Source organism: Protomyctophum parallelum (assembly GCF_964188405.1).
Source record: "Protomyctophum parallelum genome assembly, chromosome: 7".
Lineage (NCBI taxonomy): Eukaryota > Metazoa > Chordata > Actinopteri > Myctophiformes > Myctophidae > Protomyctophum > Protomyctophum parallelum.
Window position 1 is genome coordinate 32,452,335 of NC_139705.1, and position 144,179 is coordinate 32,596,513.

General features: G+C 40.3%; 9 protein-coding genes across 18 annotated transcripts in view; 5 read left to right on the forward strand and 4 right to left on the reverse strand.

The window, feature by feature from the left end:
- slc38a5b (solute carrier family 38 member 5b) overlaps positions 1-10,805 on the forward strand; it is a 32,413-nt gene extending 21,608 nt beyond the window's left edge. For all 5 annotated transcript variants that reach the window (XM_083769559.1, XM_083769562.1, XM_083769558.1 and 2 more), the window contains 3 exons: positions 1,445-1,589; positions 6,261-6,364; positions 8,270-10,805. In XM_083769559.1, coding sequence (XP_083625685.1) covers positions 1,445-1,589; positions 6,261-6,364; positions 8,270-8,371 — 351 coding nt within the window. In that variant the 3' untranslated portion in view covers positions 8,372-10,805. The remainder of the gene's footprint in view (positions 1-1,444; positions 1,590-6,260; positions 6,365-8,269) is intronic.
- Positions 10,806-12,715: 1,910 nt separating this feature from the next.
- LOC310862034 (inositol monophosphatase 1-like) lies at positions 12,716-13,552 on the reverse strand (the record flags this gene model as incomplete). Its single annotated transcript, XM_083769771.1, has 1 exon — positions 12,716-13,552. One exon carries the CDS (start codon positions 13,550-13,552, stop codon positions 12,716-12,718), a length of 837 nt encoding a protein of 278 aa, XP_083625897.1.
- A 3,032-nt stretch (positions 13,553-16,584) lies between these two features.
- On the forward strand, positions 16,585-29,155 carry wasb (WASP actin nucleation promoting factor b). 2 transcript variants are annotated; one of them, XM_083769061.1, is made up of 12 exons: positions 16,585-16,811; positions 18,217-18,357; positions 18,793-18,879; positions 20,984-21,080; positions 21,347-21,367; positions 21,505-21,540; positions 22,383-22,581; positions 23,161-23,203; positions 23,971-24,124; positions 24,577-24,965; positions 26,310-26,415; positions 28,412-29,155. In XM_083769061.1, exons 1-12 carry the CDS (start codon positions 16,719-16,721, stop codon positions 28,462-28,464), a joined length of 1,419 nt encoding a protein of 472 aa, XP_083625187.1. In that variant the 5' UTR covers positions 16,585-16,718; the 3' UTR covers positions 28,465-29,155. The 2 variants fall into 2 exon arrangements, with proteins under 2 accessions (XP_083625187.1, XP_083625188.1); XM_083769062.1 differs by lacking the exon at positions 21,347-21,367.
- Positions 29,156-29,645: 490 nt separating this feature from the next.
- Positions 29,646-37,861, forward strand: LOC310861087 (targeting protein for Xklp2-B-like). 2 transcript variants are annotated; one of them, XM_083768386.1, is made up of 17 exons: positions 29,646-29,759; positions 30,038-30,157; positions 31,486-31,611; positions 31,845-31,995; positions 32,481-32,537; positions 32,971-33,099; positions 33,182-33,291; positions 33,387-33,535; positions 33,911-34,082; positions 34,295-34,433; positions 34,572-34,788; positions 34,979-35,071; positions 35,258-35,431; positions 36,014-36,160; positions 36,262-36,373; positions 36,784-36,968; positions 37,633-37,861. In XM_083768386.1, exons 2-17 carry the CDS (start codon positions 30,067-30,069, stop codon positions 37,744-37,746), a joined length of 2,166 nt encoding a protein of 721 aa, XP_083624512.1. In that variant the 5' UTR covers positions 29,646-29,759; positions 30,038-30,066; the 3' UTR covers positions 37,747-37,861. The 2 variants fall into 2 exon arrangements, with proteins under 2 accessions (XP_083624512.1, XP_083624511.1); XM_083768385.1 differs by having other exon boundaries at positions 32,968-33,099; positions 37,633-37,860.
- Positions 37,862-44,026: 6,165 nt separating this feature from the next.
- Positions 44,027-54,515, forward strand: mylk2 (myosin light chain kinase 2; the record flags this gene model as incomplete). The annotated part of the gene is made up of 12 exons (XM_083769772.1): positions 44,027-44,218; positions 44,711-45,357; positions 46,490-46,695; positions 47,077-47,182; positions 47,997-48,090; positions 48,269-48,378; positions 48,712-48,853; positions 50,894-50,964; positions 51,317-51,445; positions 52,372-52,524; positions 53,894-54,026; positions 54,384-54,515. 12 exons carry the CDS (start codon positions 44,027-44,029, stop codon positions 54,462-54,464), a joined length of 2,064 nt encoding a protein of 687 aa, XP_083625898.1. The 3' UTR covers positions 54,465-54,515.
- Positions 54,516-54,732: 217 nt separating this feature from the next.
- LOC310862036 (targeting protein for Xklp2-B-like) lies at positions 54,733-55,628 on the reverse strand (the record flags this gene model as incomplete). Its single annotated transcript, XM_083769773.1, has 3 exons — positions 55,390-55,628; positions 55,035-55,251; positions 54,733-54,861 (listed from the first exon to the last, which is right to left on the reverse strand). The coding sequence occupies exons 1-3, from the start codon at positions 55,494-55,496 to the stop codon at positions 54,733-54,735; spliced, it is 453 nt and encodes a 150-aa protein (XP_083625899.1). The 5' UTR covers positions 55,497-55,628.
- A 1,684-nt stretch (positions 55,629-57,312) lies between these two features.
- plagx (pleiomorphic adenoma gene X) lies at positions 57,313-65,197 on the reverse strand. Its single transcript, XM_083770353.1, has 2 exons — positions 65,059-65,197; positions 57,313-62,297 (listed from the first exon to the last, which is right to left on the reverse strand). Exon 2 carries the CDS (start codon positions 61,787-61,789, stop codon positions 60,461-60,463), a length of 1,329 nt encoding a protein of 442 aa, XP_083626479.1. The 5' UTR covers positions 61,790-62,297; positions 65,059-65,197; the 3' UTR covers positions 57,313-60,460.
- A 2,518-nt stretch (positions 65,198-67,715) lies between these two features.
- On the forward strand, positions 67,716-97,294 carry asxl1 (ASXL transcriptional regulator 1). 4 transcript variants are annotated; one of them, XM_083768891.1, is made up of 13 exons: positions 67,716-68,106; positions 74,778-74,861; positions 75,676-75,795; positions 76,653-76,875; positions 78,670-78,824; positions 82,776-82,860; positions 85,109-85,228; positions 88,596-88,762; positions 90,090-90,186; positions 91,184-91,289; positions 91,685-92,780; positions 94,104-96,730; positions 97,126-97,294. In XM_083768891.1, the coding sequence occupies exons 1-13, from the start codon at positions 68,050-68,052 to the stop codon at positions 97,148-97,150; spliced, it is 4,962 nt and encodes a 1,653-aa protein (XP_083625017.1). In that variant the 5' UTR covers positions 67,716-68,049; the 3' UTR covers positions 97,151-97,294. The 4 variants fall into 4 exon arrangements, with proteins under 4 accessions (XP_083625017.1, XP_083625018.1, XP_083625016.1 ...); XM_083768892.1 differs by having other exon boundaries at positions 91,685-92,217; positions 92,260-92,780; positions 94,104-97,294; XM_083768890.1 differs by having other exon boundaries at positions 94,104-97,294.
- Positions 97,295-139,241: 41,947 nt separating this feature from the next.
- Positions 139,242-144,179, reverse strand: part of ddost (dolichyl-diphosphooligosaccharide--protein glycosyltransferase subunit (non-catalytic)) — a 17,205-nt gene continuing 12,267 nt past the window's right edge. The window contains exons 10-11 of the mRNA XM_083768472.1: positions 142,530-142,636; positions 139,242-139,952 (exon numbers count right to left, since the gene is read on the reverse strand). Coding sequence (XP_083624598.1) covers positions 139,803-139,952; positions 142,530-142,636 — 257 coding nt within the window. The 3' untranslated portion in view covers positions 139,242-139,802. The remainder of the gene's footprint in view (positions 139,953-142,529; positions 142,637-144,179) is intronic.

Consider the following 144,179-nt stretch of genomic DNA (forward strand, 5'->3'; position numbering starts at 1 on the left):
CACACCACAAATGCTAGTGTTAATTAAATGTTATTTTCGACCAATCTTCATGGTAGAGTATTTTAATTCTGGGACACAGAAGACAAAATCCACACACCAAATAGGTCCCAAAGGATTTACGTAAGATTTAAAATCCCTTTATTTCTTCCTTGACCCCCTTTTTTTTCTCTCAAATTATTCATTAATACCAATTCCCTGATTTCCACATATCTTGTCTTGTCACTGCTGACCCCTACTGGTTGGTCTTCATACCGGTTGGGTGTAGGGAATAGGGATGGTATTGAAACCAATTCTACTCCAGACCAGTACAGTACACATGGAGTGGGCTACAGTCAAGGGGCCAGTGAGGCGCTCCAACGTTGAAGCACTGGGCCCTAGTGGTAAGAGGAAGGACTGCAGGCGGACCCGTGGATTCATGACGAGGAAACCCCGTGCAGCTGGGCTTTAACATTGAGCGCTCGCCGCTCGGTTGCACTTGCACTTCCGCATCTGGGCACCAAAATTTGGTGCCCAAATGCTGAATCTGCGAAGCTTCGCGCCAGATGAGTCTCTTTTAAGTCCCTTTTAATACTCTATGGCTACAGTATATGCACACAGAATAACTATTCCTACTTCTGGACCGCTTCCCTACTTCCTTCACAGGTGTTACCGATTTAGTGTGCAGTGGTTCTCAAACTTTTTAATTTCAAGGACCCCATGTCTCTCAGAGTTACACACCCTTACAGGGCCATTTGGAAATCACTCAAGGACACTTTGAGACCCACTGGTGTAGCAGAGTGTTTCCATTGAGCCAACACGCACAATAGCAGCACCCTGACTCTGTTTGTAGTATCAGCGGTAACACCTATAAGTACGGAACTTGTTGAAGTAGGGAAGGGGCCCAAATTCTTTCCAAAATGGCGTGTGACAGTGTGCATAGAGCCCATTCCCTGCCACTTTCTGTCACCTGCCACTGCTGCCAGTTAAGAGCTTCGCCGGGAGGACGTTGCGCATGCGGCCCTATTTCTCATACTGTAGTTCAGGGCCCCTGTTGACCGGGGCCCTAATAGTGATGTCGCTAGACAGTGCAGCAACAAAGAATGCCCTCCCCACCCACCACTTCCCTCCTACAAACATGGCTAGTTGTGTTTGTTTGGAACACCTGACCATGCATAAAGCACTGCAGAGTATACCCTAGTCTCCACAGTTGTGGGCAGGAACTTTAGCCCTGCACCGCACCCGAGCTCCCCTAAAAATATTTTTCAAATTTCTTCAATTTTTTTAATTTTTATCTAGCTATCTATCTTTCTAATTATTTGTTCGGCCCGAAAAATTATGTTTGTTGTCACGATTTGTCACAACTCCAGTTGGCTTTGTACGAGGCTTAAAAAGTCTTTACATAAATACTTTTTGAAATGTCTATGAGGATACACGGCAACGTGTAATGTATGTCCGTTTATCACAGATTCGACGAGCAATTCTCCAACTCCTGTTCCCAGAGAAGCCCTTCCACTGGGCCCGTCACGTTGCCATCGCCCTGTGTCTGCTGTTCACTGTCAATCTGCTCGTCATCCTCTGTCCAACAATTCGTGACATCTTTGGCATCATTGGTGAGAATCCCCCCATGCTATAAGGTTGAGAAACCCCATGCTATAAGGTTGATAAACCCCATGCTATAAGGTTGAGAAACCCCATGCTATAAGGTTGAGAAACCCCATGCTATAAGGTTGAAACCCCATGCTATAAGGTTGAGAAACCCCATGCTATAAGGTTGAGAAACCCCATGCTATAAGGTTGTAACCCCATGCTATAAGGGAGAAACCCCATGCTATAAGGTTGTAACCCCATGCTATAAGGGAGAAACCCCATTCTATAAGGTTTAGAAACCCCATTCTATAAGGTTTAGAAACCCCATTCTATAAGGTTGAGAAACCCCATGCTATAAGGTTGTAACCCCATGCTATAAGGTTGTAACCCCATGCTATAAGGTTGAGAAACCCCATGCTATAAGGTTGTAACCCCATGCTATAAGGTTGTAACCCCATGCTATAAGGTTGAGAAACCCCATGCTATAAGGTTGAAACCCCATTCTATAAGGTTTAGAAACCCCATTCTATAAGGTTGAGAAACCCCATGCTATAAGGTTGAGAAACCCCATGCTATAAGGTTGAGAAACCCCATGCTATAAGGTTGAGAAACCCCATGCTATAAGGTTGAGAAACGCCATGCTATAAGGTTGAGAAACCCCATGCTATAAGGTTGAGAAACGCCATGCTATAAGGTTGAGAAACCCCATGCTATAAGGTTGAAACCCCATGCTATAAGGTTGATAAACCCCATGCTATAAGGTTGATAAACCCCATGCTATAAGGTTGTAACCCCATGCTATAAGGTTGAGAAACGCCATGCTATAAGGTTGAGAAACCCCATGCTATAAGGTTGAAACCCCATGCTATAAGGTTGATAAACCCCATGCTATAAGGTTGATAAACCCCATGCTATAAGGTTGAGAAACCCCATGCTATAAGGTTGAAACCCCATGCTATAAGGTTGATAAACCCCATGCTATAAGGTTGAGAAACCCCATGCTATAAGGTTGAGAAACCCCATGCTATAAGGTTGAGAAACGCCATGCTATAAGGTTGAGAAACCCCATGCTATAAGGTTGAGAAACCCCATGCTATAAGGTTGAAACCCCATGCTATAAGGTTGATAAACCCCATGCTATAAGGTTGAGAAACGCCATGCTATAAGGTTGAGAAACCCCATGCTATAAGGTTGAGAAACGCCATGCTATAAGGTTGAGAAACCCCATGCTATAAGGTTGAAACCCCATGCTATAAGGTTGAGAAACGCCATGCTATAAGGTTGAGAAACCCCATACTATAAGGTTGAGAAACCCCATGCTATAAGGTTGAGAAACCCCATGCTATAAGGTTGTAACCCCATGCTATAAGGGAGAAACCCCATGCTATAAGGTTGTAACCCCATGCTATAAGGTTGTAACCCCATGCTATAAGGTTGTAACCCCATGCTATAAGGTTGTAACCCCATGCTATAAGGGAGAAACCCCATGCTATAAGGTTGTAACCCCATGCTATAAGGGAGAAACCCCATGCTATAAGGTTTAGAAACCCCATTCTATAAGGTTTAGAAACCCCATTCTATAAGGTTGAGAAACCCCATGCTATAAGGTTGTAACCCCATGCTATAAGGTTGTAACCCCATGCTATAAGGTTGAGAAACCCCATGCTATAAGGTTGTAACCCCATGCTATAAGGTTGTAACCCCATGCTATAAGGTTGAGAAACCCCATGCTATAAGGTTGAGAAACCCCATGCTATAAGGTTGAGAAACGCCATGCTATAAGGTTGAGAAACCCCATGCTATAAGGTTGAGAAACGCCATGCTATAAGGTTGAGAAACCCCATGCTATAAGGTTGAAACCCCATGCTATAAGGTTGATAAACCCCATGCTATAAGGTTGAGAAACGCCATGCTATAAGGTTGAGAAACCCCATGCTATAAGGTTGAGAAACCCCATGCTATAAGGTTGAAACCCCATGCTATAAGGTTGATAAACCCCATGCTATAAGGTTGAGAAACCCCATGCTATAAGGTTGAGAAACCCCATGCTATAAGGTTGAAACCCCATGCTAAGGTTGATAAACCCCATGCTATAAGGTTGAGAAACCCCATGCTATAAGGTTGAGAAACCCCATGCTATAAGGTTGAAACCCCATGCTATAAGGTTGAGAAACCCCATGCTATAAGGTTGAGAAACCCCATACTATAAGGTTGAGAAACCCCATGCTATAAGGTTGAGAAACCCCATGCTATAAGGTTGTAACCCCATGCTATAAGGGAGAAACCCCATGCTATAAGGTTGTAACCCCATGCTATAAGGGAGAAACCCCATGCTATAAGGTTGTAACCCCATGCTATAAGGGAGAAACCCCATGCTATAAGGTTTAGAAACCCCATTCTATAAGGTTTAGAAACCCCATTCTATAAGGTTGAGAAACCCCATGCTATAAGGTTGTAACCCCATGCTATAAGGTTGTAACCCCATGCTATAAGGTTGAGAAACCCCATGCTATAAGGTTGTAACCCCATGCTATAAGGTTGTAACCCCATGCTATAAGGTTGAGAAACCCCATGCTATAAGGTTGTAACCCCATGCTATAAGGTTGAAACCCCATTCTATAAGGTTTAGAAACCCCATTCTATAAGGTTGAGAAACCCCATGCTATAAGGTTGAGAAACCCCATGCTATAAGGTTGAGAAACCCCATGCTATAAGGTTGAGAAACCCCATGCTATAAGGTTGAGAAACCCCATGCTATAAGGTTGAGAAACCCCATGCTATAAGGTTGAGAAACCCCATGCTATAAGGTTGAGAAACGCCATGCTATAAGGTTGAGAAACCCCATGCTATAAGGTTGAGAAACCCCATGCTATAAGGTTGAGAAACGCCATGCTATAAGGTTGAGAAACCCCATGCTATAAGGTTGAGAAACGCCATGCTATAAGGTTGAGAAACCCCATGCTATAAGGTTGAAACCCCATGCTATAAGGTTGAAACCCCATGCTATAAGGTTGTAACCCCATGCTATAAGGTTGAAACCCCATGCTATAAGGTTGAAACCCCATGCTATAAGGTTGTAACCCCATGCTATAAGGTTGTAACCCCATGCTATAAGGTTGTAACCCCATGCTATAAGGTTGAAACCCCATGCTATAAGGTTGAAACCCCATGCTATAAGGTTGTAACCCCATGCTATAAGGTTGTAACCCCATGCTATAAGGTTGAAACCCCATGCTATAAGGTTGAAATGAAATCCCATGCTATAAGGTTGAGAAACGCCATACTATAAGGTTGAGAAACCCCATGCTGTAAGGTTGCACAGCGAAAGGGAATGATAAGATTTACAACATGCTTTACCTACCGGTATATGTTTACTATACATTATACAACCTCACAACGAACGCATCGGCAAGTCGCTTTATCAACAGCAATTTGGCGTGCGGCTTTGGTGTCACCCTGAAAACAGTAGTGTTTTGCCTTCTGCTAAAAACAGATTGATCATAATGTGTGGTGGTTGAGGAAGGGCTGATTTGGGGGTGTTAAAGCCCCCCCCCAGATATTAATGCCAGTAAATTGCCTGCTGGAACTGGTCTCTGCTCTATATCTGTATAGGGCTTAAAGTGGTTAAGAAAATGTTAACCCCTCTGTTTGTTTTACAAATTGAACCCTGTACTTTACATTGTTGACGACCATTTCCCAAAGCGCAGCTCCAAATTGGACCCTGGCCTGTACTTGACATTGTTGACGACTATTTTCCAAAGCCACTTGTGGGTTTGTTTGATGTTTGAGGAGGAGGGAGAAGCCACTGGATTCCATTTCAGTTTATCTTTGTTTTTCTTTCTCCAAAGTTAGTTACATTATCATTAGCCTCGATACCTTTAGTGTGAATTTAATCTGTGGCAGCATCCAATCAAACACAGGTAAATGTTTTAGCGACTTGCAGAGCTGATCAATGATTATTGATTAGACTTTCTAGACTAGTCACGCGGTCTAGTGGCGAGATTTTCATGATTGGCTGGCCTCTAAGCCAATGGGACTAGCCCTTTATGGCCAATGGGTCACTGTAAGGGCTCCATTTCTGTCTCATCTTTCTAAAGCCACTATTTGGGGATTTAGGAGTGGGGAAAGGGTGTTCCCCCACTAAAGTTGGTATTTTGGTTACCTGTCTAAATCCCTTAAACACCTACGTTACCCGTTATAATATGCATAGGTGTGGTTTGGGCGTTACAATAATTAAACCAAATTTAACCAATCACCAGTCCACGTGCCATTGCCTTATGCGTTGCCTGTTAGTGCTAGATTGCTTCATAGCCTAAGCCCGTTGCTGCCTTGAAGTCTCACTTGTGCTGCACCCTGTGATGGTTGAATATCATATCAAGGCATTTAAATAGCAATAATAAGCAATAAGTTGCTAACCCCGTCCCGTCCACACAAGCGATACTTCTGTCCCTCAAATTAGCAGTTTGGATTTGGTCACCCTAAGTGTGGACAAATCATGTTATATCTTACCTCTATATTAGTCATAAATCACCCTACTACCGGGAGGGTGAGAATTAAAAGGCAATAGCTCTGGTTAATTACATTTGGAGTTAATGTAAACAAACATAAATGGTCTTTGTTTGTACGTCGACGAGGCATAGATGACCATGATAGCAGTACACGGCCCTTAACATCTTACTGCTCTGTGTGTACAGGCGCCACCACTGCTCCTAGTCTGATCTTCATCCTCCCAAGTCTCTTCTACATCCGCATCGTTCCTATTGAACAAGAGCCCATGACCTCAAGACCAAAGATCCAGGTAAGATTACTCTACTGTATGGGTTTCGCTCAAGATCAATATTTTGCCCTCTCTGTGAAGTCATCATCATTGGAAAATGACACAAGACAGAGTTTAATAACGGCATGGCTCCATTGTGAATCTTGATCGGTGGTACTAGATTTTTTTTTGCCTAGGTCTGGGGACCTAGGCTGCCAAACCAGCCAGTCGGCGTGCCGCAGGGTCGACTCCCGAGCCCGACGGGGCATTTTGCCGCATGTTACTCCCCATCTCTCTCCCCCTTTCCTGTCTGACTACTGTTCCCTATCAATAAAGGCATAAAAAGCAAAAAATAATATATATATATATTAGGGATGCACCGAAAATTCGTCCACCGAAAATATTCGGCCGAAAATGGCTAAAAATGTATTTTCGGCCTATTCGGTTTCGGCTCAAATAAGCCGAAAAATATCACCGAATAGTAGTAGTGGTCCTAAAGTTGTGAATCGAACTAAGCTGCGGGAAAAACAAAGATGTACAAGCCCAACGCGCTGTGCATTGCGACGGGTATATAGCTTGTAGATCTGCTACTTTCAGCACAGGAAGGGCGCATGCTTATGACGCTCATTAACTATGCATCAGCTCAGCAGGAAGCAGCCAGCAGTCACAACACTTACACAACACACGAGCAGCAGTCAGTCACGGAATGCTTCAATGCACAGGCAGATCCGACACAACTTTATTGCATACATCTGTGCTTTAATCCACGCTTCCATAGCCTTTTAAATCTTATTTCCCATCCACGGGCACAAGCAACGTGATATCAGCAGCTATAGCTAGCATGGGAGCTAACGTTAGTTTTAACACTATGTACTTTCCATCCGTTCCCCAACACCTCACACTCGCTGCTGCGTTTACAGTACACGGGCAGACACAAAGACGAATGGGAATATCATTTGGAGCTTTAACAATGAATGATACTGTATCGTTGTATCTGCCCATGTTTAATGGTCAGGGTTTCACTCACTGTCCACACCCACAGCAGGCAGACCTGTCAAAACGATGCACTTCCCAAAACTCAGAGACATGCCACCACCTATAAATTCAAACCCACCTCTGGAATATTGCTATCTCATTCCACTTTAATTTATTTTATTCCATAGTCTTTAGTTTTTCTCTAATAAAGTTGTTTTTATTTGTTTTCTCATGTTCTCCTTGAAAAGTGTCTTAAGTACTAGAAGCTTTATATAAATAATATTATTATCACTATTATTATTACTACTTGTTTTATTGCCTATGCTTATGTAGAAAAAAAAGCTCACTGCTCAGGTCAAATAGGCCTATTGATATGTGATTAATTGAGATTAATTAATCACAAAGCCTCCAATTAATTAGATGTTTTTTAATGGACCCATAAGTGTTTATTATTTAAGTTAGGTTTTGCCATAATCATGTCTTTTGCCATAATCGGGTAGCTTTACAACAAATATGTATTCGGCTATTCGGTATTCGGTTTTCGGCCAACTGTTTCCTATATTCGGTATTCGGTTTCGGCCAATAATTTCCCTTTCGGTGCATCCCTAATATATATATATAAATGCACATAGTGTGTGTGTGTGTGTGTGTGTGTGTGTGTGTGTGTGTGTGTGTGTGTGTGTGTGTGTGTGTGTGTGTGTGTGTGTGTGCGTGTGTCAGTCTGTCTTGTGTATAACAGGTACCGTCCAACCAATCGACTTCAAATTGTGTGTGTGTAATGTATTGCAGAGGACCCGAGGGTGTGTTGTGTGTGTAATGTCACTAATGTGTTGCAGAGGACCCGAGGGTGTGTTGTGCAAAGTGTGAATTCGGTTGGACCAGCAATTGTCCAGAACAGAAAATCTCAAATAAATCTCTGTCTGTCTGTGTGGCTAATAATAGTTTGACAGCTCTTCTTCTCTGGATTTATAGGCTGCCATTTTCTGTGCTCTGGGCTTCGTCTTCATGGCCATGAGCCTGACCTTCATCGGGCTTGACTGGACGAGTGGGGAGAAACGAAGTTTGGGCCATTAAACCGTGTCAATCAACAGTTGGGGTCCCAAAGCTGAATAGAAAGACCACACAGCTGTGGCCCTCCTTGGCCCCACGCCCCGCCGCCACATATGTCGTCGTCGTCCCCCCCCGTCCCCCCCCCCCCCTGGAATCGGGAGCAAGATCCAACTTACGTTGAAAGGCTCGATCCACAATGTCCAGGGGCTTTGCTAAGAACATCTCCCCTCCGAATCAGGTGAAAAGGACATGCTACCCTTCCATGGAGGCAAGCCAGAAGTCTAGGAGGACTCCAGTGGTGTCCGTCCGACCAGGATGACGTACTTCACACAGATTGCTCACAGCGTGTACCGTAATTATACCTGAGGAGTCAAGGGACATGCTGTCCATGGATGGCCCAGAACCACTAAAATGACTGCCAATCAATTAATGGAGTGAATGAATGAGGGTTATATGGTATACAGTCAAATCTAATGAAAAAGAAGGATCGGAGTGGGCAATTGTTCTGATGGTAAGAAATTGGATTGTTCACATTTCAAATCTAAAACATTTTTTTCTCGCGACGAGTCGACGGTGAAGATCTTAATTAGCTTTTGGTGAGTTTCTATAAATGCTTTCTAAACAACAGTATTCACAAATTCACTATATATTTTTATATTCCTGCTGCCCAGAGAGTTGTATTTGGTTTACGTAATTAAGATTTGTGAAAATGAAGCAGTCTTTTATCATTGGCACTTGAACACCAAAACAGAATGAGATGGATTTTCTTTTATTTATATTCTATCATATTGCTTGACGCAAGCCAATAATCCTGTTTTACTGGCTGTAATGGAGTAGTACGTCTGTTTCAGAAAGCAGCTAAATTAAACATGCTTTGCTTCGTTTAGCATTTTATCTGTTTCTTTTATTTTTTTCCATGCCAAACTGACAAATAGCAATAGCAGTGATTGCTAGAGTGGTTTCTACAGCATTTGACAAACTGGAAAAATGAAGCTGCCTAAAGCCAAAGCATTGCAATAAGTGTATACAACTGTGAACCAACATTACATTTTGTGTAATGTAATTCATTCATGTGTTCCTTTTTGACATCACCTGTTGATGTTTTGTAATATAGATCAAAATAAATGGTTTCATAGCTTTTTTTAAAAAATACATGCGATTGCCATGTACAAACCTACATCATGTCTATTATAACCTGTTATACGGGTGGAGGTCATGTGGGAACTAGCATACGGTATACAGTACTGAAAGCATAAGGCAGTCAGGGGCCATGTATGGTTTTTAATGAAAGGGATATTTAACTTTCAAACATGTTTGGGGTCATTTTAACTTCTACTCAAGCTTTTGTGAGCACCCTAGACCCTAGACGTTTCCGATATCCAGCGTTTGGTGTGTGTAACCCAAAGTTTGTCCCTAAAACATTTTCATTTTCCAATAGAAATTCATGAAAAGCGTAATTCACGCATTAGAAGACAATATCAACCAGCAGAACCAAGGATGGGTGTTAAGTTACAGTGGGTTTCTATAGGAAGGGGGCGTGTGCGTGTCTGATCAAATCAATAACAAAAATGCCACCCGTGTGAAGTGAGGGGCGCTTTACCAACCCTTCATCTTACATCATCGCGATATCATAACATCATATGCCGATGCTCAGTGACAGACAAAACAAACATTAAAACTTTGTTCATTGTTAATGGCATTTAATGTTTGTCTAGACAAGACAAACCTGTATAGAGCGTCGCAGTCCCTCCCCCTTTCAGAACGGCGAGTGGCCCAGGAAATGAAAAGCAATGCATTTTCCCATAGCCACTTTCTGAAAGTATTTATTTAAAGACGGTTACGCCGCGGACAAAGCCAACTCGGATCGTGACAAATCATGACAATGAACACAATATTTTGGGCCGATCAAATCATTAGAAAGAAGAAAATAAAGGCAGGAGACAAGACTATTTGTTTTGTTTTTCTAATTATAAATTATTTGATCGGCCCAAAATATTGTGTTGTCATGATTTGTCACGATCCGAGTTGGCTTTGTCCGCGGCGTAACCGTCTTTAAATAAATACTTTCAGAAAGTGGCTATGGGAAAATGCATTGCTTTTCATTTCCTGGACCACTCGCCGTTCTGAAAGGGGGAGGGACTGCGACGCTCTATATAGGAGGGGCTAGCGCCCCTCAAAAAGATACTGAATCGAGCAACTTAAAAACGGTCTGGGTGTGCTCTCAAAAGCCAGAGTAGACCTTCAAATTACCCCAAACATGTTTGAAAGTGAAATATACCTTTAATAGTCCACATTAGTTGGGCTGAAGTCTCTTGAACAGAACTATACATCAGGGGAACATAATAATGATTAAGGGGTGATACCCACTCCAATTGTATGTGTATTTGGCAAGATGCCATTTTTATGTCATTGTCATTGCCAAGATGTTCCATTTTCAATAAAGAAATGGTTGCCAGTATTTCAAAGATGATTATTAATTCTCCTTTGTGTTCATGTCCAATATTAGTCCAGTAATAATGTAATTTGACCTCAAACTAATTGCAAAAAAACCAAACTCCGGCCATAGCCACTTGCCCAAATGTGCTGACCTCATCACATTTGTGATGACGGCTATGGCCGTTATTAGCCCAAGGAGTGTTTTTATGCAAAAACTAATGCTTGGAATGGACTCAGCATCGTGAAAACACCCTAGTTTGACTTAAAGCAAAAGGAAAATTTGAAATTATTTGCCTTATATTGGATGTCTATGGTGGCCATACTGTACAGGTCATTTTCAACACTTTCCCCTCAGACAATTCCAGGCAACTTTTTGTATGTTATTCAGGACATATGTAAGATACAAAATCAGCTGAGTTTGGTTTTTTTACAATTAGTTGGAGGTTGACCCCTTTTTTCCCATATAATGCCTAAACATGTTCATGATGGAATTCAGTCACAACTGTCACATACAGTACACTGGTCCCAAACAACGATGTGGAAACTGAAATGTTGATTGATTCATTTTAAATAAATAGATTGCCCCCAAAACACCAGGATGATTAAAAATCACACCCGTGTGAAGTGAGGGGCGCTCTTATCATCGTACATCATCATGTATCATCTCATACTGGCCAATCAGAATGCCTGTTGCCAGAACTTTGACCTAATTTCTCCTTTTATTGTCGATGGCATTTAATGTTTGTGTTGCAAACATCTTGTGGGGACAAAAGCTATAACAAAGCACCCTGGTTCACCTGGTAAGAGTGCATATCACCGCTGCTAGTCTCGCTGTCTCTCCTGCCTTTTCTGTCTATGTTCAAAGTGTCCAATCAAAATAAAGCAGAAAAATTATCGTTACAAAAAACTCATTGAGCTCAACCTCAGGGATGTATTTTTTTTATCCCACTATTTTGTAATCCATTTTTCACCCGTGTCAATTATCTGATGTGAACCTAAGCTCTACACACCCTCTGCCAACCTGGGGAGGGCAACGGACTTGAACTCATGCTTCCTTCATGCATGAGTGTCTAAGTCGCTCCTTTACACCTGACAGGGGGGAGTTTTCCCTGGTTGGACGTAGCGCATGGAAGGAACACATTATTCCAACCAGTTCCTTTACCCTCCATCAGGCACCCCGGCTGGCCAGGGGGGAGGCAGTTTAGAGACCAGGATTACTGCATGTTTTTTGTGAGGGTACCTATACCCTAGGGGACACGGGGAGAACATGCAAACATCAAAACTGGGGACGGGGATCAGGAATGTTTCTGGCAAATATTTGGTAGGCGTCGGAGCTGTGCTTCCCATTCTTGCCTTGCTGTTGACTGTCATATTGTCACACTCTGTCTCCTCCATCATCATCATCATCATCATCATCATCATCATCATCATCGACATCATAACATTATGTTTATGTATGGTGATATCATTTATTTATTTATTGTTTGTCCAGTGTTTTGAGTGTGTAAGTGGACCACAATGGAAACCAGCTGTAGTCTTTTTTGAGTACATCCATGCTGGCGTTTGTTCTTTTTAGGAATTAGCCCTTCACTAAATCCCACCCCAAAAAGCGATTGTCCACTGCCAATCCAAATAGTTTAGCAACGGTTGCTATGCAGGTCAAGCTTTCTTCGCTGCTAACGTGCCTATTGGACAAGGATGGGTTGGGGAGGGAGGGTCTTAGTGAAGGGCTAATTGTCAATCAAATATATCCCATCATCCAATCAATCAATAATCATTGATCAGGGATATGCACTCGGTTTTATACTCTCGACAGCTCTCCCTTAATTTGGCCAGGCCATCGTCCTAATAGGCACCCGGCCTCACCATATCCAAACATATACCCCGATACCAGCATCCCCTCCGGCCACGATCTTTTCCTCTCACCCACAGTCAAACCTCAGTGTCATCTCGTTCACAAGGGAACACGGTTATCTCGTTGGCGAGGCGTTCTGCCACTGCTTGGCTGCTGGCGATAATCAGCCGGCCAGACATGAGATCGAAAGGTCCTCCTGAAATGTCAATGATTACACCTCCTGCTTCAGTGACGATGGCCGCCCCTCCCGCCATGTCCCAGCAGTGGATACCTATGTGGTAATAGGCGTCGGCTGCCCCAGACGCCACAAAGCACATCATCACTGCTGCGCTCCCTGTCGTTCGGATCCCATGCACAGGGATATTGAGAACGGCCTTCATATTGTCCATCATTATTTTGAAGTGCTCAGGATCCTCCCTGAAGGACATTTCTGTCAGCACCAGGGACTGGGTGATATCTTCTTGACCAGACACCTTGATAGGAACTCCATTACAGAATGCTCCCTTCCCTTTCCTGGCTGAGTACAGCTTGTCCTCAATAGCGCTATAGACGATCCCAAACTCAATCACTTTCTTCACGGTGAAGCCGATTGAGACGGACACAAAAGGGAACCTGTGGACAAAGTTAGTGGTACCGTCAACAGGGTCTATAATCCAGGTAGGGTTGTCTGTTAAGATACTGGGGGCGCCTGCTGCAACCGACTCCTCCCCTATGAAGCTGTGAGTGGGGTACTTCTCCTTGATAGAGGAAATAATGAGTTCCTCCACCCTCTGGTCTGTCTCAGTCACCAGGTCAACAGGAGAGCTCTTCTGCATGATGGCAATATCCTTCTGCACTGCCTCACGGATCATGCTCCCGGCCTGTTTGGTAACCTCCACACAGTAGTCCATGCACTCTTGCCAAAGATCAGCCATGCTGATATACGGCAACTAAGAAGTAACTGTTCTGAATCACTGCCGGAACCTTATATTTCTCTATTCTGTCAGATTGCTTTACACAAGGGCTTGCACACTGACGTCCTTATGGTCCTGTAATGTGATATAACAGTAACTTAGCTCAAAGTAGTAGTAGCTCAAAGCTCTATTGCTGGTTGCCTGTGGGTTAGTACCCGCTGCAGTGGTGTCCGATTAGAACTTAAACCAGGATGCTTAACCTTCTGGATTACCCTGGATATCCCCATGTATGGAGACTAAAATATCCATTGAGCAATTCTCCCAGCTCCGATAATATGAATGGAAGTGAGTCTTCGTTACAGTGATGTAACAGTAACTATAGCATTCTACGTCACAAACGGTTAGGGCACATATAACCCAAAGCCAGAGTTAAGACATCTCCATTCACTTCATGGGGCCATAGACTTCTATTGGTTTGTCCCTTTAAAAGGGACAACCGGAAGTCTACGCATTGGAGTCTATGGGCTTGTGCGAGTACATGAACCAAGTGACCAGGCTGTTTCCTGCCCCCTCAATGTCTTACTCTATGGCTCTGGTATAACCTATACATCTAAGGTGCTGATGAACAAACAGAGACAGTTACTGTGTTAAAGCTGCTGTGAATTTCAAGCATTACCTATCCGTGTAAAACAATAAGTTCTCTATAATGTAATAATTATTATTTCTGGCCCCTTTTCCACTATGGGGTGGAACCAGAACTATCCAGAACCTGAACCTATTTTTTTTAGTTCTGGGTTTGTTTCCACAGCGCACAGCGCGGTACGGCACGGTTTCAGACCAGGTTCTCAGAACCTTTTTTCGGCCCTGCTTTTGAGGTAGTACTAACACTGAGTTCTGGGAACCTATGGGCGGGGCCAGCAGCGCTGCTGCTCTCGATTGGTCGAGCTGAGGTGACAGCACTCTGAGCATCTGAGGAGACCGGAGCGAGGAGAAGCGCACACAACACAACAGCGCACATTTTAAACTCCTAAGTGCGACACAGCGACAGCGGACACACAGAAAAATAACCTGGAAAAGCACACAGAAACACTATGGCCACGAGAGAGGGAGAGACAGAGCTTGTGTGTGCGTGAGGGAGAGAGAGAGAGAGCCATAAAGCTGTCGCGACGAGTTGTTTGCTTGCAGTTGTTGTTCTACACTACAGCTAACAGCTAGGCTAACTGCAGATGTGTGTGTGTGTATGTGTTTGCGTTTGCGTGCGTGTATGTGTTTGCGTGCGTGTGCTCGCGCGCGAGAGCGCCATATAATCTATTCTAAATTGCCAGAACAGAATTTTCTTTCTTTTTCAGGGCAAGGCATTAGGCATATCATTACTAGAAATGTGCTACAATACAGTACAATACAGTACACAATACTACACATTGGAAGAATTAAATTCAACTAGCACAACGGTTAAATGATTTGTATTTGCACATTTCTTGATATTGACATTACAACTGGACTGGATGTTATGGCACAATTTGCTCAATCTGCTCAAGAGGCACTATATTTGCAACCCACACAATGTTAAATGCTATATTCAAAAGGTGGGTTATCATTTATCATCATATGAGCTATAGCCCATATGAGATATATTTTTCTCTTGCAGTTTAAGCAAAATATTGTAGACAGGTAAAGAACAACTGGTCGAATGCATTTAAAACGGGTGTTTTACTGTTGTCCCACTCCCCACATGGAAAGGAAATCCATATCGGCAAATATAGCCTATATATAATGTATTCTGCATATATCCATGTTCATATAAACTACAGTATGTGCATATACAGTATATCTATTATGTATAAGAAATATATGTGACAGCTGTGGCATGTGGCTGCCACAGCTGTGGCACATGTGGCATATAAAAATATGTTCATATTATTGGTTTAAAAAAGTACAATAAAGCAAATAAATTTGAAAATAGACAATCTACAAGCTCACGTGTCTCATCGAGCTTGTAGTTTGTCTATTTTCAAATGGCCGAAATGTATTTAAGTAGAATACTATATACATAGCTACTTTCCACCACTGTTGAATAATAACCAGTCATTATTTAAACATGAATATCTCTGTATTCCGGGACCCCCCCGGCCGTGCCAAGGGGGAGGGGGCCCTGCCGGCCAAGCTACTCAGCAGTGGGGGAATAGGGGGGGGGGGGGGGGGGGGGCAGACTTAACAGGTTCTGGGTTCTGGTTATATGGAAACGGAAGCAGAACTTGGTTCTGGAACTACACATGGTTCTTGGTAGTTCTGGGTCCTGGAAAGTTCTGGTTCTGGTTCTGGTTCCACCCCATAGTGGAAAAGGGGCCTTAGTTTGTTTTGGGTCTGATCTGATGTCATGTTGTCACAGTGAGCATAACACACGACATTATTTGGGTGTAGCTGCAGTGGGAACCTTATTATAACTTTATTATGCTGATATGTCCATATATGGAGATGTACAGTATATCTAAACAAACATTAAAAAGTCCATAGACTTGGCTGCCACATGACGTAATTCCGAAAGCCGGAGGGAATATGCTTCCCCTCAAAAAACAGGACCCCCCTCGTGGCAGCCACAATGGGTGCCTCTCACTTCACACAAGTGTGATTTGTTTTTGAGGGGCCCTATAGCCCCTCCTATGCCCAGCGTTGTGTGTTTGTGTGTACCACATCTGAGATGATTTGATTGGCTGTGTACGGATTGTGATGTTTGATGATAAGAGCGCCCCTCACTTCACAGTTCACACGTGTGAGTGTGACTTTTATCTTTTTTGGAAGCAATATGATTTTACTTTATGTGTTTGTTTTTTAATAGTGGTTGCCGGTTTCAAGGAAATTCATTTATTTGTATCCCTTTTTTCTTGCACCGCTAGGGACTGGGGGGGGGGGGGACAGAATTTAATTTATTTAAATGAATGCAAGGACATAAGAAAACTGCAAAATAAAATCTTGAATCTTGGCAGCACTTCACATCCGTTATATGGCTAGAGCACAAGAGTCAGCCTTTGTGGTTGTTCACTTCCTGCTCCCTTGTACCTAGTTTACACTTACATCACACTCTAGTAGAATAAGGAAGTCCCCAGCCAACAGTCTTGCAGTGATCTATAGGTCCTCTCTGAGCGTTAAACATTTGCCAGACCCATGAAGTAAACCGGGATAGAAGAAAATGAGCCGATCATCTCAAGACAACAACCTGAGCATCCTGCTGAGCCCTCAGGAGAACCAGGCTCTGCTGGAGCTTCTGGGCCGGAGATGCTTGGTAAGTAGGCTAGTAGTAGTCAGAGTAGAGTTGGCTGACATGACTGGAAGAATAAGAAAGAGGCCTGATTCTCACTGCTTTCTAGCCAGCCAAGGTTTGCACTAATGGGAAATGCATCAAGCGATGCATTTCTTTCAAGTATAAGAATATAATGATGGATAACTGGAAGGGCGTAAGCAGGTATGTTCACAAAGCTTTCAAAGACAGACTAATTTTGTGATCAGCTGCAGTTCTATTCATAAATTATGTAAAAACAAGATATATGATTCAAGTTAACACAATGTAATATTTATTGGTCATCATGTGATGTTTTATTGGGTCAGGCTCTGCGTATAATTCATTGTCGATAATAACACATTGAACTTGATGCAATATCACAAGGGGAAATAGCTCGCTTTAAATTGGTTAAGCAAAAGCTCAATGTATGTCTCATGAGCACACGTAATCTATTAATGGCACATTACTAAGGAAGGTATATTGTATATAACTTTACCCATGCTACTTACTACTACTCAAAGTGCTCCACAGTAAAACAAGATCTTATAATGGTAAAAATATATTTGAAAGAAAAATAATGAGTCAACTAAACAGATTAAATGAACACAAAAAGACTAAAACATGATCTACTGTGACAGCAGATTTCAAATCAGATAAAAGTCACAATACCCCAGTTAGGGGAGAGCTTAGGGGACCACAATGAAAAGCCTTAGAAACTATTGTTAGTTCTGAACCAATGACTCATTTAGGAAAATTCTGTTTAACAGTATTTCCTATTTTCCTACTTGTGATGACTAAAACAGCAAGCATAATACTACTATAGAACCTACAACCTTGCTGAGCCTGAACATATTGTAGCAGACAATGTTATTTTTAACTTGCAGTATAAATGCCTTTAATTGTCTATAAGGAGATTCAAACATTTTGAAATGTTCATATTTTGTAATGCATATTGAGCTATTAAACTGATTTATATGAAATTGTGTGCCTGTGTTGGGCACCGACAATAGCAGATCTACAAGCTCACAATGTGTTGCACGCGGGAGGCATACTTTGGTTAGACATAGCATTGGTTAGACAGCATTGGTCCGACTTAAGGTTGGTGAGGGGTGCGTTAAGACGACCGGATTAAGGTTGGTGAGGGGTGCGTTAAGGGTTGGGAGAGGGTTAAGGTTAGGTTTAGGTGTGTTGCCCCGTGGGAGGTTAGAGTTAGGGTGAGGGTTTGAGATATTGGACATAGTGAGCTTGTACTGTAAACAGTCTATTTTCGGTGACTGTGAGCGACACAATGCACAACCTAGTATAACAACTATCGATTATGTTGTTAGAGCTATTTCGAATAATTGGATAATACATTTTGAATCAATGATTTTAATTTTATTATCGATTAATACTTTGCTTTGTGCAGACCCTGGCCACAGCAGTGGTGCAGCTATGGATGGCCCTCCCTCACAGTCCTGCCCAGTGGAGTCTCCAACACGTGGGAGTTGCGTGCTTCATCAAGGACAACCCACAACGCTCCTACTTCATACGTATCTTCAACATTAAGGTTCTGCTCTCTCTTTTGTATGACAGTGATTTTTCTCAAATTATTTTAACATATAAGTGGTCTCACACTCGGGCAGAAATCTTCTATCTCCATCTTTTTACAGTACGTATTTTTTGTAAATGAATACCCTATTCTGTCACAGAACAGTGTCGCGCAAAAGCATAGTGAAGAGTTTGTAGATCTGCTATCTTCATATCTCTGCTATTTCTCGGTTTGGGACGTACAAGGTTTCCATCCGACGATGTACAAAATATACTGTATATACTACACTATACATGGACTTATTCCATCATGTATTCTGCTTCTAAAACGGAATATTGTGAATTATTGTAGACATCTAATGATCTAGACTAGGCTATATAGGCTACTAATAAGACTTTTGACAGGTCTGTGCTGTTATCTGTGTGAGTTCATTACTCTCTTGTTTAACTATAGGAAGGAAAACAAATATGGGAACAGGAGTTGTACAGCCAAATGATATATCACAGTCCTCAAGACCACTTCCACACCTTCTCAGCTGATGTGAGTATAAAGTCCACTTAAAATAAGTCTGTTATGCACACGTCCCGTTTTGGAAACTCCCGCCAATCCCATACCTGCAGTGCTTAAAACACAACTGTTACCCCACAGAAACACCAATTTAATTCCAAACTCAGCCCGACCTGCTTAAAGTTGAAACAAAGTTCATCCTTTCAGACACGTTCTGCTGTCTATAAATATATCCTGAACATCTGAACAAATGTGCTTGTCCTTTATCACAGCCCCGCTGATTTTAATTTTACTGTTTTACTAGAGTGCATATCTGCCATCAAGGCCTGGATGTCTAATAATTTCCTCCAGTTTAACGAGGCTAAAACAGAGGTGCTCATTGTTGCCCCAGACAGCATTCTTCAGTAGACAGTGAGTCTAGACAGTATTGGGTCCCTTAAGGATAATGTGCGCCCCAATCTTCATGGTGTTAACTTTGACCAGACGATGCTTTTAGATACTCACATCAAACAAGTTACCCGCACTTGTTTCTTCCACCTCACGAACATTGCGAAACTCAGGTAATTTCCCAAACTAAAGATGATTATCCATGCCTTTGTATCCTCTCGCTTGGACTACTGCAATTCACTTTTCACCTGCCTTAACAAAACCACCATGGACCGCCTCCAGCTAATACAAAATGTCGCAGATAGACTGCTCACCAGGTCTAACAGAAGGTGCCACATCACACCAGTCCTGGCCTCCTTGCACTGGCTCCCTGTTAGTTTCAGAGTTGATTTCAAAGTCGTAAAAGGTGATCGAGCCTTTCAATTTATAGCGCCCGCTCTTCCACAGGTCTTGAGATCCGCAGCCTCTGTGGACATCTTTAAGAACAAACTTAAAACACTACTTTTTACTCAGGCATTTCCAGATGTCTGATTGTGTTTTTGTTTGTTTGTTTTGTTTTTGTTTCTTGTTGTATTATTTGCTGTCTTGATTGTATAGACCTCTTTCTGTTTTGTACGAACTTCCTTGTTTTATTTCTGCTTTTATTCTCTGTATGTAAAGCACTTGTATGTAAAGCAACGATGGCTTCCATTTTCGCATTGCAACTTTTCAGGACTAGAAAGCCTGCAGTTTTTATTAGCTTTTATTCCCCATCGATGATGTCACTGGAAGACGGTTTCTGAACTGCCTACAGCCCTCCTATGAGACACAGACAGAGTAGAAAAGAATTGCGCCATTTTTTCAAGATTATTATTGAGGACCTATTATATGAAGATAGGTTGAAAAGTGGTGAAGTGGTCCTTTAACCAGTCCACTTTTCACAGCACTCTTCAGACAGACAGATACACTACAAAGATCTCCATATATGGGCACAAAAGGGACACAGACGGTTAAAATGGGTGATAACGGGTATTGCATTCTAGGTTGAAGGTTTCCAACTTGCATTGCAAAGTAGTTTGTAATTTAGACTCACAGCCCACATATAAATGTCACCACCATAAATAAATGCCTATAAATGTCTGACCGCCCTCATACCTGCAATTATATTATATTCAATCAAAACCTGGCTGTGGGTCACCTGTTGTTTACCCAAGGGATTCCGTGCAATGCTTAATAATTGTCCAGACCAGCATTCATTCTTTCTTCTGACAGTCAGCAACAAAGAGCACTAGCAGGGGGATGGACTTATTGGTTCAGTTGCATAATACAGTATTTTCAAGCAGGCTGTGCTAGATGGACAGATTGGTGAGTACTAGTGGGGAATGACAGATGATGGCTGCATCATAGACTATTGGACAATGACTTTCGCAAAGAAGCCATGGAGATCCACAGTGGGTCTGGTCTTGATCGACTAACAAGATGCACCAGCCAGCGCAGGTGATCAGTGGCCATTTCAGTGACTATCACACGTTCTGATACAAAATGGGACAAAAACAATCAGTTCGGATGTATGGGCTGTCAAGGCCAGAAAGTAGTTTTTTGCCACTGAGTAGGCGATCCTGCATAACATCCGGGTTTGATGATGATGATCACACGCATACCCTCTATTACCCCTAGATCTACTGTTAGAAACATGGCACCACCCAGCACATAGATGTAACATCCTTGACCGGAACACTGAATGAGATGATAATTTATACCCTCCCTATAGGAATGCCAGGTGGGCCTGAACTTTGCCAGTGAAACAGAAGCTGAAACGTTCAGAGTCACAGTGATGGAAAAGATCAGCTCCAGAGCCGACCATCAAGGTTAGTCGTGACTCGTGTAGCAAGCAATACAGTACAGTAGTACACACATACATAATAACAGTCACAGTAGGTTAACCGCATTATAACCATGTCATCATAAGCAAAGCAATTATTTTTACACATTTACAAAATATCAAAAAGCTAACAATGTGTTGTAAGCTTGTAGATCTGCTTTTTTGCAAAAGAAAATGTATGACAAATTATATGTCATAAGTGGTTAAATGAAAATAGTTTTGCTCATTCCAGTTCTGATTTCTCCTCTCCAGAAAAGAAACCTCTGAGCAATGGTGAGCAAAATTGCCAAAATGAGAGTAACTTGTAAAATGGTGTACAGACATTGGTAGGTGGGACTTTGAATAAAATCACATTTAAACATTGAATGAATAGGAATGGTAGCTAGATGAGTTTGTTTTCTGTTTTCCAGGCAATAGAGGCCCACCTCCTCCATTACCACCACACAGTGAGTGCTATACCTTATCATGAAAAGGACTAAAGACAATTGCACATTTTAACACATTTTCCTCTTTCTTATATTATGTTATTATTTCATATTGGATAATTATGTTTAATTTCAAGATGATGTGCTTTTTCTTTCAAACTCTCTATGATTGCTGTGTCATTCCACCGTATTTACACAGCAATAATCTCAACCTTAACTGAACTTCAGTATCAGTATATAGATAAGTCCTCACAACGTGATATGCGCTCGAAAACTCACAGCCACGTCAGCTAGTGAGTGAACATGAACAAACATTGCTCAATAAATACAATGAATATTGTATTGTTATTTTATGATATTAGTAGTATGGTTGATTGATTGATTTACATTTTTAGAATACAATCCAAGGAAGGTACAGGTCAATACAAAACTGCTAAGAAACCAGAAACATTTCCATTTTCAATTCATCAAGACATTTAAAGACAAATACACATCTATGCAAAATAAAAATAATCAAAGTAGTAGTAATTATACCAGTAAGTCGCCCTGAGGGAGAGAAGCAACCTTGCCCTAAAGGGCACCCATCTGCCTGGGTGACGGCAAACTGCTGGGCAAGCCCTGGCGCTTTGGCATGATCAACATGGAATGAATTCTGTACTGGCCATACGGTATATGGAGCGTGTCTTGAGTGTACAGGGTAAGGTCAGATGAATTTGCCATATATCACAAGGCGTGATGGACTGACTGACAGGTTTTGCAGGTTTTCATTACCTCACAATTAACTCCAGACTTTAACGAACTAATTAAGTAGCAGCACCTTGGAAACACATTTTAGAAATGACACCAGAAAATGTGCTCTCCAGACCCAGGAAATGGAATTCATTCTGGAAGTATGGTGGACATTCCAAACCCTGACATCCTAGCCTCACGATACCGCTCCCCAGGTGTGCCAACCCCTGCCCCCGCCGCCTCTTTAAACTTCTCTAAGAGTAAGAATAAGAAGGGTAAGACAAAGGGGCCAAGGCTGACCAAGGCTGACATCGGAGCACCCAGCGATTTCAAGTTAGTATCAAAACGACTGTTGACTTAAGCACAGTCAAATTATCAGTGTACATTTTATCCGATTGTACGAATGGAACCAGATGGTCCTGCAAGGGTTAATTTGGTTCCATTTACAAATCTCTGATTTACAAATGGATAACCTTTAAACTGAGAAATATACTGTACATATTATGCTCAATGTCCATTTTGGTTGTTTTGACAAATTCTCAGATAAGATGTGTCTAATATAGGCCTATTTTCTCCTAACTTCACAAACAATTTGACTTGCTAAAAAGGAATAAAGTGTGTATAATAATTCGTACAATAGACTGCAAAACCATGATATTAGATTACATTTTAGGCAACATGATTGATTCAGAAATGATGGTGTCTTTTTTCTGAAACCTTCTTGTCACCAAAGTTAGATAGTTATATAGTTCTATACAAAATACCAAACCATACCCCCCCCCCCCCCCCTCTCTGTGTTAAATGAATACTCTTCGTTTTATTGTGCAACCTATGTCTACATCAAATGAACAAGAAGACATTGCATCAGAGAAACCTTTCATAACTATTAATTCCATTTACCTCCTCTTGCAGACATGTTACTCATGTTGGATGGGATCCTAACACTGGATTTGATGTACGTAAGTTGATATTGTTAGAAAACGTGGTTAAGAAAGTTTACCTCTCTTATTTTTTTTGTGATTTTCTTTTGTTTAAAGAAAGAAAAAGGGGGTTTCCCCCAACCCACCCCACAGGTTGAACAGCGAAACAGATACAAGATTACAATACATCAAAAATAATCATAATGGTAATAATAATAATAATAATAATAATAATAATAATAATAATAATAATAATAATAATAATAATAATAATAATAATAATAATAATAATAGTAAATAAGGCGAGACAGATATTTTACCATTGGAAAAATCAAATTAAAAAAAGGAGAGAAAATAACAGTCATCAGAGACATTGGCATGATTTAAGTTTTTCTAGTGCTGTGGATAAGACGTCAAGTGTGTTTTCTTGTGCCCCATTGGATGGAGCTATAGAGAGTTCCAGAGAGATCATGTACATTCATGAGAGGATCCATTGTGAGATCTCAAGTTTATGGGGAGGTTTCCATCTTAGGACGAGCAGTTTTTTTGCAGCTGTCAGCCCTAAGAGCAGGAGTCTTCTACGTGGCATTGTCAATGTCAACCCAATCGCTGAATCATCATTCAACAGGAAAATGTGTATCTGTAATTGTTGTGTAGTTTTGATTTCTCATTTCTCGTTCCTCCACACTTCATAGAAAAACACAGCACCAGTGTGTTAACACTGGACTTTTAATTTAACTTTGAGAGTGTCAGAACTGACCTGTAAATGGGTTATCAGGATGTGTGTGTTTCGCCATTGTAGACTGCTAATCTGGACCCAGCTCTGAAGGACCTCTTCTACTGTGCTGGAATCAGTGAGGACCAACTGACAGATGCAGAGACCTCTAAGCTCATCTACGACTTCATCGAACAGTCAGGAGGACTGGAGGCTGTAAAGGAAGAGATGCAAAAACAAGGTTCACTGAAAATACAGACATTTACAATGATAATGCAATAATGTAGCTACTGCAACTTTTGGTCAGCACACCTACAGCCCAGTTGAATACTAAGTTTGACATACTATTTTCCAATGAAAACACCTTCATTTCCCGAGTATGGATTTAGGCCCAGCTGGGCTTTCTTACTCACTTACTCATTCTCCTATTGATCTGTTAGGTTAGGGGGAAAGCCTGAGTATGCAGTCTCTGCATGGTTCAAGTAAAGAATACCATACGTACCCATGTCTAGTTGGCTGGCTAGATGGAGACATAAAATGAGATGCAGATGCTATGAGTAGAAAGAAAGTAATACAATTATTAGATAAACATTTTAATGGTAATAATAACAACATAACAAAATGGGTAATCAACATAATGAAGAGCATTAAAGACATAATCCTGAGTTAACATTGCACCTATTTCTCCTGCAGATAGTGCACCCCGTACGACTCGAGGGAATCCCGGTCCTCCGAGACCTCCTCTTCCATCTGTACCGGGAATTCCCCCCAGTGCACCACCGTCCCGTGGCCGCAGCCACCCTCCACCCCCGCCGTCAGGGAGCCGTGGTGCTCCACCTCCGCCTCCTCCAGGAGCTCCCCACGCCCCAAGGCCACCGGGCCACAGTGGGCCCCCTCGGCCCCCTACGTCCTCCATGTCTGGAAGTGGCGGGCCTCCCCCTCCTCCACCCCCACCACCACCCCCACCACCACCATCCACATCGAAGCCAACACTGGGAGTAGACAGTGGAGCCGCTCCAGCCCCTGTGGTCAGTCGAGGGGGCTTTCTGGACCAGATCCGCCTGGGGACCAAGTTAAAGAATGTAAGATGTTCCTGTTTTATTGACATTGAGTCGATTCCTGCATTTCATATATCCGAAACCATGCCATTCTGTTTAGTGTTCATTACACATCAGATAGGACTGTAATAATATCTACTCTGGGTTCCAGCCTGATTCACTGTTCTGTGGCAAGTAAAGTGACAAAAACAAATCCACAGAATGTAGTGAATCAGGATTGGAACCCAGGCTACTGAAATAAGTGGGTGAGAGTGTACAAATGTGTAGTCTCAGATTTAAATTAAATATGATGGGTCCATTTTTACAATCTCAGAGTTAAATTAACACTTCAGATTGTACTGTGTAGCCTACTGTGTGGGATTTTGCTGTGTATTTTGATAGCACATAAATTGTTACTTCTTCTTATAATCCTCTGATATTTACTGCAAATACAATACTCACTATAGAATATTTGCTAAATCAATAACAGCTTTTGCTATAAGTGATATCTCTCAGTAAAGTGAAACACTGACTTGGGTATATTTTTCAAATTGCATCTACTGCAGTGGTTTATATATATTTTTTTCTAACAACTTTGAGAGTGATCTCTCAACAAGACAAGTCACAGAATGGGCTTGAGATCTCACTAGGTGGATGCAAACCATTTGCAAAAGAATGACAGTGACATCTAGAGGCTGTTTGGGCTCAGAGCAGAAAGAGAGAGTAGTGCCCTGATACAAAATAGGCATAGTGGTCATATAACTCTCATATTGTAATACAAATTCAGGGAAACACTTGTGAACTAAATACATCTGTACTTGGTTGTGTAGTGGAGTCCATACTCCATAGTCTACTGGATTAAATTTGTAAAAGCCTATATGGCCTTATTTCCATGTGACATTTTGAAACATATTTCTGTTTCTCTGTTATAGACTGCATGCTTGTCTGTGTCAGTGGGGAAATTCAGTATGGTGGAAAGAAAAAGAGGTGGAAGTATAGGGATATAGGAATCCCTGTTGGGAAACCATTAGTTAGTTAATTACCGTAGACTTCTTCGTGCATCTTATTTAGTTTACCTGAGATATTTGGATGATTTCTTTTAGCCTAGTATATCTGAAATTAATAAACAAGGCCAATTAGTTCCAAATTATTAGTCTACTACAGAAACCAAGCCAAGATTGTTGTAATCCACCTCTGACCATACCCACTCTGTGGAAAAACATCACTGAACATTATTTAGTAAAAGATAAGTGTGTGTGTGTGTGTGTGTGTGTGTGTGTGTGTGTGTGTGTGTGTGTGTGTGTGTGTGTGTGTGTGTGTGTGTGTGTGTGTGTGTGTGTGTGTGTGTGTGCGTGCGTGTGTGTGTGTGTGTGTGTGTGTGTGTGTCAGGTCACTGAGAATGCAGATGCTACACCACAGATCGAGTCCAGTGAGGGGATTGTGAACGCTCTCATGCTGGTGATGCAGGAGAGGAGTAGAGTCATTCACTCCTCAGGTAATCACCATATAATTCCTTAGACTCCTTACTAATACTTATTATAAGAGATGGCACAATTTCCGTCTACTCACTCTGTGTCTCATTGGTGGGCTGTCGACAGTTGAGAAATCTGCGTCATTATCATCGATGGAGATTCTATACAGCCCCAAGGCCTATTCATACCACTCCACTTTTAGGTGATAAGGTGATCACCGAAAACTACAACGTGACATCCCACCGTTTCGGTGGTCACCTTATCACCTTCTTCTTCTTTCGTGTATCATCCTCAAATGTTCAACTCAGTATTGAGTAGCCACGTCCTTGTCTCTGGTCCCACGTGGAAGATGCCGGCCTCCGAAGGAGGTCTGTACAGGGGCAGGTGTTAATTATGTGCTCGGCAGATTGTTCAGGCTCGCTGCACTTGCATGCTGCACTGTCCGCCAAGACCCACCTCTTCATTGCTGATTTGAAGCAGCCGACTCCAGTGCTCAGGCGGTTCCAGTAGGGTCCACTGCCGGCGTGGTAGGTCCTCTCCTACAACGCCACCACCCGGGTCAAGGATGTAGTGGTGCATACGGGAGGGCCCAGCAGACTCCCACTCCTGCTTCCAAGATGCCGCCAGCCATGCACTGGTGGATGAGTCCTCCGGGATGGAACGTAACATCTCTTGTGCCGCCTTGTTGTAAGGGTGGCGGGACTTGAGTCTGTTTGGAATTGGAGGCTCTATTTCCACTGTAGTGTTGTGTAGGATGTGCCAGTCGTGTATTTTGGCTTTCCTTGCTAGCTTGATGGTAGCAGCCTTTCGTTGGAGGCCGGCCGGGGAAATTCCTGCAAGAACTGGCAGGTAGGAAACAGGAGTGGGCTTCAGGCAGCCAGTTATGGTTCAGAGAGAGTTGTTAATTACTGTGTCCACCTTTTGGACATGTGGGCTCCTACACCAGACTGGGGCACAGTATTCAGCTGCAGAGAAGACCAGGGCTTGCAGGAAATCCGCAATGTGTTGGGGGAAGCTCCCCAGGTCGTACCAGTGAGGTGACGGATAAGTGAGACCCTTGATGTGACCTTTGCTCTCACGTCTTCAAGGTGTTGATTGAATGACAGAGTTCTGTCCAGACTCCATGCGCATCCGAGGTATTTTAGGGCTTGTTGGAACTCAAGGCGCTTGCTGGCAACAAACACTTTGATTTCCCTCTTAGCCTCCCTGTTGTTGAGGTGGTATGCCGCTGACACTGTCTTGCCTGTGCTGAGCTGCAAGCCAAGATGTCCATGTTCTGGACTCCTGGTTGAGACCATCTTTCATTGCCTTCCAGGTCGGTCGTCGTAGCATGATGGCCAGGTCATCTGCGTACCCATACTTCCTTGATGTTGTCTCTGGAAGGTCGTAGATGTATATATTAAACAACATCAGGGAAAGGACAGAGCCCGGGGGAAACCGTTCCTCAATCTTCTCAACCTGCTTTACTGACCATCGCTGGTCCGCAGGATGAAGCTGCGGTTTGACAGCATCTCCATGATGAAGTTCACCATGTGGCGATCTGGAATTGTCCTCAGAAGCTTGAGATGGTGTCTGCGGTGCCAGACGGTGTCATACGCGGCTGTCAGGTCGAGTAGCACAACCCCAACTTTCTCTTTTTCTCAACCTTATCACCTAAAACTGGAGTATGAATAGGCCTTTAATCTTGCTGAAACAGAAGCCATTTGTCTTATTAATAAAAACTAAAGTTTGAAATCTTGTTCGAAATGACAAAACCTGCTTACCGATGATGTTATAGGAAAGTTTCTGAGAACCACAGAAATGGTGCCATTTTATTATGAGAATTTGTGAGGACTTGAAGAAATGTTGAAAATTGGTGAAGAAGTGGTCCTTTAATTCAACTCTGAAATAATGTAATGTAACCAGGTCTATTTGGTTAAATGTGTCTCTTTGAGTTACAAATGGATAAATTAACACTGATATTTAATTGTAGCACAGAGCTTCCTCAAGGGGATTATTTCTCAATCTCCTTTTCTTTAGGTGATGAAGAAGATGATGCAGTTGATGAGGAAGATGACAACGAGTGGGACTGAATTCCCCCAACTATTCAGTGTATTTACCATGACAACAATGATATTGCAGAATGCAGGCTGTTTTGTGAAAAGATGCATACATACAGTAAAGTGTACATGTGTGGGAGGAGTGCAGACAATATGCAGAGAAAGCAGAGAAATGTAATAAAGTGTTTTCCATAACATCGTCTATCCCGGTCACAGTGCTGATAAATTAACAAGTGGAATGGGAAATAGATGAATAGATTGTGGAAGTCGATTAATTAATTATTTTCCTTAAAAAGGTATTTTCTTTAAGGACGCTAATAAAGTTTGTATTGCAGTTGTTCTCGAAGTGGCCGTCCAGAGACCCCCAGGTTATTGAGGGGGTCGCCATAATAAAGGACCACTACAGGACTGCAACTCACAGTAAAGGTCTATTCATAGTTTAGTTTTCGGTGAAGAGACCTCATACCGAAACTCAACTATGAACAGGCCTTAACTCCCGTGGCCTAAATGCAAACCAATCTGGGGGTCCTTGACATTTTTAACTTTGATAACTAGTATAACTAGTAATCATGCACCGCCCTCTGGTGGATATCTGATACAACAACAACAACATTGCTTGATTGCTATCAGGGGTGTGCCTGGAAAGGAATGTCAAGTCAAGTGAAAATGTTCAGAAATACAAAGTGTAATTTAATGTTATGTGCTGAATGGCCGTGAATCCTAATATTAAAATAAAGTTTTAATAATTCAAAGGTTGCACGTCACAATACTTGGTTGATATTATATTATATATATTTCAGACTTCGGTGTGTGTGTGTGTGTGTGTGTGTGTGTGTGTGTGTGTGTGTGTGTGTGTGTGTGTGTGTGTGTGTGTGTGTGAGAGAGAGAGAGAGAGAGAGAGAGAGAGAGAGAGAGAGAGTTAATGTACAGCATCGATTGTTCCTTAATAAAAACAATTAAGGTTAATGTTATTATGAAACTTTTCGGGTCGTGTTATGACAGGAAGTGCATTCTGGAAGAAAATAAATGCTCCGGCCGTCGCACGACGGTGTCGCGCACGGAAGATAGTAGATCTACAAGCCCACAACGCGTCGCGGATGCGACGTCCTGTGAGCTTGTAGATCTGCCATTGTCGGAAGCTCGAACGGCTTCACGTGACTCGCGTGAACCAATGACTGACGAGCAGGCCAGCCATTGGCTGGTTCAAACAATCAGCGCCATAGTTTAAAACGGTAACGTTTATCTCCATTCTCCAGTCCGTTTACACTTTCTGCCGCATAATCTACGTCCTACTGATCGAGAAACTAACTTTTAACGAACATTCAACGGTAAGATAATTTAATAAGCTGATTTACTTTCGATTGCTTCGTCATACTAGTAGTATCGTATGCATGATAAAAGCGGCTGTTTGTTCGTACGTAGCATGATGGTACTTTGTAACTTTGTGGATAACAAACGTTAACTTGCCGCTTGTGGAGCGCCTTAATTTCACCTAGCATGGCCAAACGGCTGTGGTGTTAAGGATTAAGAAGACGCGGCGTAACAAACACGTTTTTGCATGCTCTCTAACCCCCGGCCGTTCTTGTTCTGACCACACACCATTTAGGTGGGTTTGAGGTTTTCTTTCTGCTCATCATGGCCAGTTATGAGTTCGACGCGCCTTCGCATGTGATGGACTTCAACCAACCTTTCCTGGACGCGGCGGACGAGGCGGACAACTGGTTCGGTGAGTTATTGTTAAACGGTGCACTGACTGCATCTTTGGATTGTTTTGAACTCTCTTTAAAAAAAAAAGGATCATGATCCGTAGTACGGACGTGTCGTTTATAAATGATACGAACTGAACTGCTGGTCGACATTGTTCACATTGTTTACTACATAAGGCTGTGGCCACCGCCATTTTGTTGCTGCCTGCTTGTAGCTATCCGGCGGCTGGTCTAGTGGTCTTCCACTCTTGTTAACTGCTGAAACAACCCTGTACTGATTTTTGAAGCAGAACGTGGCAGGCTGCTACAAGTTACAACTGGGTGTACAAATCAATCCATGCGGTCCATTGTTTGATTCCATTTGTACAGATGGTTAACGTCACAAAACTATTTCTGGCATTCCCTTAGCCCTGGTCCAAGGCTTACAGCGAGCCTCTCTGTCAGAGAGGCTCGCTGTAAGCCTTGGACCAGGGCTAGCATTCCCTCAAGGGTCCCTGGCCCCCACTTGAACACCATGATGTAAGAAACACATTTGCAGCTGAAATGATACAGTTGTCAATATCCAAAGATTTTATGGGGGTACATTGTTGCATCTAAAACACACATTCGTTTTCTTAACTGTGCCATAGTTTAACCTGTACTAGCCATGATTCATGACTCGTATTCATACGAGAGTCATGACGCTTCACCCTGGTTTTTGCGAACGCTACATTTACAAATAATTTAAATATATAAACATTCGCATTTCAAATATAAGGTACTCACAAAGTGTCCCACGGGTGTTAGTTAGTAGCAGCGCCAGCGATTAGAATTTCTGCATCCCGCGTTGTTTAATAAAAAGCATTTTTATCCGAGGTGTTATTTTGCCATTGGCTTTCAACTACGCGCCCCTATCGGTCGGGAGGAGGGTGGCACTCGGTGTGTTCGATATAGGTAGGCTGACCGCCCTGCCAATACATACTAATAGGCGAGTGCGCTCCCGGTGTGCAACTGTGGCTTTCCCAAACGAACCCCGTTTGAAAAAAGTAGCCGGGGAGCTCGGACAAAAATGCTTTTTATTAAACAACGCGGGACGCAGCAATTCTAATCGCTGGCGCTGCTACTAACTAACACCCGTGGGACAGTTTGTGAGTACTTTATATTTGAAATCTGAATGTTTATATATACGGAAATCTTGTAAATGCAGCGAGCGCAAAAAACAGGGCAAAGTTACTGCATGACTGTCATGATAATCATCATGGCAGTCATGTTCCAGGGCTAAACCTGTACTAGGAAACTATGCTTATGGTTTCATGACATGTTTCTTTTAAATCGTTTTATTAACTACTGATTGCATCTCTATTAACAGATACACAGGCTAGTAATCTGGCCACAACACCTACACCTACCAGCCGCTTTCCCTTTGGCATGTCTCCAAAGACGGACCTTCCCCGGGCAGTTGTGGCCCCTCAAGTCAATGAACCATGTGACTCTGGTTAGTTTATATTCATGAACAATATACCGGTAGTTGCCATTTAAATAATTTCTTTCACAGATGGTGTAATCCTATATGGTAGAGACTAGGCCTACAAATTCCACTCTGGAAAATATATTTGAATGTAGACACTCTTTCCTCATAAGGTCTCCATTAATTGGTGGCAAATCTGGCAATGCATTTGTGATTAGTAACCTGGGTTTTTTTTTTTTTTTTTTTACAAATTATTCTAGCACCCAGTGTATCCAACTCGCCACCACCCAACATTGTCACATCCTGGGGTAACAGAGCGCCCACTCGTCTGGCTGCAAGTAGCCATGCTCCCAGTCGCATGGCTGTTCAGCAGCAGAATTCCTCTGCGCAACCCCCTGCCCAAGCCCGCAGGTAGGTCTTGTCATAGTTAATATCGTCCCAAGCTTACAGTCGCTTTAGCTGATTCTGGTTTTACCGGCTACTATTGTGGTATCAACAATTATATTGATTCAGGAAACTGCACTAAACTGCCTACATTTATTTTAAATGCTATGCTCAACCATGTTGAGTGGTTCCCAAACTGTTGTGCATGCACCCCTTGTGGTGTGTGAGTGCCTTCTAGGGGGTGTGACATGAGGCTAATGGTGGTGCTGTGTTTTTATATATATATATATATATTAACCTATGCCAAGTATATGCAGAATATAGCCTATATGATATATTCACGTTCATATATGTGGATAAATGGGAAATATGTCTACCACTTATGCAATTTATATTTCCATGTGGGGGGTTCGTCACCTAGGTCGGGGGGTGCATGGCCAAAAAGTTTGGGAACCGCTGATGTATTGTAGGGCATACTTTTGATGATTAATCCATTTCTGGTTTCTCTGAAGGGTTTCAAAGCGCAAGCAAGACGATAATAACATGGTTCCAGACAAGAAATCAAGAAGGTGAGTCCTGGCCTTTAATTTGGTCCAGGCCTTGAGGATATCAAATTTCACACAGTGCAGTCAAAGTTATCATTTTCTTGGCATTCCAGGGTGGCGAATACAGTCACTGTGCGGCCACGTCTAAGGTTAATATTATGGAACATATACCCTTGGGTCAGGTGTCTTTGCTCACATAATGTAAATTTTCTTCATGGCTAAGGAATGGAATACTTGTATGCTTGTAAATGTTCACGTATTCGATAACCCTGTCGTTGGTTTGCATGCTTGTATTCAGATTTTATATACTTTATTATTGGTGCTTAATCAGTGGTGCAAACTTCCTAACTGTTCATGGCACAGAAGCATTACAAAAGATCACGTGTGTGTGGTGCTGCAAAACACAACCCATGGCAACTGGGCTCATAATAGTTTTTATTTATTTATTATCTAGTAGCCAGCCAGCCAGGCGGTCAGGTCCTACTCCTCGCAGAGGCAAACGGCCAGTCAGACGATCAAGTACTAGCAGGAATGGCCAGAAGAAACCTGGGTCTGCCCGGAAGACGCAGGCAGCAGCACCTGTACAGTGAGTAAAAGCATTTTGACAACATGTAGTTGGAAATTCTGTGGGAAACTGTTTGAATGCAATATATATTCCTCCATTTTAGACCAAATAGCTCAGAGCAGCAGGAGCTGGAGACCATCAAACGGCTACAGATGGAAGTGGCTGAACATCGGAAGAAAAATGAGGCTAGCTACAAGGCAGCGTTGAGTGGCAGTGAGTGACTGTTTGAGAATTCAGTTATGTCAAAATCTTCAAGTTTGTGACCATGTAAGACTTTTCATTGCTCCTAAACCATTTCCTGATTTCAGGTCACCTGCCAAAAAGGATGGCCCTGTCCACCACTGTACCCAAAGAGTTTCACTTCAGTACGGACGGCAGGGTTAAAGCAGCCAACCCATCTGACTCCCACAAGGAAGTTGATTTTGTGTCACAGCTCCGCAAACACGCAGACTCTCCGGTGAGTGACGACTTGCACTGCGTCTGTCGGCATCCAGCCTCGGTAGTAGGGTACCCAGGCTTTTTTTCCGTTCGCGTTCGGCTCAAATGTGAACCTGAGTGAACGTGACGCATTTCCTGGTCTCTGAGAGTGGGAGTGAACTAGAGTGCAGAGGGGTGTCTTTCCTTCGCTGATTTCTACCAGGGAGGAGTGGGGGTGGCTCTGATCAGTGAACCAATATACTCCAGCGGTTGCTCAAAGTGTGCCGACCCTTCTATACCAGAAAGCATGCTGGCCAGGCTAGTCAGCATCTAGCAATAACTAGTCGAAGTCTCGATGCCCAAGTATGAATAGAATGTTGTGTAGGCTGCCACTGTAATTAATTTGTTGTTTCAGGCAAAGGCCTCTAAAGGTACCACGGTGCCGAAACCATTCAACCTCTCGCAAGGGAACAAGAGGAAGGGGGAGGAGCCTGCTCCATATGTGTCCATAGCTCAGCAGGTTGAAAGGTTCCACACACGCACTCCTGATCGCTACCATCTGCGTAGCCGTCAGAGAGAAGAAAGGGGTAAGCATGCAGCGGACATTCAATTTCTCTTATCTCTTGACTTATCCTGCATCAGTACTAGTACTCTTCCAATAACAAATTTCACAGCTGTGTGTTTAATCACCTGTACCTTGATATCTTATCCCAGTAAACCAAATTGCCACTAAAGTTTTAAATATGTTGCCACTGCTATTCCAACTAACAAGTCTGTGTTGCACTGTTTATTCATGAAGGGCCATCTCCAAAGAAGGCCGAACAACTAAAAATGACTCAGCCCCACACCCCACGTCTGATGACCCGTCACAGGAACCGCCCCACGACCGTCAAGAGCAGTGCTGAGCTGGAGGTGGAGGAGCTTGACAGACTCAACAAGTAGGTTTACATTTCACTGCTAGCTTTTACTTCGGTCAATGTCTCATGATGACGGAGGCTCTGCTGACCTTGTGTATGTATATTTTCAATTTGGACGATACTACAGATAGTTGCACTAACGCCACCTGTCTCTCCAAGGTTTAAGTTCAAGGCCCTAGAACTGAACCGAAAGATTCTGGACGGTGTTCTGAACCCCAAGAAGCCAGCTGCGAAAGAGCCCACAAAACCAGAGGGCTTCGATTTTCAGATTGAGAAAAGAATCCATGATAGGCAAGTCACCAAGAAGACGGAGGAGGAGGAGGAGCATGTCTTCCATGCCCAGCCTATACCCTCAAAACTCCTTGAGGAGGTGGTGGTACGTTTTGGTGCAACCTTTTGCGTATTTACATTTTTGAGGGGATGTACATATGGACCAAATTGTCTACAGGTGCTTGGCTGAATGTTTGTTTTGTGGAACATTGTTATGGCATGAAGACAAATGACAAACAAATTGTCTTGTCAGTGTGGCAAACACGGCTTTTAATTGCATTTTCTATGTTCAACAGGGAGTGCCCCCGAAAAAAGTTCTGTGCCCCACTGTCCCAGAATCACCAGCTTTTGCCCTCAAGAAAAGGGTGCGTCTGGAGCGCAAGGTGGAGGTAAGCTACCTAAGGTTTATTTTTACATGCCTTTAAGCTTCTTGAAGGGCTTGTCCTGTTTACCCATCTCCTAGATGGATTTATGAAATGTTGATGCATAATGTACATATTTGGGATTTTTCCAAGTAAAATCTAGCACACCCCTTATGGGAAGCTATGATTTCTTTTCTTTCTTTACCCCTTCAGGTGAAGGCCCCATCCCCTGTGAAAGCCAACCCGATGCCGCACTTCGGTTTGCCCTTCTATCCTCGTCCCTCAGACAAGAGCGAGGTGGAGGTGTTGCCGTTCTCATTTGAGGAGAGGGAAAAGGAGAGGAGGACTCTGAAGGAAAAGAGACTAGAAGACCTGAGAAATCAAGAGGTGGGGAGAACAATATGGAAAACGTCATTTCACAGGCTGGCACTGGGACATGTTACACAAACATGTTCCATGTCTCTTCGCTAGTGGTGGACAGTTACAATTTACAAAGTAGTAGTGCACTTAAGTACATTATGTGTGACTTGGTCTACTACATTTCAAAAGACAAATATTGTACTTTTGACTGACTCTGATTTCTAAGAATCGTATTAAGACTCCTTAAGCCCTTTTGTGCAGTGAATATGGCAGTTCTACATGCTCTCAATGAGTTGTGTGTGTATATAGCTCTAGATCTACAAGAAGATGTACCTTAAGTATGTACTTTGCATATAACCTATATGTTTCAATTTGAGAGTTGCCTACATCTCTAAAGGGATAAAAGAGTACTCTAGAACAAATTCAACAGCAACTTTGACTTAAGTAATATTTGACCAGCAATATCTATCTACACAATGAGAGTACAGCTCCTCAGAATATCAGTTCTCCTTATGTCAGGCTGGCGTTTCTTCATGGCTGGAGAAAGTGTTCTGTTGATGAAGCGTAACCTCAACTTGATGTGGTTTCTTTGGCCTTTAAAACTCCCAGGTGCAGCAGTTCAAGGCCCAACCCCTGCCAGATTTCAATGAGGTGCACCTGCCCAAAAAGATAGTGCTTGAGCCTACCAAGCCGGAGCCTTTCAAGCTGCAGATCGACGAACGAGGAGCGGTTAAGAACGATCGTTGGGAGCATATGGTGCGTTGTGACTTAAAACAAAAGTGTAACATAATTCATTTTACGATATTGACATGCCCAGTTTGGAGTTGCTAGTGTGGTTAACATTATGCTTCTTCTAGGTAAAGGAGGAGCAGAAACGGCAGGCAGAAGCGACCGTTTTCAAAGCACAGCCCAGCAAAGTTGTCCACAAAGAGCCCTTCCTGCCCAAGAAGGAAAGCCACTCTGTTCTTGGTGAGTAGAACCTATTAAGACCCTGGGGTCTTAATAGTCCTAACAGGGAGCAAGACAAAGGGGTATAAGTGATTATCTGGTTGAAATCGGTAACGGGGGATTCTCTTGGACCTTTATCAAATGAAGATAACATTTTGAATATTTGTAAAAGAAATTATGACTAGTGTAGTGACTGCTTTAATTTGTCCCCATCGGGTATTTTTCTAAATGCAGATTGTGGAAATGAGTTTCTGTAGTGGCAAATTGACTGGCCTCACATAACATGATGTTTGATAACAATATTGGGTAATTACTAGTACCCTCCCTGTACAATAACTAAAACGGGAATTTGAGCAGAAGAACTGAGCTTTCCTTGGCACTATGTACATTTTTTTTCTTACACTTTTCTTCAATCTGTTGCTACAAACTAGGCATGAACACTTCCACAGTTCCAGAGACCTTTGAGCTCGCCACAGAGCGCCGCGCCCGGGAGCGGCAGGAGTTTGAGAAGGAGCTGAGCGAGAAAGAGACCCTCAGGGCCTGCATGGAAGAGAGGCAGCATCAAGAGCAAGAACAGCGAGAGAAGGACGAAGTTGCAAAAATGCGTCAGGACCAGGTAACGACATGCTTTCATACTGTAGTGTATACCATCCGGGTGACCTGATCAATGATGAATACAGACTTTACCACGTTGACTTTGTGGGTTTTATAAATTGATTAATGCGCTTTGACTTTCAAACATTTTCCAAAATGGCTTATTTATAAGCTCTCAATGCTTCAAGCTTGCTCTATTTTTGCCTGAAAGTACAGTGAAGAGAGTCCAAGCGCCATGCAGCAAATCTGCTGTCGGGACTGAGGTGCACTGTCAGGCATCAAAGCCTAAGGGCCGATTCATACTCCTATTTTACCGCTGTTTCGGCGCTGTAGTGCCGAAATGATTTCGGCTCGTCAGAATTTTTCAGTAGCACCGAAGAGCCGACTTTAGGACTTTACCCGCCCCCCGAACCTCAAATTGTAGGCTCTACAGAGCCGAACCGACTTTAATATTGTATTTCTTTCTGTAAAGCGACTTTGGGTACCTAGAAAAGCACTGTATATATTATTATTATTATTTATTCGGCTCTAAAATAGGAGTATGAATCGGCCCTTAGTGGTACCCCACATACCACCTGGTCATCGGTTTGGTCCCCCCTCCTTTCCAGTACACTACTGAGTCAAAACACGTAGATGCAACAAACTATCCACTGCAAAAGGTTTTGACAATTCTCCTCTCTCCTCAGGTTCATATAGCTCGTCCAGTAAGACATTACAAACCTGTGGTGCTGAAGAAGTCGGATCTGCCTGTGACTGTGCCCCAGTCCCCACGTTTTTCTGTTTCCCGTGTCCGTTTATAAGCCAATTGGTAAATGTGATTTAGATGCATTCCTTTTTTTTTTGTTGACTAGACATGTTTTGGTTCGTTGCAGTCTAATGATTGCTTTTTTTTGGATGCATTGTATTGTCTGGACATGTATAATACTTTTTCATATTGGATACATTTTTGTCTCCACCAGGCCGAAGGCATGGGGTGGGGTGAGAGTATGTTTTGTTTTTATTATGTTATATTATTTTGGGTTGTTGGTTTTAAACGTCTTAACTTGGAGAATGTTTTGGTAATAAACTTTTACTAGAGATTTGTTGTTACAAGTTACAATTTTATTGGTATGTGTATTGTACTGTGAAGGCAAAAATCAAGGTTTTGGTGCCACTAATGGGCATAAGATGGCACCATAACCCTTCTCTCAGAGAAGGGATACGTGATGAGACATTTTGGCTGATATCTGATATAATAAATTGCAATTGTGGCCGATAACCGATGTCTATGATCATTCTGTATTTGAAAAATATATTTTTGAAAAATGCCTCTTTATTCAAAAACTAGGGATTCATTGTTATGTGAATGTTGGCTCATATCCCAACAAACAGCTTGAATGTAAAAAAAAATTATGTCTTTTGAAATTTTGAAAGCTTCCCCAGAAAACACTAACTTGCAGCCTTCATCACAAGGCTTTTTCAGGCTTCATTTTTATATCTGCTAAATGTGATTAATTGGTTTAAGGCCAATATCGATGTGGTTGCCGATTAATCTCTCAAAGTGACATCTTTGTTAACCATGTTGGTGATTGTAGTATGTTCCACTTGACCAAGGGGTTCATTTACAGTTTTAAATTGCTACAACTGCCTGAATTCATCACAACACAATTATAGAGCCTATTTAGATTATTTAAGATTGACAGTCATGCTTTCTTGGAGACTGCTTAAGGTTCATATTAAAATGTCCACATTGTGGATGTTCCTACAAGGGAAAATAATCAAAACCCATAGACGAGCTGTTAACCCATACCTCCATATCTTCCCATAATACAATAGTGGGTGATTGGATTTTGTGACCAGTCACGTGACAACCATATTTGATGGCAACACTTGAGAAATTGGAAAGCCCATGGAGCTATGAAGTCCTGTTAAACATTTCACTATCCGTAAAAACTGGGTAATTTATGTAAACTACATTTGTAATCTTGAAGGATAGGCCTGTTGGTATCGTTCAATAGGTTATCTAAATATGAGCCTTTCTATAACTAATGCTAACATTGTATTTGTATCAGATTATTGTAAGCAATAATTGTACGCCATGAACTATTTGCTTAATGTGTGCTCTCTGACGTCTGTCCACTGCCTGGCATACCTTTGCTTATCTGGTACTATTCTAATCTCTACCCTTCCCAAGTTGCTGCTTTTCCTCTGCACCCCTTGTCTGGCTATTTCTGGATGTGGGGCTGGAAGCCAACAGAGATAACTGGTCCAAACCAGTGCACTGGACTTTCCAAAGAGTAGCCTACTGCCTGCCTTGCAACCCTTGCATATGGGCTTTGCCTCTTTCATTCACCCATCTGCACTAGTAGGCACAGCATTTTAATTCAAACATGGTAATGCTGGACCCGCAAATGTTAAAGAATGGTGGTGAAGATCGTTTGGAAAAGGAGATCATGCATAAAGTGTCAGAGGCTTGGAGCACACTGTCTTCTTCAACCTCCAACGGTCCGAGTTTGGCATAGAATCAGCTCTTCACATCTTGTCAAGATCTTTTGAAGCCCCTCTGCAGGCCTGTATTTATATTTATTTTTTGGAGGTCCCTTGAGGAGCCATCTACCATGGTCTCGCTACAGGGCCACGTATCTGCTGCTCTGACAAGCCTGGGGACATTGGAAAGCAAAGTAGACAGCCTGGCTCATAAACTGGAGCTAGTCCTGGGAAGAGGGGGACATGCAGGTGCCTGTCCCGTGTGCGTTATCTGCAGTATGCATGCTCGCCAGCAGGAGGCGACAGAGAGGCAGCTGGTAGCCCAGTCCAGGCTGCTGGAGAAGATGGACCTGAGGATTGCTGAAATGCAGACAGCCCTGGAGAGGATGGAGAAAGGTTGGTGGAACGATAGAACTCCCTGTGCCTGGTGCGCCAGTGAATAACGTGTCAGTGGTATTAAATGTTGTTCAACATTCTTTGTTGTTCATCATTCATCTGTACTATAGATCCATAGTACTTTAGTATAAGTATCTGAGCTACCAGGGCCCTATGAGTGAGTCTACTGTATTGCAATGCAGACATGTTTATGTGAACCTTTTGAATTGGATGGGTCTTCTCACTCCAAATCACCCTTGTTTCATTATTTAGAAAACTATAAAACAAGTTTGAAAACCTGAATATTTCCCACTTCTTAAAGAGCAGAACTTTGTGTAAAAATTTAAAATGTCCATTGTTTGTCTTTTCCTTCCACTGATGTATTTTAGTAAGGCAGGGGAAATGCATACATCTCAACATAAACTGGTATTAATATGGAATGACAGTTTCACACAGCTTAGATACCAATACCATTTCATTATGCCGTTTCTGGTGAAGGTGGTCTTGAAGGAAAGCATGTTTACACGAATCAACAAACAAGTCAACATATGAATGTGGTCCTTCAATCACAACCACAAGCAGCTGCCACTCCAAAGACTGCATCATTACCGGCAAAGACGCCACTCATCACTGTCAACAAGGTACTCTGCTTTTATTTTGATTGTCATCCTGTTATTTACCTTTCTCCTCTGAGATGAGAAAGGTCTGGGAATGAGGCTAGCTATTGAGCCTAAAATTAAAATGTATGGGCAGGAAACATTTATTTGATGCCTTATGACAAATAACCTTCTTGTTGGAGAGAATCAATGACCAAAAACCATAATGTAATACTAATTATTCCCCTTAACAGAACGTATTGTATTATTACCGTCCTATAGAGTCCAGATGGTTGCTCGCAGCCAGAAAGCAGTAAACAACAATACATCAAATCCCAACCTCCTGCCATTTCTTCTCAGAAAGGTACCAGCTCATTTCTATTTCAGATAAATGTACAGTATCACTGTTATTCCGACCGCCACCTGTTCACTGACTGAACGTTTCCTTTTAGAAAGTGACAAACCAGCTTGAATCTGTTATGTTTACTTTACACTTTTTCCTCGTTATTGTGTGGTGACGATTGTCGTCACACGTTATGCTTACTGTAGACTTTTCACACAGGCTTGTTGTTTGACCAGATGAAGAGCCTTGGCTCGAAACATCGTCAATAAATAACCTTTTGGAGCGTGCAGGTTCCCATCTCTTTTCCTATTTCACTTTTTGAACCCAGCACCTCCACGAAGTGATGTACTATAGTTTCTGTATGATTTTCACACAGGCTGACATCATGGATTCAGCTTTTTGCATTAGGGCTGCTCGATATGGACAACATGTCATATCTCTGTATTTATGCCAAATATTGCGATATCAATACGATATTACCGTAAAAAATCATATTCTATATTTTAAGTGTTGCAACATTGCTATTGGGTTCCAACTTCCCACACTTGTTATTTGATATTCTAAGTTTAGCAACAATGACAACTTAAAAAATGAAATAGGATTACCCAGGCAATCTCACATGCTAGCATATACTAACCAGACCCAACCAAGATTGGACGTGATCGGTCAGGCATGTTCACGGTGTTGTGTGGCCATAACAAGCAGCACTGGCATAAAATGTTAGGCCCTATAGACAACCGTTGCTGGAGGAGATATTGAAAATATTTTGTATTTTCTAAAAAATACGATTTTATAGGACTGGCGATTAATGCAATTGGGGAGGTATAGCAAATGCCTTGACCACTCTGCTGGATATATGCTCTCCACTTCTTGCAGATCAGTTGAGAAAAATGACAGTTTCACAGCTTACAGGTCAAATGTATGTCAATTCATGATGCTGTTTCTTGTGAAGGTGGACATGAGGGAAAGCATGTTTACACAAATACACAAACAAGTCAACACATGAATGTGGTCCTTCAATCACAACCACAAGCAGCGGCCACTCCAAAGACTGCGTCATTACCTGCAAAGTCCCCACTCATCATTGTGAAGGTACTCTTTGCTATTATTTCCAAACTTCACTACTTCAGTATATGCAGGCTTTTTGTCCCTTGTCTTGTCTGTATTTCATGCCATAACACATAGACTTCCTGGTGGCGTGAAAAATAAAGTATTGTGTATTTTCTCCTAGAGTCCAGATGGTTTCTCCCAGTTAGAAAGCAGTAAACAACAATACATCAAATCCCAACCTCCTGCTATTTCTCCCCAGAAAGGTACAGCTCATTTCTATTTCTATTACAAATACATGTAAACGGTGCATTTATATAGCGCAATTATCCAAGATGCTTTACATAGATTGTGCGTTACATTCACCCATTCACACATACATCCATACACCGATGACAGTGTCTTTATCAAGGACACTTTGACACTAACTCTGCGGGGGCTCAGGTTCGAACTGGCAATCTTGCGGTTACCATCTGGCAACAAGCAACATTTGTTTTTTTTAACTTTCTGTCCTGCATACTAAATTGGGGGCTTTTGAACAGGTTGAAAATTTAGGTTAAGCTTGGTTATTTGTTAATTTTCAATTATCAAAGCATTTCAAAGGAAAGGAAAACAACAAAAACCTGAAACGAAGTTTGGGGCAGTTAGATGGATGAAAAGACGTACAGCAACTGGTATTCCCATCCAAGTGCTTGTGAGGCCTGATCCTGTATAGCTTCCGAAATCCGTCAACATTGAAGGAGGTATGGTAAGCAACAGTGACAGCAACCAGTACTAGATTACAATGGCTTGAGGAGAAGCTTTTCAACATTTAAAGTTTCATTAACGCTTAGCACGTCCAGCTGCTACTTTAATTTTTGCATTAAAGTAGCTATAAGCAGCCAGCAATGAGTAAAACTCTCCCCCAAAAAATTTAGTCTCTAGAAGCTTTGTCATTGGTCGAAAAAAATATGGTCATTAAAGTCATTCACATTTTGACATATTATTGCTTATAGCAGCTTTAATTCAAAAATAACTAATGATCCATTTTATTTAGTCTGTTTTAGTTTTTCCTTTTTTCTATTTGCTTTGTTTTTTGTTGTACTGAGTGTACACTATGGTCTAATGGTGATACAGTGCTAAAGATCTGACTTTAGCACTGTACTTTCCTACAATACATCACAGTAAAATGTGATGTCTATGTTAATTTATTCATGTTAACTCAATGGGGGTACAACTGTAACAGGTAAGGTCAATTTGCTCACATCATGTGTACACTATCAGTACAGTACAGTAGTGTTTTTTGACTAATCTAATGCCTAGTTTAGTTAGTAGGCTATAACAGACAGGTGGTCTGCGTGTCTTTTCAGTTGGTTGTGGTGAAGAGCAGAGAGACCCAAAAGGCCAAAAGCCCATTGTTGGACGGACACCAGTGGATCGTCCTCACCCAGCGGCTGATCCATCAGCACAAAAGGCCCATAGCACATTGGTGGCTGCAAAGGTTTGTCTGCAGTGGTGGAAAAAGTACTCTTTGTTTACTTAAGTAAGCACTCTGTTACAAGTAAAAGTCAGGAATTATAAATGTCTTTAATTTTACTTAAAGTACCAAAAGTAAAAGTATGTATTCATGCAGAATGTTCCATTGCAAGTTTTCACATGTATAAAAAATCATTTGAAAATAGCAGACAAGCTTGAAGATCGGCTATTTTCAAATGGCCGAAATGTGTATATAGGGTAGAAGTGGTGAATGTGTTTTGTAATAATAATCAAAACTATAGTAGTAACTAACGTTTTCAAATGAATGTAATTGAATAAAAGTACAATATTTGAATCTGATATGTATAGCAGAGTAGAAGTAAAAGTATTGGAAATTGGAAATACTCAAGTAAACTACAAATATCCCAAAATTGTACTTAAGTACAGTACTTAAGTAAATGTACTTACTGTAGTTACTTTACCACTGGCACTGTTTGTCTGCCTTTTACAATGAAATGAAAACAGGAGGGAAAAAAATTAAGCATACTTTTTGAACATTGCACCTATCGTAGACTAGACTCGTTAGTGATGTAATGTAATAAATACATATATATTTGTTTTGTTATTGTAAGCCTACAAGGTACAGTGGATAAGAGTTTGCTAAATGTCTAGCATGTGAATGCTGAAATGCCGAACGTTATGCATCACTTTAGTGCCATTTCATATTGTGAGCATTAGTATTTGGAGACATTTTATCCATCTCATATTACTGACCCCCCCCCCCCCCAACACTAGGATATGAACAGACAGCAGGCTGTCCACAATGCTCCCATGAAAGGTCAGGTGATGATGCCTGGAGTGCAGGTGATTGGTGGAAATTCCCAAGAGGTGAAAGGTCAGCCAATGGCAAGGCCCAGCCAGCAGTGTGTGGGCGGAACAGATGTGACGCAAGCCACACCAGACACAATGAGCACATCAGTTATTAAAAAGGTATTTTATTGTAATTTATTCAAACAAGGGTTCGATGGTGGACAAAATATCACTTAACTACAAGTGAAAGTTGCTCTGTCAAATTTGCTTACAAAAGTACATGCTTTAATAATACATTACAATAACAACAATACAATAATACATTTAATTTTCCAATTTTTTTAAAGAAACACTAATCCAATAATAATGGAAATAGTAGATTTACAAAGACATTGGCAGTATTCAATCCCAACCCAGCTCTGGGTACTCGTGGGTTCAGAGACAATGAATGGCCACCTGAGTGTTTGTGCAACACACACACACACACACACACACACACACACACACACACACACACACACACACACACACACACACACACACACACACATTGAATGCCATTGACAATGAATGCAAATTGTGATTGACCGTAATGAGATGATGTAGTATGATGATATAAGAGCGCCCGTCACTTCACACAGGTGTGATTTTATTTCAAATGTCTGTTTTCAGAGCGACAGGCACAGTGAGCCACAGGTTCATGAGCAGCGGCCTCCCAATCAGAGCGACAGGCACAGTGAGCCACAGGTTCATGAGCAGCGGCCTCCCAATCAGAGCGACAGGCACAGTGAGCCACAGGTTCATGAGCAGCGGCCTCCCAATCAGAGCCACAGGCACAGTGAGCCACAGGTTCATGAGCAGCGGCCTCCCAATCAGAGCCACAGGCACAGTGAGCCACAGGTTCATGAGCAGCGGCCTCCCAATCAGAGCCACAGGCACAGTGAGCCACAGGTTCATGAGCAGCGGCCTCCCAAGCAAGCCACTGTCGCTGCTCCTTTCGACGGGGAGGAGGAGGGAGGAGCCAGAGGACGGGTCCGCAGCATGCCTGGTGCGAAATCCCAAGAGGTTCAATCAATGCCAGAGCCCTCAGGCCAGAAAGAAAAGTCGGTGACGGGCAAGAGGATGGAGGGTGCAGCAGCTGTCCAATCAGTGGCCGGCGGCCAGCTGAGCCAGAGCACGACTGGCCCGATCAAAACGGCCAAGATGGTGACCTTATTACAGGTGCCACAGAAGCCATATGGATTGGCTGTCCCCATAGTCACGACGGAGAGTCCGTCCCCCCTCAGACATGTCTCCAGCTGTCCAGAGTCTCTTCAGAGGTCCACACACACACACACACACACACACACACACACACACACACACACACACACACACACACACACACACACACACACACACACACACACCCACACACACACATACACACGTACAGTACACACATGGTCGTGGAGTCATTCTCTTCAACAGCCAAACATTCTTTTATATTAGGATAAATGGCACCATTTTGTGGTAGTTAATTCCTGGCCCCAGCAGATGAAAATCTATGGGTTCAAGGTTTACTCATGGTACCATGTCACATATCATGACCCAAATGTGTTTTTAGGGGTGCTGCTAGCTCCTCCAATGCAAGGCTTTTGAAAATGCATCTCAATTCAGTGTGGCGCCCCTCACATCACATTTTGTAATTATTATTATTTTATATATTGTTTGCATAATACAGTATTTCAAGCATTGAAAAACTCCTGCACACATGAGTACATCAATACAATTTAGATTTTCAATACAATATCAATACAATATAGATATAGAGGATTTTGACTACACCAGTGTAACTAAACCTTTCAGAACCTAAATGTGCCTTTATATCGACAATAATAACATTAATAATAACAATAACAGTAATATTATATTAGTTACCTAAAGCCATTTACTGTATGTAGGTAGGTAATAACATGGTGTGGTAGGACCTGATATGTTTCACATGTCCATTAGGACCAGGCTTTTATGTTTTCAGGACTTTTTAGGGTCCATCTTGACATCTTCAGTGTTATGCTTTGTGTAAGCTAGGTGAGCTGGGGCTTGGGATTTATTAAATAGTTGGGGTGTAGTGTTATTTAATGTACTGTCAGCTTAAAGATGTGCTTATATTAGTGCAGTTGGAAGATTACGCTATAGGTCGGGGTATAAGTTTAGTGTTTTAGGCATGGGTGTGCTTAGCGGTGTAGTATGTAGAAAGTAAAGTATCACACAGAAGTAGCAAAAAAAATAAAGAAAAAACTTCAAGCTGTAGATCGGCTATTTTATTTACTTTGTGTTTGTGTGTATAGTGTAGTGTAGTTTTAATAACAAATAAAAGGTACTTTTTCCCCCACTATTTCCTGAAAACTAACCGTTTTGGACATGCAAGGTTTCCACCCGACCAGCAATGATATGTGTGTGGTGCTGTAGGCTCCAGGGAGCCGGACCCCTGCAGGCTCCAGTACAGATGGTAGTCCCCACCATGCACCCTGCTCAGGGGAACAGCCATGCTGTGGCCAGGTGGCCGGGCCCCAGCCCTAGTCCAGACTGTGGCATTCAGATCCATGTCATCCCTGCTACATCATCAGACACAGCCAGAACGATGTCTTCTCCACAAATCTACCACAAGATCATAGGTACACAGTGAAGTGTTAATTTAACTCCATTTTCCCATTAATGGCTTTATTTTGGGTAATAGATTTTCCCCAGTCATTGAAACGTTCCCATACGTACCTGAATAATTCAGTCAATTATGGCTAAACGGCATTAAATCATCAATATTGGAATTTAGTTCTCAAGCAAGTTTAATTTCTTTGCATGTTTAATTTTGTGAAAGGAATGGAATCGAATGAAACAAACAAACCACAGTGTGCTTTGGAAAATAGTCAAGTATATTCATTGTCAATGGGCTGAACACACCCCAGATCACCAGTATGGTTCCTCAAATGTAGTTCTATACAGATTTCTTTCACTGTAACATTACAACAACTTGACTTTACTCTACCCTGCCCTCCCAGACGATGTCCCTCCCCAGCCAGCTCCGTTCCTCCATCGCTTTGTCTCTCTGAGCTCTAATCCAGCATCAGACATCTTCAACGTTCACACCCGAGAGGTCCTGGGAGGGTGAGAATATTTGTAATTTGCTGATCCTATACAGACCAAACACACAACCGTTGTAAACGCCCCCATTCAGGCAACACCTTGGTGGCTCATGTAGTTAGTGTATACACTGTCAGAGTTATCTTGTTCTGTACATCAGCGGTTCCCAAAGTGGGGTCCGCGGACCCCTAGGGGTACGCGACACATAGCCAGGGGGTACCCAAGCCTAGTGAATCATGGTGTGTACGTGTGATATGAAATGTCCAGTACCTCCCCAGTGCCACCCCAGTGTCTGCCCTGCAGTGTCTGCCCAGTGTCTGCCCAGTGCCTCCCCAGTGTCTGCCCAGTGGCTCCCCAGTACCTCCCCAGTGCCTCCCCAATGTCTCCCCAGTGGCTGCAGTTTCTCCCCAGTGCCTCCCCAGTGTCCCCTCAGTGCTTCCCCAGTGCCTCCCCAGTGTCCCCCTGAGTGCATCCCCAGTGTCCCCTCAGTGCCTTCCCAGTGCCTCCCCAGTGTCCCCTCAGTGCCTGCCCAGTGTCCCCCAGTGTCCCCCCAGTGTCTCCAATAGCAATACAAGAGCAATAATACAAATTAATCTTAATTTATTAATCTTATTAATTATTGAATCAAATTAATTAATTAATCAAAATGTTCGACGCAAGAAGGCCCTCCTGCGGCCTGCGCCCAGCACCATGCCAAAGCTTTTTCCTGCAGGAAACACTGCTTGTGGTTGTAAATATATTGTTATCTGTGTTGCGAGGATGAGGGGGTACCTGGAAAAATATCTACCCCAAAAGGGGTACCTGAGTACATCACTCACTGTGAATGTGTTTTCACCAGCGGACGCTTCGGAAAGGTTCATCTGTGCACAGAAAGGTCATCTGAACTGAGGCTGGCTGCTAAGGTCATTAATACCCGCAACGCCAAAGAAAAGGTACAACTGACTGACTGACTGACTGACAGACACACACTGTATACAATAGATAGATTGAAATTAGTACATATATGGAGCGTTTACAGTGTCGATAGATTGATAGTTTTGTGACAGTGAGAATGACATACCTCCAAAGAAAGTTGTTGAGTTGTTGAGAGTGTGCATCTCTGTCCAACAGGAGATGGCCCTGAATGAGGTGCAGGTGATGAACCAGCTGAGTCACGCCAACATCCTCCAGCTGTATGAGGCCTTTGAGAGCAGAAACCAAGTGGTTCTCATCCTGGAATAGTAGGACTCCTACCTCCATTCCTATTCTACTGCATTCCGCCCCACTGTGTCCAGCTAATCACTTCTCTGCTCCTCTCAACGCCACTGCACAGTGAAGTTCAGCATCCCCCCCCCCCCATTTTTACCAGCTTAGACAGTAACCCAGTCGTCCCTATTTTGGGCATGTCATTAAAGGCAAAACAAATTGCTGTGCGACACAATAAAGTATGAATCAGGAATTAGTTGTTAAATTCCATGGTTAGGTTTAGGATTAGAAGTGTTGCAATGGCAGTTATGTCTTGATTAGGCATGTGTGTGTACTGTACTGTACTGTATGTCTCTGCTATGTGTCAGTGTGGAGGGAGGCGAGCTGTTCGACAGGATCGTAGATGAGAGCACCCCGCTGACAGAGGTGGATGCCATGGTGTTTGTGAAGCAGATCTGTGAAGGTCTCCACTACATGCATCAGATGTATGTCCTTCACTTGGATCTCAAGGTCAGGCAGCCATACGTGATAGTTTGGGAACTTTAGAGTTTGAGTCATGCCTCCCTGTCAAACCTGTAAAAAGAAGTAATTCCACAGGGATTAATCCAACTGAGTTCATTTGTTCACTCCTAGAATTTTGCGGCCCTGACGGGCCGCTCATCCTAGTTACATTGCAGCGCACTATGGGAAGAAGGTAATTGCGGGAGTTGACTCCACATGTAGTAACGGATGGGTTATTAGTTATTATTATGTGTCGTTATTAGTGTAGTGTAGTGTAGTCAACGCGTTATGGCTCGTACACACTGCCTGGTATTTGCTCCGATTATGCTGTCGGGGAGCATTTTTGGCGCTCGCCGACAAAACCCCTGATCTGACATTAAGCGGTGCCCAAAAGGTAAATCACGATCTACCAGTAGATCACAAAGGCTTTGCAGGTAGACCACATGACATGCCCCTAAAAATATATATAATTTTAATATAAAAAACGATTTTTGCATCTGCCACTTTAGATGACCTGAGATGACTTGATTGATTGACATCAAAAAGGGCCTGTCAGCTCAAACACAAATACTTGTTGTTGCTTACAATCATCAGTAGCAAAGTGAAATACCAACAAAAATAAAACCCTACCATTTCCATTTTCCCCCTCTATTTCCCATTCCATGTGCGTTTTTCTTATATGTAGCCTATGAAAGGCCCCTCAATTACATTTTGTAACTATTTTCAGCAATGGGATGATAGTTTTATTTGGTGGGTATGTTGAGCTGGTCATTTTGAAAGTAGCTCTCAAGTAAAAAAAAGTGTGGGCACCCCTGGTATAGATGATTATATATATATATATATATATATATATATTCATTCCGTCGGTAAATCCCTGTAGGCTACCCACATATTGGTAGCCTATATTAGCCCAATATTGGCGTTAGCATTTCACTTGAATAAAGAATAATGTTGTGTGCGCGCGTGCGGAGAAAGACAGTTATTTAATGAAACTCAAGATTATAACGTCCTGTATTGGTAGCCTATATTAGCCCAATTCCTGTGTGTGTGTCGTGCCGAGAGAGAGAGAGAGAGAGAGAGCGAGAGACACTGCACGTCAAAATGAATTGGAATAAAAAAACAAATGATGTAGCCGCTGCCTATATGTATCGGGTCTGGATCGCATGTTGGTGAACTCTTGCCGTGTGTGATCTTCGGCACGGGGCGGAGGGGGTCCGCTGTACTATGCGTGGGAGTCCACTGTCCGTGAGTACAGTCACTGAGTCTGTTACCCATTAAATCAACGAGTCTGCTGCCACGTTTTCTCGGCGCTCCGCTGTTTTTGTGTGTGTGTGTGTGTGTGTGTGTGTGTGGGACACGGGGTAGTGTTGTGTGTGTGTGTGTGTGTGGGGGGGGGGTGGCTTACAGGCGTGCGTGTGTGTGTGCGTGCAATCAAAAGTACTCGGCAGTAGCGAAATAGCCAATGCGAACAGTGTAATCGTAATACTTAAAAAAACAACTATTGTCGAAGAACAATGTTGATGTAACTAAGTGATTCGCTGATTAAGCTATATTTTATATACAGAGATTTAGAAGGAATAAGCAAAATCGTGAGGCGACAATTCCTCTCCTTCCGTGTTTCTGTTCTCCTGCGGAGTGCGGACTTGGAGAGGGAGATGAGAGGCAGAGGGGGAGGGGCTGAGAGTTAGTCACGGGTGTGCACATGTTGGCTTTGGTTGAGTTTTCATTGGCTTGTGGCCACATCTTATGGGTACATCTTTTCATTGGCTTGTGCGCACATCTTTTGCGCACGTGACATGTTTACACTTGTTATAATAGATAGCCAGAATATATAATCCAAAATATAATTGTGATCAACAGCAACACATAATAATACCTGTGTAATAGCTGATAGTTTCTTTATACATGCTGTCTCTCTGTTTTCTATTTCTATGGGTCTTCTCTGAAGTCTTGTTTACTTAATTGCAGTGACTTGTAAACTAGAGTAAACTAGTTGATATTGTGTCAGATTTCTTTCTAATTGGGTTTGTGGTGTTCCATGATTTCTAGCCAGAAAACATCTTATGTGTGAACCACACTGGTCATCAGGTGAAGATTATTGACTTTGGACTGGCCAGAAGGTAAGACTAGATGCATGAGCTCCAAATCGTGCACACACATGCACAGACAAAAGGCCCTCATAAAGTTGCATTTTGATCGATCCAACTCATGGCCCAAAATAAGTTTGAGTATGTGCAGGATTAAGCTGTGCTGAAAGCTGTTTAACTGAAGAATGTAAATGACAATGGCATTGATTATTTCTTCCATCTAAGGTGTTATATGTTAATCATATTAACACCTTGATAATGGTTATTTAGGTTAATTAGGCTTTTTAAGCTAATTCTACAGTTGCACTCACATGGATAAGTGTCTAAAAGTCAAATGGCAAAATGTCTGAATCTTGTGCACATTTTGTCTTGTTTTGATTGTCAGATACAAACCACGCGAGAAGCTGCGAGTCAACTTCGGAACTCCAGAGTTTCTGGCCCCTGAGGTGGTGAACTTTGACTTTGTCAGCTTTCCCACAGACATGTGGACCCTTGGGGTGGTCACATACATGCTGTAAGTCCTCTCTAAGTTGGGACAGTTTCACAGTGTCAAAGTTCTGAAATGTGTTTAACAAATCACATAAATGTACATCTGCCATGAGAATGAAAAGACTATATGATTAACTTAATTTATTCCACAACATAAGAGAGGTTATTACAGAAGCAAGGAATATGATATAAACTGGAAAAGTGCACTCCTCAGAGCATGGCTCTCCGACAGGCCAGATTGCCAGTCGCGGTGGGGTGGGTGCCGCCCTCAGGACATGAGGATGCTGCGGGGGAAATAGAGTTTGTATGACAGACTGTTCACATTTGTGGTGTGGCTATGGGCAGAAGTGAACGTGGCTTTGGAGGTCCCTTCAAGTCCCTTCAACATGCGATTGTGTTGGTACGTACGACCTATACTTCAAGAGTTACAGCATAGGCCAAAACGTGATACTGCTTGTCATAGCACCGGCCTGGCGGAGATAATAAATATGTACTTAATAATAATATACAATATAGGCAATGAGATGTGTAAAACAATAATAGTGTGTTGGTGTTATTAAAAACAGAACTCAAAACGTATCCCAAATAAAGAGCTTGACAGGATGGTCACAGGTTGTGGTGAGAGGACAGGGGGACCGATTCCCTGCTGCCCTGAAGCTGACAGTCCTCTGAACAGAGTGAACAGAGTGGTTTGTGACTGATCTTTATAGTTCGGGTGTGGCCACCACCCAATCCACTGCTGGTGTCATAGGGCTCATCAGAGCCGGCCAATCCATGGAGAGGACTAGTTCCCCACAGCAGCAAGCACTCTCCAGTAATCAGTCTCATGATGACACAGGTCTCCTCCTCCTCTCATCAACTCTCCACCTCAGAACACAGGAAACAACAGATAATACCAAATACAAAATAACCTAATTATGGCTGGCCGTAACACCCTTGTTGCTTTTACAGGGTGAGTGGAATGTCACCTTTCCTGGGTGACGATGACAGCCAGACACTGAGTAACGTGCTGGCTGTCAACTGGTATTTTGACGAGGAGGCCTTTGAACATGTGTCTGCAGAAGCCAAGGACTTCATCGGCAATTTACTGATCAGAGAGAAGGGGTGAGACTCAGCTTTCTAATTCTGCTTGCATTGACTTAAAAAGCAACATCCTCATCTGAGAAATGTTCTACTGTGCTATTTTCGATGAATATTCATCTTGGATATGGACTAAAGCTGCAATCCAGAACCTTTTATCTGCAGTGGTTGAGAAATGTAGACGCTGTGGTCAGAGTACTGTGGTACAGCTGGTACTGGTTGACAATTCGTACTGCCTGAATCTCAGTTCTGAATCTCAAGTGCAATATCTTCCCTGCTTAACTACTGGGCGTTCTATTGTTCAATAATAATAATAATAATAAAACTTTATTTGTATAGCACCTTTCATGACATCAAATGCAGCTCAAAGTGCTTTACAGAACAATGGAGAATAAAAGAAAAGCAAGGCAACGACATTAAAAAACAAGCAGTAATGCAATACAGTGAGGACATGAATAACAAAAAATATAAGATCACTTAAAAGCAATGTTGTAGAAGTGGGTCTTGAGCTGAGCTTTAAAAATGTCTACAGAGGCTGCCTGACGAAGGTACAGAGGGAGCTTGTTCCATGCCGATGGCCCGTAGAAGCAAAAAGCTGCTTCCCCGTATTTTTTAGTTGCCATTTTTTTAGGCAAAGCGAGCAGGCCAGCAGTGGAAGACCTTAGCGGGCGGTTTAGGACATATTTAGGCAGGCAGTCATGTAGGTAGGAAGGTGCGAGACCATTGAGGGCTTTATAGACAAGTAAAATAATTTTAAAATCAATCCTAAAAACAACCGGAAGCCAGTGCAGTGATGCCAAAACTGGAGTAATATGTTCTCTCATCTTAGTTCTAGTTAAAACTCTGGCTGCTGCATTTTGAACAAGTTGTAATCTGTCAGTTGTTTTCTTAGGCAGTCCTGAAAAAAGTGCATTGCAGTAATCAAGCCGAGAAAAAACAAAGGCGTGGATTAGCGTTTTTGCATCGTCCAAGGACACATAGGCTCTGATTCGTGCAATATTTCTAAGGTGAAAAAAGGCAATCTTGGTAACATGATTAATGTGTGAATTAAAATTCACCAATGTGGTCAGGGTTGCAGAGTTTCATATAGCATGGGTGGTAATGGTCAAGTAATGGTCTTGGATTAAACAAATACAAAAACAGTATATGAATAACATAATGTTTTCATTCTCAGTGACATGGTCTCTATACTATACTATCAATCCTAGATCCGAATTATGACATTATCAACCTTAACGTTAAGCAGTCAGGATTCTTCTGTGCTCTGCATTCAACTCTCTTCATTCAAGTCTTTCTCTTGAACTGTGATGTGTTTCACTTTTAGCCCCTACTTTCAAACAAAGCATGGATTCCTTCAAATAATGTTCTCCATCTGATCCACTGTTTTATTCAGAGGCCGATTGAGTGCAGCTCAGTGTCTCAAGCATCCTTGGCTCAACAACATCTCAGAGAAGGCGAAACACAATAACATAGTGCTCAAATCCCAGGTCCTGCTCAAGAAGTACATGGCCAAGAGGCTATGGAAGGTCAGTTTGCATTCTTACACACATTCAATGTTAATTGATTGCTAAGTTGATGCCAATACTTGTAAATACAAATATTATATAATTTATGTTGTATTGTTAATTATGCTGATGCATTTCGTTTCGATACATCATAATGAACATGTGGCCATGATGTCTGTTGCTTATTTTAGTATAATTACAGAAAGTTTTTTTTGCACAGAACAATCTGGTGTGTAGTGTACATCTAACTATAAGTTCCAGTTTAGATTTCGACAGACACTGTATTTTGTGTGCATTTAACCCTAACAGACACATTACGGGATCAGCCTCGAAAATAAGAACACTTGTGTGTGTTTGTTGTGTGTTTTATTTTGGCAGAAAAACTACATTGCTATAGCAGCAGCCAACAGACTGAAGAAGATCAGCAGCTCAGGCTCTCTCACATCTATGGGAATCTAAAGCACTGATCGTAGTACAGAAAATAGCAGATTTACAAGCTCACAACACACGCTTTCAGTGAGTATCTAGGCTAAGCTTGTGTTGGATTCAAACACATTTAGCCTACATTCAGCCTGTACCCGTGACCCCACAAACAACAACCTTGAAACTGTTTGTTAGAGCTCATAATTAAATAATTAGCAACTTCTATGGCAGCATTTTCATGAATCAGATATTGCAGCTTTTTTGGTTCCTTTTTGACTCGACTAGCAACTTGATATGTTGGAGTCTACACAAACCAAAACTCCACTACTATGGTAACATTGCTGCTTTTAACACTATTCAACGCCATCATATGATCAAGAAACTGCATCAGCTCAACATCCCCCCACTTCTCATACACTGGACTCACAACTTCCTGAGCAATAGACCACAAACAGTTGAAGTAGGTACATCACTGTTTGTCATTTGTCTTCATGCCATAACAATGTTCCACAAAACAAACATTCAGCCAAGCACCTGTAGACAATTTGGTCCATATGTACATCCCCTCAAAAATGTAAATACGCAAAAGGTTGCACCAAAACGTACCACCACCTCCTCAAGGAGTTTTGAGGGTATAGGCTGGACATGGAAGACATGCTCCTCCTCCTCCTCCGTCTTCTTGGTGACTTGCCTATCATGGATTATTTTCTCAATCTGAAAATCGAAGCCCTCTGGGTTTGTGGGCTCTTTCGCAGCTGGCTTCTTGGGGTTCAGAACACCGTCCAGAATCTTTCGGTTCAGTTCTAGGGCCTTGAACTTAAACCTTGGAGAGACAGGTGGCGTTAGTGCAACTATCTGTAGTATCGTCCAAATTGAAAATATACATACACAAGGTCAGCAGAGCCTCCGTCATCATGAGACATTGACCGAAGTAAAAGCTAGCAGTGAAATGTAAACCTACTTGTTGAGTTTGTCAAGCTCCTCCACCTCCAGCTCAGCACTGCTCTTGACGGTCGTGGGGCGGTTCCTCTGACGGGTCATCAGACGTGGGGTGTGGGGCCGAGTCATCTTTAGTTGTTCGGCCTTCTACAAGCTGTCATGATGTTGTGCAGCCTATATATTTTGGTTATTTGATTTTATATAGTGCATAAATTAGTCCTTTAATGCAGACCGATACAAATAAGGCAACATAAACCCATAATAATTGAATAAATCTGGAAAACATCATTGGTTTGTGATCAGTTTGACTGCTTAATGAACAGTAAAGACATCAGGATTAGGTTAAACCTGGCTGTTAGCCTGGTCCGGAGCAGGCTAAATCCAAAGCATTAGTTTCCATGGTAACTAATGTAGCATCACTTTCATGAAACCGTATCAAGCCTCAACATATCCAGGTTAACTGGTTAAATTAATCTGGCAAGATCAACCAGCTTTCATGAAACCTAATCCAAGTTTCGTGGAACGGGCCCCTGGTCATTGAAACAACAACCCACACTGGACTTAACCCACTCCTCATTAATGGTAGAACAGGTTGACAGCTTCACATATCTTGGACAATAGATTTAGGTTTGATTTACACATTACATCTATCCAGTCACGCTTTCAGCAAAGACTCCATGTAATCCGTAAATTAAGATCATTATCTGTTGCTCCTCATCTTCTGCTATTATTGTACAAAAGCATTATTCAACCTGTTCTGTTGTACTGTTCTGCATGTTTCTACACCATACTGTCCATGCCTAATAGGAACAAACTTTTCAGTATCACCCGTATTGCTTCCAAGATCATCAGACTTCCTACACCCACACTTTCTGATATGAACAATATGGCCATCACACGACTAGCACTCTCGATATCAAATGACACTGATCATCCTCTGTATCGCTTCTTTAACCTCATGCCATCTGGACAAAGATACAGAACCTTGCCATGGAAAAAGGTCCGTTTTAGTAGGAGTTTTGTCCCCTCAGCCATCGCGGCATTAAACACTCTCTGCAACCCCTCAAGGGCCTCTATAGGGGCTCCTGGACCCCACTTTGAGAACCACTGCTCTATGACAGCCACACCTCCCAGATCATGTTTTGAACGTCATTGTGCTGGCCACATTTTTCCCTTATTACTGTACCTCCTCTATGATGTTTTCCTGTTTTTGGCTATATAGAAGTGTACATTTGTACGTCTCTAAATGTTATGATGAATTGAACAAGGTGGACCCTCTTGTAAACAAAGTGTAATGCTTTATGTTATGGTGTCGTCCACTCACAGTTGAGTTTTTGTATTGAGTTGTGCTTGAAATGTACTGTAATTCTGCAAACTGTTAATAAATACTTAAATCAATCAAAAAACTAAACTAAAACATAAAAAGTGTTTTTTGGGCTCAGTCTGCCCCCAAGTGGAGATAATGATAATGCACGTCTTTTACATGGTCACTTACTGCTTACTGCTTTGGAGTTTGGACACATTTAACCTTTTCACAGACCATGATGTCACATGTAACTTCTTCAACCCACAATGATGGATGAAGGCATGATATGTGTGTTGCTAAATACGCAAATATAATTTGTTAAAATGTAATGTCAACCAGTGCTACACACACTGCAGTATATCAAATTCTAGTTGAGAAGTGTTAAAACCAACGAATACACTCCTGCAAATATGCCAAAGGCCTTTTTGGGTTATCCTTTTAGCATCCTTTTGTATAAATCTGTACCCATGTGCTTTTTTTTGCAAACTGTTAATAAAGTATTCAATCGATCAAAAAAACATTCTCCATTGCTTTGAAGATTTAAATAGCACTGTAACAAAAACACAAACACAAATAGAAATCTAAAGAATGATTTATTGCTTTATTTTCTGACAATTAGAAAATATAAGAGCTGTTTATTCTTTCTTTTCATCTTTCTCTAGTCTATTGGGTGATAATACAAACACCTAAAGCAAAATTGCTCTAATCGAACAAAGTTAAAAGTGGTCATACCTGCATTTTAGTGGTTCTCAGAGCCAACTTGAATGCAGGTGATGCAACCAATTGTAACAAATTATCATTCGGTAAGATGGTGGGTACATTAATTAGCCTGGCATCCTATCTGCGCTGCCTTGATAATGTTTTACGATGTGTTCAATCTGGAATCCATGGCTGGTATTACAACCTTGTTGTTTATCAGACAGTCAATGTTCAGCTATAATATTAATCGGTTATCAGGGATGTTTCTGTTGTGTATTAGAGGCAGCCTTTTTTCTGTAGAATTTATTGATATAAGAGCTGTTTATTATGAGTTTAAACCCAGCTTTCTTTAATCCGGTTTGGCTATCAGAAGCGATAAATTAATGCTGACTGTACAATTATTTTCAATTGTACACACTATATTTCGCCCATCACTAAAATCACGAATTGGGAAGAAATGGTGTTGCTTACAAAAAGTGACACTGTCGTGTGAGTACATTTAAAGCTTAACAGGCTTACTTCAGATTCCATATCCAGATTTAAATTTATGAAACATTCCAGATTGAACAAATCAAAGTAAAACAATGAGATTACAACAAACGCAAAAACAATGGTTCCCCAGGGAACACAGTATGTTACTTCTTGTGCTAGAAATCATTTTGCTCTAAGCTAACCTCAATATAAAACTATGAAGCTACAAAGTGTGCGTTTGTTCACTGACAAAAATAGAACTATAGACATGTTCTCTGTAGTCAAGTGGAGAGTAACCTGTCGCTCTTCTCTGAGGTAGTCAACAAGTAGAAAAAAATCATCATCAAAGGCATGGGTAAACTAGATGTGTCAAAGATACACGGCTATAATGTATACACCATAGTTGAAAACTCAACACAGTATCGCATCCAAGTCTAAACCACTCAACTTACATGTTAAAACAATGATGATTTTGTTTTGCAGGAGAAAAATTATGAGAGGTAGCAAAGTTTGAATGAATTATGTCGCTGTCTGTCACTAGATAAAAATAGAGTTTAGATTCATAAAACCTACCATTATAGTTTCAATCTAATGGCACAAATAACCAAAAATAACTAGAAGCAAATACACATAAAATATAACAGTTCTGCATGTTTGTTGAGGTACATAACATTTCAAGAGATCAGAGTCATCCTTTTTTCTTTTTTCCATAATGTCATAAGTGCTTAAACCCAGTCGAGATTAGACACTCTTAGAGAGGCACAACAGTAGCATTTTAAGACAATGGTGCAACACATCAAGGATTGGAACAATGCTAGTGAGGTAAAGTCCTTTGTAATACAGCAAACGTTAAGGCAGAAGAGTGAAACCAACCCTTTCAGTAACAATCCCTCTAAACATCTTCTCTCCAAGATAACTTCAACAGTCAAAGAGATAGTCACATTTCATTGTGGTTATATAAAATATGATATGCCACTATGTGAGTCGAGTTGAAGGGGCGACCTGTTTGTGGAAGCAGGTGCCAGGCAAAAGGTTTTTTGCTAAATGGTGAGATGTGATCCCAGAAGTCTGGTGAGCACATTTGGTACACTGTTGAGTAACTTTATTCATCCTATGTTGCACCGAGTGACACAAGCACATCTGGCTTGAATCTCATCAGACATTCCCTAAAACGCTTCCTACTTTTGACTTTGCCTCGTTTCGTCTTTTGCAAAAAAGAATGGTGAAAAATGCCAAAGGCAAAGTCAAAAAGAGAAGGCACAGTGCTCGGTCAACATTATATTAGAAACTATAAAATCAAACAAGAGCCTAAAACTTGCGGGAATGGATGTTAAACGTAACAGTGAAATGGTTGTAGAGCTCAAAGCTTGCTCAGTGTCCAGTGACACTGTTCAATCTCAAATCTCCAATGCTTTTTAGCAGCAATACAGGTCAAACTATTGGGCATTACATGTGAGATCCATCACTTGCTCAGCTGAATGGTTAGCATGGTTGGGAAGTGATGGATTACATGGTTTACAATAACATTACTGTGCTTAATTAAAATATGTAAATACGTTTTACAATTAACATTACTCAAACAGCAATCAGATAGCGAAAGTAACAAGCAAAAAATAGCTTGAATTGCTATTTGAAGGCATTTCACTGTGATATTATTGAGATTATTAATTATAATCCATTTCTCATCACCTGAAGCGGTGAAGGTCGTAGACAATTGATTCATAACTGGCTCATATATACTTTAGATAATTGGTTCATCTATCCATCTGCTGGGGCAATTGGAAAATCAATCACTTATGTAACCTGGGGTAGTTACTGGCAGTTGTAGGTCTTGGGATTACATTTACAGCAATTACTGCCAGTAAATTAGAATAAGGCATTTAAAAGCATTCTTTGCATTTTAAAGGCAAAATTGCTACGGATTATTCCATGGATTTAATTACAGATTAAAATGTAGCCCTGCTCATCTCTAAAGCATTTCAATTACCTGAGATCCAACTTCGAAATGCCAAATTATAAGTGAATTTCTATACCATCTGCTGCAGTATGAAAGCATCCTCTTACTCATTGAAAAATGAAAATGAAAATTGAAAAATGATTGTTTTGAATAATGTAGGTTTTCCCATAAAGAACTATCCTCAAACCGTAAAATTCACTGGGTTTGTGCTGCACCTGTGTCCACTCTCTTTTTATTAAGTGCAACCACTGTTTGTAACAGGTTTTTATCCGAAAGAAGTACTCAATTTTGGTTGCATTGAGATCATCTAAAATTTCTTCCCTCTTTCAAGCTTCCTTAAAAAAAAAAAAAAAACTATGAGGTAATACTGATGAGGTGATTTGTTGTGTTCAACAAAAGATATCCAAGATTAGCATAATTAGCTAAATTAGCACATTTCTTTTTGTTGTTTCTTTTTTCTTCTTCTTTTAAACCAGGAGGCTCATGCGGAGATATCATTCCCATTTTTACCCTTTAAAAAAAAACAAAAAAAAAAACAATGCGCGAGCACATGGGAGGCCAGCATTTGTCCATTACCAGAGCTGCTCTACCCATGCCAGTTTAAGTTTCCATGGTGACAACTTTTGCGGTGTCCCCTGAGGACAGGGGAGCAGAGCTGCTTCACTGTTGAAAGGCCTGGTAGTAGCGAGGTAGGGAGCTGGAAGTGCTCATTGTAGGACTGCTGTACCCCTGAGGTAGCTGGTTGTGGTTGTGGGCTCCGGGGCCCTGGGGTACGTGAGCCTGGGGAGGCTGAAGGAGGGTGAAGGGCCCCGGGGCCTGGGAGGACAGGCCAGCGGAAGAGGATGGGGAGGAAGTTGCCGAGTTGGAGGTAGACGGATAGCCCATCACCAGCCCGCCCATCCCCATGTGGGCACTGTAGGGCGGCAGGCCAAAGGGCAGGAAGCCCAGCAGCGGGCCCAGGTCCATGTTAGCAGCGCAGGAGAGCTCGGCGGAGGAGAGGGCGGGGCTCCTGGACAGCAGGTGGGGGTCCCCGGCCCCCGGCACTCCGGGCGTCTCCGGCAGAGCCTCCCTCTGGGGAGGGGAGGCAGCGGAGGAGGTGCAGGAGGCGGCGGTGCTCAGGTGGGGGGGCAGGCCGCTCTGCAGGTCCAGGAGGAAGCTCTCCACGTCGGCACGGGGGTATGAGGTAGATCCGTGTTGGTACCTGGGCATGTTGCCGTACGCCGGCTGCTGCTGTTGCTGCTGCTGCGCCGCCACCGCTGACGACTGCAGGTGGTGGTGGTGGGGGTGGGGGGAGGGGGGCGGCATGTGACGAGCCACGCCCATGGTCGTGGACAGGGAGCCCTGCATGAGGCCGTGGTGGTGGCCGATTCCGGGGATGGGGTTGGCCATGGTGGGGTAGGAGTTGTACATGTCCATGGAGAAGGCCTCGGGGGGCTCCTTGGAGGCCGAGCCCAGGTCGCAGGTCACGGGACTCGGCTCCTCCTTCACGGTACACGGGGTCGCCGGGGCAGGGGTGGCCGCCGGCGTGCCGGTGCCAGCGGCCGTCAGACCCGTCTCCTGGGCGTGGCTCTTCTTCAGGTGGCGCGTCAGGTGGTCTCTGCGGCCAAAGCGCTGCGCACAGCGCGGGCACAGGAAGTCCCGGCGGCCCGTGTGCACCACGGCGTGGCGGCGCACGTCCTTGCGGGTGTAGAAGCGGCGGTCGCAGCGCTCGCACGAGTACTTCCTCTCCCGCACTGGCGCGCCGGCGCTTGCGTTGTTGCCCTCCGACGGCGGGGGCCTGTCGTTGTGGCTGCCCAGGTGCTCCAGCAGAGAGGCGCCTCCCTCCGGGCACGGCAGGCCGGGCGCGGGGCTGTGTGCCGCCACCAGGTGCCGCCTGTAGCCCAGCTGGGTGCTGTACTGCTTTCCGCACTCCTGACACTGGAAGAGCTGCCTGCTAGCCTGCTGGCTCTCCTGCAGCTGGCTCTTCAGATGGTCCTGCTGTTGGAACATCTTCTAGCAGATGGGACAGCTGTTCTTATGCACAGGGACTCTGGCCCGGAGCCTGACCAGACACAGACAAGACTCATGGGGTTATTCCAAGGAGCTGAGCATCAGACTGAAGACCTCTGGTTGCCTTGTTCATTCAGAGTGGTGTGATGAATGTTAAGTGCTGTTTGTTGGGTGTCCGATGGTCTCTTACGGTGATGACTGGCGGTCTGTCCTTCCTTGGTAGGGCGAGCTTGTGTCCGACGCTTGGTTTCTGTGGCAACAGCTGCCATAGCAACCCCAAAAGGGCTAGGGTGATGAGGAGTCAGACACACTCAGCAGCTCTGACTGTTTCTGTGTGTGTGTGTGTGTGTGTGTGTGTGTGTGTGTGTGTGTGTGTGTGTGTGTGTGTGTGTTTCCTGAAAAGAGCTCTTGTTTAGGCCCAGAAGTTTATTGCAGCGTTCAGCCAGCCAAAAACTCCAGAATTGCAGCAGCAGCTAAATTGCAGAGGCTCTCTTGCATTTTTACAGTCCTGTAAACACAATAAAGAACAACATTTATTTTTTGTTTCATTATCATTAAGAAACATCTACAAAAAGAATAATGCTTTTATTTTAAATTTCCTTTTATCCCCAAGCTTTTTCTCCCAATTTAGTTGTCATGCCAATTCCCATATTTCCCCCTGCAAACACTCGTAGTCATCCTACAGTTGGGAAGGACTGTACACACTGCACAAGCACGTGTCTCCTCCGATAGTCAAACTGCTTATTTTCACCTGACGGTGAGACGTTTCGCCAGAAGGATGTAACGGATGCAGAGGAACATGCTATCCGACCTAGTTTTACTCCCTAGTGCTGAACAGGCGCACTGACCAACCTCAGAGACTTTAACCCTGAGCTACCTGGAACTACCTGGACTTCCAAGTCAGCCAGGTTTTAACCCATTTTGAGCGGCACCAAGTGCCACGCTACGAGCTTGTAGATCTGCTTTTTTATTTTTATCGTGAAAATGTGGCGCAAATCTTTGAATATATATTCTTTCAGAGCCAAAGTTTTTAACTCAAATCTTTGATTCTGTTCGGTCCCGGGTCAAAATGGGTTAAAACAACAGTGCATGTTTGCTAGTAGTATTCTTGCAGTTTTACTACAATGCACGTGCGGTCGTGCGCTTATACATTGAATCTGTATCTGTATCACCCGTGAGAGATCTTTTCACAAGAGACCCAATCCGGATGTCCAAAACGCCACCACTCTTTTCGGTCTTGCATCATGTATGTTAATTTGAAACAGAACTCTGCTTTCAAGTCATGTTGGGGAGCTGTGCGTCTTAGTAGCGTGAGCCGTGACAGAGTTATTGTCTGTTGGTGAAGCGTACAAGAACTGTCTACCTTCTGTTTGAACTTCTATGTTATTATATAACATATGACCACAGGACTTATAGATAATGGCTTTAAATAAACTGACTATTTAAAGCTGTTTTACCCAGAAAAGACACAATTAGTTGCTCAGGACTTTAAATAGAAATTGCTTCACAAATATTGAGTTTGAGTAATTATGTTATAAAGTTGATGTACCGGTATCGTCAGAGTCCAATTCTATTATGGTATGGATACATTTGGCAGATATAGGTTATTTATACAGTACCTACCAATATTTCAAACGTTTACATTGTTATGACATATGATGTGTATTTTATTTTCATATACATACTGTACATACTCACATACTTAACTTTTTCATTTAGCACAAGACTAAATAATTGGGTGGTTAATGAACTGAATTACAATCTGCATAAGATAACATTATTTTACATTAATACATTTTCTTACTCTAAACTGGACTGGTTAATTGGTTCAAAATAATGTTAACACGATTCTGTTAGGTGTATAAACAATAGGAGATTGTGAAAAAAGATCATCAAACAAATAGAAACTTGATTAAATTGTACTGTATTACATGTTGCAAAAATGGATATCAAATATAAGTAGCAAGCAGATAAGTACATTTAGGTAGCTAGATGTCGAAAGTTTTCACAGAAACCAAGTAACATGAATAATGACTGAGCACGCTCAGGGCCGTGTGAAGGACAGCTATAATTGATGAACTTGCATTTCCTTGTGTGTTGCAGGGAATCCAGCAACAAAACTAGGCCTACATATAAGTGGGAAATTGAATAGCTGTAATGGAATTCTCTACATAATGAATACAATATTTTGAAGATTTAAGTAGGTTAAGTGTTCCTTACAATTCAAATGTGACTGTATTTCAATACCCCACTGACAGTTAAACATGTTAAATCAAGCTATTGAATACAAACTAGATAATTTACTACAGGGTGTATTATATTTAGGCTACTATAGGCTAATGCAAGGTAGCCTACTTGAAAGCACAAAAAGATAATAAGGGAGATTTGGTAAAGATTGAAGGATATAACTTTACTGGTCTCATAGCTATAAGATATTGAGTTAGCCTATTTCTTCTCCATAAATGCTGTATTCTGGCGACTGTCGCCCCCCAATTTTATCACTAATTCTACCATAATACATTAACGATATGTATTATTAGCCTAATATACAATAATACATCTTCCTCTGAATCATTCCATGCTCTATGACTTAATGACGAAATGCTATCACTGCCATCTTGTGGGTTGCAGCATCTTAGCTCAAATATGAAGCATGATGCTCTCGATTTTTTAAATTATTCTTTTTTATTTAAGGTGCTATAAGCAACTTAAACATGCAAACTTACGTCGTTTTGTCAATTTATTAATTCCGAAATACATCAAATTCACTGTGGGATCAGATGAGACAGCACGGTTTAAAAAAAACATAATAAAATGCAAAGCTGTAATAACATGCTAATTACCGTCTGATCGTAATTTCATCGCGTTCTTCTATTTGAATGAAGCGATAATAAAACCCATAGAAGAAGGTAGGCTAATATGGACACTTGTAGAGTGTGTGAACACTGAACGTGGTCTAGTCTATTCCACCTGATTATCGCCGGCTAAAGTGATGTAAGCTAGCCTGCATTCACGAGGTAAAAGATACATTCAAGAGTGAACGACTCAAATGCACTTTTCCTATTACAAATCCGACGACGATGAGGCCAGTTCTCAAATTATGTTTACAAAGTATCCAGATCGGCTCTGGTTACGAATGCACAAAAGATAAAAACGATTCAGCAAGTTTATGTCACCGAGTTTACACAAGTCGGCACGGGTCATTTTTTGGATCAAGTTTAAGCAGTATTGTTAGTGCATTACATTCCAAAACGTGGTTAAAAACTTACCTCGAGGCAGTCTACGGTGTTTGTACTGATTATTTTCCCTTTGATATTCACCTCAATATTTTTTCTAATTTTTTATACATTTTATTACATTCTGGGCCTGGACTCTTCGGCGCGGCGTTGGAGTTGTAGAGCGCATGCATTGTGGGAGTGTGACGTCACGCCCAGCACTTTTGACAAACTTTTGCACAGAAGGCATGTTACAGAAGGCAAAGGCTACTGGTGGACTGGATCAGACCTCTGTTTTATTTCAGGAACCCCCACTTTTTATATGAATCTCAGGCAAATTATCTACCTTACATTAAGTTTCAATCTATGAGTGAAAAAACAAATTAGCAAGAAGATATACCAAAAAAGTTTAACCTGAATAACATTAATAATGGCTGCTGTTTTCAGTGTTTTGTATGTAGGCCTATTATAAACTTGAACTTGACTTTAAATGTTTTTTGTTTGTTTTTTTGTTAAATATCTACCTATATAGTCTGATAGTAGGCTAACTATTGCTACAGTGTTTGTTCAGCTCAGTAGCCTATGAAAATACATTTTCAGGTGGGTTACCAATTTAATTCATCCGAATAGGAAAGAGAACGAATTTTTCAGCTTCAATTTTATAGGGTTCCAATTTTAATTTTGCCTGCTACATTTGCATTTGCATGTTACATCAATTCCAATTGCAGTTGTTTATCCTGTATCGTGTACTGTCACTCATGATTGGATGGAATTTGTATCCCGACCTGAACTATTCTTTTTTACTAAAGAGCTGGACACAGTGGACATAAGGGGATGAACCCCAGTCACCAGACAGTTATGATTGGGAATGGGGATATCAATGTAACTTTTATTGTAAATAAATAAATCAAATAAATGCCACCTAAACTTAATTAATTCATTTGATGCATGCAGCAGCAAGCCAACAAATTGTTCTAACATTTGATTAGAACATTAATGTAACTGTAGCCTACAAAAATGAATAGCCTACATTTACAGTACACTATTATAGGATATATTTGTTTTGGTGTTGTAATAATTGCATGTATTATAATAATTCAAAAAAAATTATTTCTTTATCAATTATATCAATCTTTCATAACATTTAATGCTGAATCCTGAAACCTGTAGTAGCCTATAGACACGAAACCGCAAGTTGTGCTCTTTATTTGTTAGGCTATTCACTATAAACCTGCAACAAATGTTGGACAGTATTGACTTATTAGCAATTCTTCCCTGCATTTCTCTGCGTGGCGTCGAGGCAACTGTGTGCGTGCGTGTGTGCGTGTGTGGGGGTGGTGCAAGTTGTTTTTTTCTCTGTTGCATTCCTGCAGTGTGTGTGACCCTTGACCTCGTTGTTGTGTTCCCTCCGCCTCGCATTCCAAAGAGGGTTTTCCCGCAGCAGTGCCACACACAGCCAGCAGCGTCATGACAACCACAGCTGACGACAGCACGACCGGACGTTACACTATTTGCCTCCAAAATAAACGCAATATTAGATAAGGGGTAGAAAACGTGGAATATTAAATATATAATTGTGTGTGTGTGTGTGTGTGTGTGTGTGTGTGTGTTACTATATACTAACATTCTTGAATAATATGTCTTCTATCATCAAAGTGTGTGAAAAATTAGCCTACGGTATGTGAGCCCCACCCAAGAGAAAAAACATGCAGAAATGGAATGGTCTGACTCTGAAGTTCTCTGAACGATTGCTGAAGAAGACAACTTCTATGATCTGAAAACAACACAAAGTGTGCGGCTTGTTGTGGTATGCTACGGAGTGCCTATGCATGCACCTCTTGGTACCACAGCACCTCTAAAGCCCCCAAAACAAACTGGTCAGGCTACCTGGCCTCACTCCCCGAACCCACCTCACCCCCGCCCACTTTGACAGGCTGGAATGGCTTAGGGTTGACGACAGAGTAGCCTACAGCATCTTGCAATGGGTCTGGTCCACAAGATTTGCTACACCACCAAGATTAGATACCCATGTAACTAAAGTAATGTAAGACCACACCCACAACACCAGAGGGAGTTCAACAAACCATGTGCAACCCAGATTCGGCACAAACAAGGGACTAAATACATTTTGCTCTTATATATGCCACCAAAATGTGGAACGCCCTACCAACAGCCATTAAGACATGTGAATCCCTTGACTCCTTCAAAACCGTTCTCAAAGGGCACCTACGGACGGCTGCAATTAGAAACTGGCCCTGTAAAATCTGAATCCCCCACCCACCCCTTTCCCCCCTCACTGTAGGCCTATATGTTTTTTTCCCCTTACCTCCTCTATGATGATTTCCTGTTTTTGGCTAATATTCAGTCTCTAAATGTTTTGACGAATTGAAAATGGGGGAACAGACCCCCATTCCGAAACACCGTAATGCTTTAGTTTATGGTGTCGTCCACTCACAGTTTAACAGTTTTTGTATTGAGTTGTACTTGAAATGTACTGTAAATCTGCAAACTGTTAATACATATTTCAATCAATCAATCAATCAATCGGTTGCGCCACTATGTTGTCGCGGTACAGTGTCAGCCATGGCATTTCGCAGCGTGGATCTTATTTTGAAGTCCACGAGCGGAAACGCGACTTGTTATTCGCAGCTAACTTTGACAGTTCCAGAATGCAGGCAGCGTAGGCTAGTATCAAGTATCCCCAGAACACAGAGGCTTGTCACTGCGCCCCGTGCCGTGTTTATAGGCTAGGTAGGTTAGCTAGCTAGCTTCATGCTCCTGCGTTCGCCGTAGCATTCACCCAAAATACAAACAGCATACCATGAATTAGCCTCGCCGAGCTAATTACAGCAATCACTAACACCCAGGAGGACGAATCGAGACGACCTAAGAACGGACCTGCTGTGTTCAGCTAGTAGTTAGCCAGTCTTGCTAACACAACGCTAACGGCCGGAGCAGAGCAGCAAGCCTTGTACGAACGAAGGAACGGGGACGCAGTGTGACAGAAAAACACAGAGACACAACACACACACACCACCGGAGGAAATGAAGGACAAACAAAAGAGAAAGAAGGAGCGCACGTGGGCCGAGGCAGCTCGCATGGTAAATGAAATGATTACAAAACAAAAAACCCAATAACTTTTATTTTGTTGAACGTGCTTTGTCAATTTTTTAAATACCCTTCTGTATTGGTTTAATGTAAAGACTTCCTTCCTCGCGCGACGCCCTTTCTACGGCTACCGAAATAAATATATATAAAGATGAACAACATTTTAAGACTGTAGTGTCGGTGAATCTCACGTCGACACTTTGTTTAGTTGAAAATGTGTCGTTTTGGCTTGGTTGGTGGGCGAAATGGTCGCGCGGCGGACCTCGGGGTGTCGCTACAGTCAAAATGAGCAGATCTCTAAGCTGAAAACGCGTTGCTGTGCGACGCGTTTTCAGCTTGTGGATCTGCTCTTTATGGCAAAAGCGACAGCAGACCAAATAAAACATAACGCCGTTTAGCATGTGTGAACACTTTGTAATAAATCTAACTTAGATCAAAGACAATTTGTCACATTTTCAGTGTAGTATTGTTATATTATTTATTGCATCAGTGTGGCTGCTAACCGCTAAATGTAATGTTGACACATTGCTAGCTACTAACGGCTAACATCAAAGCTCACAGATCTCTGTTTTGACCCCTTTGTTTGCTAGAAAGCTAAGCTAACGTAAACTAGCATTGTTACACATGAACTAAACAAAAGACCCTCCCGTTCAAGAATGCATTTAGAACCAAAGTGGGCTCATTGGGCGAAATGAATACACAACCAGATGTAATGCAACACAATGTACACATTATTGTATAACAGTTAGCACGGCTAGGCTATTGCTAGCATAACTGGTCAGAAAACAAGATTGTGTTGCTATGCCTGAGCCAAACGTAGCAAGTACGATAAGTATCTAAAGTAGCAACCTTTCCCCCTTCCAAACACGAACTCAATACCCTGGGATTACAAAGAATATAGTCAACAGTCAGGGCAACCTTATGATTGCAATAATCTCACTCAAGGGCTGCGAGGGTGAGTATAACAAATGGGAGAAAATAAATTATGTTTCCATAATACTAGCACCCATGTATAGTCGAGAGGATAAAAAAACTATGGCCTTGATGTTTGAAATGCAAGGGAAGCTGAAGTCTGGGCAAACCATGGGTTTAAAATGTGTTAAAATTCTCAGTTTAAACATTGTCACCAGTAATTCAGTATGCTTAAGGCTAACCGGCTCCTTTCAGTTTTCAAAATAGGCTAGTTAAGGAAGAGAAATGCATCAATATAGCCTTTGTATATTGCTGTCATTGCCTTGACTGCTGACTTCAGTTTCTTCTAGTCTTGTTTATCTTTTACCAAATTCAGAGACTGTTTTTCCCCTCATGGTAGCTATGTATATAATAGTACAAATACCATCCCTTGCTGTTCACTCAAATTAGGTCCCCATTCCCTCACTGTTTGTGATGTTTTCAAACATATTTAGCCTGCAAGAAGCAGTGAGGACACCCACACCTCCCATTTGCTAAATATGGGGGTGAGAATAAAATATAAAGCACAGGGTTACAGTTAAGGGTGTGGCTGGCTTCATATGCCAACCCCCCCATTTCCCCCCTGCACATCGGTGCCAGACAGCATCCATGCATTGCAACGCCACAAAGCCCTGCTGCTGCACTGCTTTCAACTTAGCTGGGAATGCACAGCCCTATGTATTTATAAACCAGGCCCATATGTCACTGCAAAGTCTTGTGGTGAGAATGTGGGACTTTATAAGAGTCCGACACAATTCTAAACACGCAGCACTACTGAGAAACCTCAGTGTGGTCACTTTAGCATCTAGGTTTAGACTAAAATGTTAGTACATAATTGTATCATCAGGAGAATTCAATAAGGACCAAATGCTATTTTGTATTTATTTTTATTTTAGATTTGGTATGGCATATCATGAAAATCGTGTCTCTTGCATCAGAAATGACTAAAATAAACATTCTATTCTTAACACTTTTGTGACAGCCAGCAGCCAGGAATTGTCCTTTTTGATTCTTTAGAAAATATACTAGAGAAGGCAATTGCCTCGTCACAATGGAATAATTTAACAAATAATGTGTAAAAAACATTGTTGACATGTGGAAAGCAGACAAATGTATTTGACAGCAGTACTTTTGTACTGCTGTACTGCTTTTGCACATTTATCATAAAGAACATCGTTCATTGCTAGGTTCTTGCTGGTTGACTCTGGGCTAAATGTTTTACCGGAGTCTGATTTGAAATGGTATTTGGCTTTTGTTTTAATGATAAATGGTGCATTTATATAGCGCTTTTATCCAAAGTTCCAATTCACTATTCATTATTGCATACACCATTGGCGGAGGAAACCATGCAAGGCACCAACCTGCACATTGGGAGCAATTAAGGGTTCAAACTCTTGCTCAATGACACTCGACATTAAGGCCCTTTCCCAATTCCTTTTTTAACCCTACCCCTCAGCCCTTGCCCCTTCCCCTTGTCCCTACATAATGAGTGTCAAGGGGTAGGGAGATAAATCATCCCCCTAGGAATTGGAACGTCCCTAAATATTGAACGTCCCTTGTAGATATTGATATACAACCTTTTCTCAGAAAATAGCTGATCTGCAAGCTCACTACAGGCCAGTGGTCCCAAAACTTTGATGGAATTTCTGTCTCTAGGACCCCCAATTTATATTGTAAAATCAATGTTAATTAACTCTGAGAGTGTACAAACTATCATTTAGCCCATAACCCACTTTGGAAACTACTTTCCATTTGATTTAAGCTGTAGAGATGGAACGTAAATATAACATTGCTGTGGTTATGATGAAATAAATATATTGTAATTTTGTCTCATGTTGGTAGCCCACCATGCAGAATGTAATTCAGCTAGATATAGCTCATTCTGACACCTGCTCAACAGTTGTACCTGATTAATTGATTATTGTATTAACAGTTTGTATAGCATGGGTACAGATATATATACAGGGTTAGAAAAAGGAAAAACTATTTACAGTATAGAAAGAAGGGGCTGTGGTCACTGTTCATTGTTTTTAATATCATTAAGAACAGAGTCATTTTCTATCAATGAAAATGCCATTGTGATTCATCTCCATCCAATGTACAGTCTGCACAGCAGCTTGCAATCTGTTCCGTAGCTGGTTTGCCTGGGGAAAAAACACCATTGCTAATTAGTTATGCAAGTTTTGCAACTTGTGGGGATTAGTTTAACATTGGTCATGATAAAACCATAGCTATCACTGCAGCGAGTAGCCAACGTTATGCAGTGACAGCGTTATGTAGGTACAGTAGGCTATTTCACGGCTTTTAAGAGCTCCAAAAGCAGAATGTTGACATATCGTGGTCTGGGGGGTCGGACTGATGCCTGCTAATAAGCTAGCTTGCATCCGAGTTGTATCACCGGCGCACCGGCGATAAATAAAAAAGAATAAAGCGCCGATGCGGCGCCAAATGAATGGGTAACGTTGTATGAATGCAACGCCGTATCATATCGTTAGTTCACGTGAAGTAACGTTAACCTTTGCTAGAGATTGCGATATTTTTGGCGATGCAGATTGTTAATACATTCAAATAATATTGGTTATTATAATATTTTTCCATAATAAAGGACATAAAAGGCTTCTTACCTCGTCCGCCTTTCAGCCCTCAGTGATGTTGCTCCGTTTGAAGTCCCGTCGAGATATCCCTTCAAACGAAGGGGATTCTACCCCTCACCCTCGGCCCTTCCCCTCCATCCAAAGACAATTGAGATAACCCTTCCCCCTCACGTGAACGCGCATAAGCAAGGGCAAGGGCTAAGGGCCAGGACGAAGGGGGGAATTGGGATTGAGCCTAACTCTGGGGGAACTCTGGGATTGAACTGGGAACTTCATGGTTCCCATCCGGCCACTCTCTAACCCTGAGCCACTGCTCAGTGTTGTGCTGCTGTTGATTTGTGAATCTGTGTATGTATGTATGTAATTGTATGTGTGTGTATATATATATATATATATATATTTTTTAAACCTCCTACAAATGTAACTCTGTTTCTTGTCCCAAAAATAGGCCATTAACATTCATATTTGACCCCTTGGGAAAAGGAAAAAAAGTACATGCATTGGGCTGGATTGTTAGATTTTCCCTCTAGTAATAGTTATAGGATCAAAGCATATGAATAGGCTGGTTATTAGTATGGAGATGGTTTTGTAATCTAGGGCAGTAAACACTACACAGTACAATCTTACAACTCAGAGTCAGTGTTCAAATGTATGGGTCTACTTGTTTACATGTGTACACTCGGAGTGACTTAAAATAACAAAGGATTCTACTGTGTTTGTTTTATGCTCCATAAATGTATTAAACATTCACATAAACCTGGCGTGTGCATTTCCCAGCTCCACAGATTGAACAGATCTTTGGCATCCTTGATTCTACAATATGTTTTAGAATCGTAGACCTTAAACGAGAACATGGCACAAGGAGAGTGCTGTGGCCCAGTGCCATGTCTTCTTGTTGTCCCTGTTCCTTCTGGCCCATTTCCTCCATGTGTATCCCATTCTGCTGGGGCTGAAACAACACCGTCTCCCAACCCACGGTGCCGTTTCCTTCCATATTTGCCCATGACAGCGAGCCACCGCAGAGGAAAAGAGACCTCCTACAATATCAGAAACGGAAACATAATCACCTGTCTAGCCATAGATTTCATTTTCATATTAACATTTAACAAGAGGGGGAGGCTTACTTTAGAATGATGTTTTTAGGTAGTACACTACTACAATTGCATTGCGTCCTGGTTTAGGTGGCCGGTGGGCCCATGTCTCCAACACACACACACACACACAACCTGCTTTTAAATTTGGACAGTGCAGAGATAGTGACATTCACCTGCGTTAGGAAGGTCACTCTCCATCTGTGATTTGGTTCTGAGTAGCTGCATTGTTCAAGGTCTTTCTCTCCATACACACTTTTGCCCATATCCATTCAGTCCTGTAGCATGCTTTGCATACTAGGTAGTCTCACGTAGCCAGTCAACTATTCCACAATCTCCAAATGCTATTGAGTCTAAACTACATGCTGCCATTTCCGTTCACGAAAATATATTTTAAAATATCTTTAGTAGAGCTGCTTTTTTTAATTGTATTTCCATTTCTGCTAAGCAGCAAGCTATTAGTATATCAATTTTGCACGACTGTAAAAGGCGACAGAAGTGGGGAGGAGGCTTCACGTGCACTATTTTACTCATGAGCAGAGCTTCGTGCTCCAGACTGTATGCCCGGAAGCATTTGAAAATTGCGAGAGGCAGTCTGGCCACGCGAGAATACATACTAGGCCTAGATCTGGAAAAGGCAATATCACTTCCTTTACCGTGATCATTCATCAGTTGGTCACACTCTGAATACTTGGTTGAAGCATGTCGTCAACACGTAACGTTCATCGAATAGCAGGTCAGACAATTCAAGTTTAAGACCTATTGTCTTGAGGCAGTTTTTTTTTCAGGTAAAAGCTTTCCAACAGGTCTAACCTGTGACTGGAGGTGGTGCTGGTCCAATCCATGGATTGCTTCCAGCTTCTTCCAGACATCTATTCTTAGTATATGTCAACAAATGCCTGTCTGGTTTTAAGATGAGCTTAAAAGACAACTTTGTTATACTTTTCATGCAAGGTTCATGTTTTAGGTTGTCGTTAGAGAAAGTAAAAGATGAGTGTTCCCTTCATTTCAACGATTTGAGCTATTTTTGACAGGGATGGGGGCATTCGGACGTGGCTAAATATGTATTTTACGCCAATTTCTTTATTATTATTTAGTCCTCCTAGACCCCAGAAAATTACATCTGGACACAGTAGTTGTTTTCCGTGTGTCTGAACAAACAACTGACTACTAGGGGCGGCGGTCTACCATACTATGTGTCGTACGCTCAATATGTCAGTTTGTCACCTGGCCCTTCACATTCAATAGATCCCGTGATCTTTTATGTCCAGATGTAATTTCTTGGGGTATAGTAGGACTATAGTAAATAATAAAGAAATCGTTGTAAAATCTTGTAAAAAACAAACATATTATTATTTAGCCACTCGTTCGAATGCCCCGTTTAACCCCCTGTTAAAGAAAGCAGCAAATTTCAATTTCTCTAATAACTTAAAACATGAATGAACCTTGGTCTGTAAAAAAACAAAGTCCTTAACAAGTATGTGTTCATGTTCAAACCTAGCTGGTGTGCATACTTAATAAGAACCTCCTTAGGACAAATTACTGATGCATACAATACTATTAAAGGGGTAGTTCAACAACACTAAGGATTAGTGTCATGTTTCTTCTGGCAGTGTTTTGACATTACCGTAATTTCCGGACTATAAGCCGCGGCTTTTTACCCATGATTTGAACCCTGCGGCTTATACAACGGTGCGGCTAATCTATGGATTTTTACAGCTAACGCAGAGCCATCTCAGGCTCTGAGCTAACGTAGCTGCGGCTTATAGTCCGGTGCGGCTTATAGTCCGGTGCGGCTTGTATATGGGATTTTCCCTACATTTGGCTGGTGCGGCTTATATTCAGGTGCGGCTTATAGTCCGGAAATTACGGTACTCCAGTCTTTGCTCTTGTACTTTTGTTTCAGTGGACAAACACTTATTCAACAAGCGGTTCAGATAAACTATTGTGTCTTACGCTACAGATGTTTGAATTGTGTGTTGAAAGTGTACATCAGTGCTGTGTTAAAACAGTTTACACCCTTTACAGGTTTTGGAGAACTTTTCTGATGCTCCAATGACTCCCAAACAAATCCTCCACGTCATCCAGACAAAGGGGCTCAAGGAAATGAGGTTCGATACACACACATACATTACACACCCTAGTAAAGGATCTTTAATTAAGCCTGTTTTGTACGTAGTTGTGCGGCAGTATTGTGCACTGAAAATAATCAAATCTACAAGCTCACAACGTAACACGTATTGTAAGCTTGTAGATCGGTTATTTTCGGTGCTTAACACCACACAGCTACACGCCATGTAGTCTCTGCATGAAAAGTATACCATTACAATATTGCAGTGTTTTAAGTGCAGGATAACTTGATTACGTTTCTGGATATGGTGGAAATGAATATGGAATAGCAATAGAATGTCGCCAAAATTTCGATGCCAAAAAAGGCTGGAGAGATGGTACCAATTGTTAATTTTATTATTGCCTGTTGGTGTCATCTTTGATCTTTATCACTATGTGAGGATTTAAGATGAGCCTTTTCTTTTTAAATAAATTTTTTAAAGATTTATTTTGGGGGGGATTAGATGTCTTTATTGATTGGACAGTAGACTGACAGGAAATGGGGAGTGACACGCAGCAACGGTCGTCAGGGATTGGGATTCAAACCCGTGACACGCTGCCAGGCTGGCATAGCAGCCTAGGGTGCCCGGACAACCACGACAGTGGCCCGGACTGCCTCACTGTGATTTTATTGATTTTTCTTTTCTCCTTTCTTCCAATTTCTGCATGTGTTTGAACCTGAACGGATTGACTGGTGCTTCTTGTCAAAACAGGAGGTAAGTTGTAATATTTTCACTCTCATATCAGTAGATTACTGTATATGTTCAGTTTATATAATTTTACATGAATATTTGATCACATGTCTCTGTCTCTCTCCAGTGGCACAGCTCCACTGGCCTGTCTGGTCACCATGCTTCACTCTCAGGTTCGGGGGGACAGAGTTAAGAACAGCATATTCTTCAAGCTGCCTGGACGCATGAGCCTCTTCACTCTCAAGGTATAATGCCTCATTTATAACGCCGCCATTATCCAACACTCAACACAGAGGCTTTTGTAGAAACATTGGATACACTTAGGTGCTACTTAATTTGGGTTGGTTGCTATTTTTTCCCTTTGTGGTGTGCTGCTTTATTGCTTCTGCTTCTGTGTGTGTGTGTGAATGCTTTGCTGATTTATTTGCTGATGGTCTTCATCAGGGCATTGCTATTTCTTCCCTTTGTGGTGTGCTGATTTATTGCTTCTGCTTCTGTCTGTGTGTGAATGCTTTGCTGATTTCTTTGCTGATTTTCTTCATCAGGGCAAGAATGCCCTGATGACCGGTTAGGTCGAAACATGTTGGCCGTTGCCTTTTTAATAACAAATGCTATCCTCATTTTAACCTTGAGTGTCCGGATCGTTTCTTTTTTCTTCATGCCTTGATCCTGTTTGATCCGTGTGAGTACCTTTTTATCATCACATGTTTATATCTCCGTCGAGCACCTGTTAGTTTTTATTTTTTCCTAATAAACAATAAACATCCTATTGTAGACTAATACGAGTTTCAAATAAATGTGGCTGTTGGCTGGCAGGCTGCAGATTGAATGTTAAGGACGTAATCTGACCAACCCAGGAACCAATTTAGGAACCACATTTGGATGATCAATTTCCGTCACGGTCCGGATGGTCTGCAGCTATATAAACGTATATCTTTCCCTGAGCAAGATGGAGGAGGTGAAGCGTTTTTTGAAGTTCTTTTAACACCAAATGTCTTCAGTACCCAAAGAAAGCCAATTGAAACACCCAGAAATAGTTTATAGCGGTACATTCTGTTGTCGGTTTCTACATCGCCCCTGTCTGTCTCATGTCCTTTTGCAGAAGAACGCCCTGCAGTGGACCAAGAGCCCGACGGAGTCCGAAACGCCAACAGACGGGGCCGGTGCCGCCGCAACTCCTACAGCCACCTCCTCCTCTGCCAACACCACCTCCTCCACCAGTGCAGCAGGTCCGGCCTCAGCGCCCGCCACCCCCGCTGATGGCACGGAGCAGGAGAGCTGTGACTCCACCGAGACCACGGCTGCAGCCAGCGGAGAAAACGACGGTAATATTCACAAAAAATGTTTCATCAGAGAATCGAAGTCACCATCAATATTCGTATTGCAAGGTTGTAATCAATATCCACACATGATGGGGTGTGTCGTCTTTATATATAAGTCATAGGAATCGATCATAGAACTCTGGGCATGGTTAAAAGGATCCGAATGTAATTCCGACAGAGCATTAGTCCGACATGCAGGGACAGCGTTTAGACTACTCCTCGAACATGCACTGTGCTTGCGGTTAAGTTAGGATAGAGGTATGTTGTTGGTCTAATGACTGTCTGTCTGTCGGACCAATAATAGTGTCGGAAACTAAGTACTGCACCCTGGTTAACCTACTTCATCGTATGATCAATAGCAAAAACGGCCAATCTACAAGCTCACAATGTGTGACACTGCACTTTTAAATCGCCTATTTTCGTCTATAATGACATGCCCAAAACAGGGATGCCAGGTTAACACCCTGAGCGCACAGGACGGAGTTCTCTGCCCTTTCAATTAGTAACGCCCAGCGCTCGGGACGGAGATTGATCAAAAGGACGGAGATTATTGATAGCAAAACGGATCACATCGCTCCACAGGCTGGGAGCGTCTGTTCTGCAACATTCTATGTTATTTTCCGGTGGGACGTCATCGAAAATGTTCCCCCCCATTTTAGCCGACAAGATCAAATATCTTAAAACGTGAATAACACTTGATCTAGATAATTCCGTCCACGACGTCTACGAAAAGATTGTGTTAGACGGCCCATCGTGGTCCCGTCTAGCCGCGTTAGAATGAATCATACCTCCCGTTGTTGTCGATCGCATCGAGAGTGTTTTGGCTACGACAAGCTACTTCAGCCACATCCGGGATAACATCCGGTCCGTCGCTAAATGTGCTCCGCTGCTATAAATCGCTGGGCGCTATGATTTAATGGATTAAATAACCCTGGGTGTTCGGGGTGTTGTATTGGTGAAGATTTAAATATCCTTTATTTAGTTTAGTCCATGAAGACATTTACAGAGGAGGATTGACTGTGTTCGTATTATTAGACCAGTGTTATGAGAAGAACCCTGAGAGGAGGGAGAATGGCTTGAAGAGGATAAATGGAGGTCTCTTGGGCCTGACGAAACTGATAATACCACTCTGCTCATTTTCTGTGATCCTGGATACAGTTGTTAGTTGCCATGGTTACAGATGTACTACCTGCCACTGGCAGCTGTGACCTAGATCAGAGATGTTTATGTGCATTCATTTTTAATTGTGTGTGTGTCTGTGTGCTCGTGTGCATGCAGTGCTCTGTCTTACATGCTGAAATGTGTGTTACCAGTACTAAATGGCTTTGCTCCGCGGAACATCAAACATGCATGGAATGATAATTCCAATTTATAATTGACATCGTTAGCATGCATATAAGCTCTAGCTAAACCTTACATGTGTGATGTTGATGTATGGCCATGGTATAGGTGTAAATCATCAGCTTGTTACTAGAAGCTCTCGCTCTAGCGCCACAGCAGATTAAAAAATATATACATTTTTACTATATTTATTTTATTTGTATTGATTTTAGCATCCCAGTACTTCCGGTTGAAATGTTGCGCAATAACATTATATTGACATGGAGTTTTAAATTAACTGTTTTTTGGGGATGACATTTGGTGTAGAAGGGGGAAAAAGCACTTCAAGTACAGTTTTAACTCGGGTCTCTTTTGACTAAGAATAGAGTGGTTAAGACGAGACGGGAGGGGGGGGGGGGGGATCAAAAGTGAATTCATGCATTCTGAGGATGTAACTAGTGTCACCGTGTGGTTTAGCCTCCGTGGATGAGAGCTCTTCCAGCGCCTCGTGCTCCACAGAGCCACCGCCTCCCAGCCAGCCTCAGACCCGCCTCAGCAGGGCAGCAGGACAGCAGGGACGCAGTGACACGCAGACCCAGCATGCCCAGACCAGACTCAGCCGCTCCAGACAGGTACAGCAACGCATCGGAAACACTTGAGGATGCTAACCTTGCTGGCCTTGCACACATTATATTTACCCTATTGTGCTGAATATAAGATATATAATATATTTTTGAGGGGCGCTAGCCCCTCCTATATACAGGGTTAATGTTTGTTTTTAGTTCAATGTTTGTTTTAAAAACGCCATTGACAATGAAGGGAAAATGTAATGTTTGTTTTGACACCATTTGTTTTACATCATTACATCACCTAATCAAAGCAACATGAGTTAGATTAATAGAGGTTACTAAGATGTAAGATGATAAGAGCGCCCCTCACTTCACACGGGTGCGATTCTTTTCCCAATGGAAATATACGGGGTCATATTATATCGGGGACTAGACTAATTGACATTCAATGTTCTTTTTCCACAAATGAGTCTTGAAAAATTGGGGTCATCTTATCAGAGTTGTCTTATATTCGGCATCTTGGGGCATCTATTTTTCAGAAAAGCACACGGCCAAACAGAGGAGCAACGAGAGCCGTGGCCGCCGTGAAATTCCTGCCCTGGTATACAAGTTACAACCAAGAAATTTCGCTCCTAGCATATGGGAAACATTTTTTATAGTTTCAGTCAGATTCTCATCATTTTTAATTAGCAAAATGGTATTGTCGTCATGCGGGTTATTTTAGGGCTTTTCTACCTTAAAAAAAAAAAAAAAGATTGTACACAGAGAGAGACGAAGTGAAACGCAGCAAAGGCCTTCAGGCTCGGGAAATGAACCTTTGACTCGGTGTCAGACTTAAGTAGAGCCTATATGTGGTATGTTAGGCCAGAGGCTCCCCAGAGCAAGCAGTGTTTTAAAATCTGCTTCCCTGGAAAATTGCCTCTGCATAACTGTAGTCCTAGGGTCGGGTCCCAAAGATGGCATGTGTTTCTGGTTTGAAACTGCCTCCGATCTAGTTGATGGCAGCATGAGCATACAGCAAGAAGCTGGTATGCATGCTGCATGATATTTTCTTTCCTAGGCAAGGGAAGAAGAACTCATCTTGGCAAGAGGGATTAGGCGCACCCGAGCGAGCTACTAGGCCTTGCGCATCAATGAGCATGCCATCCGAGTAGGCAAGTCGTGGTGGATGGAATAGGCTATCACATCAACCAAAAACCCTTCCCCCTCTCCCAGCCAACCGTGTGCCGTCCGAGCTCAATTCTTCCCTGCCATCCTATGAAAATAAATAATCTGGATGTTTGGTGTAGTACAGTTATGCACAGTGAGAGCTAGGGACAATCTGCCCATCCATTTCAGAAAGGGGTAGCTACCGTGAGAAGGAAGTCACTGTTTGACTTGCCTAGAGTCAATGCTGTGGCGCAAAGAGAGCTGGGCCTGGCTTGAAGTAATTGAAAATGCTGGGTATGCGAACTACAGCCTCTGTACAAAAGAAATAATCTGTAGCAATAAGGGCTTTCATGCCCTTTTGTTACACTGCCAGACGGACATGAATGCACGGACAAAAACACAATCACAGTCATGATTCATGACTATAATGACTGTTCTATCAGTCCGGACCCAAAATGCAGCTAGTCTCAAATGCCAAAATTCTATTTTTGCCAAGAACATGCAAAAATAACCGGACAATAATATTACCAGAAACACATAGAGCTAACCCTGAATGACCATAACAGATCTGTAACTCGGAGAGTGTACAAATGGAACCAAAATGGATCCATTTGTTCCATAGGCAAAAATTTGCCTATGGCAAAACTTTTCCCAAGGAGTGTTTTTCGTGCGAAATAGAATGCTTGCAATGGATTCAGAATCATGAAAAACCCCTAGTTTGACTCGTCACATGCTACTTAAAGCATAATGTAATTTTGAAATGTTTGCCTTGTATAGGTTGTTAATGGTACCCCAGTTTATTATGCTAATTATGAAAATTGCCCAACATATGCAAGTTAGCATCCGGCAGTTTCTAAATGCTGGGGACCCATACTCAACATTTCTAACCCAGCTTATTATGCCAATTATGAAAATGTCCCAAATTATGCAAGTTAGCATCCAGCAGTTTCTAAATGCTGGGGACCCATATCAACATTTCTAACATAAAACAAATTCACATTCACATTCTGGCAAGTTGACTACGCGCTCCGGTGTACTGCCCGCCTATTGAATCTGGTACTCAACATTTACTCTTCTGTTTTAATCAGGCTAGCAAGCTCAAAGCTAACGGTCATAACGAGGATAATGCAATGTCCCTGCTCTTCAAATGCTCCCACATTGTGGAATTTATCAAAGCTACATCTGTGTGCGGCACTGCGGCTACAGCATGAGATAATGAACACCACTCGCCTAATGCTGAGGTCGGAAGTCCAAAGAGTTTAAAACACTTTCAAACGGTGCATATTGTTTAAGTCACGTCCCACGGGAGCATGCCTTTCATATCATAAATATGAACTTTAGCCAAAATCTTGTGTCGCAGCGTGAAAGTCCATTATGTTATTGTAACCTTTGTGTTGACAAATAAGTTGTATTGTTACTGTGAAGATGATCAAATAAACTAAAGTAATCCATGTGATGTCTTGTATACATCTGAAAAGGGTCATAGTAGCTTAGCTGCAACAAGTAGCTAATTACAACAAGCAGATGTATTTCCTCAACAAAATAAGCCTCCCATTATTTGATTAGTCAAATCGTTTTTTAAGTCTACTTCCAAGAAGTAGATTGACTAAATTAGAAGTGCATGACCCACCAGAAATCACTAGTAACTGACGGTATGAAAACAAATGACCAAATTAAAAAAAGGAAACGGGAATAGAATTTGCATGGACTGAGGGGGTCTGGACTCATAGTCATACTGTGGCGGGTGGTCATGACTGAGGGGGTCTGGACTCATAGTCATACTGTGGCGGGTGGTCATGACTGAGGGGGTCTGGACTCATAGTCATACTGTGGCGGGTGGTCATGACTGAGGGGGTCTACTCTATACTCATAGTCATACTGTGGCGGGTGGTCATGACTGAGGGGGTCTGGACTCATAGTCATACTGTGGCGGGTGGTCATGACTGAGGGGGTCTGGACTCAGTCATACTGTGGCGGGTGGTCATGACTGAGGAGGTCTGGACTCATAGTCATACTGTGGCGGATGGTCATGACTGAGGGGGTCTGGACTCATAGTCATACTGTGGCGGGTGGTCATGACTGAGGGGGTCTACTCTATACTCATAGTCATACTGTGGCGGGTGGTCATGATTGCGTGGCGGCCCGCCAGGCCGCCATACATTAATGCATATAGGGGAAACACTGGACTTGTAGTTTGCTGTCTCAGTGGTTCTCATGCATGACATGTCTGTCAAGTTCCCCCCATTTGAATATTGTGCTGAAGACATTTGTCAAGAATGGCAAAATTCTTGAAAAAATTGTGAATTCTTTAAAACAGCTCCTACTTTTACTGGGGTCCCTCTAGAACCCCCTCATGGACACATGGTCCATGTCCCTGGACACTACTACTACACTACTGGGGACCCCCGGAAATGCTTTGGCCATGTCTTGGAACCCCCGCCCCTATCCCCACCCCCTATACAAATTGACCTCTACATCTGGTTTCAGTATTTATTTATGATGAATGTTCTCTATTATTAAGGTTATTGTAATCATTAACGGAAGTTTATGCATGCACTGTGTACTATGTAAACTATTAATTTCCATTTTCCAGCCATTCAGTTGCAAAAAAGTATTTGGGACCCCCCAAAATAATTTGTCGGTTGTGACCCACAGGTTGAGAACTCCTGTGCTATGTGACTTAATAAGAGCAATTTATTCTCCATCCGTTGTGAACCGTTGTACGACAGAGTATACACCAGGCTTGACTCTGATAGGCTACTATACAGTATTTCCCCGGGTAGATAATTATATCATGCTCTTTTCCCTCCCCTCACGGGTTTACAGGCCTTTCTGTTTATGTACTGAATCATTGTGTTACTACAGTCGGGGAGACAGAGGAAGAAGGCGGTGATGATGCCACGTGTTGTCCTAACGCCACTCAAAGTCAACGGAGAGCATGTCCCGTCAGGTAAGAACTAGTCTCAGCGTTCTGTTTAGCCCTGGCTTCTTTCCTCTTTGTATCCTTTCTCTCCTTGACGTCTCTCTCTCTCTCTGTCTTCCCCAGCCGTATTTGTTTTACTCTCAAGCCTCTTATTCCCGTTCCCACCTCGCTCTATTTTCCTCCATGTTTTTACTAGCAGATAAACAACAAATAACACGCGATTTTGTGTCCTTAAAGGTTTTTTTTTTACCAAATCCTTTTTGTGGACTACCTCTTTCATTTGCATTTCATTTGCTCACAACTAGGAGAAAATGAAAAGGTGCACAACTTTGGTCCAATTAAGCCAGTATGGGTACATGGTACTATAACTTGACTAGATAAATGAAAAGTTTTCTTGAAATATTTAGCGCAATGACCATAAGCCCAGTTTCGTCAGCATTTGCAAGTTTTGTAAAATAAACTCTGCCTTTTAAAGGCTACATGACATAATATTAATATCGTAAAACAAGTAAGTATAATAAGATGATGTGATCAAAACGAAAGCTATTTGCGGAAAACAGTTAAATGACCCTTGGGTTGCACTCTGCATTGTATTTATCCAAAATTCCTGGATGAGCTTTCCAAACTCCCTCATCATTTTGCACATAAATGAACAGCCAACATTAAAGACAAACTTGTTGGGGCCGATTCTTGAACTCCTCAGCCTACTTGGCTGTTTCGTGTTTTGTCCACCATACCACCGTTTATTTTGCATGCAAGAATTGTATAGATTACATTCCATGATAAAGAGCAATTCATTTCCGCATCCAGGACAGCTGTCCGTGTGCACCCGCTCGGAACCGGAGGGAATGCAGGTTGCCTTTTCCTGCAGAGGGTGGCGTACTGAAGAAATACGTTGCAACCAAAGGGTCTTGATTGGAGTTATTATTGAACTGTTTATTAGTAGCTAGCTATTGTTTTGAACATATTATATGTACTCTAATTTATTGATTGAGCTTTCCTTTATCATGTAATTTAAATGTATAAATATGATGTCACGTGGCCACCCCTTTTGGTGTGGTGCATTATGCTATGCTTTAGCTATTGAAAAATAGCAGATCTACAAGCTCATAGCGCGCCACGAGCTTGTAGGTCTGCTATTTTTGAAAAACCGAAGAACGACTGACATAGAAACTTAGCTTTTTCAGAAAACTGTCAGGATGTAGAAGACATTTTTAGAATCTGATCTCAGGTCAAAATGGGTTAAAGACAAACTATTTATAATGATTCTATTCGTGGTCCCCTCCTTTTTACATCAAATCGATTCGCCGGAATTAGCAGATGTACACATACAAACACATTGTGAGTTTGTAGAGGTGTTATTTTCAGCTATTACCAAATGTCCAGAATATGTTCATTTGGTTAAAAGGCAAGGATTACAGCCAAAACACGGCTGTTTGTATGCTGTGTTAAATATTTCAAGAATACTCAACAGTGGTTTTTCCCCCCCTTTCATCTAGTCTTTAATTTGCTCACCACATCACAGCCAGATCAGGTTTTAGAAGCTTGAGCAGTGCATGCCAAAGCAAGAGAGGATGGTAGTTGCTACGGTCACCGCCTCTTCTACTACCTAATGTAGAAATTACCCGTAATCCTGTTTCATTCCCGTTAAGAGTCTTCTAAAACAACATTTTGTCTAATGGCTAAATATTGCTTTAGATTCTAGAGTTTAAAGTCCAAAGTCTAGAGTTTATAGGACGCAGACTGATGCTGATAAAATTCTCTTATGTTCTGACCTCCATGAGCCAAAAATAAAGACTAGCATTATGTTTTGATTGCTGGATGGATGGGGACGAGTCTGCCAGTCAAATCTGTCCCTGCGTACCTGTTGTGAATGTGCTTAGTTTCTCCTAAATCCCTGCTAACTGGTCATTCCTACTGTGTATTTTCCACTCTGGAATATTGTATCCACTTTCCTTTTTGTCCAAGTCCCCCATTCCAAATAATCTACAGATGTAAAACACACAAAACTAACACTTACTGAAGTCTTGTCGGCTAGAGAACCTTCTACCTCTGTTTTGTTTTGTCTTTGCTGGTGTGTGTCAGTATGTTGTTGTGCGCTCCCAGCCTCCCCTTGTCGCGCAGTCTCTGCTGCTCCCTCTGTGGCGGGTTTCACAAACCCAACCCAGTCCGTCCAATCCATTCTCTCTCACTCACACGCAAGCACGCACACACACACACACAGACCGTGACCTGAGTGTCTCACCGGCTCCCCACTGCCACCTCTCCCATTCAGGAACAAAAGGGAGACGCAGGGAAGGCTCTAGGGGGGGTCCGGGCCCCACACTACGCGCTCGCCCAGAACTGGGCTGGAAGCGCCCCCAGCACTTCAGGAGTATGCACAGCCTCCAATCAGGTACAGGGCTTATTGCCACCGGCATTGAACCCGCAACCCTGTACCCAATCAACCCTGTCCCCTAAGCTCCGATTAACCTCTTAACCACATTAACCCTGGTGTCCCTATTTTGGGTATGGCATTATAGGAGGTAAAATGTATACCTTTTCCTTTTCTCCCGCCTCCCCCAAAAATAGCCAAAATAGCAGATCTATAAGCTTGTGAGCTTGTACACGGGCTATTTTCGTTATTTCCCGCATGACAAAGTATATCAGGCTTAATTGGTTAACCCTACTCCAAGCTGCAACAACACCACTAGATTACCATGCCATGCTATGACATGTTATTATAATATGATGTTGAATGTCATGGGGCATCAACATGACATGCGCCATGAAATACATTGAAGCTTTAATTTGGATTTGAGCTAAGTCGTGATGTATCATTGTTTGTGTGAAAAAGAATAATTGGAAAAACATCTTCTGTATGCGAGGACAGGAATAAGATTGGTTCAGTTGCAAAGGTGGTGGTATGTATTTGGACGACGGATGTAATGGCTAAATTGTGAATCCAAGATTAGCATTTATTTAGTGGATATTGCTGACAGGATTCTGCTGAATTTGACTACTTTTGGGCAGTTGATTAGATCAGCCAAATGTTTAAATAATACCCATACAAGTAATTATAAGTGGAAATCAATAATTGTGCAAATCAGTAGCAGTAAAAAAAGTTATGTTAAATTATCAAATTGTAACGATTCCAATTGCTTATATTAAGTTAAATTACCAAGGACTTTACTGTGTAGTCAGTTAATCACCCTTTTTGAAAAAGATCTTTTAGTGGCTAGTGATGCTGAACAGAAGGGATGCAGATCCGACACACCAAAGGTCCGACATGCAGAAATCACCCGTCGCTCCCGACAATGTGCTGGTCCGACATGAGTTGCGCTGTGCTTGCGGTTAGCGTTAGGGTTCTGGGTAGGCTGTCGGTCTAATGACCGTCGGACTAATAGTATGTCGGAACTAAAGCCTGTACCCGAACAGAACCTATATTCACACAGCTTCTTTGGGATGAACACTGCTGCTACCTGGATAATGTAGAATGTTGGGAAACGGATTTCCTGTTAACAAAATTAATGTATATCGGGGGAAGAAAAACTAGATTTGAAATTTTGAATATGGCACAAGCATTGTGTTGCAACTTGAATGTCCCCCAACCCCTCCCGTCTTCTCCACTGTGCTAAAAACAGAAACCACAACCTGGAAGCACCCACCAATATCAAAGACAAATGGCACACAGTTGATCAACTCCTCATTCCTAACGTGTAAAACGGTGACATTTTATCTCACTCTCCCATTCATGGTTAATTTAAGGCGCTTTATTATAATGCACGACTTACTTATTTTATACTTAGTTTAAATGGCAAATCTATTTTATTTATCTATTTATATGTTTAACAGGGACAGGGGTCTATAAGCTTACAATGGGTTGCGCGTTGTGAGCTTGTAGATGAGCTATTTTAACTATTTTTACATTTCGCCTATGACATGCCCAGTATAAGGATCGATTTTTAATCGATGATTACATTAAATGAAGGCAACGTTTCAGTACTCCCGAGTTGGTGTTTTACCTAGTGTTTACTCTTGCATCCGATCGATTCTTTTTTAAATTATTATAATCAATTCAATCGATTAACTGTCGCACCCCTAATTTAATCAGTTTAATCAGTTAATCTAGAATCCAACATGGAAATAAGATGTTCAAAGTTAAAATAAGGCTCTTTATTCATCTCTGGAGAGTGTATGTGGGAATGGCTCATTTATACTTTTTGCATGGATTAGCTTCAGGTGTGTAGTCTCTCCGATTCTACTTAATTTGCCTTGGGTCAGGTGTGAGTTGTGGCTGCTCAAATCAGCTGTCACACACACACCCTACAAGGACAAATGTATAGTAGCTTTTGGGGAAAAAACGTAACCTGGAATTATTCAGTATTATCAAATTTATTTGGGGCATCAGGAGTCGCTAGAAGCATTTGTGTCCCGTTCCTGTGTGCTAACCTCATAGCACACCAAATAACTGCATACAGACAGTAGGTCCTACAGTCAGTGTTTGAAAACCAGGGCGGGGTCTTCAGTTCATGTTAAACTGATGTTCAGAACAGGTAACTGGCTAAACTGCACTTTTCCCAGCTGTGGGGCAATCATGTTTTCTTAAGTTGCATGCCTGATGGGTTTTTTTTCTTTTTCTTTTTGCATGTGACAATTCAGCTTTCCAGTTAACAAATCATCTGTTTCTTTTAATTACACACCAATGGATTCAGGATTGCCACACTTTGAACTCAGAACAGGCTGTCTGTCACTCATGACTCTCAATTAATGATTTTAGAAAATTCTGTATACTTTGTTGAGGGCATTTGTTTGACAAATTATGGTGGAGAGAGACAGGAAATGCATAGAGAGTAAGATAATGACATTCAGCAAACATGCTGGGCTGGCCCGGAATCAAACCAGGGACTGTCCGACTGACTGACCAGAGCGGTCCGTATGCGCCTGGTTGCCCCTCCATGGCAAGCTTGAATTGAAGTTCTTCAGCCTCTGGGTTTGGGTGTTAGTTAATATTGCTCTGTGCTGGATCACATGAATTTTGAATAGAGTAATATTAACATTGAAATGCAACTTTGCATTTTTAAGTCAGTCACATCTATATTCTCTGTCTGAAAATGTAATTTATTCATTTATTTGTATATATTTTTTTCATTAGATTTTTATTTAGTTTATTTTATTTGAAAGTGAAATATCCTTAAGTGCCTAAGATTGTCCGATCTGCTGGCTTAAGACTTGAATGACTTTGTTGCCGTACTACACTCTACTCCAGCCTGCTATTGCATCAGCAGGAGTGACCTGGGCAACTCACACATGGTCAACTGGTGGCCCGGGGGCCACATGCTGATGATGCTCCATCACTTAATACGGACCGCAGCTTATCAGAATACTGATTTATTTTTTTATTTCAGCTGTTGCAAGTCCAAACATGCAAACATGACCCGCTTTAATTCAGTCTATATATGCATGCATTTAGTTCATAAAGTCAATTTTATGCATTTTTATGCATTTTAAATTATATAAAAGTTACTTTTCGGGATTCCAATTAAAAAACGGTAAAAGAATAATTCAGTATTTCAATTTAAATATAGCATAACTAGCTGATCTACAAGCTCAAAATGCGTCGCAGTGTGACACGTTTTGACCTTGTAGATCGTCTATTTTTCCTATGACAGAAATATGCAATGTGGCCCCTCTGGAGTGACTGTGGAAATACAGTGGCCATCGTCAAAGTTGCCCACCCCTGATGTCCTAACTTGTAGGGGGTGCGACTGATGTCTCCGCAGGGCCCATGAAGAGGAGCCGCGGAGGGGTGGAGGTAGACTTTGAAACGCCCGGCTCCATCCTGGTCAACACCAACATCAGAGCCCTCATCAACGTGCACCGCTTTTCTGCCTTCCCCGCACACTGTCAACAGCAGCTGCTGCAGCTCCTCCCCGAGGTCGACCGCCAGGTGCGTGCGCGTGACAGGCGGGATGCTTGTCTCTGCAAACAAGTTTGTGCACACAGTAAAGGCCACTGTGTGCTAGGAGCTTTAGGCTACCACCTTCACTGTGATCACTTCTTAACTTTTTTTTTTTTTTTTGTATTCAGACACCTAGAAATGGGTTAAACACTTCCAAAAACAATCTAGTCTTTGTGACACCTTCAGAGACTTTCCTAGATGCTTTGCCATTGCTCTAAAATATCCCGTCGTAAAATCTATATATGCACCTAAGCTTATTGAAAATAGGCCGGCCGTCATACTCATTTTACTGCCAACCACGGGGATACCTATGGAAGTCCATTTGTCCAAAAAACTAACTAATACCACAATGAAATAATCAAATGCGCAATTAAATAAATTAACACAACAAAATGACACAACACACTGAAATAAATAAATTTCATTTCTTCTCTTTTTCTTTTAATATATATTTTTTATCCCACAATTTTGTAACCCATTTTTCACCCCCGTGTCAATCATCTAATGTGATCCTGGGCTCTACACACCCTCCACCAACCTAGTCCCCATATATGGGGGACAAGGGGAGAGCAACGGACTTGAACTTTCCCTTGCATTTATTCTTTTTGTTAATATCTTTTATTTATATCTCTATTTCTTATTTATTTAATTGTATTTTGTCGTAAGCTATGATTAAACTCCTGGAACATGGACCTCCACAGATTCCCCCCGTCCCCTGCTCTGTAATCTGATTACCTTAATCACAGCTGTGTAGCTTGCTCTGTATACAGAGAAGGTTTGTTTACATCTAGCGTGGATATTTTAATAACTGCATACCCGACATTTGGATGTTTTGTTGCAGAAGGTGAAGGTACTATGGATGGATGTGTTGCCATTATATCACTAGAGGGAGACAAATTCTTTGCCAGGGAATTTTTCAGAATAACTACGCTAGAGTGCCAACAGATGAGGCAGAATTTACTCTGAAAAGCCCCCCAAAACTGTGAGGTGAAATCTTCCCGTTACTACCTTGTGCTGATAAGTCTGGGGCTTTGGAGTGCCTTGTTGAACCTTGACCCCAAAACCAAGAGCTGACTTTAATCTAGAAACAGAATCGTTGAAAGGATAATTGTGTGTTCATATATTTCTTTCAATTCAAAGGAGCTGCTTCATACATAATTTAAACATGACCGAGATGGTGTAAAAAAGCAAAACATAAATTAAACTATTAAACTAAGATGTGTATGTACAATTGACGGAAATACAGCAATTTGTAAACTGAGCACTGAAACACTAACAAAAACACATCCTTGACTGAGATCTTTGCTCTGTGCAGGTTGGTCCTGATGGCATGGCCCGTCTCGGTAGTTCAGCCCTCAATAATGAGTTCTTCACCCACGCCTCCCAGAGCTGGAAGGAGAGGCTTGCCGAAGGTGAGCCAAGGGCCTCGATCACTATCTCTTTCATGTTAGCACTAACCTACATGACGCAGGTACAGTGAACTGTTCAGGGTTAGTAGTGTACAAACGCACAAGTACATGTCAGGGGCATTAAACCGTAGGCAGATTTTCTTTAGTTTGTTTTCTGGTTCAGTTTTAAAACTACAGAAAGGTAAAGGGGTGCATACTTAGTTTAGACTAGTTATTGGTTAGACATAATGTTGGTGAGGGGTGCGTTAAGACGACCGGATTAAGGTTGGTGAGGGGTGCGTTAAGGGTTGGTAGAGGGTTAAGGTTAGGTTAAGGTGTGCTGCCCCGTGGGAGGTTAGGGTGAGGGAGGGTTTGAGATAGGTTGTAGGACTAATGACTGGTCTAACCGGTGAAAACATCTTTTGCTCCCATATTAACACGTTGGATCCGTATGACGAGTATAACTGTCCTATAAAAGATGCCAAGCAGGCTCGTCTTATGGCGTTTGATATCGCTATGGTTGTGGAACCGCTATGCACGGTTGCCAGGTCGCTGACCGCACCGCTTGTGTTGACTCAACCACACTAGCTTCTGTTTTGCTTTTTTTCTCGGAAACTAATGCACTGTCCGTGGTGTTAAACAGATCGGCGATGTTCGGAGGTCTGATTATCCAGTGAGCACGATGGGAACATTGGTGTATGCTCGCTAGCATTGATGCATGCTTTAGCATCCAAAATGGAAGGCAAAAGCGGAGGCGCGTCATAGTGGAATAGCCTCAAATCATCCCACTTTTTCCCACCAGGCAGATGGTAGCAAGGCACAAGAACAGGAACTCTGCAAGAACTTTCCTTTTGGCCTTGGCACCGGTGCCAGTCTTCATTAACACAGACTCGGCATGTCCATATATTTGCATTGTTAAACATAAATTTGCATTTGTGTTGTGTGTGGGTGGTGAATGTTAATTTATGTGAGCTCATTGCTGCTTGTGGGAGTGTGACATTGCCTTCTCTGTCATAATCAGGGGAGTTCACCCACGAGATGCAGGTGCGTTTCCGGCAGGAGATGGAGAAGGAGAAGAAGGTGGAGGCTTGGAAAGAGAAGTTCTTTGAAGAGTACCATGGCCAAAAGTAAGAAAGCGCCCTCTTCATCGGGGGTTTTGCAGCCAGTACAACTTATTGTAAAAATATGATTTATTGAAGTCTCACTCATGGACTTTTAATATTTACTGAATATGGTCAAAATTTTCTCTAAACTTCCAATTTAACCACTTATGCTTATTTTATACTTTATCGTGTCATGTTGAAATTGGGGAAATGGCAGATGAGTCACGACCCATTTTGAGTTTAAGATTTGTGTTAATTTGTGAGAATTATTGCCTATAATAACCGGAAATGGGGACGCTATAGTTAATGTGATAAAAATGTGCATTAAATGTCTTACTTTACTTAAAAATCAGACAAAATCAAAAGGATAATCGCCACACCTGTCAGGGCTGAGTGTTCACGGCTTTGTCTGGTTTCAGGTCTGGCCTGACACGCGAGGAATCGCTCAAGTTGACCATGAGCGAAGCTACGGATGTGGCTGCCACCATGCTGGACAGCGACGTGGCGGCAGTGTCTGCTGGTGCTCCGAAGAGGCGCAGTGTGGGTCGCCGGAGGCGGGACGGCAGGATGAGGAGGCGTACGCGGGCTGACCTGAGGCGCAGGGCACGACAGACGCTCTGCAAGGCGGCGTCTCCGGCCCTCCAGTCCCCGGAGGTGGCCGAGGTGGCCGCTGCTTCGCTGGACACTTCGACCGTCTCACTGGGCTCCCCCATGTCGGACAGCGCCGTGGTCCAGGGGGAGGTGGTACTGCAGGCGGAGTGCGCCCTGGAGCTCCCCGCCGAGTGTGCGTCGCTGGAACCAGAGCCCTCCCCGGCTCCAGAGCCTGCCGCCGAGCCCACCCCAACACCCGTACCAACACCCACACCCACGCCTATACCCAGCCCCATCCACAGCCCCATCCACAGCCCCAGTCCCAGCCCCAGCCCCAGTCCCAGTCCCAGTCCCAGCCCCAGTCCCAGCCCCAGCCCCAGCCCCAGTCCCAGCCCCAGCCCAGCGTCCGTCAGCGCCAACGAGGAACCCGAAGTCACTGCTCGCTTGCTTCCCGACGAGCCAGTGCCTGCCCTGGCCTCCACCTCCTCTCCTTCCTCCTCTTCCCCCTCTTCCTCATCGGCTTCCTCTCCAGCCTCCTCCCCCTCTTCACCCTCAGACAGACAGGGTGCCTTCACAGCGGGCCTCGACTCTTCCTCCTCCTCTTCCTCCTCTGGATCCTCGAGCGCTGCTGCCGCCGCCGACCCCCTGGACGACACGGCCTCCGTGGTCACCTCGGTCACGGGGGGCACCACGGCCACCAGCAGCCGCGAGAGCAGCCCCTCGGCCAGCCCGGCGCCCACCCCCGTCCTCACCGCCCAGCCCAGCGAGCAGAAGAGGCGTCCAGACGAGCCCCAGGCCTTCTCCAGCTTTCCCGAGAAGAGGCCACGACTCGACGAGCGTCAGTCCTTTCGTACCACAATTGGCAGTGTCGGCTCGGAGAAGCCGCTGCCGACAACAGAGGAGCCCAAGGTGCCGCCAATCAGGGTATGTGTCTCACTGGCGTTTTTATTTGTAGCTGTAAATCTAGAGGGAATGCTTTAGTTAAAGCTGCATGAAACCCTAGGCTGATTTTGTAGTAATGTTTTCCGTGTGTAAAAACCATAGACTGTAAAAAGTATGGACAAAGCGTTCCCCGGGTCTAACTCTAACATGAACGTAAAATGAAGCCTGTCAGTCCTTTAATTGTACATCGCCATCTTTCTAGATCCGTTTGGGCCCAGCTGGCCATTGGCTGGCCCAGACAACGAGGCGGGACTTCCCCCGCTTCTTCTTAGTTGTTTTTTATTTTGACTCGAGTGGGTGGGGAATCCCGATCATAGACTGTAACGGTAGCCACGCCCCTCAGAACATACGCGACTTTATGGATTTTTTTTTAATAAATGTGGACCATATCCACAAAGAATATTATGACATTAGAAATGAGACTTTAAACTAGTGACTGGAAGCAGAAAGTATTCATGACCATGTTTATTAAGGTAATACAGTCTAGGTGAAGTTGGGCCCAAATACATGGACTTCTATGGGGCTATGGGTTTTTTTGGGCCCAATGACAGCGCCACAACAGGCCATTATATGAACTTTCAGGAAATCCCGATTTCCTTATGGCTTCACAAAATATCTGTCTGACTGCCCCCCTGGTAAAAACATGGCAGGCTACTAAGCAAGAATGAGTGTGTCTGTGTTAAATGTATGTATGCAAATATGCAAGCTTAGACTGTATTGACACACCTAAATCTCACATACTCATTAGTATGATTATCTGCAGCTGTGTTGCCAACATCACAATTCTCATGCAGCTTTCCTTGTCTTTACCCTGTTGTAGTTTTTAACCTGAAACGGAAAAGAAAATCTGTCTCGGGTTTCATCCACTCCCAGAGCATCAAGCGTTTCTTTATGCTCGAGAGTATTTGCCGCAGAATCCATGTACTGTGCCATGTTTATAGTCTAGTTATTAGTCGGTGACCCAAAAGAGAAATTCGATGTTTGCCCAAACTAGTGAAAATAGCAGATCTACAAGCTCACAACGCATCACTTCGCGCCATGTTGTGAGCTTGTAGATCGGCCATTTTCGCTACTTCTTAAACATTTGTTTTCTAATTTATGGAATTTCTCCGTTTTTTCTTTGATTTATTCATGAAAAGCAATACATATAATTTGTTTTTAATTCATGAAGAATGTAGCTTTTTTGGGAATGTTTTTTTTAAATGGTTTTGAAATAAGTATAATTAGAAACAAAATGTGGGAAATAAAGGGGATTGTTTAGACAAACCTTTGACCCATGTCATATTCTCGTCCTCTTCTCTCCAGATTCAACTCTCCAGAATCAAACCGCCCGGGGCCCACAAAGGCCCACCCACCTACCAGATCTGCCCCCGGATCATGCCTCCCGGCGAGGGGTCGCGGCGGTCGGGCACGGGGGCGCGCACACTGGCGGACATCAAAGCCCGTGCCCAGCAGCGCCGGGAGGCCGCTGCTGCTGTTGCAGCCACTGGCAACGGGGCGGGGCCGGGCGGGGGTGGGCTGCGGCCTTCTGCTGGGCTATCGGATCGCAGCAGTGGACGACGAGCGCGAGAGCACCCGGGACCTGTCGAGCCCGGAGGAGGAGGAGGTGGAAGAAGGGGAAGTGGTGGGGTGGAGGAGCAGGGGTCGCCTGCAGACTCTCATCCGCCAGGAGCACAACTACAGCTTTCCAATGTAGAGTTGGCCGAGAGACCATCGGCCCAGCCGCCGACGCCCCAGCCCTCGCCCTCGCCGTCCTTGTCCACCACCTCCACCTCGCTGTCGTCGGAGCCGCCCCAGACTCCCACCCCTATACCGACCCCGCCTCGGGAGGAGACCGCGGGGGAGCCCATGGCTGCGGAGGACGGAGTGCCAGCACCGGCTGGCGAAGAGGTCCAGAGTACCACCAATGGCCTGGCGGACGAGGCCGCCGCCTCCACGGCCCTGCATGCTGATGCTCTATCGGGTCCCGTTTCTGTCCTCCACCCGGGGAACAGCCAGACCAGGGGGTCCACGGATGCCGCCCCGGCGGTGAGGGTGTCTCAGCCGTCTGCGAGTGCACAGCTGACTCCAACCTCCATCCCAGACTCTCTCCCCAGGTTTGGGGCCAAGGGCGTGGATGTTATCCAGTCCCTGGCAGTGTCCTCTCAGCCGTGGGAGCGAGAACAAGGCAAGGGCTCCGGTGTGATCCAGCATGGATCTCACCACGTTGGACCCCAGGAGGCCCCCCTGCCTCCCAGCCGAGAGAGACAACAGGCCAACACTCCTCCTCTCCTGCACGCGTTGTCCTCCAGAGAGGACGAGGAGGCCGGCGGCCACAGTGACTCCACGGAGACGGCCTCCGACTGTGAAAACGAGAGCCCGGAGGGCGACCGGCAGCGCCCCGACGATGACTGGAACCATCACCTGGCCAGTCAAAGGAACGGCCCGCCGGTCATCCGCAGCCCCCTTCCTCAGAACCAGCAGCCTGTCATCCAAAGTCACGTGTCGGCTCGCCCCAATCAAACGGTCATCCAGCTGCCCCGCTTCCCCAACGGCATCGCCCACCCCCAGCCCGGCCGTGCCCATCTTCTCCCCCAGGAAGCGCAGCCTCTCCCCGCGGGCCACTCCCAAGGCCTCCGGGGCCACAGTAATGTTTTGGTCAAAACGGAGTCGGGAGATGAGTCAAGAGCGTCCAATCGGGCCACTCCCGAGGAGGACTGTAGAGGAGGGGGCCTGAAGTCCTCGCCTATCCCACCTTCTGTTTCTGCCGGCCCCAAGAGGCCGAGCAGCTCAGCTAGGCACGTATCCAGTGTGGAGGCCAACAATCCTCTGGTCACCCAGCTGCTGCAGGGCAGTCTGTCTCTAGAGAAGGTCCTGCCTCAGTCGCACTCCGCCAACAGGCTCGAGATCAATCGGCTGCCGGGGGGGCCTACTACGCCCAGACCTCCAGCCACGAGAAACCCTGGACCCTGTCTCAGCCGAACCCCCCACGAGACAACAATCGAATCCCCGGGTCCGGAGTTCTCTTCCCAGAGCCAGCGTCCTTCTTGTCTGATGGACGCCACAGCCATGCAGCAGTACCTGTCCCAGCAGCCTAGTGGCACTGTGCCCCCAGGAGCTGTACCGGTCATCACTTCCCTGCCCCCCTCCAGACGTGTGTTAGATCACGTCTCCCAGAACTCTGTGGCTGTGGAGTCTGCTGTTATCAAAGAGTCCCCTGGTTCTTTGCCCTCGCGGGGAGCCACTCCAGACAAGCCACAGGCCTCTGCCCGGACCCCTAATGGCCCCTCGCTGCCACACGCGGACGCCTCCCCCTCGGAACTGGTGCCCACTATTAAGATCAACTGGCGCCCACAACAGTCACAGCAGCCACACCCCCACCAACAACAGCTCTCCCCGGCACCCAGTGTGAAGAGCGAGGTCAACTCGCGGCCTTCATGCCAAGCTCTTGCCAAATCCTCCCCCATCATCACCCCGCTGGGCATTCTGAAAAAGGAGCCCGGCGGTTCCCTGGACGGTTACCTGAGCGGCGGGGCAATGGAGGGCCTGCTTAACATGGAGATGACTTTAACCAGGATGGCCAAGAAGGAGCACGGCAAAGCCCCGTATTCCTCTGCCTCGCCGGCCTCCTCCTCCCCCTCTGCCTTCATGTACGGGAAGCTCCCCAAGCAGGGCGGCGGCATGGGCGGGGCAGGGCCCGGCGGCCTCAGCTACACGGCCAACGTGTCGGTGATGGACGGCAGTGGCTTCTCCCGCAGCCTGGCAGACGGCGTGCTGCAGCTGCGAGGGCCGCGACTGGGCGCCGGGCAGAGCGCCACGCTCAGCATCCAGGCCTTCGCCGACAGCGCCGCCGAGGAAGTGGCGCTCAAGTGCTCGTGCCGCCTCAAGGCCATGATCATGTGCCAGGGCTGCGGCGCCTTCTGCCACGACGACTGCATCGGCCCATCCAAACTGTGCGTGTCTTGTCTGGTGGTCAGATAGTTCTATGTTCAAAACATTGTTAGGTCACACCACACCACACCGCCTCCTGTAGAATTTTCCGACATGTAAAGTATTAGCCAGTGGAACCTGGGGGAGAATATGAATTGGGACACGGTGCTCTGAGGTGTACAGAACCCTTTATTAGGGTAGAGCAGACATGAGACACATGACAGGCACAATGTTGCCTTGTATTATAAAATTGGTCTGTTTTTGTTCTTTTTTGTTGTTGCCTATTTTTAAAAAGACGTTCTGGTGTTATGTTAATGTTATTGTATTATTATTATTATGATTATGATTATTATTATTATTGTGAATTTGGGGCATGGTTGATTGTAAATTGTGCCTTTGTTTTGTTTTCTCTCCTCAGAAACATTTACCTCATCTTATCTTGACCCACCTGTCATCATCTGAGTGTGAAAATGGTGGACATTATTGTTTTTGGTTCCTCTCCTGCTCGGCACGGAGGGACTTGTTGGTCTTGTCTCTTTGCGCAAAGAAATATTTTTTTAATCATTAAAAGTAAGTAAATGACATTGTTTCCTTTTGGTTGTGTATTCTTTGCTCATTTCATTTGCCTCCTAAAGATAAATCTGTACTCTGAAGTTAAGCACAGTATTCTGAACAAAATAAAGTCATGACTGAGCACTACTTTTCTTTTTCCAGGAATGACATTTTTATTGGTATTTTTTTTTATGTAGTTGTAATTTAGGGTTGGGTATCTAGATATACCAAAACATACGTTTTTAAATATTTGAAAGTATTTCTGTTTTCTGAAATTACTCCTGAAGGTGATTTTTAACTGAGCAAAGCATCTAATGATTAGACGCTTTGCTCAGTATGATTAGATTCTAATCAATCCAGAGATGCTGCACAGGGATGCTGTTGCCAGTGCTTTTGGAAGGTTCTTCTGAAGAAAAGAATGTCAATTATTATGGTTCATAACATCGATAAGAAATTCACCATAAAGAACATATTTATATTTCTGTGCAACATAACGCAAAACATTCCTTCGCACATCTAGCATCCAGTGAACACAGTTCCTCACTTTCTTCTAGCCGCCTGTGTCGGTTTGAACAGAATAAACCACAGCTTTGTGGCGGTCATGAAGATGCAACATATATTTTTAAGCAGGAGATTCATTCTGTACTGCCATTAATTTTTCTGTACTGCCATAGATTATTTAACCTTTGTTAAATATTTTATTTAAAATTTAACCCATTGTTGAATCGTGTTGTGAGCTTGACTTACTTTTTAACTTATTCCTGTAGGTTGCTAGATTGAGCAATCACGCTCCGCCATCTGACTCAGTTTTCTTCAACTGGGCCCTCAATAGTCCAGTTATATTTACCTCACTCTCGAGTCTCGGATGATCTTCTCCATAGTCCATCGGCCAACAAGCTTTTTTGTTGGGAAATTTGGTATATAGTTTTATAGTATTTTGTTTTTATTTTTTTGCCTAAAATTTTGTCTATACATTCATGAATCCATTGACCGGATGTCATTATTGAGCAATTTATTTTATATATCTGATTTATATATAAGCAGTTATATAACTCAGTTTTGAGTTCGTATATGATTCTTGACATCAGTAAAATGACCCAGTGAGTGTTCAGGTACTGTCAGTCCAGTCTCTCTGTCTACATTTCATCGCTTTACAAAATACCTCGCATCCCTCGCTGTCCTGACCAACCAGAACTCTTCTAGATCTTCCTCCTCTGCTCTCACTAATAATGCAAAGTAAAATGTTAAACATGTGCTGGTGGGCAGTGACAGTTTGGCTGTCTGGGACTCATAGGGTCACTGAGAAAATGGGCAGTCTATCATCTCAACTGCTGGCTTCCCATTCGCTGCTGGCTCCTGTTCCTCCTCCAATGTTTGAAGAAGCCCAGCTGACAGATTAAAAATCACACCTGTGTGAAGTGAGTGTTGCAACTCCGTGTGGGGTCCCCGGAAGTTCCAGACCCACAGGACCACGACCAGGGTGCCGGCCCGGTTCCGGCAAGCCACCCACGTCCGAAACAGAGAAATGAGAGATACCATGTGGGAGTCCCTGGGGAGTCCTCGGGTGGAGTGTCCCCGGAACATCCAGACCCCCAGGAACGTGCCCAGGGGGCCGGGCTGAATCCCGCGAGCCGCCCCATGTACGAAAGGGTTGAGAAATGACAGACCTTGTGTGGGATCCCTCTACTGTACTGTACTGTACTGCCACACCCAAAATCATATATACAGTTAATATGTGTGTGTTAGAGTTTAGGCAGACCTACACAGCTTTAACAGTGTTTTTTGTATTTTTCCTGTTTATAATCTCTTCTGGTTGTTTTATGATGTTTGACTTTTTAGTGTTGAGTTTTCTAGATGAAGGAAAAAGTGCGATCACATGCTGAACATCTCAAATGACCATCATGGCATTTAAAACAGTTTTATGACTTTAGAATGCTAAGAATATACAGTACAAAATTACTTTCCTCTATTCAATTTAAGCCATGCATATTCCATTATATACATAGATTGCACAAAGCTAGTGTCAGTGTGTAACTGTATGGAAGTAGTACAGTAGTTGAGATTATTGTAATACACATTTTGGACTGCAGGTAGCAGCATTGTATCACTGATATCGCTTCACTGTCAGTCACTAACAGACAATAGGCCATTAAATTCAGAGTTATTGCATTCTTTGTTAAAGCATTTTTTTTCTTTTGACAGCTGATAGGGAGACTGTAGGACAGACAAACAGTAGGAAATCTGATAGTGAGACAGTGTAGGAGAGACGGGCAGAAGAAAAGCTAAGAGCTCAGGAGTGTAGCAGAGAGAGAGACGAGCAAAGGTCGAAAGTGAGACGGTTGTGGAGTTGTCATACATCATCTTGTGTTGTAACTTGTAGGCCCACTGTATTGTGTAAATAATTGCCATACATATTCATTCTGAAGAAAACCTGGAGACTTGACATTCAGTAAGTGGGTGTTACGATCGTGTGACAACTGTAGTCATCTTGTGTTGTGTTTCATTACAAAGTCTGGCAGCCATGAAATTGTAAGCACTATTATTAAAATTATGAATTATTATTATTATTACAACAGTGCAAGAGATGCATTGTAAATATTTTACAAATCAGCTTTTTGTATAATTTACGATGAGTTTGTGGAGGTTGCTTCTTATTTATGTGTGTATACAATTTTCAACGACTGCGTTTACTATAGAAGCATCTTATTTATGACCGACGCAAAAATAATAATGTATCAAAGAAAATAAATGTATTCAATCAAACAAAAGCTAAACTGTACCCTGTCCTGCAGTGACTAGAACTATAAATGTGTTCTCTCTCTCTCTTTGTCAAATATGCCCAGTACCTAGTATTAAACGATGGGCTATAACCCATGTTTTTTATTTATTTTTTTTTTTTTTTCAAATCCTCAAAAATGATGAAAAACGGCGTGCTATAGTATGCCGTACGGTATGGGCTATAGCCCATGGTCAAAAATGATGAAAAACGAGGATAATCTTTTTTTTCAAAAATTCAAAAAACGATGGGCTATAACCCATGTTTTGTTTGTTTTTTCTTTTTTTTCAAATCCTCAAAAATGATGAAAAACGGCGTGCTATAGTATGCCGTACGGTATGGGCTATAGCCCATGGTCAAAAATGATGAAAAACGAGGATACTTTTTTTTTTCTAAAATTCTAAAAAAAATGGGCTATAGCTATAACGCATGTTTTTTTCATTGTTTTCATTTTTTTCAAATCCTCAAAATGGTAAATGGTGCATTTATATAGCGCCTTTATCCAAGGCGTTTACATAGATTGTGCGTTACATTCACCCATTCACACACCGATTGCAGCGGAAGCCATGCAAGGTACCAACCAGCACATCGGGAGCAAGTTGGGGTTCAGTGTCTTGCCCAAGGACACTTCGACATGTAGACAGGAGGAGCCGGGATTCGAACCGCCGACCCATGGATCATTGGACGACCTGCTCTACCTCTTGAGCCACAGTCGCCCTCAAAAATGATGAAAAGCGGCATGCTATAGTATGCCGTACGGTATGGTCAAAAATTATGAAAAACGAGGATAATTTTTTTTTTTTTAAATTCAAAAAACGATGGGCTATAACCAAAGTTTTTTTTTTTTTTTTAATTTATTTCAAATCCTCAAAAATGATGAAAAACGGTGTGCTATAGTATGCTGTACGGTATGGGCTAAAGCCCATGGTCAAAAATGATGAAAAACGAGGATAAAAATAAAATTCAAAAATTCAAAAAACGATGGGCTATAACCCATATTTTTTAGTTTTTTTTCCTTTTTTTTCTCAAATCCTCAAAAATTATGAAAAGCGGCGTGCTATAGTATGCTGTACGGTATGGGCTATAGCCCAAGGTCAAAAATGATGAAAAACGAGGATTAAAAAAATAATAATAAAAAAAGAAAAATAACATTTTTTTTTTTTTCATTTTTTTCAGCTCCTCAAAAATGATGAAAAACGGCGTGCTATAGTATGCCGTACGGTATGGGCTATAGCCCAAGGTCAAAAATGATGAAAAACGAGGATTAAAGAAATAATAATAAAAAAAGAAAAATAACTATTTTTTTTTTCATTTATTTCAAATCCTCAAAAATGATGAAAAACGGCGTGCTATAGTATGCCGTACGGTATGGGCGCCCATGGTCAAAAATGATGAAAAACGAGGATAAAAATAAAATTCAAAAATTCAAAAAACGATGGGCTATAACCTATGTTTTTTAGTTTTTTTTTTCTTTTTTTTCTCAAATCCTCAAAAATGATGAAAAACGGCGTGCTATAGTATGCCGTACGGTATGGTCTTTAGCCCATGGTCAAAAATGATGAAAAACGAGGATACATTTTTTTTTCTAAAATTCTAAAAACAATGGGCTATAACCCATGTTTTTTTCATTTTTTTCATTTTTTTCAAATCCTCAAAAATGATGAAAAGCGGCATGCTATAGTATGCCGTACGGTATGGGCTATAGCCCATGTTCAAAAATGATGAAAAACGAGGTTAATTTTCTTTTCCAAAATTAAAAAAACGATGGGCTATAACCCATGTTTTTTTTTTTTGTTTTTTTTTTCAAATCCTCAAAAATGATGAAAAACGGCGTGATACAGTATGCCATACGATATGGGCTATTAGGCGAGTGTCTAAAAATGGGTAAAAAACGACTAAAAATAGACGTCTAAAACACGTCTAAAAATAGACGTGTTTTAGACGTCTATTTTTAGACATTTTTCAAACGACTATTTTTAGACGTTTTTTATCCCATTTTTAGACGCACGTCTAATAGCCGGCTATTGCTCAGTGGGATGGTCAAAAATGATGAAAAAGGAGGATTAAAAAAATAATAATAAAAAAAGAAAAATAACTATTTTTTTTCCCATTTATTTCAAATCCTCAAAAATGATGAAAAACGGCGTGCTATAGTATGCCGTACGGTATGGGCTATAGCCCATGGTCAAAAATGATGAAAAACGAGGATAAAAATAAAATTCAAAAATTTAAAAAACGATGGGCTATAACCCATGTTTTTTTAGTTTTTTTCTCAAATCCTCAAAAATGATGAAAAGCGGCGTGCTATAGTATGCCGTACGGTATGGGCTTTAGCCCATGGTCAAAAATGATGAAAAACGAGGATACATTTTTTTTTCTAAAATTCTAAAAACAATGGGCTATAACCCATGTTTTTTTAGTTTTTTTCATTTTTTTCAAATCCTCAAAAATGATGAAAAGCGGCATGCTATAGTATGCCGTACGGTATGGGCTATAGCCCATGTTCAAAAATGATGAAAAACGAGGTTAATTTATTTTTTCAAAAATTAAAAAAACGATGGGCTATAACCCATGTTTTTTTTGTTTTTTGTTTTTCAAATCCTCAAAAATGATGAAAAACGGCGTGCTACAGTATGCCATAGGATATGGGCTATTAGGCGAGTGTCTAAAAATGGGTAAAAAACGACAAAAAATAGACGTCTAAAACACGTCTAAAAATAGACGTGTTTTAGACGTCTATTTTTAGACATTTTTCAAACGACTATTTTTAGACGTTTTTTATCCCATTTTTAGACGCACGTCTAATAGCCGGCTATTGCTCAGTGGGATGGTCAAAAATGATGAAAAACGAGGATTAAAAAAATAATAATAAAAAAAGAAAAATAACTTTTTTTTTTTTCTTTTTTTTCAAATCCTCAAAAATGATGAAAAGCGGCATGCTATAGTATGCCGTACGGTAAGGGCTATAGCCCATGTTCAAAAATGATGAAAAACGAGGTTAATTTATTTTTTCAAAAATAAAAAAAACGATGGGCTATAACCCATTTTTTTTTGTTTTTTGTTTTTCAAATCCTCAAAAATTATGAAAAACGGCGTGCTACAGTATGCCATACGATATGGGCTATTAGGCGAGTGTCTAAAAATGGGTAAAAAACGACAAAAAATAGACGTCTAAAACACGTCTAAAAATAGACGTGTTTTAGACGTCTATTTTTAGACATTTTTCAAACGACTATTTTTTGACGTTTTTTATCCCATTTTTAGACGCACGTCTAATAGCCGGCTATTGCTCAGTGGGATGGTCAAAAATGATGAAAAACGAGGATTAAAAAAATAATAATAAAAAAAGAAAAATAACTTTTTTTTTCTCTTTTTTTTCAAATCCTCAAAAATGATGAAAAGCGGCATGCTATAGTATGCCGTACGGTATGGGCTATAGCCCATGTTCAAAAATGATGAAAAACGAGGTTAATTTATTTTTTCAAAAATAAAAAAAACGATGGGCTATAACCCATGTTTTTTTTGTTTTTTGTTTTTCAAATCCTCAAAAATGATGAAAAACGGCGTGCTACAGTATGCCATACGATATGGGCTATTAGGCGAGTGTCTAAAAATGGGTAAAAAACGACAAAAAATAGACGTCTAAAACACGTCTAAAAATAGACGTGTTTTAGACGTCTATTTTTAGACATTTTTCAAACGACTATTTTTAGACGTTTTTTATCCCATTTTTAGACGCACGTCTAATAGCCGGCTATTGCTCAGTGGGATGGTCAAAAATGATGAAAAACGAGGATTAAAAAAATAATAATAAAAAAAGAAAAATAACTATTTTTTTTCCATTTATTTCAAATCCTCAAAAATGATGAAAAACGGCGTGCTATAGTATGCCGTACGGTATGGGCTATAGCCCATGGTCAAAAATGATGAAAAACGAGGATAAAAATAAAATTCAAAAATTCAAAAAACGATGGGCTATAACCCATGTTTTTTTGTTTTTTTCTCAAATCCTCAAAAATGATGAAAAGCGGCGTGCTATAGTATGCCGTACGGTATGGGCTTTAGCCCATGGTCAAAAATGATGAAAAACGAGGATATTTTTTTTTCAAAAATTAAAAGAACGATGGGCTATAACCCATGTTTTTTTTGTTTTGTTTTTTAATCCTCAAAAATGATGAAAAACGGCGTGCTATAGTATGCCGTACGGTATGGGCTATAGCCCATGGTCAAAAATGATGAAAAGCGAGGATAAAAATAAAATTCAAAAATTTAAAAAACAATGGGCTATAACAGGGGCCCAGGCCGTGGCGTAACGGTCTGGGCACCTGACTGGTAATCCAGTCGCAGTGTGCCGCGGGTTCGACTCCCGAGCCCGACACGGCCTTTACTGCATGTCATCCCCCATCTCTCTCCCGTTTCCTGTCAGCCTACTGTCTGTCCCTTCAAAAATCAATAAAAGGCGTAAGCCGCAAAAAAAAACAAAAAACAATGGGCTATAACCCATGTTTTTGTTTTTTTTCCATTTTTTTCAAATCCTCAAAAATGATGAAAAACGGCGTGCTATAGTATGCCGTACGGTATGGGCTATAGCCCATGGTCAAAAATGATGAAAAACGAGGATATTTTTTTTTCAAAAATTCAAAAAACGATGGGCTATAACCCATGTTTTTTTTTTTTTTTTTTTTTTAATCCTCAAAAATGATGAAAAACGGCGTGCTATAGTATGCCGTATGGTATGGGCTATAGCCCATGGTCAAAAATGATGAAAAACGAGGATAAAAATTAAATTCAAAAATTTAAAAAACGATGGGCTATAACCCATGTTTTTTAGGGTTTTTTTTTCTCAAATCCTCAAAAATGATGAAAAGCGGCGTGCTATAGTATGCCGTACGGTATGGGCTTTAGCCCATGGTCAAAAATGATGAAAAACAAGGATATTATTTATTTTTTAAATCAAAAAACGATGGGCTATAACCCATGTTTTTTTTTTCGTTTTTTTTTTCAAATCCTCAAAAATGATGAAAAGCGGCGTGCTATAGTATGCCGTACGGTATGGGCTTTAGCCCATGGTCAAAAATGATGAAAAACGAGGATACATTTTTTTTTCTAAAATTCTAAAAACAATGGGCTATAACCCATGTTTTTTTAGTTTTTTTCATTTTTTTCAAATCCTCAAAAATGATGAAAAGCGGCATGCTATAGTATGCCGTACGGTATGGGCTATAGCCCATGTTCAAAAATGATGAAAAACGAGGTTAATTTATTTTTTCAAAAATTAAAAAAACGATGGGCTATAACCCATGTTTTTTTTGTTTTTTGTTTTTCAAATCCTCAAAAATGATGAAAAACGGCGTGCTACAGTATGCCATACGATATGGGCTATTAGGCGAGTGTCTAAAAATGGGTAAAAAACGACAAAAAATAGACGTCTAAAACACGTCTAAAAATAGACGTGTTTTAGACGTCTATTTTTAGACATTTTTCAAACGACTATTTTTAGACGTTTTTTATCCCATTTTTAGACGCACGTCTAATAGCCGGCTATTGCTCAGTGGGATGGTCAAAAATGATGAAAAACGAGGATTAAAAAAATAATAATAAAAAAAGAAAAATAACTATTTTTTTTCCATTTATTTCAAATCCTCAAAAATGATGAAAAACGGCGTGCTATAGTATGCCGTACGGTATGGGCTATAGCCCATGGTCAAAAATGATGAAAAACGAGGATAAAAATAAAATTCAAAAATTCAAAAAACGATGGGCTATAACCCATGTTTTTTTGTTTTTTTCTCAAATCCTCAAAAATGATGAAAAGCGGCGTGCTATAGTATGCCGTACGGTATGGGCTTTAGCCCATGGTCAAAAATGATGAAAAACGAGGATATTTTTTTTTCAAAAATTAAAAGAACGATGGGCTATAACCCATGTTTTTTTTGTTTTGTTTTTTAATCCTCAAAAATGATGAAAAACGGCGTGCTATAGTATGCCGTACGGTATGGGCTATAGCCCATGGTCAAAAATGATGAAAAACGAGGATATTTTTTTTTCAAAAATTCAAAAAACGATGGGCTATAACCCATGTTTTTTTTTTTTTTTTTTTTTAATCCTCAAAAATGATGAAAAACGGCGTGCTATAGTATGCCGTATGGTATGGGCTATAGCCCATGGTCAAAAATGATGAAAAACGAGGATAAAAATAAAATTCAAAAATTTAAAAAACGATGGGCTATAACCCATGTTTTTTAGGGGTTTTTTTTCTCAAATCCTCAAAAATGATGAAAAGCGGCGTGCTATAGTATGCCGTACGGTATGGGCTTTAGCCCATGGTCAAAAATGATGAAAAACAAGGATATTATTTATTTTTTAAATCAAAAAACGATGGGCTATAACCCATGTTTTTTTTTTCGTTTTTTTTTTCAAATCCTCAAAAATGATGAAAAGCGGCATGCTATATTATGCCGTACGGTATGGGCTATAGCCCATGTTCAAAAATGATGAAAAACGAGGTTAATTTATTTTTTCAAAAAAAAAAAAAACGATGGGCTATAACCCATGTTTTTTTTGTTTTTTGTTTTTCAAATCCTCAAAAATGATGAAAAACGGCGTGCTACAGTATGCCATACGATATGGGCTATTAGGCGAGTGTCTAAAAATGGGTAAAAAACGACAAAAAATAGACGTCTAAAACACGTCTAAAAATAGACGTGTTTTAGACGTCTATTTTTAGACATTTTTCAAACGACTATTTTTTGACGTTTTTTATCCCATTTTTAGACGCACGTCTAATAGCCGGCTATTGCTCAGTGGGATGGTCAAAAATGACGAAAAACGAGGATTAAAAAAATAATAATAAAAAAAGAAAAATAACTATTTTTTTTCCATTTATTTCAAATCCTCAAAAATGATGAAAAACGGCGTGCTATAGTATGCCGTACGGTATGGGCTATAGCCCATGGTCAAAAATGATGAAAAACGAGGATAAAAATAAAATTCAAAAATTCAAAAAACGATGGGCTATAACCCATGTTTTTTTGTTTTTTTCTCAAATCCTCAAAAATGATGAAAAACGGCGTGCTATAGTATGCCGTACGGTATGGGCTATAGCCCATGGTCAAAAATGATGAAAAGCGAGGATAAAAATAAAATTCAGAAATTTAAAAAACAATGGGCTATAACAGGGGCCCAGGCCGTGGCGTAACGGTCTGGGCACCTGACTGGTAATCCAGTCGCAGTGTGCCGCGGGTTCGACTCCCGAGCCCGACACGGCCTTTACTGCATGTCATCCCCCATCTCTCTCCCGTTTCCTGTCAGCCTACTGTCTGTCCCTTCAAAAATCAATAAAAGGCGTAAGCCGCAAAAAAAAAAAAACAAAAAAAACAAAAAACAATGGGCTATAACCCATGTTTTTGTTTTTTTCCATTTTTTTCAAATCCTCAAAAATGATGAAAAGCGGCATGCTATAGTATGCCGTACGGTATGGGCTATAGCCCATGTTCAAAAATGATGAAAAACGAGGTTAATTTATTTTTTCAAAAATAAAAAAAACGATGGGCTATAACCCATGTTTTTTTTGTTTTTTGTTTTTCAAATCCTCAAAAATGATGAAAAACGGCGTGCTACAGTATGCCATACGATATGGGCTATTAGGCGAGTGTCTAAAAATGGGTAAAAAACGACAAAAAATAGACGTCTAAAACACGTCTATTTTTAGACGTGTTTTAGACGTCTATTTTTAGACATTTTTCAAACGACTATTTTTTGACGTTTTTTATCCCATTTTTAGACGCACGTCTAATAGCCGGCTATTGCTCAGTGGGATGGTCAAAAATGATGAAAAACGAGGATTAAAAAAATAATAATAAAAAAAGAAAAATAACTTTTTTTTTCTCTTTTTTTTCAAATCCTCAAAAATGATGAAAAGCGGCATGCTATAGTATGCCGTACGGTATGGGCTATAGCCCATGTTCAAAAATGATGAAAAACGAGGTTAATTTATTTTTTCAAAAATAAAAAAAACGATGGGCTATAACCCATGTTTTTTTTGTTTTTTGTTTTTCAAATCCTCAAAAATGATGAAAAACGGCGTGCTACAGTATGCCATACGATATGGGCTATTAGGCGAGTGTCTAAAAATGGGTAAAAAACGACAAAAAATAGACGTCTAAAACACGTCTAAAAATAGACGTGTTTTAGACGTCTATTTTTAGACATTTTTCAAACGACTATTTTTAGACGTTTTTTATCCCATTTTTAGACGCACGTCTAATAGCCGGCTATTGCTCAGTGGGATGGTCAAAAATGATGAAAAACGAGGATTAAAAAAATAATAATAAAAAAAGAAAAATAACTATTTTTTTTCCATTTATTTCAAATCCTCAAAAATGATGAAAAACGGCGTGCTATAGTATGCCGTACGGTATGGGCTATAGCCCATGGTCAAAAATGATGAAAAACGAGGATAAAAATAAAATTCAAAAATTCAAAAAACGATGGGCTATAACCCATGTTTTTTTGTTTTTTTCTCAAATCCTCAAAAATGATGAAAAGCGGCGTGCTATAGTATGCCGTACGGTATGGGCTTTAGCCCATGGTCAAAAATGATGAAAAACGAGGATATTTTTTTTTCAAAAATTAAAAGAACGATGGGCTATAACCCATGTTTTTTTTGTTTTGTTTTTTAATCCTCAAAAATGATGAAAAACGGCGTGCTATAGTATGCCGTACGGTATGGGCTATAGCCCATGGTCAAAAATGATGAAAAGCGAGGATAAAAATAAAATTCAAAAATTTAAAAAACAATGGGCTATAACAGGGGCCCAGGCCGTGGCGTAACGGTCTGGGCACCTGACTGGTAATCCAGTCGCAGTGTGCCGCGGGTTCGACTCCCGAGCCCGACACGGCCTTTACTGCATGTCATCCCCCATCTCTCTCCCGTTTCCTGTCAGCCTACTGTCTGTCCCTTCAAAAATCAATAAAAGGCGTAAGCCGCAAAAAAAAACAAAAAACAATGGGCTATAACCCATGTTTTTGTTTTTTTTCCATTTTTTTCAAATCCTCAAAAATGATGAAAAACGGCGTGCTATAGTATGCCGTACGGTATGGGCTATAGCCCATGGTCAAAAATGATGAAAAACGAGGATATTTTTTTTTCAAAAATTCAAAAAACGATGGGCTATAACCCATGTTTTTTTTTTTTTTTTTTTTTTAATCCTCAAAAATGATGAAAAACGGCGTGCTATAGTATGCCGTATGGTATGGGCTATAGCCCATGGTCAAAAATGATGAAAAACGAGGATAAAAATTAAATTCAAAAATTTAAAAAACGATGGGCTATAACCCATGTTTTTTAGGGTTTTTTTTTCTCAAATCCTCAAAAATGATGAAAAGCGGCGTGCTATAGTATGCCGTACGGTATGGGCTTTAGCCCATGGTCAAAAATGATGAAAAACAAGGATATTATTTATTTTTTAAATCAAAAAACGATGGGCTATAACCCATGTTTTTTTTTTCGTTTTTTTTTTCAAATCCTCAAAAATGATGAAAAGCGGCGTGCTATAGTATGCCGTACGGTATGGGCTTTAGCCCATGGTCAAAAATGATGAAAAACGAGGATACATTTTTTTTTCTAAAATTCTAAAAACAATGGGCTATAACCCATGTTTTTTTAGTTTTTTTCATTTTTTTCAAATCCTCAAAAATGATGAAAAGCGGCATGCTATAGTATGCCGTACGGTATGGGCTATAGCCCATGTTCAAAAATGATGAAAAACGAGGTTAATTTATTTTTTCAAAAATTAAAAAAACGATGGGCTATAACCCATGTTTTTTTTGTTTTTTGTTTTTCAAATCCTCAAAAATGATGAAAAACGGCGTGCTACAGTATGCCATACGATATGGGCTATTAGGCGAGTGTCTAAAAATGGGTAAAAAACGACAAAAAATAGACGTCTAAAACACGTCTAAAAATAGACGTGTTTTAGACGTCTATTTTTAGACATTTTTCAAACGACTATTTTTAGACGTTTTTTATCCCATTTTTAGACGCACGTCTAATAGCCGGCTATTGCTCAGTGGGATGGTCAAAAATGATGAAAAACGAGGATTAAAAAAATAATAATAAAAAAAGAAAAATAACTATTTTTTTTCCATTTATTTCAAATCCTCAAAAATGATGAAAAACGGCGTGCTATAGTATGCCGTACGGTATGGGCTATAGCCCATGGTCAAAAATGATGAAAAACGAGGATAAAAATAAAATTCAAAAATTCAAAAAACGATGGGCTATAACCCATGTTTTTTTGTTTTTTTCTCAAATCCTCAAAAATGATGAAAAGCGGCGTGCTATAGTATGCCGTACGGTATGGGCTTTAGCCCATGGTCAAAAATGATGAAAAACGAGGATATTTTTTTTTCAAAAATTAAAAGAACGATGGGCTATAACCCATGTTTTTTTTGTTTTGTTTTTTAATCCTCAAAAATGATGAAAAACGGCGTGCTATAGTATGCCGTACGGTATGGGCTATAGCCCATGGTCAAAAATGATGAAAAACGAGGATATTTTTTTTTCAAAAATTCAAAAAACGATGGGCTATAACCCATGTTTTTTTTTTTTTTTTTTTTTAATCCTCAAAAATGATGAAAAACGGCGTGCTATAGTATGCCGTATGGTATGGGCTATAGCCCATGGTCAAAAATGATGAAAAACGAGGATAAAAATAAAATTCAAAAATTTAAAAAACGATGGGCTATAACCCATGTTTTTTAGGGGTTTTTTTTCTCAAATCCTCAAAAATGATGAAAAGCGGCGTGCTATAGTATGCCGTACGGTATGGGCTTTAGCCCATGGTCAAAAATGATGAAAAACAAGGATATTATTTATTTTTTAAATCAAAAAACGATGGGCTATAACCCATGTTTTTTTTTTCGTTTTTTTTTTCAAATCCTCAAAAATGATGAAAAGCGGCATGCTATATTATGCCGTACGGTATGGGCTATAGCCCATGTTCAAAAATGATGAAAAACGAGGTTAATTTATTTTTTCAAAAAAAAAAAAAACGATGGGCTATAACCCATGTTTTTTTTGTTTTTTGTTTTTCAAATCCTCAAAAATGATGAAAAACGGCGTGCTACAGTATGCCATACGATATGGGCTATTAGGCGAGTGTCTAAAAATGGGTAAAAAACGACAAAAAATAGACGTCTAAAACACGTCTAAAAATAGACGTGTTTTAGACGTCTATTTTTAGACATTTTTCAAACGACTATTTTTTGACGTTTTTTATCCCATTTTTAGACGCACGTCTAATAGCCGGCTATTGCTCAGTGGGATGGTCAAAAATGACGAAAAACGAGGATTAAAAAAATAATAATAAAAAAAGAAAAATAACTATTTTTTTTCCATTTATTTCAAATCCTCAAAAATGATGAAAAACGGCGTGCTATAGTATGCCGTACGGTATGGGCTATAGCCCATGGTCAAAAATGATGAAAAACGAGGATAAAAATAAAATTCAAAAATTCAAAAAACGATGGGCTATAACCCATGTTTTTTTGTTTTTTTCTCAAATCCTCAAAAATGATGAAAAACGGCGTGCTATAGTATGCCGTACGGTATGGGCTATAGCCCATGGTCAAAAATGATGAAAAGCGAGGATAAAAATAAAATTCAGAAATTTAAAAAACAATGGGCTATAACAGGGGCCCAGGCCGTGGCGTAACGGTCTGGGCACCTGACTGGTAATCCAGTCGCAGTGTGCCGCGGGTTCGACTCCCGAGCCCGACACGGCCTTTACTGCATGTCATCCCCCATCTCTCTCCCGTTTCCTGTCAGCCTACTGTCTGTCCCTTCAAAAATCAATAAAAGGCGTAAGCCGCAAAAAAAAAAAAACAAAAAAAACAAAAAACAATGGGCTATAACCCATGTTTTTGTTTTTTTCCATTTTTTTCAAATCCTCAAAAATGATGAAAAGCGGCATGCTATAGTATGCCGTACGGTATGGGCTATAGCCCATGTTCAAAAATGATGAAAAACGAGGTTAATTTATTTTTTCAAAAATAAAAAAAACGATGGGCTATAACCCATGTTTTTTTTGTTTTTTGTTTTTCAAATCCTCAAAAATGATGAAAAACGGCGTGCTACAGTATGCCATACGATATGGGCTATTAGGCGAGTGTCTAAAAATGGGTAAAAAACGACAAAAAATAGACGTCTAAAACACGTCTATTTTTAGACGTGTTTTAGACGTCTATTTTTAGACATTTTTCAAACGACTATTGTTTGACGTTTTTTATCCCATTTTTAGACGCACGTCTAATAGCCGGCTATTGCTCAGTGGGATGGTCAAAAATTACGAAAAACGAGGATTAAAAAAATAATAATAAAAAAAGAAAAATAACTATTTTTTTTCCATTTATTTCAAATCCTCAAAAATGATGAAAAACGGCGTGCTATAGTATGCCGTACGGTATGGGCTATAGCCCATGGTCAAAAATGATGAAAAACGAGGATAAAAATAAAATTCAAAAATTCAAAAAACGATGGGCTATAACCCATGTTTTTTTGTTTTTTTCTCAAATCCTCAAAAATGATGAAAAACGGCGTGCTATAGTATGCCGTACGGTATGGGCTATAGCCCATGGTCAAAAATGATGAAAAGCGAGGATAAAAATAAAATTCAAAAATTTAAAAAACAATGGGCTATAACAGGGGCCCAGGCCGTGGCGTAACGGTCTGGGCACCTGACTGGTAATCCAGTCGCAGTGTGCCGCGGGTTCGACTCCCGAGCCCGACACGGCCTTTACTGCATGTCATCCCCCATCTCTCTCCCGTTTCCTGTCAGCCTACTGTCTGTCCCTTCAAAAATCAATAAAAGGCGTAAGCCGCAAAAAAAACAAAACAAAAAAAACAAAAAACAATGGGCTATAACCCATGTTTTTGTTTTTTTCCATTTTTTTCAAATCCTCAAAAATGATGAAAAACGGCGTGCTATAGTATGCCGTACGGTATGGGCTATAGCCCATGGTCAAAAATGATGAAAAACGAGGAATTTCTTTTTTTTTTAAATCAAAAAACGATGGGCTATAACCCATGTTTTTTTTTTGTTTTTTTTTTTCAAATCCTCAAAAATGATGAAAAGCGGCGTGCTATAGTATGCCGTACGGTATGGGCTTTAGCCCATGGTCAAAAATGATGAAAAACGAGGATATTATTTTTTCCAAAAATTCAAAAAACGATGGGCTATAACCCATGTTTTTTTGTTTTTTTTTCCATTTTTTTTCAAATCCTCAAAAATGATGAAAAACGGCGTGCTATAGTATGCCGTACGGTATAGGCTATAGCCCATGGTCAAAAATGATGAAAAACGAGGATTTTGTTTTTAATCAAAAAACGATGGGCTATAACCCATGTTTTTTTTGTTTTTTTTTTTTCAAATCCTCAAAAATGATGAAAAACGGCGTGCTATAGTATGCCGTACGGTATGGGCTATAGCCCATGGTCAAAAATGATGAAAAACGAGGATTTTATTTATTTTTTTTAACAAAAAACGATGGGCTATAACCCATGTTTTTTTTTTTTTTTTTTTAATCCTCAAAAATGATGAAAAACGGCGTGCTATAGTATGCCGTACGGTATGGGCTATAGCCCATGGTCAAAAATGATGAAAAACGAGGATAAAATTAAAATTCAAAAATTAAAAAAACGATGGGCTATAACCCATGTTTTTTAGTTTTTTTTTTTCTCAAATCCTCAAAAATGATGAAAAGCGGCGTGCTATAGTATGCCGTACGGTATGGGCTTTAGCCCATGGTCAAAAATGATGAAAAACGAGGATAAAAATAAAATTCAAACATTTAAAAAACGATGGGCTATAACCCATGTTTTTTAGTTTTTTTTTTCTCAAATCCTCAAAAATGATGAAAAGCGGCGTGCTATAGTATGCCGTACGGTATGGGCTTTAGCCCATGGTCAAAAATGATGAAAAACGAGGATATTATTATTTTTTTAATCAAAAAACGATGGGCTATAACCCATGTTTTTTTTTCGTTTTTTTTTTCAAATCCTCAAAAATGATGAAAAGCGGCGTGGTATAGTATGCCGTACGGTATGGGCTTTAGCCCATGGTCAAAAATGATGAAAAACGAGGATAAAAATAAAATTCAAACATTTAAAAAACGATGGGCTATAACCCATGTTTTTTAGTTTTTTTTTCTCAAATCCTCAAAAATGATGAAAAGCGGCGTGCTATAGTATGCCGTACGGTATGGGCTTTAGCCCATGGTCAAAAATGATGAAAAACGAGGATATTATTATTTTTTTAAATCAAAAAACGATGGGCTATAACCCATGTTTTTTTTTTGTTTTTTTTTTTCAAATCCTCAAAAATGATGAAAAGCGGCGTGCTATAGTATGCCGTACGGTATGGGCTTTAGCCCATGGTCAAAAATGATGAAAAACGAGGATATTATTTTTTCCAAAAATTCAAAAAACGATGGGCTATAACCCATGTTTTTTTGTTTTTTTTTCCATTTTTTTTCAAATCCTCAAAAATGATGAAAAACGGCGTGCTATAGTATGCCGTACGGTATAGGCTATAGCCCATGGTCAAAAATGATGAAAAACGAGGATTTTTTTTTTTAATCAAAAAACGATGGGCTATAACCCATGTTTTTTTTGTTTGTTTTTTTTCAAATCCTCAAAAATGATGAAAAACGGCGTGCTATAGTATGCCGTACGGTATGGGCTATAGCCCATGGTCAAAAATGATGAAAAACGAGGATAAAAATAAAATTCAAACATTTAAAAAACGATGGGCTATAACCCATGTTTTTTTTTTGTTTGTTTTTTTCAAATCCTCAAAAATGATGAAAAGCGGCGTGCTATAGTATGCCGTACGGTATGGGCTTTAGCCCATGGTCAAAAATGATGAAAAACGAGGATATTATTTTTTCCAAAAATTCAAAAAACGATGGGCTATAACCCATGTTTTTTTGTTTTTTTTTCCATTTTTTTTCAAATCCTCAAAAATGATGAAAAGCGGCGTGCTATAGTATGCCGTACGGTATGGGCTTTAGCCCATGGTCAAAAATGATGAAAAACGAGGATATTATTATTTTTTTAAATCAAAAAACGATGGGCTATAACCCATGTTTTTTTTTTGTTTTTTTTTTTCAAATCCTCAAAAATGATGAAAAGCGGCGTGCTATAGTATGCCGTACGGTATGGGCTTTAGCCCATGGTCAAAAATGATGAAAAACGAGGATATTATTTTTTCCAAAAATTCAAAAAACGATGGGCTATAACCCATGTTTTTTTGTTTTTTTTTCCATTTTTTTTCAAATCCTCAAAAATGATGAAAAACGGCGTGCTATAGTATGCCGTACGGTATAGGCTATAGCCCATGGTCAAAAATGATGAAAAACGAGGATTTTTTTTTTAATCAAAAAACGATGGGCTATAACCCATGTTTTTTTTTTTTTTTTTTTTTTCAAATCCTCAAAAATGATGAAAAACGGCGTGCTATAGTATGCCGTACGGTATGGGCTATAGCCCATGGTCAAAAATGATGAAAAACGAGGATAAAAATAAAATTCAAACATTTAAAAAACGATGGGCTATAACCCATGTTTTTTTTTTGTTTTTTTTTTTCAAATCCTCAAAAATGATGAAAAGCGGCGTGCTATAGTATGCCGTACGGTATGGGCTTTAGCCCATGGTCAAAAATGATGAAAAACGAGGATATTATTTTTTTCAAAAATTCAAAAAACGATGGGCTATAACCCATGTTTTTTTGTTTTTTTTTCCATTTTTTTTCAAATCCTCAAAAATGATGAAAAACGGCGTGCTATAGTATGCCGTACGGTATAGGCTATAGCCCATGGTCAAAAATGATGAAAAACGAGGATTTTTTTTTTAATCAAAAAACGATGGGCTATAACCCATGTTTTTTTTTTTTTTTTTTTTTCAAATCCTCAAAAATGATGAAAAACGGCGTGCTATAGTATGCCGTACGGTATGGGCTATAGCCCATGGTCAAAAATGATGAAAAACGAGGATTTTATTTATTTTTTTTAACAAAAAACGATGGGCTATAACCCATGTTTTTTTTTTTTTTTTTCAAATCCTCAAAAATGATGAAAAACGGCGTGCTATAGTATGCCGTACGGTATGGGCTATAGCCCATGGTCAAAAATGATGAAAAACGAGGATAAAATTAAAATTAAAAAATTAAAAAAACGATGGGCTACAACCCATGTTTTTTAGTTTTTTTTTTTCTCAAATCCTCAAAAATGATGAAAAGCGGCGTGCTATAGTATGCCGTACGGTATGGGCTTTAGCCCATGGTCAAAAATGATGAAAAACGAGGATAAAAATAAAATTCAAACATTAAAAAAACGATGGGCTATAACCCATGTTTTTTAGTTTTTTTTTTCTCAAATCCTCAAAAATGATGAAAAGCGGCGTGCTATAGTATGCCGTACGGTATGGGCTTTAGCCCATGGTCAAAAATGATGAAAAACGAGGATATTATTATTTTTTTAAATCAAAAAACGATGGGCTATAACCCATGTTTTTTTTTTTTTTTTTTTTTTCAAATCCTCAAAAATGATGAAAAGCGGCGTGCTATAGTATGCCGTACGGTATGGGCTTTAGCCCATGGTCAAAAATGATGAAAAACGAGGATATTATTTTTTCCAAAAATTCAAAAAACGATGGGCTATAACCCATGTTTTTTTGTTTTTTTTTCCATTTTTTTTCAAATCCTCAAAAATGATGAAAAACGGCGTGCTATAGTATGCCGTACGGTATAGGCTATAGCCCATGGTCAAAAATGATGAAAAACGAGGATTTTTTTTTTTTAATCAAAAAACGATGGGCTATAACCCATGTTTTTTAGTTTTTTTTTTCTCAAATCCTCAAAAATGATGAAAAGCGGCGTGCTATAGTATGCCGTACGGTATGGGCTTTAGCCCATGGTCAAAAATGATGAAAAACGAGGATATTATTTTTTTTTAATCAAAAAACGATGGGCTATAACCCATGTTTTTTTTGTTTTTTTTTTCAAATCCTCAAAAATGATGAAAAGCGGCGTGGTATAGTATGCCGTACGGTATGGGCTTTAGCCCATGGTCAAAAATGATGAAAAACGAGGATAAAAATAAAATTCAAACATTTAAAAAACGATGGGCTATAACCCATGTTTTTTAGTGATTTTTTCTCAAATCCTCAAAAATGATGAAAAGCGGCGTGCTATAGTATGCCGTACGGTATGGGCTTTAGCCCATGGTCAAAAATGATGAAAAACGAGGATATTATTATTTTTTTAAATCAAAAAACGATGGGCTATAACCCATGTTTTTTTTTTGTTTTTTTTTTCAAATCCTCAAAAATGATGAAAAGCGGCGTGCTATAGTATGCCGTACGGTATGGGCTTTAGCCCATGGTCAAAAATGATGAAAAACGAGGATATTATTTTTTCCAAAAATTCAAAAAACGATGGGCTATAACCCATGTTTTTTTGTTTTTTTTTCCATTTTTTTTCAAATCCTCAAAAATGATGAAAAACGGCGTGCTATAGTATGCCGTACGGTATAGGCTATAGCCCATGGTCAAAAATGATGAAAAACGAGGATTTTTTTTTTTAATCAAAAAACGATGGGCTATAACCCATGTTTTTTTTTTTTTTTTCAAATCCTCAAAAATGATGAAAAACGGCGTGCTATAGTATGCCGTACGGTATGGGCTATAGCCCATGGTCAAAAATGATGAAAAACGAGGATTTTTTTTTTTTTTTTTAACAAAAAACGATGGGCTATAACCCATGTTTTTTTTTTTTTTTTCAAATCCTCAAAAATGATGAAAAACGGCGTGCTATAGTATGCCGTACGGTATGGGCTTTAGCCCATGGTCAAAAATGATGAAAAACGAGGATAAAAATAAAATTCAAACATTTAAAAAACGATGGGCTATAACCCATGTTTTTTAGTTTTTTTTTTCTCAAATCCTCAAAAATGATGAAAAGCGGCGTGCTATAGTATGCCGTACGGTATGGGCTTTAGCCCATGGTCAAAAATGATGAAAAACGAGGATATTATTATTTTTTTAATCAAAAAACGATGGGCTATAACCCATGTTTTTTTTTTTTTTTTTTTTTCAAATCCTCAAAAATGATGAAAAGCGGCGTGGTATAGTATGCCGTACGGTATGGGCTTTAGCCCATGGTCAAAAATGATGAAAAACGAGGATAAAAATAAAATTCAAACATTTAAAAAACGATGGGCTATAACCCATGTTTTTTAGTTTTTTTTTTCTCAAATCCTCAAAAATGATGAAAAGCGGCGTGCTATAGTATGCCGTACGGTATGGGCTTTAGCCCATGGTCAAAAATGATGAAAAACGAGGATATTATTATTTTTTTAAATCAAAAAACGATGGGCTATAACCCATGTTTTTTTTTTGTTTTTTTTTTCAAATCCTCAAAAATGATGAAAAGCGGCGTGCTATAGTATGCCGTACGGTATGGGCTTTAGCCCATGGTCAAAAATGATGAAAAACGAGGATATTATTTTTTCCAAAAATTCAAAAAACGATGGGCTATAACCCATGTTTTTTTGTTTTTTTTTCCATTTTTTTTCAAATCCTCAAAAATGATGAAAAACGGCGTGCTATAGTATGCCGTACGGTATAGGCTATAGCCCATGGTCAAAAATGATGAAAAACGAGGATTTTTTTTTTTAATCAAAAAACGATGGGCTATAACCCATGTTTTTTTTTTTTTTTTTTTTTTTAAATCCTCAAAAATGATGAAAAACGGCGTGCTATAGTATGCCGTACGGTATGGGCTATAGCCCATGGTCAAAAATGATGAAAAACGAGGATAAAAATAAAATTCAAACATTTAAAAAACGATGGGCTATAACCCATGTTTTTTAGTTTTTTTTTTCTCAAATCCTCAAAAATGATGAAAAGCGGCGTGCTATAGTATGCCGTACGGTATGGGCTTTAGCCCATGGTCAAAAATGATGAAAAACGAGGATATTATTTTTTTTTTAATCAAAAAACGATGGGCTATAACCCATGTTTTTTTTTTTTTTTTTTTTAAATCCTCAAAAATGATGAAAAGCTGCGTGGTATAGTATGCCGTACGGTATGGGCTTTAGCCCATGGTCAAAAATGATGAAAAACGAGGATAAAAATAAAATTCAAACATTTAAAAAACGATGGGCTATAACCCATGTTTTTTATTTTTATTTTTCTCAAATCCTCAAAAATGATGAAAAGCGGCGTGCTATAGTATGCCGTACGGTATGGGCTTTAGCCCATGGTCAAAAATGATGAAAAACGAGGATATTATTATTTTTTTAAATCAAAAAACGATGGGCTATAACCCATGTTTTTTTTTTGTTTTTTTTTTCAAATCCTCAAAAATGATGAAAAGCGGCGTGCTATAGTATGCCGTACGGTATGGGCTTTAGCCCATGGTCAAAAATGATGAAAAACGAGGATATTATTTTTTCCAAAAATTCAAAAAACGATGGGCTATAACCCATGTTTTTTTGTTTTTTTTTCCATTTTTTTTCAAATCCTCAAAAATGATGAAAAACGGCGTGCTATAGTATGCCGTACGGTATAGGCTATAGCCCATGGTCAAAAATGATGAAAAACGAGGATTTTTTTTTATTTTTTTAACAAAAAACGATGGGCTATAACCCATGTTTTTTTTTTTTTCTCAAATCCTCAAAAATGATGAAAAGCGGCGTGCTATAGTATGCCGTACGGTATGGGCTTTAGCCCATGGTCAAAAATGATGAAAAACGAGGATAAAAATAAAATTCAAACATTTAAAAAACGATGGGCTATAACCCATGTTTTTTAGTTTTTTTTTTTCTCAAATCCTCAAAAATGATGAAAAGCGGCGTGCTATAGTATGCCGTACGGTATGGGCTTTAGCCCATGGTCAAAAATGATGAAAAACGAGGATATTATTTTTTCCAAAAATTCAAAAAACGATGGGCTATATAACCCATGTTTTTTTTTGTTTTTTTCCATTTTTTTCAAATCCTCAAAAATGATGAAAAACGGCGTGCTATAGTATGCCGTACGGTATAGGCTATAGCCCATGGTCAAAAATGATGAAAAACGAGGATTTTTTTTTTAATCAAAAAACGATGGGCTATAACCCATGTTTTTTTTTTTTTTTTTTTTTTCAAATCCTCAAAAATGATGAAAAACGGCGTGCTACAGTATGCCGTACGGTATGGGCTATAGCCCATGGTCAAAAATGATGAAAAACGAGGAATTTTTTTCTTTTTTTATCAAAAAACGATGGGCTATAACCCATGTTTTTTTTTTTTTTTTTTTTTTCAAATCCTCAAAAATGATGAAAAACGGCGTGCTATAGTATGCCGTACGGTATGGGCTTTAGCCCATGGTCAAAAATGATGAAAAACGAGGATATTTGTTTTTCCAAAAATTCTAAAAACGATAACTATAACCCATGTTTTTTTTTCATTTTTCAATTTTTTCAAATCCTCAAAAATGATGAAAAACGGCGTGCTATAGTATGCCGTACGGTATGGGCTATAGCCCATGGTCAAAAATGATGAAAAACGAGGATTTAAAAAATAAATAAATAAACGATGGGCTATAACCCATGTTTTTTAGTTTTTTTTTCTTTTTTTTCTCAAATCCTCAAAAATGATGAAAAGCGGCTTGCTATAGTATGCCGTACGGTATGGGCTATAGCCCATGGTCAAAAATGATGAAAAACGAGGATATCTTTTTTTCCAAAAATTCAAAGAACGATGGGCTATAACCCATCGTTTTTTTCATTTTTCCATTTTTTTCAAATCCTCAAAAATGATGAAAAACGGCGTGCTATAGTATGCCGTACGGTATAGGCTATAGCCCATGGTCAAAAATGATGAAAAACGAGGATTTTTTTTTTAATCAAAAAACGATGGGCTATAACCCATGTTTTTTTTTTTTTTTTTTTTTTCAAATCCTCAAAAATGATGAAAAACGGCGTGCTACAGTATGCCGTACGGTATGGGCTATAGCCCATGGTCAAAAATGATGAAAAACGAGGAATTTTTTTCTTTTTTTATCAAAAAACGATGGGCTATAACCCATGTTTTTTTTTTTTTTTTTTTTTTCAAATCCTCAAAAATGATGAAAAACGGCGTGCTATAGTATGCCGTACGGTATGGGCTTTAGCCCATGGTCAAAAATGATGAAAAACGAGGATATTTGTTTTTCCAAAAATTCTAAAAACGATAACTATAACCCATGTTTTTTTTTCATTTTTCAATTTTTTCAAATCCTCAAAAATGATGAAAAACGGCGTGCTATAGTATGCCGTACGGTATGGGCTATAGCCCATGGTCAAAAATGATGAAAAACGAGGATTTAAAAAATAAATAAATAAACGATGGGCTATAACCCATGTTTTTTAGTTTTTTTTTCTTTTTTTTCTCAAATCCTCAAAAATGATGAAAAGCGGCTTGCTATAGTATGCCGTACGGTATGGGCTTTAGCCCATGGTCAAAAATGATGAAAAACAAGGATTTTTTTTTCAAAGATTAAAAAAACGATGGGCTATGACCAATGTTTTTTTTTTTTTTTTTTTTTTTTTCCAATCCTCAAAAATGATGAAAAACCGCGTGCTATAGTATGCCGTACGGTATGGGCTATAGCCCATGGTCAAAAATGATGAAAAACGAGGATTAAAAAATTAAATTAAAAAATTAAAAAACGATGGGCTATAACCCATGTTTTTTTTTTTGTTTTTTTTTGTTTTCAAATCCTCAAAAATGATGAAAAGCGGCATGCTATATTATGCCGTACGGTATGGGCTATAGCCCATGTTCAAAAATGATGAAAAACAAGGTAATTTCTTTTTTCAAAAATTTAAAAAACGATGGGCCATGTTTTGTTTTGTTTTCCTTTTTTTCAAATCCTCGAAAAATTATGAAAAACGGCATGCTATAGTATGCCGTACGGTATGGGCTATAGCCCATTGTCAAAAATGATGAAAAACTAGGTTAATTCTTTTTTTCAAAAATTCAAAAAACGATGTTTTTTTTTTGTTTTTTTTTCTAATCCTCAAAAATGATGAAAAACGGCGTGCTACCGTATGCCATACGATATGGGCTATTGGGCGAGTGTCTAAAAATGGGCAAAAAACGTCTAAAAATAGACGTCTAAAACACGTCCAAAAATAGGCGTGTTTTAGACGTCTATTTTTGGTCAATTTTGGTCAAAAATGATGAAAAACAAGGATTGTTTTTTCAAAAATTCCAAAAACGATGGGCTATAACCCATCGTAACCCATTTTTTCATTTTTTTCAAATCCTCAAAAATGATGAAAAACGGCGTGCTATAGCATGCCGTACAATATGGGCTATAGCCCATGGTCAAAAATGATGAAAAACGAGGATATCTTTTTTTCCAAAAATTCAAAGAACGATGGGCTATAACCCATCGTTTTTTTCATTTTTTCATTTTTGTCAAATCCTCAAAAATGATGAAAAACAGCGTGCTATAGTATGCCGTACGATATGGGCTATAGCCCATGGTCCAAAATGATGAAAAACGAGGATAATTTCTTTTTTCAAAAATTCAAAAAACGATGGGCTATAACCCATCGTTTTTTCAATTTTTTCACTTTTTCTCAAATCCTCAAAAATGATGAAAAGCGGCGTGCTATAGTATGCCGTACGGTATGGGCTATAGCCCATGGTCAAAAATGATGAAAAACGAGGATAAAAATAAAATTCAAAAATTTTAAAAACGATGGGCTATAACCCATGTTTTTTTTTAGTTTTTTTTCTCAAATCCTCAAAAATGATGAAAAGCGGCGTGCTATAGTATGCCGTACGGTATGGGCTTTAGCCCATGGTCAAAAATGATGAAAAACGAGGATATTATTATTTTTTTAAATCAAAAAACGATGGGCTATAACCCATGTTTTTTTTTTTTTTTTTTTTTCAAATCCTCAAAAATGATGAAAAGCGGCGTGCTATAGTATGCCGTACGGTATGGGCTATAGCCCATTGTCAAAAATGATGAAAAACTAGGTTAATTCTTTTTTTCAAAAATTCAAAAAACGATGTTTTTTTTTTGTTTTTTTTTCTAATCCTCAAAAATGATGAAAAACGGCGTGCTACCGTATGCCATACGATATGGGCTATTGGGCGAGTGTCTAAAAATGGGCAAAAAACGTCTAAAAATAGACGTCTAAAACACGTCCAAAAATAGGCGTGTTTTAGACGTCTATTTTTGGTCAATTTTGGTCAAAAATGATGAAAAACAAGGATTGTTTTTTCAAAAATTCCAAAAACGATGGGCTATAACCCATCGTAACCCATTTTTTCATTTTTTTCAAATCCTCAAAAATGATGAAAAACGGCGTGCTATAGCATGCCGTACAATATGGGCTATAGCCCATGGTCAAAAATGATGAAAAACGAGGATATCTTTTTTTCCAAAAATTCAAAGAACGATGGGCTATAACCCATCGTTTTTTTCATTTTTTCATTTTTGTCAAATCCTCAAAAATGATGAAAAACAGCGTGCTATAGTATGCCGTACGATATGGGCTATAGCCCATGGTCCAAAATGATGAAAAACGAGGATAATTTCTTTTTTCAAAAATTCAAAAAACGATGGGCTATAACCCATCGTTTTTTCAATTTTTTCACTTTTTCTCAAATCCTCAAAAATGATGAAAAGCGGCGTGCTATAGTATGCCGTACGGTATGGGCTATAGCCCATGGTCAAAAATGATGAAAAACGAGGATAAAAATAAAATTCAAAAATTTTAAAAACGATGGGCTATAACCCATGTTTTTTTTTAGTTTTTTTTCTCAAATCCTCAAAAATGATGAAAAGCGGCGTGCTATAGTATGCCGTACGGTATGGGCTTTAGCCCATGGTCAAAAATGATGAAAAACGAGGATATTATTATTTTTTTAAATCAAAAAACGATGGGCTATAACCCATGTTTTTTTTTTTTTTTTTTTTTCAAATCCTCAAAAATGATGAAAAGCGGCGTGCTATAGTATGCCGTACGGTATGGGCTATAGCCCATTGTCAAAAATGATGAAAAACTAGGTTAATTCTTTTTTTCAAAAATTCAAAAAACGATGTTTTTTTTTTGTTTTTTTTTCTAATCCTCAAAAATGATGAAAAACGGCGTGCTACCGTATGCCATACGATATGGGCTATTGGGCGAGTGTCTAAAAATGGGCAAAAAACGTCTAAAAATAGACGTCTAAAACACGTCCAAAAATAGGCGTGTTTTAGACGTCTATTTTTGGTCAATTTTGGTCAAAAATGATGAAAAACAAGGATTGTTTTTTCAAAAATTCCAAAAACGATGGGCTATAACCCATCGTAACCCATTTTTTCATTTTTTTCAAATCCTCAAAAATGATGAAAAACGGCGTGCTATAGTATGCCGTACGATATGGGCTATAGCCCATGGGCAAAAATGATGAAAAACGAGGATATCTTTTTTTCCAAAAATTCAAAGAACGATGGGCTATAACCCATCGTTTTTTTCATTTTTTCATTTTTGTCAAATCCTCAAAAATGATGAAAAACGGCGTGCTATAGTATGCCGTACGATATGGGCTATAGCCCATGGTCCAAAATGATGAAAAACGAGGATAATTTCTTTTTTCAAAAATTCAAAAAACGATGGGCTATAACCCATCGTTTTTTCAATTTTTTCACTTTTTTTCAAATCCTCAAAAATGATGAAAAACGGCGTGCTATAGTATGCCGTACGATATGGGCTATAGCCCATGGTCCAAAATGATGAAAAACGGCGTGCTATAGTATGCCGTACGATATGGGCTATAGCCCATGGTCCAAAATGATGAAAAACGAGGATAAAAAAAAAATCTAAAAATCTAAAAACGATGGGCTATAACCCATCGTTTTTTACATTTTTTTCAAATCCTCAAAAATGATGAAAAACGGCGTGCTATAGCATGCCGTACAATATGGGCTATAGCCCATGGTCAAAAATGATGAAAAACGAGGATATATTTTTTTCCAAAAATTCAAAGAACGATGGGCTATAACCCATCGTTTTTTTCATTTTTTCATTTTTGTCAAATCCTCAAAAATGATGAAAAACAGCGTGCTATAGTATGCCGTACGATATGGGCTATAGCCCATGGTCCAAAATGATGAAAAACGAGGATAATTTCTTTTTTCAAAAATTCAAAAAACGATGGGCTATAACCCATCGTTTTTTCAATTTTTTCACTTTTTCTCAAATCCTCAAAAATGATGAAAAGCGGCGTGCTATAGTATGCCGTACGGTATGGGCTATAGCCCATGGTCAAAAATGATGAAAAACGAGGATAAAAATAAAATTCAAAAATTTTAAAAACGATGGGCTATAACCCATGTTTTTTTTTTGTTTTTTTTCTCAAATCCTCAAAAATGATGAAAAGCGGCGTGCTATAGTATGCCGTACGGTATGGGCTTTAGCCCATGGTCAAAAATGATGAAAAACGAGGATATTATTTTTTTTTTAAATCAAAAAACGATGGGCTATAACCCATGTTTTTTTTTTTTTTTTTTTTCAAATCCTCAAAAATGATGAAAAGCGGCGTGCTATAGTATGCCGTACGGTATGGGCTTTAGCCCATGGTCAAAAATGATGAAAAACGAGGATATTATTTTTTCCAAAAATTCAAAAAACGATGGGCTATAACCCATGTTTTTTTTTTTTTTTTTTCATTTTTTTCAAATCCTCAAAAATGATGAAAAACGGCGTGCTATAGTATGCCGTACGGTATAGGCTATAGCCCATGGTCAAAAATGATGAAAAACGAGGACTTTTTTTTTTTAATCAAAAAACGATGGGCTATAACCCATGTTTTTTTTTTTGTTTTTTTTTCAAATCCTCAAAAATGATGAAAAACGGCGTGCTATAGTATGCCGTACGGTATGGGCTATAGCCCATGGTCAAAAATGATGAAAAACGAGGATTTTATTTATTTTTTTTAACAAAAAACGATGGGCTATAACCCATGTTTTTTTTTTTTTTAAATCCTCAAAAATGATGAAAAACGGCGTGCTATAGTATGCCGTACGGTATGGGCTATAGCCCATGGTCAAAAATTATGAAAAACGAGGATAAAATTAAAATTCAAAAATTTAAAAAAACGATGGGCTATAACCCATGTTTTTTAGTTCTTTTTTTTCTCAAATCCTCAAAAATGATGAAAAGCGGCGTGCTATAGTATGCCGTACGGTATGGGCTTTAGCCCATGGTCAAAAATGATGAAAAACGAGGATAAAAATAAAATTCAAACATTTAAAAAACGATGGGCTATAACCCATGTTTTTTAGTTTTTTTTTTCTCAAATCCTCAAAAATGATGAAAAGCGGCGTGCTATAGTATGCCGTACGGTATGGGCTTTAGCCCATGGTCAAAAATGATGAAAAACGAGGATATTATTTTTTCCAAAAATTCAAAAAACGATGGGCTATAACCCATGTTTTTTTAGTTTTTTTTTCATTTTTTTCAAATCCTCAAAAATGATGAAAAACTGCGTGCTATAGTATGCCGTACGGTATAGGCTATAGCCCATGGTCAAAAATGATGAAAAACGAGGACTTTTTTTTTTTAATCAAAAAACGATGGGCTATAACCCATGTTTTTTTTTTTGTTGTTTTTTTAAATCCTCAAAAATGATGAAAAACGGCGTGCTATAGTATGCCGTACGGTATGGGCTATAGCCCATGGTCAAAAATGATGAAAAACGAGGATTTTATTTATTTTTTTTAACAAAAAACGATGGGCTATAACCCATGTTTTTTTTTTTTTTTAAATCCTCAAAAATGATGAAAAACGGCGTGCTATAGTATGCCGTACGGTATGGGCTATAGCCCATGGTCAAAAATGATGAAAAACGAGGATAAAATTAAAATTCAAAAATTTAAAAAAACGATGGGCTATAACCCATGTTTTTTAGTTCTTTTTTTTCTCAAATCCTCAAAAATGATGAAAAGCGGCGTGCTATAGTATGCCGTACGGTATGGGCTTTAGCCCATGGTCAAAAATGATGAAAAACGAGGATAAAAATAAAATTCAAACATTTAAAAAACGATGGGCTATAACCCATGTTTTTTAGTTTTTTTTTTCTCAAATCCTCAAAAATGATGAAAAGCGGCGTGCTATAGTATGCCGTACGGTATGGGCTTTAGCCCATGGTCAAAAATGATGAAAAACGAGGATATTATTTTTTCCAAAAATTCAAAAAACGATGGGCTATAACCCATGTTTTTTTTTTTTTTTTTTTCATTTTTTTCAAATCCTCAAAAATGATGAAAAACGGCGTGCTATAGTATGCCGTACGGTATGGGCTATAGCCCATGGTCAAAAATGATGAAAAACGAGGATTTTTTCTTTTTTTTTATCAAAAAACGATGGGCTATAACCCATGTTTTTTTTTTTTTTTTTTTTTTTTAATCCTCAAAAATGATGAAAAACGGCGTGCTATAGTATGCCGTACGGTATGGGCTATAGCCCATGGTCAAAAATGATGAAAAACGAGGATTTTTTCTTTTTTTTTATCAAAAAACGATGGGCTATAACCCATGTTTTTTTTTTTTTTTTTTTTTTTTAATCCTCAAAAATGATGAAAAACGGCGTGCTATAGTATGCCGTACGGTATGGGCTATAGCCCATGGTCAAAAATGATGAAAAACGAGGATTTTTTTTTTTCTTTTTTACAAAAAACGATGGGCTATAACCCATGTTTTGTTTTTTTTTTCAAATCCTCAAAAATGATGAAAAACGGCGTGCTATAGTATGCCGTACGGTATGGGCTATAGCCCATGGTCAAAAATGATGAAAAACGAGGATAAAATTAAAATTCAAAAATTTAAAAAACGATGGGCTATAACCCATGTTTTTTAGTTTTTTTTTTCTCAAATCCTCAAAAATGATGAAAAGCGGCGTGCTATAGTATGCCGTACGGTATGGGCTTTAGCCCATGGTCAAAAATGATGAAAAACGAGGATAAAAATAAAATTCAAACATTTAAAAAACGATGGGCTATAACCCATGTTTTTTAGTTTTTTTTTTCTCAAATCCTCAAAAATGATGAAAAGCGGCGTGCTATAGTATGCCGTACGGTATGGGCTTTAGCCCATGGTCAAAAATGATGAAAAACGAGGATATAATTTTTTCCAAAAATTCAAAAAACGATGGGCTATAACCCATGTTTTTTTTGTTTTTTTTTCAAATCCTCAAAAATGATAAAAAACGGCGTGCTATAGTATGCCGTACGGTATAGGCTATAGCCCATGGTCAAAAATGATGAAAAACGAGGATTTTTTTTTTTAATCAAAAAACGATGGGCTATAACCCATGTGTTTTTTTTTTGTTTTTTTTTTCAAATCCTCAAAAATGATGAAAAACGGCGTGCTATAGTATGCCGTACGGTATGGGCTATAGCCCATGGTCAAAAATGATGAAAAACGAGGATTTTCTTTTTTTTTTAATCAAAAAACGATGGGCTATAACCCATGTTTTTTTTTTTTTTTTTTTTTTTTAAATCCTCAAAAATGATGAAAAACGGCGTGCTATAGTATGCCGTACGGTATGGGCTATAGCCCATGGTCAAAAATGATGAAAAACGAGGATTTTATTTATTTTTTTTAACAAAAAACGATGGGCTATAACCCATGTTTTTTTTTTTTTTTTCAAATCCTCAAAAATGATGAAAAACGGCGTGCTATAGTAGGCCTATGCCGTACGGTATGGGCTATAGCCCATGGTCAAAAATGATGAAAAACGAGGATAAAATTCAAATTCAAAAATTTAAAAAACGATGGGCTATAACCCATGTTTTTTAGTTTTTTTTTCTTCTCAAATCCTCAAAAATGATGAAAAGCGGCGTGCTATAGTATGCCGTACGGTATGGGCTTTAGCCCATGGTCAAAAATGATGAAAAACGAGGATATTATTTTTTCCAAAAATTCAAAAAACGATGGGCTATAACCCATGTTTTTTTTTCTTTTTCAAATCCTCAAAAATGATGAAAAACGGCGTGCTATAGTATGCCGTACGGTATGGGCTATAGCCCATGGTCAAAAATGATGAAAAACGAGGATAAAATTAAAATTCAAAAATTTAAAAAACGATGGGCTATAACCCATGTTTTTTAGTTTTTTTTTTCTCAAATCCTCAAAAATGATGAAAAGCGGCGTGCTATAGTATGCCGTACGGTATGGGCTTTAGCCCATGGTCAAAAATGATGAAAAACGAGGATATAATTTTTTCCAAAAATTAAAAAAACGATGGGCTATAACCCATGTTTTGTTTTTTTGTTTTTTTTTTTTCAAATCCTCAAAAATGATGAAAAACGGCGTGCTATAGTATGCCGTACGGTATGGGCTATAGCCCATGGTCAAAAATGATGAAAAACGAGGATTTTCTTTTTTTTTAATCAAAAAACGATGGGCTATAACCCATGTTTTTTTTTGTTTTTTTTTTTTCAAATCCTCAAAAATGATGAAAAACGGCGTGCTATAGTATGCCGTACGGTATGGGCTATAGCCCATGGTCAAAAATGATGAAAAACGAGGATTTTATTTATTTTTTTTAACAAAAAACGATGGGCTATAACCCATGTTTTTTTTTTTTTTCAAATCCTCAAAAATGATGAAAAACGGCGTGCTATAGTATGCCGTACGGTATGGGCTATAGCCCATGGTCAAAAATGATGAAAAACGAGGATAAAATTAAAATTCAAAATTTTAAAAAACGATGGGCTATAACCCATGTTTTTTAGTTTGTTTTTTTCTCAAATACTCAAAAATGATGAAAAGCGGCGTGCTATAGTATGCCGTACGGTATGGGCTTTAGCCCATGGTCAAAAATGATGAAAAACGAGGATAAAAATAAAATTCAAACATTTAAAAAACGATGGGCTATAACCCATGTTTTTTTTGTTTTTTTTTCTCAAATCCTCAAAAATGATGAAAAGCGGCGTGCTATAGTATGCCGTACGGTATGGGCTTTAGCCCATGGTCAAAAATGATGAAAAACGAGGATATAATTTTTTCCAAAAATTCAAAAAACGATGGGCTATAACCCATGTTTTTTTTTTTGTTTTTTTTTTTTTTTCAAATCCTCAAAAATGATGAAAAACGGCGTGCTATAGTATGCCGTACGGTATGGGCTATAGCCCATGGTCAAAAATGATGAAAAACGAGGATTTTCTTTTTTTTTTAATCAAAAAACGATGGGCTATAACCCATGTTTTTTTTTTTTTTTTTTTTTCAAATCCTCAAAAATGATGAAAAACGGCGTGCTATAGTATGCCGTACGGTATGGGCTATAGCCCATGGTCAAAAATGATGAAAAACGAGGATAAAATTAAAATTCAAAAATTTAAAAAACGATGGGCTATAACCCATGTTTTTTAGTTTGTTTTTTTCTCAAATCCTCAAAAATGATGAAAAGCGGCGTGCTATAGTATGCCGTACGGTATGGGCTTCAGCCCATGGTCAAAAATGATGAAAAACGAGGATATTATTTTTTCCAAAAATTCAAAAAACGATGGGCTATAACCCATGTTTTTTTTGTTTTTTTTTCATTTTTTTCAAATCCTCAAAAATGATGAAAAACGGCGTGCTATAGTATGCCGTACGGTATAGGCTATAGCCCATGGTCAAAAATGATGAAAAACGAGGATTCTTTTTATTTTTAATCAAAAAACGATGGGCTATAGGCTAACCCATGTTTTTTTTTTTTTTTTCTTTTTTTTAATCCTCAAAAATGATGAAAAACGGCGTGCTATAGTATGCCGTACGGTATGGGCTTTAGCCCATGGTCAAAAATGATGAAAAACGAGGATATTATTATTTTTTTAAATCAAAAAACGATGGGCTATAACCCATGTTTTTTTTTTGTTTTTTTTTTCAAATCCTCAAAAATGATGAAAAGCGGCGTGCTATAGTATGCCGTACGGTATGGGCTTTAGCCCATGGTCAAAAATGATGAAAAACGAGGATATTATTTTTTCCAAAAATTCAAAAAACGATGGGCTATAACCCATGTTTTTTTGTTTTTTTTTCCATTTTTTTTCAAATCCTCAAAAATGATGAAAAACGGCGTGCTATAGTATGCCGTACGGTATAGGCTATAGCCCATGGTCAAAAATGATGAAAAACGAGGATTTTCTTTTTTTTTTAATCAAAAAACGATGGGCTATAACCCATGTTTTTTTTTTGTTTTTTGTTTTCAAATCCTCAAAAATGATGAAAAGCGGCGTGCTATAGTATGCCGTACGGTATGGGCTTCAGCCCATGGTCAAAAATGATGAAAAACGAGGATATTATTATTTCCAAAAATTCAAAAAACGATGGGCTATAACCCATGTTTTTTTTGTTTTTTTTTCATTTTTTTCAAATCCTCAAAAATGATGAAAAACGGCGTGCTATAGTATGCCGTACGGTATAGGCTATAGCCCATGGTCAAAAATGATGAAAAACGAGGATTCTTTTTATTTTTAATCAAAAAACGATGGGCTATAGGCTAACCCATGTTTTTTTTTTTTTTTTTTTTTTTAATCCTCAAAAATGATGAAAAACGGCGTGCTATAGTATGCCGTACGGTATGGGCTATAGCCCATGGTCAAAAATGATGAAAAACGAGGATTTTCTTTTTTTTTTAATCAAAAAACGATGGGCTATAACCCATGTTTTTTTTTTTTTTTTTTTTCAAATCCTCAAAAATGATGAAAAGCGGCGTGCTATAGTATGCCGTACGGTATGGGCTTCAGCCCATGGTCAAAAATGATGAAAAACGAGGATATTATTTTTTCCAAAAATTCAAAAAACGATGGGCTATAACCCATGTTTTTTTTGTTTTTTTTTCATTTTTTTCAAATCCTCAAAAATGATGAAAAACGGCGTGCTATAGTATGCCGTACGGTATAGGCTATAGCCCATGGTCAAAAATGATGAAAAACGAGGATTCTTTTTATTTTTAATCAAAAAACGATGGGCTATAGGCTAACCCATGTTTTTTTTTTTTTTTTTTTTTTTAATCCTCAAAAATGATGAAAAACGGCGTGCTATAGTATGCCGTACGGTATGGGCTATAGCCCATGGTCAAAAATGATGAAAAACGAGGATTTTCTTTTTTTTTTAATCAAAAAACGATGGGCTATAACCCATGTTTTTTTTTTTTTTTTTTTTTCAAATCCTCAAAAATGATGAAAAGCGGCGTGCTATAGTATGCCGTACGGTATGGGCTTCAGCCCATGGTCAAAAATGATGAAAAACGAGGATATTATTTTTTCCAAAAATTCAAAAAACGATGGGCTATAACCCATGTTTTTTTTGTTTTTTTTTCATTTTTTTCAAATCCTCAAAAATGATGAAAAACGGCGTGCTATAGTATGCCGTACGGTATAGGCTATAGCCCATGGTCAAAAATGATGAAAAACGAGGATTCTTTTTATTTTTAATCAAAAAACGATGGGCTATAGGCTAACCCATGTTTTTTTTTTTTTTTTTTTTTTTTTATCCTCAAAAATGATGAAAAACGGCGTGCTATAGTATGCCGTACGGTATGGGCTATAGCCCATGGTCAAAAATGATGAAAAACGAGGATTTTCTTTTTTTTTTAATCAAAAAACGATGGGCTATAACCCATGTTTTTTTTTTTTTTTTTTTCTCAAATCCTCAAAAATGATGAAAAGCGGCGTGCTATAGTATGCCGTACGGTATGGGCTTTAGCCCATGGTCAAAAATGATGAAAAACGAGGATATAATTTTTTCCAAAAATTCAAAAAACGATGGGCTATAACCCATGTTTTTTTTTTTTTTTTTTTTTTTTTTCAAATCCTCAAAAATGATGAAAAACGGCGTGCTATAGTATGCCGTACGGTATGGGCTATAGCCCATGGTCAAAAATGATGAAAAACGAGGATTTTCTTTTTTTTTTAATCAAAAAACGATGGGCTATAACCCATGTTTTTTTTTTGTTTTTGTTTTTCAAATCCTCAAAAATGATGAAAAACGGCGTGCTATAGTATGCCGTACGGTATGGGCTATAGCCCATGGTCAAAAATTATGAAAAACGAGGATAAAATTAAAATTCAAAAATTTAAAAAACGATGGGCTATAACCCATGTTTTTTAGTTTGTTTTTTTCTCAAATCCTCAAAAATGATGAAAAGCGGCGTGCTATAGTATGCCGTACGGTATGGGCTTCAGCCCATGGTCAAAAATGATGAAAAACGAGGATATTATTTTTTCCAAAAATTCAAAAAACGATGGGCTATAACCCATGTTTTTTTTGTTTTTTTTTTCATTTTTTTCAAATCCTCAAAAATGATGAAAAACGGCGTGCTATAGTATGCCGTACGGTATAGGCTATAGCCCATGGTCAAAAATGATGAAAAACGAGGATTCTTTTTATTTTTAATCAAAAAACGATGGGCTATAGGCTAACCCATGTTTTTTTTTTTTTTTTTTTTTTTTAATCCTCAAAAATGATGAAAAACGGCGTGCTATAGTATGCCGTACGGTATGGGCTATAGCCCATGGTCAAAAATGATGAAAAACGAGGATTTTCTTTTTTTTTTAATCAAAAAACGATGGGCTATAACCCATGTTTTTTTTTTGTTTTTTTTTTCAAATCCTCAAAAATGATGAAAAACGGCGTGCTATAGTATGCCGTACGGTATGGGCTATAGCCCATGGTCAAAAATGATGAAAAACGAGGATTTTATTTATTTATTTTAACAAAAAACGATGGGCTATAACCCATGTTTTTTTTTTTTTTTCAAATCCTCAAAAATGATGAAAAACGGCGTGCTATAGTATGCCGTACGGTATGGGCTATAGCCCATGGTCAAAAATGATGAAAAACGAGGATAAAATTAAAATTCAAAAATTTAAAAAACGATGGGCTATAACCCATGTTTTTTAGTTTGTTTTTTTCTCAAATCCTCAAAAATGATGAAAAGCGGCGTGCTATAGTATGCCGTACGGTATGGGCTTCAGCCCATGGTCAAAAATGATGAAAAACGAGGATATTATTTTTTCCAAAAATTCAAAAAACGATGGGCTATAACCCATGTTTTTTTTGTTTTTTTTTCATTTTTTTCAAATCCTCAAAAATGATGAAAAACGGCGTGCTATAGTATGCCGTACGGTATAGGCTATAGCCCATGGTCAAAAATGATGAAAAACGAGGATTCTTTTTATTTTTAATCAAAAAACGATGGGCTATAACCCATGTTTTTTTTTTTTTTTTTTTTTTTAAATCCTCAAAAATGATGAAAAACGGCGTGCTATAGTATGCCGTACGGTATGGGCTATAGCCCATGGTCAAAAATGATGAAAAACGAGGATTTCTTTTTTTAATCAAAAAACGATGGGCTATAACCCATGTTTTTTTTTTTTTTTTTTTTTTCTAATCCTCAAAAATGATGAAAAACGGCGTGCTATAGTATGCCGTACGGTATGGGCTTTAGCCCATGGTCAAAAATGATGAAAAACGAGGATATTTGTTTTTCCAAAAATTCTAAAAACGATAACTATAACCCATGTTTTTTTTTCTTTTTTCATATTTTTCAAATCCTCAAAAATGATGAAAAACGGCGTGCTATAGTATGCCGTACGGTATGGGCTATAGCCCATGGTCAAAAATGATGAAAAACGAGGATTTAAAAAATAAATAAATAAACGATGGGCTATAACCCATGTTTTTTAGTTTTTTTTTCTTTTTTTCTCAAATCCTCAAAAATGATGAAAAGCGGCTTGCTATAGTATGCCGTACGGTATGGGCTTTAGCCCATGGTCAAAAATGATGAAAAACAAGGATTTTTTTTTTCAAAGATTAAAAAAACGATGGGCTATGACCCATGTTTTTTTTTTTTTTTTCATTTTTTTCCAATCCTCAAAAATGATGAAAAACCGCGTGCTATAGTATGCCGTACGGTATGGGCTATAGCCCATGGTCAAAAATGATGAAAAACGAGGATTAAAAAAAATAATAAAAAAATAAAAAAACGATGGGCTATAACCCATGTTTTTTTTTTTTTTTTGTTTTTTTTTTCAAATCCTCAAAAATGATGAAAAGCGGCATGCTATATTATGCCGTACGGTATGGGCTATAGCCCATGTTCAAAAATGATGAAAAACAAGGTAATTTCTTTTTTCAAAAATTTAAAAAACGATGGGCCATGTTTTGTTTTGATTTCATTTTTTTCAAATCCTCGAAAAATTATGAAAAACGGCGTGCTATAGTATGCCGTACGGTATGGGCTATAGCCCATTGTCAAAAATGATGAAAAACTAGGTTAATTCTTTTTTTCAAAAATTCAAAAAACGATGTTTTTTTTTTTGTTTTTTTTTCTAATCCTCAAAAATGATGAAAAACGGCGTGCTACCGTATGCCATACGATATGGGCTATTGGGCGAGTGTCTAAAAATGGGCAAAAAACGTCTAAAAATAGACGTCTAAAACACGTCCAAAAATAGACGTGTTTTAGACGTCTATTTTTGGTCAATTTTGGTCAAAAATGATGAAAAACAAGGATTGTTTTTTCAAAAATTCCAAAAACGATGGGCTATAACCCATCGTAACCCATTTTTTCATTTTTTTCAAATCCTCAAAAATGATGAAAAACGGCGTGCTATAGTATGCCGTACGATATGGGCTATAGCCCATGGGCAAAAATGATGAAAAACGAGGATATCTTTTTTTCCAAAAATTCAAAGAACGATGGGCTATAACCCATCGTTTTTTTCATTTTTTCATTTTTGTCAAATCCTCAAAAATGATGAAAAACGGCGTGCTATAGTATGCCGTACGATATGGGCTATAGCCCATGGTCCAAAATGATGAAAAACGAGGATAATTTCTTTTTTCAAAAATTCAAAAAACGATGGGCTATAACCCATCGTTTTTTCAATCTTTTCACTTTTTTTCAAATCCTCAAAAATGATGAAAAACGGCGTGCTATAGTATGCCGTACGATATGGGCTATAGCCCATGGTCCAAAATGATGAAAAACGGCGTGCTATAGTATGCCGTACGATTATGGGCTATAGCCCATGGTCCAAAATGATGAAAAACGAGGATAAAAAAAAAAATCTAAAAATCTAAAAACGATGGGCTATAACCCATCGTTTTTTTCATTTTTTTCAAATCCTCAAAAATGATGAAAAACGGCGTGCTATAGCATGCCGTACGATATGGGTTAGATTCCATGGTCAAAAATGATGAAAAACGAGGATATCTTTTTTTCCAAAAATTCAAAGAACGATGGGCTATAACCCATCGTTTTTTTCATTTTTTCATTTTTGTCAAATCCTCAAAAATGATGAAAAACGGCGTGCTATAGTATGCCGTACGATATGGGCTATAGCCCATGGTCCAAAATGATGAAAAACGAGGATAATTTCTTTTTTCAAAAATTCAAAAAACGATGGGCTATAACCCATCGTTTTTTCAATTTTTTCACTTTTTTTCAAATCCTCAAAAATGATGAAAAACGGCGTGCTATAGTATGCCGTACGATATGGGCTATAGCCCATGGTCCAAAATGATGAAAAACGGCGTGCTATAGTATGCCGTACGATATGGGCTATAGCCCATGGTCCAAAATGATGAAAAACAAGGATAAAAAAAGAATCTAAAAATCTAAAAACGATGGGCTATAACCCATCGTTTTTTTCATTTTTTTCAAATCCTCAAAAATGATGAAAAACGGCGTGCTATAGCATGCCGTACGATATGGGTTAGATTCCATGGTCAAAAATGATGAAAAACGAGGATATCTTTTTTTCCAAAAATTCAAAGAACGATGGGCTATAACCCATCGTTTTTTTCATTTTTTCATTTTTGTCAAATCCTCAAAAATGATGAAAAACGGCGTGCTATAGTATGCCGTACGATATGGGCTATAGCCCATGGTCCAAAATGATGAAAAACGAGGATAATTTCTTTTTTCAAAGATTAAAAAAACGATGGGCTATAACCCATCGTTTTTTCAATTTTTTCACTTTTTTTCAAATCCTCAAAAATGATGAAAAACGGCGTGCTATAGTATGCCGTACGATATGGGCTATAGCCCATGGTCCAAAATGATGAAAAACGGGGATATCTTTTCTTTCCAAAAATTCAGAAAACGATGGGCTATAACCCATCGTTTTTTTCAAATCCTCAAAAATGATGAAAAATGGCGTGCTATAGTATGCCGTACGATATGGGCTATAGCCCATGGTCCAAAATGATGAAAAACAAGGGTAAAAAAAATAATCAAAAATTCTAAAAACGATGGGCTATAACCCATCGTTTTTTTTCTTTCATTTTTTTCAAATCCTCAAAAATGATGAAAAACGGCGTGCTATAGCATGCCGTACGATATGGGCTATAGCCCATGGTCCAAAATGATGAAAAACGAGGATATCTTTTCTTTCCAAAAATTCAGAAAACGATGGGCTATAACCCATCGTTTTTTTCAAATCCTCAAAATGATGAAAAATGGCGTGCTATAGTATGCCGTACGATATGGGCTATAGCCCATGGTCCAAAATGATGAAAAACGAGGATATCTTTTCTTTCCAAAAATTCAGAAAACGATGGGCTATAACCCATCGTTTTTTTCAAATCCTCAAAAATGATGAAAAACGGCGTGCTATAGTATGCCGTACGATATGGGATACAGCCCATGGTAAAAAATGATGAAAAACGAGGATATTTCTTTTTTCAAACATTCAAAAAACGATGGGCTATAACCCATCGTTTTTTTTTCGTTTTTTTCAAATCCTCAAAAATGATGAAAAACGGCGTGCTATAATATGCCGTACGATATGGGCTATAGCCCATGGCCCAAAATGATGACGTTCTCTCTACCGCAACATACTTAAAAGTATAGCAGTGTTTGAGAATGGGTGTTGCGGAGGTCGAGGAAGAGAAGCATTAGCATGTTTTGCTAACAACAGAGAAGCTCACATACTTACACCTAGCAACCCCATTCTAGCCTACTTATGTTCATCTTACGGTGGACATGTTTGCCTGAAAAGGAATATTTTAAATGTTTCATAGTTTTAGAAATATATTGCTTTCAAATTTACAATGGGGCTCAATGGCAGACATTGGCACGTCAAAAATCACTTTCACCTAGAAACTCCATTCACACTTTTTATTATTCAGCTTACTGTGGAGACACATGCTGGAACTTTTTTACTTTGAAATGTTTTATAGTTTCTGAGTTATTTAACTTAAACGCCCAATGCATGCTCTATAGCAATAGCACAAACTTTGGCATGCTACTAGTTCTACATACTTACACCTAGCAACCCCATTCTAGCCTACTTAGGTTCATCTTACTGTGGACATTTGCCTGAAAAGGAATCTTTGAAATGTGTCATATAGTTTTAGAAATATAGTGCTTTCAAATTTGAGACTTTTATAATGGGGCTCAATGGCAGATTTTGGCACGTCAAAAAATCACTTTCACCTATAAACTCCATTCACACTTTTTATTCAGCTTACTGTGGAGACACATGCTGGAACTTTTTACTTTGAAATGTTTTGTAGTTTCTGATTAACTAGCCTATTTAGGTTCATCTTACGGTGGACATGTTTGCCTGAAAAGGAATCTTTGAAATGTTTCATAGTTTTAGAAATATAGTGCTTTAAAAAAATCACTTTCACCTAGAAACTCCATTCACATTCAGCCTACTGTGGAGACACATGGATGGATTTTTCTCTTTTATACATTTTTACTTACTTACTTTTATTTAAATGACATGAAAAGGTTTGGATACAGCTTTAGATTTACCATTTAAACAGTGTCACAGGAAGAGTGGCCACAACGTGGCCACCTCCATGTTCAATTTGCTATTTTTTTCCAAAATGCCAAAATGTGAAAAACAGACACGATTTGGTAAATGGTCTGAAGTTATGATCTGAACACATGCTTGAAGATTTGATATTAAAGCCTAATATCTCTACAAAACCTGTGGCTAGCCACTCATTATGGACAGTCACATAAACTATGTGAAGTTTAAGGCAAGTTATTGTATGGCTGCATGATCATACCCTGGCCTAACATAATACATATCAAATATACATACCGGTAGCTAAATTTATTTAAATAATGAAAAACCGTTGGTTTAGAATTATAAATAATAATACCATGAAATACCATCTGACCAGACATTCTACAGAATGGAATGTCAATGTTTTATTGTCGGATATGTTACAGTCTTATGAAAAGAAACAACCGTGACCAGTCAGAAGAATATTCAGTGCATTTCGTCACCACATGAAGATTCCTAGATTTATTTTTCCTCAAAGTAGGAATCCAAGTTTCATTTTAATTGAATGAGATGTGCCAAAAATAAGTGCTTTCTACCACATCCTTTTATCCAGAATAAAGCCACAATCCTAACTGAATAAAAATGAGTGTTTTGTTTGTTTGTATACACATTAATTGCAATTGACGTAAAAAAAAAAGGAAAAAAAAAAAGAATCTCAACCAACCATGGCACATAATGGCTGACCAACCTGTCTCGCCTCCAAACACCTTAATATTCAAAATATCCCACACAACCAAACAGAAACAATAATTTCACAAAAACTGCAAGTCCTTCAAGTCTCTGCCAGAGGAATCAAGCAACCAGCACCCCGATTTTCAACCCCTTTGTCCTAAACGGCCAAATTTACAATCTCTTTTACTTTAACCCCCCAAACACTTCTGCTTTTAGTCAGACTTCTCCTTCTCTTTCATGTGTAGGAAGACGATGCTGAAGACGAACAGTCCTGCCATCATGGAGAAAACGCTGGCATAGTACGGGTAGGCTGAGGGGATGAAACGCTCGTACTGCGTGTGCTGCAGTGGACGGACGGACACCTATGGTGGAGGAAACCATAAGGAAGTTAGTTGCTTGGCAGTCTAAACAAGGTTCTTTGATGAATATTAGGGTTCTTCCCAGGCACGCATTAATGCAGGCAAACAAAAACATGTACAGCATAACCCATAGTCGAAAACAAAAGGGCAGCTTTACTCTCCCTGCACTGGGAGATACATTTCGAATACTATGACACCTAAATATTTAGCTTTTCTTTGACTATTTTAGGACATACGATTTGTTGACTTTGGTAATGTTTGAAAAAGTTTTGATATAAAATATTCCCCAAGTACACAATACCTGCAAGAAATAACTAAATGTGGCAATGGCACATTGATGATTACATAGGTTCATGTAGTGGTTCCCAAACTGTGGTGCGTGCACTAGAGCTGGGATACCCGACCGAAACCCGACGGGTCCCGTCGGTACCCGACGGGTCGGGCTAGGGTAAGGCTCATTATCATAATTGGTCGTCGGGCTTCGGTTCGGGCAACCATGCTGTTGATATATAGAAAATAAAGTGTAAATATGAATAAAAACGAACCGACTAGTCTGTCTCTCTGTGTGTTTCCTGGTTAACCAGGACGCATGGTGCACTTTAGAGTAGCCTTTATATTAAGGTGGTGCAGCGTGTCAATGCTCTGTCTACTCTGCAAGCAGCAGCACCGCTTGCAACTTGCAACAACGCAAGCTTGCAACGCACATGCTGCAAGCAGCAGCAGCGAACGTAGCCCCATGTGAAATTGTGAACCTCAGTTCACTACGCCTAATTCTGTAGGTCTGAAGCTACAGAATGATCGTAGGGATCCGAGGCTACATTATATGGGGCGCAGCTGGAAGAACCACTGAAGAGAGGAGGACGGCGTTAGCCTAGGTTGAACTCACCCACGGCGGATGCGATCCTCCTCCTCCATGACAACATGTAAACCGCGATTTTTGGATTAATATAAATAGTTTGATTTATTAGATGTTGAACAGTGAAGAGTTGAGTAGTTACTTGATCCTGCCCATGGACCATGGCAAATTAGGCTACCAATAATCACCTCCCGCTGGCGTGGATTGTTTGATTGAATAGCAGTTTGCAACTTTGCACGAACAAGCTGTGTGGATTAAATATTGCCAATGCAGAGTTGCCGATGTCAAATCAATCATCAATGCTGGTATAAAACTGCAGGAGTGTGTGTGTGACTGTGTGTGTGTGTGTGTGTGTGTGTGTGTGTGTGTAATAATGACGGTGTGTATGCAACTGACTGCGCACAGTGCTGTGCAGTGTGCTTTGTAGTGTGCACGGCGTGTTATACTATAGCTATTGATTAATCAACGTAGTAGGCTAGGCTATATAAAACGGACCCATTTCATGGTCATTTACAAGACATATAGTGTGGCATAATATGTCTAAAGGTAACAACCAGGCAAGCTGTATGCTGTCAGTGGAATTATTAAAGTGCCTTCCTCAACAACAAAAAAAGTGTCGGGTATCGGGCACGGGCCAGGCGCATATATTAATAATTAAGGTCGGGCTCGTTTCGGTTTGGACACAAAGCTGTCGGTGACGGGTTCGGTTCGGGTAGTATAAAGTCGGCCCGATCCCACCTCTAGCGTGCACCCCTTGTGGTGCGCGAGCGCCTTCCAGGGGGTGTGCGACATGACATGCTATGGTTTTATTTAAAATGTATTAACATATTATGCCAATATATGGCAGGTATATGCAGAATATAGCCTATGCTGCAGTATGTGCCATATTAAGGTTCATATGTGCATATATGTGGTTAAATATGAAATATATGTCTCTATATAGCTTATGCAACTTATATTTACATGTGGGGGGGTGCGTCAGGTAGATCGGGAGATAACAGGGGGTGCATGGCCAAAAAGCTTTGGGAACTGCTGATATTGTACAGTACGTGGGTCAAATATTCAAGGATGGTGGAAAATACAATAAAATTACATAGACTTAGCAGGGGGGCTGCGACTGTCAACTTGACAAAATTTGATTAGATTTTTTTATAATCGACTAAATCAGTTAGTCTGATTAACCACTTAATCCCTATTTTATACTTACAAAGTTGTGAAAATAACCATCCAAAAGCGCATAACACATTACACGACGCAAAACAACACATTATGAGCTTGTAGAATGAAAGTAGGTTATTATTATTTATAATATTAAAAGGCTTTGTTCCGTTATCTGTTGCAGTACAGGACAAGTGGTTTCATTTTCATTGCCAGAACTTTCTCAGTGTCGCTGCTAATGCTATACAAAATGTCTTGTTTTTTTAAAGATTTGTTCTTGGCTTTTCTTCCTTTATTGATAGTATCAAGTGAAGACGTACAGGAAAGAGGGAGACACATGCATGTCGTCATGAACGGGACTCGAACACGCAGCATGCGCCTGGACCGCTAGGCCAGCGGGCGCCCATTGAGACAATAAAAATGAATCAATTCAGTTCCACATTACCAATTCATAATTATTTATTTTTAGCATGGGTCGTATGTGATCGTTTCCCATTGTCTAAGCACTTTATAATAATAAAAAAAAGTGTTCCACTTCCAATAAATAAAGTTATTATGTCATGTACCTGAGTGGATGAGTAGAGGTGTGTAAATCCCAGTCTGTTGTAATCCACCTTGAACTGGAAGACTCCGTACACATCAGGCAGTTTGAACTGGACACTGTATTTGTCTCCTGTTGAAATGACGTTTTAGCAGTCATAATTGTGTAACTTTGGAAATGTATTCAAAACTTTAGTATTCAATAATAGAGATGCACGATATTGACATTTTGGCTGATTTCTTTTCATTTTCAAAGCCATCAACGGTCACATAATTATTGCTTCAATATTGGTGAAACATCGGTCAATATCGGTGAAATGTCTCTCAATAATGGGGCAAAGAATATCAGTCAAAAAACACCAGAATTATTTTTGATTCAATAACGATCTTGCATTTTTAATGAAATATCGTCCGATATCGATATGCTACCGATAATATGAATTGTGTATTAATATTCAATACGACTTACCAAGGTTACAGAGATGTTGCATACTTATTCTATCATTTAAGTAATCGTGTTCAGTGTAGTTTGTATATTGTCACTGTTGGGCTTTTCAGTAAATAGGAAAAAAATAACCTGTGTTCCAATGGATCTGATGGAGTCATTATTATGGAGTTCTTGTTCATACTTTAATGATTCAATTAAAAATAGACTTAAGCACTTTCACTTTCAAAATGTTCGCAGGCTTACAACGGAACATGTTGAGAGCTTGTAGGTTTGGTAATTATTGCTACTTGTGTGACACTGAACGACAAAGTCCAGGTATTAATTTACAAAAAGAACATAAAAAGTTGAAATATGCGGAGATACGTTTCTGATATGAAAACTAGGGGTTACGTATGTAACCTAGGTTCTATAATGGCGAGCAAGGCTGCTCACTATGGGAGTTGACGCCCCCTGGCGTAAACACAGAAGCACTACAAATAAACTCACAGACTTTTAGGCTGGGACTTTAGACGTGATGACGTTGAAGACCCCGCCCGCCGGGTGCACCTTATAAGCGTGCCTCAGCGTCACGTCTCCATTCGATAACAATTGTTCTCTTCTCAAGCAATCAAGAAGGGAATCTTGGTGAGCAGCCTTGCTCGCCATTATAGAACCTAGGTTACATACGTAACCCCTAGTTCTATTAATTGGCTTCGCAAGGCTGCTCACTATGGGAGACTTCATTAACTCCCTTATTGTCATCACGAAGTCTGGACCCCTAGGGCCCGTACCTTTATCTGTGAGCAAAGGACCACAGTACGTCCCTCAACAGGACTACTGTACCCCAACGGGAAGGCCAATCAGACCTAAGTCTGCAAATGTGCCTAAGAGGGGCCGACAGAACAACCGTCTTAACGCCCTGGAGAAGACCAACGTCCCCCGCGGGGAACCAAGTCTCTCCACCTAACTGGAGGCCACGCCCAGGACCGCATGCGCCACTGGCGCTGCTGTCACATCCAGTCTATAGAAGGTGGCAAAGGTGGAAGACGACGCCCAACTTGCAGCGGAACAAACATCCTGAACAGAGACCCCCCTACAGAGGGCCCAGGATGATGCCATACCTCTCGTGGAATGTGCTCTCAACCCTACGGGAGGCACCATATCCCTACCAGAGTAGGCCCGCTCTATAGCCTCCACGATCCACTGGGAAAGCCTAACCTTTGAGATAGGCAGTCCCACAGTCTTGGGA

Coding starts and splice junctions, on each gene's coding strand:
- wasb (XM_083769061.1), top strand. CDS start 16,719: ATGAGCCGATCATCTCAAGACAACAACCTGAGCATCCTGCTGAGCCCT. Junction 18,358..18,792: donor TACGTATCTTCAACATTAAG/GTTCTGCTCTCT, acceptor GTTTAACTATAG/GAAGGAAAACAAATATGGGA. Junction 18,880..20,983: donor TCCACACCTTCTCAGCTGAT/GTGAGTATAAAG, acceptor CCCTCCCTATAG/GAATGCCAGGTGGGCCTGAA.
- LOC310861087 (XM_083768385.1), top strand. CDS start 30,067: ATGGCCAGTTATGAGTTCGACGCGCCTTCGCATGTGATGGACTTCAAC. Junction 31,996..32,480: donor CCCCCTGCCCAAGCCCGCAG/GTAGGTCTTGTC, acceptor GTTTCTCTGAAG/GGTTTCAAAGCGCAAGCAAG. Junction 34,789..34,978: donor AACTCCTTGAGGAGGTGGTG/GTACGTTTTGGT, acceptor TATGTTCAACAG/GGAGTGCCCCCGAAAAAAGT.
- plagx (XM_083770353.1), bottom strand. CDS start 61,789: ATGTTCCAACAGCAGGACCATCTGAAGAGCCAGCTGCAGGAGAGCCAG.
- asxl1 (XM_083768890.1), top strand. CDS start 68,050: ATGAAGGACAAACAAAAGAGAAAGAAGGAGCGCACGTGGGCCGAGGCA. Junction 75,796..76,652: donor TGAGCCTCTTCACTCTCAAG/GTATAATGCCTC, acceptor GTCCTTTTGCAG/AAGAACGCCCTGCAGTGGAC. Junction 88,763..90,089: donor TCCCCGAGGTCGACCGCCAG/GTGCGTGCGCGT, acceptor TGCTCTGTGCAG/GTTGGTCCTGATGGCATGGC.